Source organism: Geotrypetes seraphini, chromosome 1 (genome assembly GCF_902459505.1).
Source record: "Geotrypetes seraphini chromosome 1, aGeoSer1.1, whole genome shotgun sequence".
In the NCBI taxonomy this organism is placed as follows: domain Eukaryota; kingdom Metazoa; phylum Chordata; class Amphibia; order Gymnophiona; family Dermophiidae; genus Geotrypetes; species Geotrypetes seraphini.
Window position 1 is genome coordinate 162,558,940 of NC_047084.1, and position 144,179 is coordinate 162,703,118.

Consider the following 144,179-nt stretch of genomic DNA (forward strand, 5'->3'; position numbering starts at 1 on the left):
TCAAAAAATGTGGCAAATCAGTGAGACAAGGCTTCCCTTACTAGTACAACAGTTCTTGGTAGGCCTGCCTTGTGTTTTCTGCTACCTAGCTCCTCTTTTACTGTCTAATAGTGTCCTGCCCCACATCCAATTCCTGTACCACACCTACACTGTCAACTCTGCCTTGGACATAGTCACTCCTACGTAGGGGGAGGTCCTGGCACTACTCTGAAGAGAAGACTTAGCTTTGACCCTCAGAGTCGCAACTATCTGTCCATGTACTGTCTTGATGAAATACGGTTTGCTCCATTCTTCGGCTCATATAGCTTAGTATCTCTCCATTACCATGTCAAATTTTCACCTATGACAGTATAAGTATCTCAGAAGGAACAAATATTACTCTAAAATTCCATTATAGCCCTCATCTGCAAGTCCAGGTTTTCAATCCAGAAACATGAAACAGTCCCATTACAGATGGCAATTTTAGTCTGAATACATCAGAGAGGAATGACCTTCACTCTCAGTCCTCAAGGGCCACCAACGGGTCAGGTTTTCAGGCTATCCCTAATGAATATGCATGCAAGAGATTTTCATACAATAGGACTTAGTAGGCATGCAAGCCTTTTTTTATGCAAAATCATTAGGGATAGCCTGAAATCCTGACCCGCTGGCAGCTTTCATGGATTGGCAGTGAAGACCCAAGTTTGGAGAGCATCATCGTGTAGGCTTTTATTTGTTTGCAGATTGTTCTTTGCTTTAGAAGTCAGCCGACATCCACATTACACTGCTTAGTTTTCTCACTTAATCTGTGCAATGTAAGAAACTGTAGGAGATATATGACAAGTCCTGTCCACTGCACATTACTGCCCTGTGTCATACGTGATAGTAGTAGAAACTGAGCAATGTTAGCTGAGTATTGATCATTTAAGCTCTGGGAGTACTGTAGGACATGTTTACCAATATGTGAAGATGAAGAAAAGTAATTTTTTTCTGTTAAATCGGGTAGTTTCATGGTATAGTAATTAAAACAGCGCAGGAGAAGGCATCAAGGCCCATCCAAGTTTGCATGTTTCTCTGCACACTTTCTTACTGTTTCTCCTTTACAGAACTGGTTTTCCTGTCTTATTCTGATGTCTTGGTCTCACTGCTTCAAAATCTAGTGTTCTATTTTGGGGGGATCTCCTACCCTCATTAACCTTATTCCCTTCAGAAAGTAGGTTATGATAGCACCATGTGTGTGTGAGTTGCTACCTAATACATGCTTTGGTTGGTGTATTATTCATATCAAGTCTTCAGGACGTGCCAGGGAGATCCAAGGAAAGCCTGACAAGATGTTTTCAATTTAAATTTATATGTGGATTCATATGCATTCCAGAAAATAGGCTCCATTAGTTCTACATGCAATTTCTTGTTATATTTTTTGGGCTCCTTCACAGCTCCTAATATGCCAGCACTGCATTGCATGCACAAGATGGTAAACATAATTAAATGATGATTGCTCTATACAAATCATTGTTTCAGATGGGGTCAGTAGGAAATGCCATTATGTTCTGTAAATATCACAGGCTTAAAAATGGACAATTGTATTAATGTGTTTGATAAGAATCAGTTGTTGCCATAACAGAAACCAAGTGACCGATCATGAGGAGTATGTTCAAAACGGACTTTTTTCATCCTCTGAATAAGACTGGTGATTTGGCTGTGAAGATTTTTATGAAAGTGAATTTGTGTAAGGTGACTGTGTGCCTCTTGTCTGTGGAGACTGTGTGCAAGATGTTTGTATTAAAAAAAAAAAAAAATAAGTAGGGTGAACACAGATGGAGTAGGTTGTCTCCAATGAATGTAGAGCAATTTCAGTAATGTTTACAAGCAAGACAGCCTTAACTCCAATGCTTTTGCTTTAGCATTATCATAGGAATGTTCCGGAATCTGTGTGTAAATGTATTGTGATAGCCCCAGTGCTTAGAAGAATGTCTCACTTTCAATGTGTGCCCTTCCGATTTTAGCAGTGGATAAACAGCTTTTGTTTTTAGTTTTATTACATTCCATCTTTGTAAATCTGTTTTATATGTTTGTGTATATAACATAATTAAAGTCTTGCACTCTCTGAAATTATTTGACTAGTTGCTTCCTTTCTTTAGTACATGGTTTTATGTCTTTTCAGCTACAGATTTGACCATAGGTTGACAAAACTATATCATAATTTAGTATTAAGTGTGTATATTCGTAGGATGATTGTATAAAGCTGTAGATATACAAGAAGTGTATTTATAGGGTAAATATAGTTTTCCCTACCTGGTGTGTGTATAATAGGATGAAGATAGTGTGAAAATATTGTTTACTCAGCCAAATGAGTAACGCATGAAACTGTGTTTTGAAAACCATCACAGAAACACTTCAATTCTGAACTGTTACGTCATTACAGAAGCACTCTGCATTGACATCCTCTCCCCGTCATTAGTAGCGGTATAAAAGCTTTCAATAAACACTTGGCACATCATGTCTAAAGTTTCTGTAGCCCTTCCAAAACAAACTCTGATGTCTGGTCACTGAAATATTGCTCTGCAATCACCTCTGAATCACTTGAAAATGGTCGCCCTTTCAAACTCTTTTTAATGTTTGGAAACAGAAAATAGATGGAGCAAGATCTGGTGAGTAGGGTGGATGGTCTATGTACAGAAACCCCCAACTGTGTCAAAACATCCATCATTTTGTCAGCCTTGTGAGCAGGTGTATTGTCCTGCAAAAAAGAGGACTCCTTTCCACAGCTTCCCTCTCCTTTTTTCTTTCAATGCCTCTTTTAATTGGCACAGCAAGTTACAATAGTATTCTGCATTAACTGTGTGGCCCCTTAGAAGATGTCACTCATTACAATACCTTCCTGATCCCAAAACACTGTGCCCCTGACCTTTCCTGCTGACTTTTGGGTCTTCAATTTCCTTGGCCTTGGAGAACCTGAGTGCTGCCATTGCATGGACTATTGTTTTGTTTCAGGATCATAATGATGTAACCATGATTCATCAAAAGTAACTAGTCTTTCGAAAAGGTTGGCACCAGCTCACTGAAAATGCTGCGGAAGTGTCCACTCAATGTGGTTTCTTATCAGCATTCAAACACCTGGGCACCCACTTGGCTGACAGCTTCTCCATAGCCAGCTGCTTGTGGATTATACACCCAAATATCTGTAGTGTCTCGGCAATTGTTTTAGCTGATATTCACCGATCTTCCAAAATCAGGTCATGGACATGGTTGACAATTTCAGGAGCAGACACCGTTTGATGCCTCCCAAACCTTGCTACATCTTTGGTCTCAAAATCTCCATGCTGAAAGTTTGCACACCACTTCTTCACTGTGGAATATGATGGACATTTGTCACTCAATGTTTCATCATACATCCATGGATTTCCTTTGGAGTTTTCTTCTGCAGGAATAGGAACTTCATGACTGTTCGGAGTTCCATACTTGAAAATTTCCACTTTTCATTGACATGGTTCAATCAATGATCTGAAACAATGTCAAAACATAGCATTACAATTCTGCAAATTGTCACTTTGCAAAATAATACACTTTTCAGCTACAGTGGCAAAATTATGCTCAGAATTTAGGAAGTTGTTTGGGCTGAGTACTTTTCAGCACATCCTCATATTGCAAACTAGACAAATAAGTGAAATCTGTTAAAAATGAAAGGAAAAATCCTCAGAACCCAGTCAGAATATATTCATAGCCTTATCCCAGGACAAGCAGGCCAATCGATAAGCATAATTCTCAAAAGGGTCCTTTGATTAAGGTGTGCTAAACCAGGGGTGCCCACACTTTTTGGGCTTGCGAGCTACTTTTTAAATGACCAAGTCACAATGATCTACCAACAATAAAATTTTAAAAAAACACAATGCACACTGTACGCATAGAAAATGTTAATCATCATTCCTATTCCAGGGTTCTCAAAGAGGTCAAAGCAGATGACTCTATGCACTATCACTTCAGTAACAACCATACAAAAATAGACAAATATACTCCCTCCCTTTTTACTAAACCACGTTAGCAGTTTTTAGTGCAGGGAGCTGCGCTGAATGCCCAGCGCTACTCTCGACACTCCTAGGCTCCCTGCGCTAAAAACCTCTATTGCGGTTTAGTAAAAGGGGACCTTAGTGTAAAATATAGACAGCAGATATAAATTCAGACACATTTTGATCACAAAATTTAAAATAAAATCATTTTCCCTACCTTGTCTGGTGATTTCATGAGTCTGGTTGCACTTTCTTCTTCTGACTGTGCATACAATCTTTCTTCCCTTCTTTTAGCCTGTATGCTTCTTCTCCTCCAGACCTCATTTCTTCCCCCAACTTTTCCTTCCTCTTCCCTGCCCTTTCTTTCTCTCTGCCTCCCTTTCATTTTTTTCTGTTTCTCTTCTTTCCTTCTGTCTCCCTGCCTGCCCTTTTTCTTTCTTTCTCCCTGCCCTCCCCCAAGCCACTGCCACTGCCATTGCCATCGGGGACCAGGACCCAAACGCCACCAATAACAGGCCCCAAGCTCTCCCTGCTTCGGCCAACCAGCATTCCTCTCCCTGACGTCAATTCTGCCATCGGGAAGAGGAAGGCTGATCAGCCCAAGATCGCGATCGACCTATTAGGGGAAATGCTGCCGGGTCCTGCCTTCGCGGAAACAGAAAGTAAGCAGGACCCGGCAGGAAGAAGAACAAATGCTTGTCTCCCGCATTAGCCCGTAGCGAACGCTTGCTTCAGGGCTCTCAACATGTGCGCGCCGGCTTCCCTTCTCCCCTCCCCCCCCCCCCGGACATAACTTCCGGTTTCGGAGGGAAGAGAAGAGAAGCCGGCACGCACATGTTGAGAGCCCTGAAGCAAGCGTTCGCTACGGGCTAATGCGGGAGACAAGCATTTGTTCTTCTTCCTGCCGGGTCCTGCCTACTTTCTGTTTCCGCGAAGGCAGGACCCGGTTTTTTGTTCAGCAGCGGCAGATGACAGCTGGGCGGATCGCCCAGCTAAAAGGCCCTAGGGAGAAAGAAAACTGGAGAGAAAGGCTGATCGGCCCGTAGATCAGGACGGCAACACGAGTCTATCACAGAGCCCGGGATAGGCTCCGCGATCGACTCGCGTTGCCTTCCTGAGCTACTGGTCGATCGCGATCGACGCGTTGGGCACCCCTGTGCTAAACAATTTAATGCACGCCAATAATTATCTTGATCTAAATGTTAAGACAACCATAGGGATAAAATGGGCGTTGGCATTTAGCAAGAGAAAAAAAAAACCAACCTTAAGAGTCATAGCTTAAGCCTCTTGCAATGGCAGTAGTTTGGAAGTTTGGGCTTTTTTTTTTGTTCTATGGTGACTTTGGATGCAGCTGTTATAAATGGGACACACACATATAAAATATACACATGGAGGAGCGTTTACGATATGACGTCTAAATCCAAGTTTAGACATTTTTGCAGAAAACATCCAAAAATCCAGTAGGGAAAATGACCATTTTTGCCTGTTCCTAGATGTTTTTTTTTTTTTTGAACTATTAAAAAAAAATGTCCAAATGTAAAACACACAAAAAAACAACCATTGGGACTTAAGAGGGGACAAGCATTCTTAGCAGACTGGTTACAGACATCCCAGCAGAGCAGTGGGACACCCCACACTGCAGTGAACGTCACATAAAAGGTCTCAGGAACACATCTTATCATAACCCCCTTACATTGTATTTACAGTGCAAAACACATATGAGTATTGTTACTGGGTTATTCATCTCTAATTGTGAGTGGTACAGAAGGCATCAGCTACATTGTTTTGGCTTCACCTCCTGCATCACTGGGCTGGGCTGGGCTGTAGCTCCTCAGTTTTCTCCTTTTACATGCAAGTTGGAAGGTGTCCTGATCTCTGATTTCACGTTATTATTTTCAGGTTTTTATACAGATTTTGAGGCTTCTCAGTGCTTCAGAGGCTCTCAGTATTCCTGGGGCAGCTCTGCCTGGGAGAAGACACACTCTCTTTGTTAGAAGTCTAGCTGGGAGGGCAACCCTTTTACAGGGCATCTACCTAGCCAGCCTGCTCTAACACCTTTGGTGGCTTGGGAACCATTCCCCCTGGTAGCAAGGCACACTCCTGGTTGTTTCCAGAGCTTGAGGACAGGCTCTGTAGCCCCAGGCTGAGTTCACCCAACAACCCTATCTGGTTGAGTGTGGAGCTGTGAGGGTTTGGGATCTCAGGGTCTAACTGGCAGCCCATAGAAACAAGCATTTGGAATATTTTTCAGTAGTCTTCTCTATAGCACAGGCAGGAGGGAGTGGGCCAATCAGGGCCTTAGGCTCCTCCCACTGCATCCCAAGATGCAGTGGGAGGGGGAAGTCCCATCATTCTGAGCACATGGCACTATAGGTAGGAGGGAGTGGGCTTCTCTCCTGTTAATTTGTCATTTGCCGGTGTTGGGGGATGTCATGGAGGGTCCAGGAATGTTGGGGGATGTGTGTGGGTATTTTGGGGGGTCAGGGGATGTCAGGAGGGGTGTCTGAGATCCAGGGATGTAGGGGGGAAGGGTGTAGGGTTTGGCAACTTTTTTTATTTGGTTAATTTGGAGCTGTACTAGAGGGGGATCGGTGCCTAGAAGAGAAGAATCTCCCTGCCAGTTCAGCTGATTTTGGCAGGGGAAATCTCCATCAGCTGAGCTGGTAGGAATCCTGCCACTTTTGTGTGTTTTTCATGTAGACATTTTAATTTTTTTAAATGGCCAAAAAAGATAGATGTACTAAGGACCAAAACGTCTACATAGGTCATTTTCAAAAATAAAAGATAGATGTCTGGCTGTTTTGAAAATGGAACATTCTCTCTACTGGATTTCTGAAATTAGACTTAGACCTGCTGTCGAAAATGCCCTCCACCTGTCTAAGAGCTTAGCTATGAAAATGAGTCCCATGGTAAGATAAATTGTTGTAGTTTCTGAACTCTTTTCATATCCTTTCCTACATCTCTCCCCAACACCCAATATTCTCTCCCATAAAACACAAACATTCCTTTTCCTCCAGTGCTTCAATCACATTAACAAGTTTACAGATCCAGCAGTGTCCTTTCAGATTGTGCTTCTACTGATGGAATGAGCAAACTATTTCATTTTCTGAGTGATATGGTAAAAATAAAGGTCAATGAGCAAGTTGTAAAAAAACATTTGTTTGCTAATCTCTATTTCTGCATATGCATATCCAAATTACCATGGCAATCTCATAAATTTAATTTAAGTGAAATTAAATGTTAGAGGCAAGACTAAACGGCAGAAGGATTTAATAGTATTCAGAAAGTTTCAGAAGAACTTCTTGGCATCAGAGAAGGTGGCCTTTGCCAATTTAGGCTTCAGCGGCCCCACCTTTTTGGCAATGATGTAAGATCCATGGCTGAAATTCTGCACCCGATGTCAGGGAAAGAACAAGAGAATTTGTTTGAAACAAGCTGAAAATAAACAAATTCCTCCAGAATCTTTGAAATAAAATATTTGTATATATTTGGAACAAGACAAACCTAATGCATTAAGAATTACTTGGTCCAATATTTTAAAAAATGCTGAGCTCTTAAATTTAAGCTCCTAACTTAGCCTCCTAAATTTGTGCCCTTAGGAGCATAACTTTTCAACTGAAAATTCATAAGAACTTAAGAATTACCACTGCTGGGTCAGACCAGTGGTCCATCGTGCCCAGCAGTCCGCTCACACAGCGGCCCCCAGGTCAAAGACCAGTGCTCTAAATGAGTCCAGCCTCACCTGCGTATGTTCCAGTTTAGCAGGAACTTGTCCAACTTTGTCTTGAATCCCTGGAGGGTGTTTCCCCTCTAACAGACTCCGGAAGAGCGTTCCAGTTTTCTACCACTCTCTGGGTGAAGAAGAACTTCCTTACCTTTGTACGGAATCTATCCCCTTTCAACTTTAGAGAGTACCCTCTGGTTCTCCCTACCTTGGAGAGGGTGAACAATCTGTCTTTATCTGCTAAGTCTATTCCCTTCAGTATTTTGAATGTATCAATCATGTCCCGTTTCATTATCCTCTTTTCAAGGGAGAAGAGGCCCAGTTTCTCCCATCTCTCACTGTATGGCAACTCCTCCAGCCCTTTAACCATTTTAGTCGCTCTTCTCTGGACCCTTTCAAGTGTCCGTGTCCTTCTTCATGTACGGCGACCAGTGCTGGACGCAGTACTCCAGGTGAGGGCGCACTATGGCCCCGTACAGCGGCATGATAACCTTCTCCATCATTCCTAGCATTCTGCTCGCCCTTTTCACCGCCACCGCTGCGCATTGTGCGGACGGCTTCAAAAACTGCCAAGTCTCTTTCCTGGGAGGTCTCTCCAAGTACCGCCCCAGACATCCTGTATTCGTGCATGAGATATTTGTTACCAACATGCATCACTTTACACTTATTCACATTGAACCTCATTTGCCATGTCAATGCCTATTTCTTGAGCTTGATTATGTCACGTTGCAGATCTTCGCAATCCCCCTGGGTCTTCACTACTCTGAATAACTTTGTATTGTCCGCAAGCTTAGTCACCTCACTCGTCGTACCAATGTCCAGATCGTTTATAAAGATGTTGAAGAGCACGGGTCCAAGCACCGAGCCCTGCAGCACCCTACTGGTGACGCTCTTCCAGTCCGAGTATTATCCATTTACCCCCATTCTCTGTTTCCTATGCTCCAGCCAGTTTTTAATCCACGTGAGTATTTCACCCTCGATTCCATAGCTTGCAATTTTCTGAAGTAGTTGTTCATGTGGAACCTTGTCGAACGCCTTCTGGAAATCCAGATATACAATGTCGACTGGGTCGCCCTTGTCTATTTGCCTGTTTATTCCCTCAAAGAAGTGCAGCAAGTTCATCAAACAAGATCTGCCTTTGCTGAAACCGTGCTGGCTGATCCTCATCAGACCATGTCCGTCAAAGTGATCAATGATGCGGTCCTTTATCAGCGCCTCTACCATCTTTCCTAGTACCGAGGTCAGACTCACCGGTCTGTAGTTTCCCGAATCTCCCCCTCGAACCTTTTATGAGGATCGGCGTAACATTCGCCACCTTCTAGTCTTCCGGAATCTTTCCCGATTTGATCGACAGATTGGCTATTAGTTGAAGCAGTTCAGCTATAGTGTCTCGGATGGATGCCATCCAGTCTCGGGGATTTATCGCTCTTAAGCCTATCAATCTGCCTGCATACCTCTTCTAGACTGACCATCAACCCTGTCAGTTTCCCATCTTCATTTCCAGCATATAGCCTGATGGGTTCCGGTATGCTGTGTATATCCTCTTCAGTAAATACAGACGCAAAAAATGTGTTCAGTTTGTTGGCGATTGCTTTGTCCTCCTTTAGCACTCCCTTTATTCCATGGTCATCCAACGGTCCCACCACTTCCTTCACGGGTCGTTTCCCCTTAATATATAGAAACAATGACTTGAAGTTTTTTGCCTCTTTGGTTATTTTTTCCTCGTAGTCTGTTTTGGCCCCTTTTACCGCCTTATGGCACCTGCATTGATGTTGTTTGTGCTTATTACATTACAGATTTCTATTACGCCATTACCTTGCGATTCAATGCGGATTACAAAAACAGTTATAGAAAGAGGGTTACAAAGCTAGATCAAAGATCATTTCCAAGAGTGGGTCAGGTAGGATCAGGGGTTAGGGAGAGGATGGTAAGAAGGAAGGTATTCGTGGTTTTAAGCCTTATTCAGGGATTTCTTGAAGAATATAGTTTTATAGTTTTCATCCGTTCTTGACCTTTTCCATTCCTTAAACGAAGTTTTCTTGTGTTTGATCGCTTCCTTCACCTCTACAGCCACGCTGGTTCCTTGTTCTTTTTCCTCTTGGATCCTTTGTTGATACGCGGTATATATAGATTTTGCGCCTCGGTGACTGTGTCCTTAAAAAGGGACCAAGCTTGCTCTAGTGTTTTTACAGTGCTTATCCTCTTCTTCCCCACCATGAGTCTCATCCCTTCGTAATTCCCTTTTCAGAAGTTCAGCGCCATGGCCATCGTTCTGGACCGATGTTTCGCCTCTGCGTCCAGGTCAAAGCGGATCATGTTGTGATCGCTGTTTCCCAGCGTCCCTTCTACGCATTGTGCCAGTCTTCGCAGTCCATTTAGAATTAAGTCCAGAATTGCATTTCCTGTTGTATTTTCCTTGACAAGTTGTTCCAGGAAGCAATCACCTACAGCATCCAGGAACTTGGTCTCTCTAGCGCAGCCAGAGGTGCCTAGGTTCCAGTCTATCCCTGGATAGTTGAATTCACCCATGATAACTGCGTTGCCTCTCTTGCAGTTGTGTTTAATCTCGTCCGTCATTTCTCCATCAATTTCTTCGGACGGCCCTGGGGGTCGGTAGTAGATGCTGATCTTCGTTTCCAGTCCATTTGTTCCCAGAATTTTGACCCATAGAGACATATATGGCAATGCCCCCACCTTTTTGAGCCACTCTGTCTCTGTGGTATAGTTTGTATCCCGGTAGCAGTGTACCAGATCTTTTCCAAGGTTCACCATGTTAGGGAGGGATTGGGGGCGGGGCTGACAATTAATAAATTAATTGATGAAAAAAAAAAATGACCTTTACTTTTTGATTTACCCTTGTCTGTATTTTAACTGTGTATGTTTATTTGTACTTCCCCCGCAGATGTTGCTAGCTATAAATTTTAAAATAAGTAAATAAATCATAAAAGAGAAACAAATCCATTAAGGAATATACCCAGATCATTTTAGTTTTCAATATGCATGAGAGGGGTGGGGCAGGAAGGAACCGCTGAACCGGTCACAAAAAAATTAATAATTATAGAGTTAGGCTTTCTTATTTCCCTTGCCGCGATCGCCTGTTAGGTGCGTCTGATGCCCTTTATTACATCCACAGCCACTTAATACCCTCCCCCTTTCCTCTCTGTATGGCTCGGTTTCCCAGGGCTGCGCCTCATACAGACTCAGAGCCTTTTTCTACGGCTGTGCGTCGTTGTCATGGCTACCGTTAACTTGCCTGCGGGAACGAGACGCGCCTACGGATGACGAAAGGTGAGACGCTGACCGCGCGCGCTATATGAAATACGGCTGGTGTCTTCGTGTTCTACAAGTGATAGCCATGGTAACTGTCTTCTTTCACTTGGGAGAGAGAGGTTGGAAGATCGAAGCACTGTTTAGTTTAGGGGGCGTGTGTTTAATTTGTTTTGCCGTTGCTGGTCGTCTTTTAGGCTAGGGTTGTCGACCTGTGATGATCAGGTTAATGGCCCTAAGTGAAAAGGGCCTTGTTTATGCAAAAAAAAACAACAACAACCCCCAAACAAACCATTTTCTTTCGCTCACAAGTGTATCTTCATCTGCACTTAAGGGCGCTAAACCCTGTGTCAGAAAAGCTAAATAGGCAAATAGCTAAAGTTTGTAAGGCCTTGTCTGTGTCCATGTTCCAGTTTTTGCTGTAGTACCATAATTGTTGCCCCCGACAGGAGGCTTGTTCCAAGATGTCTTGTGGTGCTGTTTGGGAATTTGGTCCAAACTGCATAAAATAATATGGTTGCCCTTTTAGTTTAGTTATCTAAAGCCTGTTTGATAGGCCTGAGCATATCAAAGTGGGCAAACATTTGGATCGTTTTGTTTTGCCTCTACCAGCACCCTTTTCTTTAAGGGTACCCCACCTTCTAAATAATAATAATATAGCTACTCTGCTCAAATTTTTCTGGGTGTGGTGTAGTGGTTAGAGCTACAGCCTCTGCACCCTGAGGTTGTGGGTTCAAATCCTGAACTGTTCCCAAATTAAAAATCCTAGGAGTTATAATTGATGAAAAATTAGAATTTAAAGATCATATCAATAACATAGTTAAAGTCTGTTTCTATAAATTACGTTTGATTAGATCTATATCCAAATTTCTTGAATCCAAATCCCGCAATATCTTAATTCATTCTCTAGTAATAGCAAAAATAGACTATTGTAACTCTTTGTTACTTAATATTACTCAAAAAGAAAAACGACAACTTCAAATTGTTCAAAACACTGCTATTAAATTAATTCATGATGCCAAAAAATTTGATCATGTAACTCCTCTTTTCATTGAATCACATTGGCTCCCTATCTGCCAGCACATAGAATTTAAGGTCTTGTTACTTATATTTAAAAATTTGATATTTAATCAACCTCAGTGCATTTCAAAAATGTTAATTCCCCATAGTTCCACACACGCACTTAGATCATCTTCCCAAAATCTATTAGTTGTTCCTTCCTTAAAAATAATAGGCACTCGAAGATTAGATATGTTCTCTGTAGTTGGCCCCCAATGGTGGAATTCATTGCCCCAATACATAAAAATTGAAAAAGACATTTCATCCTTCAAAAAATCCCTGAAAACATTTCTTTTTAAAAAGGCTTTTAATATCTAAAATTTACTTTATTTTATTACTTTTTGCTTTTAAAATCCCCTTACTCCCTAATGTTTTTTCCTTAAATGTATTTCTCAATATAATAGATGTAACTTTAACCCCCCTTCCCTCCCAATTGTTGTTGGTCATGTTGGATTTCTATTGTTTATATATACTGTATGTATTTTAACTTAATTTTATTATTATGTACATCGCTTTGTATAAAGATATAGCGATTCATCAAATATTTAATAAACCTTGAACTGCTCCTTGTGACCTTAGGCAAGTCACTTAATTATCTACCAAAGCTGGAAGACACTATAAGGCGTAATTTGCATCTTTTTGAAAAGTTCATTTTAGGTAAAAGACTAAAGCTTTCTTTTACAAAGGTGTGCTAAGCGTTTTAGTGCAGATTTAGCGCATGCTAAATCAATGTGTGTGCTAACGCATCCATAGGATAACATGCCCACATTAGCGTTTAGCACACGCTAAAAAGCTTAGCGCGCCTTTGTAAAAGAGGGGGTAAAAATATATATCAATGTATACTTAACTTAAGCCTATGGGCATTATCTAATTATTGCATAATATATAATAATAGCGAACCATGCTTGCACCTGCTTATCACTCATTTTCTGCAGTCTCAAGTGAATACAAATAAAATAGACATAAACTTATTTTAAAATGCTTTAGCTGACAATGGAAAAGGGATTGTGTATATTAAAAAAAAAAAGGCTGCACATTCTGTTTACACAAATACTCAAGGTGACAAAAGGGGGAAGGAGATTGCATGAACTTTTTTCATTCTCTGCATTTTCCAGTGTTTGTTTATGTTTATTTGTATTTATAGACTGCTCTTCGGTACAGCATCATAGCGGTTTACATAATATAATACAAAAGAAAAGAACTCTCAACTTCAATAGAAAAGTATATTAATAAAAATAAATTCAAGCAATAATTAGAAAAAGTAAAATACAAACTAAAGTAAATTAGAAAAAAGATATAAAATTTCTAAAATTAGGAAAAAGATATAAAATATAAAAAATATCTATATATAGTCAAACCTCGGTTTGGGAGTGTTTTGCAAAATGGGCAAAACATTTTCACAAATTGTGACTCGCAAAACGAGCATTGACCAGCAAATGCTGCCCCATGCACGAACCGGCATCCCCTGCCCACTCAAACTGAAGATTTACCCCTAATCTGTCACAGGCATGCAGCACCAACCCACAGGAGGTGCCAGTGCCTGAAGATTGTGCCTGTTCTGGACTGGGCCTTGAGCATCTGCGCATGCTCAAGGCCTTCTGGCTCCTGTGGTGCTGCATGCCGGTGCCAGATTGGGGGTAAGCCTTCAGTTTGGGAGGGCAGGGGATGCTGGTTCGCGGGGGGGGGAGGTTATGTGGAAGTGCACCAGTGGCCTTAGGGGTGGGGGAGGTCTTTTGGGGATGTGGTGGGGTGCAGTAGCACCGGTGGCTGGGGGGAGGGGAGGTGGAATGAATCAAGCGAGTTTCCCTTACTTCCTATGGGGAAACTCGCTTTGATATATGAGTAATTTGGTATACGAGCATACTTCTGGAACGAATTATGCTTGTAAACCAAGGTTCCATTGTACAGTGGTACCTTGGTTTACGAGCATAATTCGTTACAGAAGCATGCTCGTAAACCAAAATACTTGTATATCAAAGCGAGTTTCACCATAGGAAATAATGGAAACTCGCTTTGATACGTTCCCCCCCCGAGGCCAGCGGTGCTGCTCCCCCCCAAGAACCGGCATTGCTCCCCCCGCTCATGAAGGCCCCCCCGCGTGATCCACCACCCCCCTGGCTCGTTTCGCTCCCCCCTCCCCCGCAATCCGGCGACCCCCTCCCCCGCTCACATCGCACCCCCTCCCTGCCGCGATCCGGCATCCCCCAGGCATCCACCCACCCGATCACATTTCTTACCCCCGTTTGGCACCGGCACCAACGCACAGGACATGCCGGTGCCCGAAGATATGCCTCCTTCGCACTGGGCCTTGAGCATCTGCACATGCTCAAGGCCTTCGGGGTCACGTTCTTTCCGAGATTCACGTCCACTGAATTTTAAAATGCATTTAAAATGCATTTTAAAATTCAGTGGCCGTGGCATGGGAAACCAGTTCTATTTAAGGGATCATAGCCCTAATGAAACCTCTTTAGGGTGAAACATGTCGGTGATGTATCCCTTAGAATGGACCACTTAAGCTAAGTATCAGCGTCATATAAATTGAAATTAATCAAAGATTCAGAAGACTCGTTCCATTTAAATTTAAAATTTTAATATTTATTATAAGTGACCCGGTGAGGATTTAATTTATAAATCCAACCACTATGAAACATATTTGAGTGGTTGGTGGCATTTCTGAGGGTCTGAAGAACAGTGTCATTAGAGGGGGGTAATCAAGGGGTGGGTCATAGTGCACCAGCCTCCTAGGAATATAAATATGTTCCAGCATAACTCTGAAACGCATGGAGAGATTTCAACCAAACTTGGTATACCTATTACGTACTATCTGGGGAAAAATACTGTGGGAGTGGGAAGGGGGTGACATGTAAAAATTATAAAAAATGACAGGTGACTGGGATAAATAAATATCTGGGCAATGCCGGGTGATCAGCTAATAAAAAAAATAAAATATAAAGGCTTTAACTGCAAATCTCTCCCTCAATGTTCATATCAGGATAATACTAATTCTACTTTGAGAAAAAAGATAAATCTTAAAAAAATGCTAAACCGAAAAGATAAGTTTTTAACAAACTTCTAAATTTAATATAAGAAAGTTCACAACGTAGATCTATTGGCAAAGAATTCCATAAATAGGGTACAGAAGCAAAAACAAAAAAAAAGCAGAATTACGTTTAGAGGTTAATCTCACCAGGTGGATTGAAGGCAAGGATAGTTGGTAACTCTTAGAAGAGTGTAAGTTCTAAGGCTTATACGGAATCAAAAACTTAGCTAAATATTCAAGTTGTTCTTCTGTCTGTAATGCTTTAAATAAATGAGCAAGTGATTGTTTACAATTGCTCAAGACATTAAGGTTCTTAATTCGCTGGTTTGCATACTAAAACTTATTTTAGTGATATGTACAGTACAGTCTCTTAGGCCGGTTGCTCGAACTGTGGTTTTACAAAATTTGAATCATAATTGTGATGGTACGATTCTTACTATGCATATAAGATGGAACAATTTAAATAAAAATGTTTAATGAAATTATTTTTCACTTAACATTGTTGAATATGAGAATGCAATTAAACTGTCTTACCATAGTTTTCTCAGGCACATATATCCATGCATTTGAAAAGAAACCAGTGGCGACCTTCCCTCACATATGACATATAGAAACATAGAAACATAGAAAGATGACGGCAGAAAAGGGCTACAGCCCATCAAGTCTGCCCACTCTTCTGACCCACCCCATCAAGTCTGAGTGCTAATGACCCAGTTCCTTAGCTCGACCCCCGTAGGGATCCCACGTGGATGTCCCACTTATTCTTAAAGTCGAGCACGCTGGTGGCCTTGACCACCTGCACCGGAAGTTTGTTCCAGTGCACCCTTTCTGTGAAGAAATACTTCCTGGTGTCACCATTAAATTTCCCTCCTCTGAGTTTGAGCAGGTGCCCCCTTGTGACCGAGGGTCCCCTGGGGAAGAATATATCCGTTTTCTGCTGTGTGAAGTCTGTGATGATGAGGCCAACTGAATGAAGTAAAATCATACCTCATATGACTGGATGTGTAAATGGGTGCCTTGGGGATTTTAAAACTGAAATTCTGACAACGGAGTTCCTCAGAAATTTAAATATTAAAATTCATATATATTTTATATGCTCTGAGTAGAGTGTGTTGAATTGACTATAAATCGGCTGTATAAATACTTTGTAAGATGTAAGCATGATGAAATGTCTTATTGTGATTTTTCTCAAACTCAATCTCTCCTCACTTTTAGCAAGGTAGGATGTGTTTCTGATGTCAGTAAACAGTCAAAAAGTCAATTGTAATGGGACTAATTAAAAAAAAACTATCCCCCTCTTCTACAAAACCGTGCTAGCAGTTTCTAGCACGGGGAGCTGCGCTGAATGGCCTGCGCTGCTCCTGACTCATAGGAACTCAATGAGCGTCGGGAGCAGCATAGGACATTCATTGCGGCTCTCTGCGCTAAAAACCACTAGCACAGTTTCATAGAAAAGGGGGTAAATGTTTGCAAAGTATACTGTAATCAAATGTGCAAGTGGTGAGTGTAGATTTTTGAAATGTTAAAATTCTGACCACATTGTAGATTTTTTATGATACTCTGAAGACTTTCAACTTCTGATGTCAAAAAAAATTATTTATAAGCAAGGAAATTTATTGTCAAATATATTTTATTGAGCCCAACAAGAACAACAAACAATATAACAATACCAGCTCAAAGTTTTTGCAAACACCCATCCATCCCACCCCCCTCCAGCCCCCCAATCCCTCCCCCAGTCCTCCTTCACCAATAGGAAATCAGTGGTAGCGAACCAAATAACAGGACAAAACTACAAATTACCGGTAACAGTTCAATAAGCAGCTACCTGCCACTGTAGTCATGGTATTCCAAAAGGGTTCCCAGGTGCGTTGAAAGGCTCGCCCAATCAACGAGGAGAAATGCTGCACTCCCCGGCGCTCCCACATCAGGAGTGTAATCATGTGACAGCGCCAGAGAGAATAGTCAGGAGCCTCCGCCTCCAGCCACTTGAGCAAGATGCACTTCAGCCCAATAAATACAGTCCACCGGAGGAAAGCTCCCACTCCAGGTCGACGAGGATGAAAGTGTGGAGAGGCACCAAATAACAGGAGAGAATGTTGTACAAGGAAATTTATAAAATGTAACAAGACATATCAGTGGGTAATGTTGAGTTTAAAAAAGATAGATTTTAACCCAAAAGCAAAGTTATAAGGATGCCTAGATGGCTAATGAACAATTAAAATATACTATGGAAATAAAAATAGTTATCTAGATCAGTTCTTGATCTGTGTTCTTATAAAAATGAGAAATGCAAAATAAATACTTACTATACATGTGTAACACTGTAGAATGCATAGTGTGATAGTTATAGATAAACAGGGAGGGGAGGAAAGGAAGGAGGGAGGAAAAGGAAAGAAAATGAATCTAAAGGGAGAAAGAAAGGACGAAGAACAAATTTAGATAAAAAGGTAAAAAAAGAAGAGTGAATCCCATAATTGTGTGTAAATGCCTAAGAAGTTATATGCTTAAGGAGATACCTTAAAGTGGCTGAACAATAAATTAGCATATGTTTCAAGTAATTTCTTCACTCAGTTTCCGCATTGAGTCCATTTAGCATAACTATTAAAATTGAAAATCACTCTGTTCTTCTCTCAAAAGAATCAAGTTTAGATCGTCACCTCTCCATCTGACTTTAATTGTTTTAATGATAAAGAATTTGATATCTTCTATGATTTGATTGGCGTTAATGATGAAGAATTTGATATCTTCTATGGTTTGATTGGCGTCTTGCCATTGTTGAACAATGGGAGCTGACTATGTTTCTACTTACATAAGTTAACTACTGTAAACCGAGTCGAGCTTTCTTAGAATGATGACTCGGTATATAAAGCCAAGCCTTATGTGCTCAATGATCTGAGTTTTGATCACCATTTTTATCCCAGGACAAGCAGGCATGATATTCTCACATGTGGGTGACGTCATCTACAGAGCCCCAACGCGGACAGCTTTTCAAGCAAACTTGATTGAAGTTTCAAGTTTGCTATGCTGCACCACGCATGTGCATGCCTTCTTGCCCACTAGAGGGCGCATCCCCACCTCGTGGTCCTCAGTTCAGTTTTTTCCGCGGAGCCAGAAGCCCTGTGGAAATTGTGCTCTATACTTTTGCCTTCTGACACCGCGGCTTGATTTGTTGTTTTTATTCGTTCGTGTGTTAATTCTCGTCGAAAAAAAAAAAATGTTTTTCGTTCAGCTCCGGGGGCTCCCGGTAGCCGCGGCTGCGGGACCTCGTTCGTTCCCGGCCATTTTTGTGTTCATGTCCCGTCCCTTGACGGGCTTTAAAAAGTGCACCCGGTGCGATCGGTTGCTTTCAATTACCGATCCCCACCGGTGGTGCTTATTGTGCCTAGGCCCTGAGCACCCGACTGACTCCTGTACCAGGTGCTCGACCTTTCAGAAGAAAGCTCTCCGCCGCCGCTATGCCCAAATGGCGGAGCTCTTTGCTGTGGACCCCGCGGCGGGGAAGGCTTCGACATCGGCTTCGGCCCCGGCCTTGACCTCGGCCTTGACTCCCTCGACCTCGCCCCGACAGCTCGCTTCATCTAAGCCGGCGTCCTCGACCCCGAAGTAGACGGTGGGTAAGTCCTCACTTCCTTCTTCTGTTCCAGCCTCGAAGAAGCCATCCTCGAGCTCATTGACGGGGGCGGGTGGGTCGTCCTCGGCCCCGCCCTGAGTGTCGAAGTCGGGTGCCCCGCGGGAATACTCGAGACCGAGGTCGCCCTCGAGGGAGCACCCGCCGGCCCCGGATCTACCGGCTATGATGGGAGTTCCTGTTTTTCAGGACTTACTCCAGGCCCTCATTGCTTCGGAGCTGTCTGGTGCCCTCGTGCACCTGCAGCCGGCGTCGATCTCGACGGCCTCGGCTTCGGCGGCTTCAGTCTCGGCTCCCTCAACTTCGGCCCCCGGGGTGATTCCGGCCTCGACCCCAACCTTGCCCTCGACCTCGGTTGACCAGCCTGAGCGGAGTGTGCGGCCGCGGGACAGGGTACGCAGGGTTAGGAGGATCTCTTCCTCGTCGAGGTCCTCCCGGGGCTCCTCGCCCTCGGGTCGGCCTCGGGCGAAGCGTCGGCCGAGGAAGCCCAAACGTCCTCGGGCTTCTCCTCGGAAACGCGGTCGCTCCTCGCCGACCAGGGCTGAGACGCTGCGTGTCTCGGAGCTCCGCCTCGACAATCCGAGGCTTTTCCGTTCCTCCGAGGGAGGGTTATCGAGGGACTCCTCGCCGAAACGGAAGGGGCGGGCCTCGGTGCCTCGTACCCCGGGGACTTCTCTTAGGGGTTCCTCGGGGCATAGGTGGTCCCCGACCCCGTCGAGGTCGCTTGGTGCGGCGGCGTGGGGTTCGGGGTCTGGCACGGGTAGGGAACCTCGGTATTCCCGTGAGGCTTCCCCTTCCTTTTTGGCGGCGGGGCCTTCTCGATCTCCCTCCCCGCCTTCCAAGCCCTCCTCCTTTTCGAGATTTGTGCTTGATATGGGGAGAGCTTTGGACCTGGATCTGGTCTCCGGTTCTCAATATACAAAGAAATTTTTAGAGGAGCAGGATTTGCCTTCTCCCCCGAGGGAGACTCCTCGTCTGCCTCTCAATAAAGTCCTCCATCAGACCTTCCTGAGAAATTTGGACTCCCCTCTTACAGTCACAGTGGTTCCGTCGAAGATGGAGTCGAAGTACCGTACCATCCCGTGCAAGGGCTTCGAAAAAGCGCAACTGTCTCACCAGTCGTTGCTGGTCGAGTCGGCATTCAAAAAGTCTCAACCTTCTAGGGTCTTGGCTGCGGTGCCTCCCGGAAGGGAAGGGCGGACCCTGGACAAGTTTGGTCGCCGCCTCTACTCCAATTCCATGATGGTGGCCTGGGTCCTAAATTATGCATTCACTTTTTCATCCTACCTGAGGCAGATGGTGAAGGCGTTACCCCGTTTTCATGGGGTCATGCCGGATTCCCATAAGGGGGACTTTGGTACTTTTATGGCCAACTTGTCACAGCTGCGTCTATATCTTTTTCATGCCGTTTACGACGCATTTGAGTTGGCATCCAGGGTCTCCGCCTTTGCGGTAGCGATGCGCCATCTCGCATGGCTCCGGACGGTTGATATGGACCCGAACTTGCAGGAGCGCCTGGCTAATCTGCCATGTGTTGGGTCGGAATTATTCGATGAGTCCCTGGAGGCGGCAACCAAACGCCTGTCTGAACATGAGCGCTCCATCGCCTCCTTGGTCCGTCCTAAACCCCGGGTACCACTGCGGCGATACCCTCTAAAGTCCACACCGGCATTCTCTACGCCCCCGCCCCGGCGCCCCCAGCAGCAGGGCAGAGCGGGCCAGCTTAAACCTCAGGCGCAAGGGGCGTCTAAACCGGCGCCGTCTTTTTGATGTGATGAGCAGATGGGGCGGGCCCCCTCCACACTTTCACCGGACCCCCTGCCCATCGGGGGCCGGCTGCGGGCCTTTTATTCGGCCTGGACGATGATCACGTCAGACGCTTGGGTGCTCCGTCTCATCTCCGAGGGTTACTCGCTAAACTTCTCAGCCATGCCGCCGGAACAACCGCCAGGGGCCTCTCCTTGCAGTCGAGCCCAGCTTCCTCTTCTCCTCTCGGAGGCCAGGGCCTTGTTGAGCCTTCGGGTGGTGGAGCTGGTCCCCCCAACCCAACGGGGGCGGGGGTTTTACTCCCGTTACTTTTTGGTCCCAAAGAAGACCGGGGACTTACGCCCCATTTTGGACCTCCGGAAGCTCAACAAGTTCCTGGTCCGAGAAAAGTTCCGTATGTTTTCGCTTCCGGTTCTATACCCTCTGTTGGAAGAAGGGGATTGGATGTGCTCCCTGGACTTGAAGGAAGCGTATACTCATGTTCCGGTGCATCCTGCCTTCCGCAAGTTCTTACGGTTCCAGGTGGGGAAGTTGCACCTTCAGTATCGGGTCCTCCCTTTCGGGCTGGCGTCGTCGCCTCGAGTCTTCACGAAGTGTATGGTGGTAGTCGCGGCTGCCCTGAGATCTCGGGGGCTACAGGTCTTTCCCTACCTGGATGATTGGCTGATCAAAGCATCATCCAGGGAGGGGGTTATCTTAGCGACCCAACAGACTATCATCTTCCTTCAACGTCTGGGGTTCGAAGTGAACTTTCCCAAATCGCAGCTGTGCCCTGCTCAATCCCTTCAGTTTATCGGGGCCGTGCTGGACACGGTTCACCTTCGTGCGTTCCTCCCCCCTCCAAGGGCGGAGGCTCTACTTCGACTGTCCCGTCAGATTTCGCAGCAGCGCTTCGTGTCAGCGCACCGTCTGATGATTCTACTGGATCACATGGCATCGACGGTTCATGTCACACCGTTCGCCCGATTGCACCTCAGACTCCCTCAGTGGACCTTGGCCTCCCAGTGGCGTCAAGATCGGGACCCGCTTTCCTTTCCTGTGACAGTGACTCCTTCCTTGAGACGCTCGCTCCGTTGGTGGACCAACTCTTCCAATCTTTCCAGGGGTTTGCTCTTTCTCGTCCCTCCGCATCGCAAGGTCCTGACCACGGACTCTTCGGAGTACGCGTGGGGGGCTCATCTCGACGGCCTGCGGACTCAAGGTCTATGGTCCGCGGAGGACCGTCTTGTCACATCAATGTGTTGGAGCTTCGGGCCATTTTTCTGGCCGCCTGAGCTTTTTGCCACCTGCTGCACGATCAGGTAGTCCTCGTGCGGACGGACAACCAGGTGGCGATGTACTATGTGAACAAGCAAGGGGGGACGGGCTCTTGGCCCCTGTGCCGGGAAGCCCTGCGTCTTTGGGAATGGGCGGTCTCCCAGAACATCTTCCTGCGGGCGGTTTACATTCAGGGAGAGAAGAATTGTTTGGCCGACAAACTCAGTTGTCTTCTTCAGCCGCACGAGTGGTCACTAAACTCCCGAGTTCTGAACGAGGTTTTCGGCCGCTGGGGGACTCCTCAAGTGGATCTGTTTGCCTCCCCGGAGACTCACAAACTGCCCCTCTATTGTTCTCGGATGTACTCCCCGGACCGTCTGGAGGCCGATGCCTTTCTTCTCGACTGGGGAGGAAGGTTCCTTTATGCGTTTCCCCTTTTCCCCTGATCTTGAGGACGCTGGTTCATCTCAAATCGTCCAGAGCCACTATGATTCTCATTGCGCCTCGTTGGCCTCGTCAGCACTGGTTCTCCCTGCTTCTTCAACTCAGTGTCAGGGAGCCTCTGCTTCTGCCTGTCTTTCCCTCTCTGCTGTCTCAGAGTCGGGGTTCGCTGTTGCATCCCAATCTTCAGTCCTTACATCTGACGGCTTGGTTCCTTTCCCCTTGACTTCGGGTTCGGTTTCTCAGTCTGTCAGGGAGGTTTTGGAAGCCTCACGCAAGGTCTCGACTCGCCTTTGTTATTCCCAGAAGTGGACCAGATTTTCATCCTGGTGTTCCTCGCACCATCTGGATCCGAGTTCGGCTCCGGTGTCTTCGGTTCTGGAATATTTGTTGCATTTGTCCAAGTCTGGGCTGAAGACGACTTCCATTCGAGTCCATCTTAGTGCTGTTGCTGCTTTCCATCGGCATCTTGAGGGTCGGTCTCTCTCTCTCCATCCTCTGGTGACTCGTTTCATGTGGGGTCTGGTGAATGTTCATCCCCCTCTGAAACCTCCTCCTGTAGTTTGGGATCTCAATGTGGTTTTGGCTCAGTTGATGAAACCTCCTTTTGAGCCTATTGACAAATCTCGTCTGAAGTTTCTCACTTGGAAGGTGATTTTTCTGATTGCACTCACCTCTGCTAGGCGAGTTGGTGAGTTACAGGCTTTGGTTGCGGATCCACCTTTTACTGTGTTCCATCATGACAAGGTGGTTCTTCGCACCCATCCTAAATTTTTGCCGAAGGTTGTGTCTGATTTCCACCTCAATCAGTCCATTGTTCTTCCGGTGTTCTTTCCGAAGCCCTACTCGCATCCTGGCGAGGTGGCGCTTCACACGCTTGACTGTAAGAGGGCGTTGGCTTTTTATCTTCAACGCACTCAGTCTCATCGGAAGGTTCCTCAATTGTTTTTGTCCTTCGATCCTAATCGGTTGGGTCGTCCGGTTTCCAAGCGCACCTTGTCCAACTGGTTGGCTGCTTGTATTTCTTTTTGTTACGCTCAGGCTGGTCTCGCTCTGCATGGTCGAGTCACGGGACATAAAGTCCGAGCTATGGCAGCTTCTGTTGCTTTCCTCCGGTCTACTCCGGTGGAGGACATCTGCAAGGCTGCCACTTGGTCTTCGGTTCATACTTTCACCTCCCACTACTGTCTGGATACGTTGTCCAGAAGCGACGGCCGGTTTGGCCGGCCGGTTTGGCCAGTCGGTTTTGCGTAACCTTTTTTCCTGAAAATTGCCATCCTCCCACCTGCCCTTTTTTTTTGGTTGGCTTGGAGGTCACCCACATGTGAGAATATCATGCCTGCTTGTCCTGGGATAAAGCACAGTTACTTACCGTAACAGGTGTTATCCAGGGACAGCAGGCATATATTCTCACAACCCGCCCTCCTCCCCGGGGATGGTTTCTTTGCTGGCTATGGAACTGAGGACCACAAGGTGGGGATGCGCCCTCTAGTGGGCAAGAAGGCATGCACATGCGTGGTGCAGCATAGCAAACTTGAAACTTCAATCAAGTTTGCTTGAAAAGCTGTCTGCGTTGGGGCTCCGTAGATGACGTCACCCACATGTGAGAATATATGCCTGCTGTCCCTGGATAACACCTGTTACGGTAAGTAACTGTGCTTTTTTGCCTATATACCAGAGTTTATAGGGCCAAATAGCATAAATAACTGCAGATGTATTGTAGCTGGTACTATTCAATGTCATTTTCTTCTAGGTTACAGAATGTATGTAGTATGTCAAAGAAATAGTGTTTGCATATTGTACAGGAGCAACATGAAGTATGGCCCATTAATCTTCTACTTTCTGTGTTTGTTTCCTCCAAATGTGTTTCAGGTAAGGTGGAAGAAACCAGACGCTCTCTTAAATTCTTGGATCTTGAATTAGCGATTACATGAAACTTGTCTTGGAAGCACTCATGTGTTTCTAGGATATGCCAATTTCTCTTGATAATTGGTGGATATCTCTCGAGAGGTGTAAGAATTGGAGAGTACACACTAGTGCTGCCCGATTTACGATTCGAATCGATTCACCGATTCACTTCAAGTGAATCAATTCAAAACCCCCAAAAATCGGCTTCCCAATTTGGCTGATACTCCCCCCTCGCCCCCTAAAGCAGAAGCGGCAGCGCTGCTCTTGCTGACTGGCTGCTGCTGCACCTGCTTTAGAGGGCTAGGGGGAGGGTCAGTCGGGAAGTGCTGCTGTCCGGCTTCCTCCCCCCTGGCGTCCGGTTTCTCTCCCCTTACGTCCAGATTCCCCCCTAGCTTCCCCGCACCATTTACCTTTGAAGACCAGCCTGCAAACAAGATCGCAGTTATAGCGTCTTTCCAAACTGCTTCGGAGCTGTTTCCTCTGCAGTGGTCCCATCCCTCCTCTGACCTCAGAGGAGGAAATAATGGGTCTAAAAATAGAGGAGAGGGAGAGAGGTGATGGACACTGGGATTTAGGGAGGGAAAGAACAGAAAGGGAGAGAAGTTGGACACAAGGGATGGTATGGAGGGGGATAGAGATACTGGATAGGAGGGTAGTTGGGAAAAGAAAGGGAGAGACGATGGACCCTGGGTGGTGGGGAAGAAGAGAGAGATGCTGGATGAAAGGGTAGTTGAGAAAAGATGGATCTGTGGATGGAGACAAAAAAAAGGAAAGATGCCAGACCTCCGGGGGAGGGAAGGGGAGAACAGAAATGGCAGATGGATGGTTAGCACGAAGAAAGAAGGAGACCCTGGCAAGCAAGTTATCAGAAGACAACCAGAGCCTGGGACCGACAAGATTTGAATAATGACCAGACAACAAAAGGTAGAAAAAATAATTTTATTTTCTGTTTTGTGATTACAATATGTCAGATTTGAAATGTATCCTGCCAGAGCTGGTGTTAGACTGCAAACGTGAGCTAGGATTTAACAGAGAGAGGAAAAGTCCTTTTTGTTTCTTTATTTTGTTTATACCACAGCGCCAGTGTGGTTAAGAGAAGCCAAAGGGGGTGAAGAAGCTATAAAATAAACCCACCAGGTTGTTTGAAAAAAACACCCAATTGGGCAGGATAATCGAATCAAAATTTTTTTCCTGAATCGAGCAGCACTAGTACACACTAATTCACATTCTGTTTTCATTGTTTCTGTAGAAGAAATTTTCTATCCTGAATCTTTGCCTTGTTCAAATATTCGGTTGCACATCTCTCTGGATAATCTCTGTATAACGTTGTGCCATAATTGGAGCTTGACGGTCAAATTATTTCAAATCTGTGCATAATCTTTGTAATCTTAAAATTTGTGTTCGAGTCTTGTGTAGATGAGGACAGAGCTTGCAGGGATGGGATAGGGATGGAGATAGATCCCACAGGGATGGGGACAAATTTGTCCCCTTGTCATTCTCTTAAGCTTGAGTATCTATGTAAACAGAATGTGCAGCCTTTTTAGTACATGCAGTCCCTTTTCCAATGTCAGCTTGAGTATTTTTAAATATTTTCTTATGTACTTCAGTGGTCTGCAATAAAAAAACACATTATGCAGCTTGATAAAAGGGGGCCTTAATCTTTCCAACATTCTCTCTGTAATTCCCCCCCACCTGAGTACTGTGTATAGATACACCTTCTTGTCCAGTTTGTCTATGTTGACTAGATTGTAAGCTCTTTTGAGCAGGGACCGTCTCTTATGTGTTTTGATGTACAGCGCTACATATATCTAGTAGCACTATAGAAATAGTAAGTGGTAGTAGTAAAATATGTGCAAATATAAGAAATTATGCAGGAAATGCAACTTAAATGATTGTAATTTGAAGTATGTATTGCTAAATGTATTAAAAGGTGATACTTTTTATGTATTTAGTCAAAGAAAAGGGGGCTAAGTGTTGAAGAGAAGAGAGCTCGTATGATGGAAATATTTTTTGAAACAGTAAGTTCTGAATGTCTAATATTTATTTACTTATGTTCATTTTTTAGCCCACTGTAATCAAGACAACATAACAAAATAAAAGAAGTCTTCATATCTATATAAACGTACCATGCATTATCCAGATGAGGTAGTGGAGGTGTTGCCTAGTGATCACAGGAGTGGGCTGGGAAGCCAGGGTTCAAATCCCTTTTCTTTAGCACTCTCCAGACCAGTAGAGGTTAATCTTTACAAATGGGTATATATCCAATCATGACCAGCAGGTGGAGACTGAAAACAAAACTGTGGGACAGTATATAATATACTCCCTTCTCTATTTCCCTCAGTCTTCTTTCAGTCTCCAGCAGGTGTTGAGTGATCTTTACCCATCTCCCTTGGTAGGGCTGTTGGAATTTGTTTAGGGGGTTTCTAGTCCCTGTTTTTGGCCGGACAGAGCTTGGGCGGGCCCTGTTTGGGGGTCCGTCCGACCTCGGGGGTGTCAAACCCCCCACTTCCTCCACCTCCCCACATTTTTTTAGAGGAGCCTCAGCAGTAAGCCTTGCCCCCTAAATCAAGCAAGGCATATTGCTTCGAGAGCCTGTGGAGTCTGTTCTGTAAAATTTAAAAAAAAAAAAAAAATCCTGAGGTAGTGCCGGTCTGCAGGGTTGCTTCCCTGTCAGGTTACTGTTTTTTACAGTATTTTTTCATCTAACTGGCACTTTGGTTCTAGCTAGGTCGTGTATGGAGCAATTGTGCCCTTCTCCGGGGGAGTGGGATACAATTAGGTCCAGCCGCGAGGCACACGCGGCCGGACTGATTTCGGTAGTTTGGGCCGCTGAAGTGGTGGAGCTCCGTCGGCAGCGGCTGCAGGCGCCCAGAGCTCCCCGCCGATGGTGCCTCGCGAATCGGCTGGGAGCAGTGGGGAAGCCTGGTCTTCCCCAAACGCCCACGGAGGGATTCCCCGAAGGATTCCCTCTCAGCTGATTTTTTGACAGCTGATGCCGACTTGCCTGTTTTAGCGGCTGGGACTGTTCAGGCTTCTCAGCCGCTACAGGCTATGGAGGGAGCATTTTTGGCGGGAAAGTCGCCATTTTCACAGTCTGGCCCCTCCATTTTGTCTTCCACCTCAGGTGACCTTCCCCCTGTATTGGAAAGACAGGGGCAGGTTTCTGCTGGGTCCCCTGCTGTGGCAGGGAGTCCCTTGGGACCCCCGGGGGGTTTTCCCCCTGATTTATTTTTTTCTTTGTGCAGAGCCTATTTTCAGGCGGCTGGGGGTCCCAGATGCGCCCAGGGGGTTTCGGGGAGTGGGGTTTCCTCCGCACTCCCTGCGGCTTTGCCTCTCTCGTCTGTTGTGGCGTCCCCTCCTCCTCCTCCCTCGTCCAAGCGTCCACGGGTGTCTTGGGACGAAGATTTATGGTCTGAGGAGCGTGTCGGTCTGGATGAGGACCTGGACTCTTTTGAGGATTTCCAGGACCCTCTTGAGGGGACGGCCGCTGGCGGCGGGTTGTCGGGTTTCCCGTCCTCCGGCGAAGGGGCGTCCGTGGTGCGCCTTTTTCAGAGAGATGAGCTACCGGACCTGATTCAACAGGTTTCTTCGGTGTTGCGTTTTGAGGATGCGCCACCGGAGACTCCGCGTGTGGGGGACCCTCTGCTTCGGGGGATCCGTACCGTTTCCCGCTCTTTTCCCATGTATCAGGATATTCGGGATATTGTACTGGAGCAGTGGAAAACGCCGGAGGCGCCGTTTCGATTGGCGCTTGTCATGGCTCGTTTGTATCCCATCCCAGAGGGGGATCGGGCTACTTTAACATCGCCAGTCGTAGACGCGGTGGTCTCGGCGATTTCTAAGCGGCATACCGTGCCTGTTGAGGGCGGTTCTGCCTTGCGGGACTCTGAGGAGCGCAAGCTGGAGAACATTCTTCAGCAAAATTTTCAGGTCTCTGCCTTTGGGGTCTAGGCGGCTATTTGTGGGGGGCTGGTGGCTCGCGCCGTGTTTCAGTGGGCTGAACGTGTCCTGGATCGGGAGTCTGATGACTGGTCTTTGGTGGATCAGGAGGTGGCGAAGATTGAGATGGCTGCCTCGTTCCTCTCGGATGCTCTTTATGACTTGGTGCGGATCTCGGCTAAGTCTATGGCCTTTGGTGTGGCCGCGCGACGTATTTTGTGGCTTCGCGCTTGGTCGGCGGATGCTGCGTCCAAAGCTAAACTTACTAAATTTCCCTTCCAGGGGTCTTTTTTGTTTGGGGAGGAATTAGATAAGTTGCTTCAGACTCTGACGGACTCAAAGGTGCCCCGTCTGCCTGAGGACCGTGCCCGCCCGGCGTCTCGGGGTGGCACTGCCCGGGGGCATTTGTGGGAGTTCCGCAAGTATCGCCCTGGGCGTGGGGCTGCTTCTTTCCCGGCTCCAGGGTTTTACTGGGGTCGGTTTTTCCAGCGCATGCAGCCCGTCAGGGGGCCCATCGGGGGGCAGGGAATCCCTCCACCGGTTCCCCCGCTTCCCGTCCTGCATAATGACTCCTTGCCGGCGCCCCCTTTGGTTCCGGGGGCCCGGCTGCGCGAATTTTTTCCCAAATGGGCCGAGATCACGTCCGATCAGTGGGTCCTGGAGGTGGTGCGGGACGGTTATGCCCTGGAGTTCGCCCGCTCTCTGCCGGACCTTTTCCTAGCCTCTCCATGTCAGGCTCCATGGAAGACGCAGGCTTTTCGCCAGACCCTTCAGCGCTTGCTAGATCTCAAGGCAGTTGTTCCAGTGCCCCCTCCGGAGTGGGGCACCGGCAGGTACTCAATTTACTTTGTGGTGCCCAAGAAGGAGGGGACTTTTCGGCCCATCCTGGATTTGAAGGGGGTCAACAGGGCTCTCAAGATTCCCTCTTTTCGCATGGAAACTCTGCGGTCGGTCATTCTGGCGGTTCAGCCGGGGGAGTTTCTCACTTCTCTCGATCTGACGGAGGCCTACTTGCATGTTCCCATTTGGGCCTACTTGCATGTTCCCATTCGGGACGGAGGCCCGAATGGGAACATGCAAGTAGGCCTCCGTCAGATTGATAGAAGTGAGAAACTTCTCCACTTCCTTCGCTTTGCGATCTTGGGTCGGCACTATCAGTTCTGTGCGCTTCCCTTTGGTCTGGCCACGGCTCCCCGGACATTCACCAAGGTGATGGTGGTCGTCGCGGCGGCCTTGCTGGTGCACCCTTACCTGGACGACTGGTTGATTCGGGCAAAGTCGTTGCAGGAGAGCTCCCGGGTTACGGCTCGGGTGGTGGAGTTTCTCCGGTCGCTGGGCTGGGTGGTCAACCTTTCCAAGAGTCGGTTGGTCCCGGCTCAGCGTCTGGAGTACCTTGGGGTTCTGTTAGACACCTCCTTGGTGAAGGTCTTCCTTCCAGAGGCCCGGGTAAGCAAATTGCAATCTCAGATTCGCCTTCTTTTGGCGTCCCGGTGTCCTCGGGCGCGAGATTTCCTCCAAGTCTTGGGGTCGATGGCGGCGTCCCTGGACGTGGTGAGGTGGGAGCGGGCCCACATGCGTCCTCTTCAGTATGCTCTGCTCCGGAGGTGGTCACCCCAGAGGCACGGTTTGGATGTTCCTGTCCCCCTGCGAGGCGTGGCGCGCTGCAGTTTGCATTGGTGGCTCCGGACCCCTCACCTGGTTCAAGGGGTGGGTCTGGATCTCCCGCAGTGGACGGTTCTCCTTACGGATGCGAGTCTCCTCGGTTGGGGGGCTCAGTGTTTGGGTCACTCAGCTCAGGGCACCTGGTCCACGGAGGAGGCCTCCTGGTCGATCAACGTGTTGGAGACCAGAGCGGTCCGTCTGGCGCTGTTAGTTTTCCGCTCCCTTTTGTTGGGCAAGTCGGTCAGAGTCCTGTCGGACAATGCCACGGCGGTGGCTTATGTCAATCGTCAGGGGGGCACCAAGAGCACTCAGGTGGCGCAGGAGGCGGCTCGGCTCATGATTTGGGCGGAGTCCCATCTTCTGGACCTCTCGGCCTCTCACATTGCCGGGGTAGAGAATGTTCAGGCGGGCTTCCTCAGTCGTCATTTCTTGGATCCAGGAGAGTGGTGTCTTGGCTCCGTGGCTTTGCAGTTGATAGTGCAGGCTTGGGGGCGGCCCCTGCTGGACCTGATGGCCACGAGTGGCAACGCCAAAGTGCCCCGCTTCTTCAGTCGTCGCAGGGACAGTCTGGCCAAGGGTCTGGATGCTCTGGTCCAACCATGGCCAACAGAGGGGCTGTTGTATGTGTTCCCTCCTTGGCCATTAGTGGGCAGAGTACTTCTTCGCATTGTTCACCATCCGGGTCTGGTGGTTCTGGTGGCTCCGGATTGGCCTTGACGTCCGTGGTACACGGATCTGGTGAGGCATCTGGTGGCGGATCCTCTTCCTCTGCCTCTCTTGGACGATCTTCTGACGCAGGGTCCCATTCCCATGTTCGACCCATCTCCCTTCTGTTTTACGGCTTGGCTCTTGAAAGGGGTCGCCTTAGTAAGAAGGGATATTCAGATAAGGTGATCTCTACGCTCTTGGGGTCCCGGAGGCTTTCTACCTCTCGGGCTTATGTGCGGGTTTGGCGTCTCTTTGAGGGGTGGTGCCGGGTGCGGGGCGTGGTCTCTTTTCGCGCTTCCCTGCCTACCATTCTAGAGTTCTTGCAGGATGGCCTGGATAGAGGCCTGGCTTGGTCTTCTTTCCGGGTTCAACTTGCGGCCCTGTCGGCTTTTCGAGGGTTGGTGACAGGTCAGCGTTTGTCGGCCATTCCTGATGTGGTTTGCTTTTTGCGGGCGGCCAAGTTGCTCAGGCCTACCATACGGCCCTCTGTTCCATCTTGGGATCTCAATCTGGTTCTCTCTGTTTTGGCGCGCCCGCCTTTCGAGCCATTGGACGGCTGCTCTTTGAAGGACCTTACTCTGAAGGCGGTCTTTTTGGTGGCCATTACTTCCGCTAGGCGTATTTCTGAGCTACAGGCTTTCTCTTGTAGGGCTCCTTTCTTGGAGTTTTCTAGAGAGCGGGTTGTCTTGCGGCCTGTTCCTTCCTTTCTGCCGAAAGTAGTTTCTCCTTTTCATGTCAATCAATCGGTGGTCCTCCCAGTCTTGGGTAGTCGGGAAGGCTCTTTTGAGCAACGGCAGCTGCGCAAGTTGGATGTCGGTTGGGTCCTTCGCTCTTATGTGCAGCAGACCCAGGAAGTCCGGAAATCCGATCATCTCTTTGTCCTTCTGGCGGGTCCTCGTCGGGGGGCTGGCGCTTCTAAGGCTACTATTGCGCGCTGGATCAAGGAGACGATTGCTTCCGCTTATCTTCTGAGACAGAAGCCCGTTCCGGAGTTTCTCAAGGCTCATTCCACTCGGGGTCAGGCAGCTTCTTGGGCTGAGTCGTCGCTCGTGCCTCCAGTGGATATTTGTAAGGCTGCGGTTTGGTCCTCCTTGCATTCCTTTGTTAGACATTATCGGGTACATGTTCAGGCGCGTCGGGACGCGGTGTTCGGTGAGCATGTTCTGGTATCGGCCCTGCGGGGGTCCCGCCCGTGAGAGGGACTGCTTTGGTACGTCCCATTTGTAAAGATTAACCTCTACTGGTCTGGAGAGTGCTAAAGAAGGAGAAATTAGGTTCTTACCTGCTAATTTACTTTCTTTTAGCTTCTCCAGACCAGTAGAGGTCCCCACCCTGTCTGTTGTTGTTGTTGTTGGGGCTGTTTCGCGGGCAGTTTTTATTTTTTGCTGCGGTTTCTAGTATTTTTCTAGGGCCGGGGAGAATTAAAGAACAGCGGCTGTGGCTCGGCTGGCTTAGCTGGCGAGCTGTGGGGACATTTTCCTTCTGGTATTTCTCCTCTGCATTTTCCAACAGCATTTGGTATGTTAGTTGTTACTCCTAGAGTATTGTTTATTTCTGTTTCCAGTTTTTAGTTCTGCTTGGCTATTCGGCAGACTGATGTAAATAGAGAAGGGAGAATATTATATACTGTCCCACAGTTTTGTTTTCAGTCTCCACCTGCTGGTCATGATTGGATATATACCCATTTGTAAAGATTAACCTCTACTGGTCTGGAGAAGCTAAAAGAAAGTAAATTAGCAGGTAAGAACCTAATTTCTCCTTCTCTCACTGATGCTGCCTGTGACTTTAGGCATATTAGTGCACGTTCTGTTGCTTAAAGCATATCTCAGCTTTCTGGCCAAGTGGCTGTACACTTTATTGAAGTAACCTGAATTATAATTTACTATGAACTCAGATTTGGAAATGTGAGTAATTTTAAATCTTTAAAAAAATCCAAATTCAATTTTTTTAAGTCGTCTCTTTCCATATCCTAATTCATAGCTGTTAATTCCTTATGATTAAAGCTCTTTTAAATCTTTGTTTTTTTATACTTTTATACTGTTCACAGTATTGTGTTTGCATGTTCTACTCTTGGCAGAATTCTGTGCAAAAAAATTGAAAATTACGCACACAATATTTCACAATTCTGCAAACTGTATTTGTAATGTTTTTTTATGTAGAATTAAAAAAGGCCTGAAATTCCTTCCTCCCTTTTCCTTTTTCAGGCTTCAGCCTCCTCAATTCCCTCTCACTCCAACTACAGTTCTGTCTTCCTCTAAATCCCACCTCTCTCACTCATACCGTGAATCCCCTCCCGCCCCCATGGTCTGGCATCTCTCTATCCACTGGCTTCCTCCCTTCCCAGTCTGGGTCACTTTCTCCTACCATCCCTCCCACCTCCACTTGTGGGTCCAGTATCCATGTCCCCTTACCCTGCCCCACCCACCAGCACCTCTCTCGCTCACACCATTAATCCCCTCCCTATGGTATGATCTCTCTCTCTCTCTCTCTCTCTCTTCACTGGCCAAGCGTTTCTTCCTCTTTTCCCATCTCCCCCTTTCTGGTCTAAGTCACACTCATCCTTCTCCCCCTCACTTATGGGTCCATTATCCATGTCCCCTTTCCCCTGTGAGTGCACAGAGACATGTACATAAATACTTCTGGCCTCTCTCACTCTGTGACGTAACCCCCCCACCCCAACCCATGTGGGTCTGGCATATCCTTTACCTGCGGACTCTCCCAAAGCAACAGTGGCGGCTGGTGGCAGGCTGCTTATAACCTTCTTCACCAGGGCCTCTGTGCTGCATTGTCTGTCTACAAGAAGTAACATCGCAGACAGATGACACAGGAAAGGCCCTGGCAGGGACAGTCGTGAGCAGCCTGTTCACAATGCTGTCTCTGCTGGCCAGCAGCTACTGTTGCTTTGGGAGAGCCCACGGGTGGGGGAAGATGCCAGATCTGCACAGGGGGGGTGGGTTCAGTCAGACAAATGAGAAAGACCAGACTTGCGCAGGAGGAGTTGTCAGGTCATGACCAGAAAGGAGAACAGAAGGCCCCTGCCCAGTGGGAGATGACAAGTCTGTGTGTCTGTGCAGAATTCTTTGTAAATTCTGGGCTGGATACAATTCCATCGGGAATAATGTTCCAATACCTAGCATTATACAGGTCAGCAGCACCTCTTCTCCATGAATTTATTCATACCTACTATAATAGCAGAAATATTGCTTTTGAATATTATCAGATAAATCCTATTATGTGGTTACCAATAGTTTTCAAGCTGTTAAAAATATAACCCTAAGCAAGATGAAAGTATATTTATTTGAAACTATTTCTCATTGTGTGAAAGAGCTTACTATGTGATTGTGTTTTCCATTTTACTATTTTGGGAGGTAAATGTTTGCTTTCCAGCAAGTCATATGTGCTGTTTTTCCTTAATAGAAAGATGTTTTTCAGTTAAAGGATTTGGAGAAGATTGCCCCTAAAGAGAAAGGAATTAGTAAGTAATCTATCTTATTTTTTTGTTTGATTTGGTCATTGCTCCTAGGGCTATGTTTTATAAACATAGAGCATGATGATAACTGTCTGGCTAAACTACTAAATCAGACAATTATACCCTTCCTATTTGTTAACAGTATCTCTAAAGAGCCAAATGGACCTCAGAGCTTAAGGTCTCCACCAGAATAACAGTTAAAACAGGACTACAGCCAACTGTCAGGCCCACGTACTCTGTTCAGTGTGCTTCATACTGCAAAATTATATAATCAACTTGATAATCTCCAGATTCCCCTTCACTTTCTTGGAGATAAAGATCCTTCGTGCTTCTCATACCATCTCCAGTTTTCTAACTGTCTGTGCCTTCATTACCTCCCCTGGACGGCTATTTAAGGTATCCACTGCATTTTCTATAAGGAAATATTTTTTCCTCTTTTTGCCTGGCCATTTCTCCTTTTTGCTGTTACACTCTGTCCTCCCCCTTCCTTCCCCCCAGCACATTTGAAAACAGTGCTGGAATTCTAGCACTATGAATATTCATTTGCAGCTACCCAGGGATTTTCTTTCACTTTTAATAGACCTACTCTACCTTCTCATTCTTGTCATTGCAGCAACAGTCGTAAGGCCAGGAGTTGGACACCAGTATGTTCTATGAAACTATAGATCATGGGTTCCAAATAGAGTCCTCAGTTGTTACCCCTAATTATGACCTTGATTCATTTTCCCATCCTCTTATGGGACTGTGAATGCTGCTTCTTCTGCTGGAAGATTCAGGGATTCTCCACACAGTAATGTGCAGCATTGCTAGTGGGCCAACCCCAAGGAGCTATTTTAAGATTAGCCATGATATGGTTGAAAGATGGGAGGTGAAGAGGAACATTTTTTTGTATTCCTTTCCAAAGGCCTTCATGAAGCACAATCATAAATAGTAATGTCTGTATGCATCAGCTGGTGCAAGCCTGAGTCAATTGACTCATATAGTATTACAAGAATACAAGACGACACTGTTTTCTCAACAGTATTTCTCTGCCTTCAGCAGTGGTATAGGTTGGACTGGTGGAACAGGTTGAATTTGCCTCAGCCTGACACTGCAGAACACAATCCACAGCCTGAATTCCTTGGCCAGTATTTCTCTTGGGGTTCAGGCAAAGGTCCTTTATCCCAGTCAAGCTCAGAATGATTCTGATCTTTTGCAGCATGGACAATGACCCACATGCTCCTGCTTAGTGAAGCATACTTGCACTAAATACCCATGGGGGGCCTCTACCAGTAGGGTTGGAGGTGGGATGGAGTGAGGTATTCAGCCTCCTCGCCCTCTGGTGTACCCCTGCATAGTCTTGTCAAAAAATAAAGTGGGGTATTAATTAGCTTGTTAAGCACCCTATCTTTTGGAAGCAATCCTACAGGGCAGGAATGAAGGGGCAACCTCTGTCCCTCCCTGTCCCCACCGAAAGATCCAGACAGCTACACAGACACTGATCCCGCCCTCAATAGGCCTGACTCATCTTCAGCCCTTAAAGGGCCATCCGACAGAAGGGCCTCTCCATTTTGGAAGCAATCCAGCAAAGCAGGGAGGAAGGGGTCACAATCAGTCCCTCTCTGCCCCACCGGAAGATGCCAGTGCAGACACTGAACCTGCCCACAACAGGCCTGACTCATCATCAGCCCTTAAAGGGCCATCCAGCAGGTGGGCCTCACCTGCTGGGGCTCTTCGTGATGACCAAGAGGAACCAAGCCGGAAACTAGGCCAGATACCCCCAGATTCTGCAACATGTGGCACTCAAGTCTCTGAATATTTCACAGACTGAGGGATAATGGCAGGAACAGCAATACCAAGCCTAACCAGCCTGGCCAAGGAGCAGGTGAGTTCCCCTCTGCTCTTCTGCATGCTTGATGACTGCCTGAACCCTCCCCACCTACTTCCAAAGTGCAGCAGTGCTTCAAACCCTTTTGCATTCTCAGACTACAGTTCTAACTTCCCACATTGCCTTCCCACTCCTCCTGCGGCCATCACAGATCTGAGCCTGCAACACACCTGGGCCCACCGAAAAATGTTTGAGTCCACACCAGAAACCCTTATTGACACTATATATGCAGTAATCCTTGACACCATGTGTCTCACCATCCCAATTATAGGCAAGGGACAGATATGGAGACCTAAGAAACTGCCTCCACAAAAAAGGCCCCAAACAGAAGGCCATACAACCTAATATCTATGCCAGTGTTTCTCAACTCAGTCTGGAGTACCCTGTTGCCAGTCAGGTTTTCATGATTTACACAATGAATATGCATGAAAGAAATTTGCATATAATGGAGACAGTACATGCAAATCAAGTTTATGCATATTCATTGTGGATATCCTGAAAACCTGAATGGAAAGGGGGTACTCCAAGACTGAGTTGAGAAACACTGATCTATGCCACTCTCTCTCTTTCCTCCCACACCTACACCAGCCAACCTGTCTGCTGCCCTAATAAATGCCAGATCAATCATCCTGCTAAACTGGGATGTACACAGGTGATGCTGGACTCATTTAGAGCACTGGTCTTTAATCCGGGGGCCGCCGCATGAGCGGACTGCTGGGCACGATGGACCACTGGTCTGACCCAGCAGGGGCAATTCTTATGTTTTTATCAACAAAGACATCATCCTCAACTATGGATAATGAATGGAACATCCTTATGATCACTGAACGTGGCTACATGATAACAATGGGGTAGCATTGGGACAATTATACCCCCCCAACTACTAAGCTCTAGACAGGAAAGTTTGAGGGGTAGCAGCCATTATAAAATCGAATACCTCTTCCAAACTTATAAACACCATCACTAACTGCCTTATAATGCCTCATTTCCTATATTGGCAAAAATGGAGAAATCACATTTGCCCTCATCTATAGAGCCCCGCACTCTTCCACGAGTGCATTAGAAGATCTCCTAGCCACTATAGGCAAACTAGTCATCGCCTACAAGCAGATAATCATTCTAGGTGATTTCAACCTCTCAGACTACCCCAATGCTACCGGATTCTCTACAGACTTTACAACAACCTTATCCGACCTTGGATTCTATCAAATAATCTCTTCAGCCACCCATACGGTAACATACTAGACCTCATCTTCATACATGGAGACCAATCACTGGACATTTGCCCAACAAAGACTCTCCATCAGAAACCCTATCTCACTTCGATATAATCATGCAAGAAGACCTAGCAAAGATAATGAAAACACTACGTCCATTAAACTCGATCCATTTCAGTCTAATTGTATGCACAGAATCAATCTTATCTCTAATCAACTCCTCTCTAAGAATATGAATAGTACCCAAAAGCTGGAAATCGGCCATCATTAGACCTATTCTAAAAAAGCCCATCCTTGACCCCAATGAACTCGGTAACTACAGACCACTCATTTCCAAGATACTAGGAAAAAACCCAGTACTAACACAATTGCAAGGCTTCATACACTGACATGAAGCCCTCTCCACCTACCAGTCAGGCTTCAGGAAATTCCACAGCGCCGAAACAGTCGTGGTACCTTCTTCAGATAAACCAACTAAGAAATCACCTCCAAAGTCTGGGGCGCAGGTCATTCAGGCATCGAGCCAATTCATGCCGACCAAGCGCAAGCCCCTTTGGCTCCTCTCAAAGACAAAGACATATCATCATCATCGTTCTCTTCAGAGAGAGCCGTGACACATCTTTCAAACAAAAGCTCAGTGCTCTGATCTGAGATGAGTTTGGACAGCAGTTTGGGCTACTAGGAACGACTTCTTCAGTATCAGTCCAGCCTGAGTGCCTAACGATGCGAGTTGTTGGTACTATTACCCTCTCTTGACACCGATCTCCATCGAGGTTTTCATCGAAGGAGAAACATCATTCTCTATTGGGGGAGACATATCAATTGTCATTGTGACATGCAAAGATCGAAGGAAAAAAATGAGGTTTTCTTTGAGAGAGATGCATCGATCACCATTGAGGGACATGCATTGATCATCATCAAGGCTTTCATCGAGATGTTCATCGAGGGAAAGGTATCGATCGAGGGAAAGTCATCATGTTTCATGTTTTCCATCGAGGCGTAGTCGTTCACCACATGACTGTCATGCGTCCAGACATTCTCCTCAATACCACTCAGTGAAACTCCATTCTTCCTCTTCACGTTGCTCCTCAAAATCTGGAAAACATACAAAGAAACGAAAACATATATCTGATTCTTCAGATAATTATAGGCCGAAGCGCCTTTTGAGGTCATCTTTATTGCATCAAGATTCTGACCTTCAGCTTCATACAGATATGGAAATATCTCAATCGTCACCACTATTATCAGGTTCACCTTGTTCACACTGTAAGTCTTCATCTAGGGACCCTTCTCCTATTGAGAAACTATCTTTCACACGTTTCATCAAGCAGTTGGGTCAATAATTATCAGTTAAACTAGAAACAGATACAAAATATTCTAATGAGTTCTTGGAGACTATGGACTATGACCAGCCTCCTAAAGAATCATACAATTACATACAATTTTAAAGTCACATTATGTAAAAACTGGGAGTCACTTTTTTCAGTTCCTGTGACTCCATAGAAGTTAGGTTCTATGTATAGGCTAACTCCAATTCTAGGATTTGATAAATCTCAACTCTCTCATCAGTCCTTGACAGTGGAGTCTACCCTTAAAATGTCAACACCTTCAAGGTATAGTTTATGCGACAGTTCCGCCAGGAAGAGAAGAGTGAACCATGGACAAGTTTGACTAATGTGGAGGTTATTTTTGTTTATCGCTGTAATCACAATTTCCGCTTTATACATTGTTTCAAATAAATAACAGGTACAAATAGGTTTAACCTTTAGTTGAGTTGTTAAAAAGTGCTGTTTTTCAGTTAATTATTTTAAGAAGCAGTTGAATTTTTATATTAAACCAATTGTTTCAGAACTGCCTTCAATATGTGTGTGTGAATGTTCATAGTTATTTTGTATATGGTTTTCTGTAGCCTCCATGTCAGTGAAAGAGGTCTTGCAGAGTTTGGTTGATGATGCCATGGTGGATTCAGAGAGGATTGGAACCTCCAATTATTTTTGGGCTTTTCCCAGCAAAGCTCTTCATGCACGAAAACGGAAACTGGAGGCTTTGGAAATGCAGGTAAGTAACAACTTGAGAGCTGTCACTATTTTATTTAGTATACCTGGATCTTTTTTATATTTCTCTTCATACTTTCAAGTGAGTTAACATTTAAATGTAACAAGACTTTGTAGATAACTTATGGGCAAATTTATTTTTGCCATCATGTTCCTGATTAAAATTAAGGTTTTCAGCATGTCCACTGGTTTGACCAACATTTTTTCTTTACTACAAATACATGAGGCGGAATTCCTTAAAAATCCAGAACCTTCCAACTACCATTATTTAGAACACTGTAAAAAAAAAAAAATCCTCATTGCTGTAGGAAAGACATAATTGGATAATGTTTTTTGGGGGGAACAAGAGGAAACTTTTTAGTTGCAAAATCTGAGGGTTGTATACAAATTGGAATCTACAAAATTGCTGTAAATCAATAGTTCTCAACTTTTATTTATTTATTTCTTAACATCAGGACACACCTAATGGACATGATTTGTATAAATGACACACTGCACACGTGACCATGATACACAATTTTTCATCCTTCTAGACCAAGGGTCTCAAAGTCCCTCCTTGAGGGCCGCGATCCAGTCGGGTTTTCAGGATTTCCCCAATGAATATGCATGAGATCTATGTGCATGCACTGCTGTCAATGCATATTCATTGGGGAAATCCTGAAAACCCGACTGGATTCTGGCCCTCAAGCAGGGACTTTGAGATCCCTGTTCTAGACCAATCCAGATTAGACCAGTGGGTTGTGTCATTCTATCAGCAGATGGAAGGAGAGTAGCTGAGATTTTCTGACATCACTATATTGATGCAGCCTGGACCTTGCCAGCAGATGGTACAACAAGATTTTTCAGAATGGGCCGGATCCCCAAGGGTGTAGTAGATGGCCTGTGATCCTCTGGTAGAGTCTTTGACTAGTGTTGCTCCTGGGAATTGGTCCACATATCTTTCCTCAGGTTGAGCTTGAAGGAGTTCATTTCAGTTTTTTGGTTCTCTTCTTCTCCATAGGGCCTCTGCATCTAAAGGTTCTGTTATTAAAAAAAAAAAAATCTTGGCCAAAGAAGTATCGTCTGAAGAGCTGTTATTGAAGTTAAAGGGGGCAGGGGGAATCAAAGAAAGGAAAAAGGGACAAGCATATAGGGGGAGGAGGGGGAATCCCTAATAAGGAGTACAGCAGTGAGGGATCCTGGGAGAAGGATTGATCATTCGGTAGTATTTGCTGGATACTGGCTGGCAAGTGATGTAGGGCATGTGGGATCTGGCATATCAGCAGTTGCATCAGCTACTATTCCCCAATTGTCATAGGGTAGACTCTGCAGTGTTAGTGTGCAACACTAAAGACCAGCAGATAGCAGATTAGGAGGAGGCCTTATCTTTGGCAGTGAGGGACTGCATGGTCCACACACCTTGTTCAGGGACAAATTTAGCCCTCCCTTTGACAATGGGAAGTCCTTATGCCCCAATTATATTACCTCTAAATCAGAACCCCATATGGACAAAAAACCACCCCTCTGCAACACTAACAGGCTTTAATCACACACACACAAGCCAATCACGCAACAGGTAGCAAGAGGGAAAAAGAAAAGAAAGAAAGGTGGAGAAAAAGCCTCAGTTCAGCTTCATCTGGCAAAAAACTCCACCTTTCAAAGCTAACCCTGCATTCCAAAATATAGAACAAGTAGAGAAAGCTCTATGGTAGCCTGCAGGGAGATGTTACAAAACACACCGGGACACACAACCCTCAGTCATGAAAAAATGGGTAAATCAGCACTAGCAGAGTAATCCAGGATTCAGCATGGAACACAGCAAAAAAAGAGAACAACTTAGCTGCTTCGGCATCCAGGATCTCTCAGTCCTTCACCACTGAACCCGACGGGGAACCCTCCGTTTCACTCTGGTCACTGCGTCAGGGGTTTCAAATTCACTGCTTCTCATACGCTCTGTCCAGACCCACCAAGCTCTTCAGGCTCTCATACCACTTCACGAATCATTGATTCGTGAAGTGGTATGAGAGCCTGAAGAGCTTGGTGGGTCTGGACAGAGCGTATGAGAAGCAGTGAATTTGAAACCCCTGACGCAGTATTGCAGAGGGGTTGTTTTTTGTCCATATGGGGTTCTGATTTAGAGGTAATATAATTAGAGTTTAACTGACCCTTTTCCTGAGAGTATATGTATTAGTAAGTCCTTATGCCCCCCACAGGAGGTTGGGGGCAGGGTCTCGAATGGACCTGGATGGTGTTGGGGTCTTAATTTCCTTGGGCTATCACTGAGTATTTACTGTCAGCTTTGTCAAAGCTCCAAGGCCAAGATAGTGGGATCCTGTCATGAGCTGTGTACTCGGATAGTTGGGAAGTGTCCTGGGGCCTTATGGGAACTGAGCATTGAGCTGGAGCAGTAAATGCTTTAGGGCCCCTGGTGGGGGCTTTTGAGGAGGGGCAAGATCCAATCCTAGCCACATCTCTTTTGAGACTGGGGAGATTTAGAGGATGAGTTCTCCCTCATCCCCCCTCCCCCAGCCTCTCTCCATAGTTGATCAAGCTCACACTGAAGGAGAATGATAAATTGTGCCAAGCAACCACAGGTTCATGGAGTAGGCACACTCAAGGGAATGGGCCTGCTTTGTGCTAGCTGAAGAGGCATTTCATTTCCTCTTGTATTGTGAGAACAGAAAGGGCATACCTTTCTGGGAACTAGGATGAGGCAACAGAGGATCCCCATTGGGAATGGGCCCTTGTTACCTGCAGCCAATGGGTTCTGGAAGTGATTTCATCAGGGCTTTGATGCAGAGCTGGCAGACTCCTTTTATTGTGTTGCCGTTTTCTCAAAAGAAAAGAAGTCGGACATTTTGCAGCTGATGAGCTTCTGGTGGTGCAGGCATAAATCTTGGGGCTTCCCCTGTGGATCTCAAAAGGGTCGTTTTGTGCAACAGGACTGGTAGTCTTGACCATAGGGTTAAACATTAGTTGTGAGGGTTGTAGAGAGCCCATTTGTTTTCATGCTGTACCTCCCATCACTCTGGGATGAGCTCCACCCACTCAGTCTTACTCTCTATAAGCAAGGTGTTAGGGAGCTTGTCTGTTCTGCTTGAGTTTAATCTTTATTATTTTCGGGTTTTTTATTCGGTCGGAGGCTTTTGGGGCCGCAGAGGATTGTGGTCACCACTGAGCACATCTGGCTGTGAGAAGATAACATACTGTAAGAGCACATGTCTTGCACGATTCCTGTGTGGTCAGTCTGCATCAGTAGTTCTCAGAGCTCAGGGTCTGTACCCTTGGGAGCAGTCTCGCCCCAGGTTCTGTCCACAGAATGTTGTGCAGCTCCAGTGAGGATCTGAGGTCCAGTCCCATATCGGGAACAGGACAGCAGTTCGAAGAAGTAAGCCATCTGTTGGACTCGTCTGAGGCATAAATCTTCTCTCACCTCTGCTCTGAGATTTCCTTATGAAGCTCCAGCACAGCAACATGTCACAGGGACTAAGGCTATTGCAGCCAATGGAGAATTTTTTTTTTTGTAGAGGGGGGGTCCTTAAAAGTTGTTTTTGAAGGTTTCTGAAGTTAGGGATCAGGTTCCCCACTTCCCAAAACCCCTTTCCTACATTTTTGGGGTTTGCATTTTTTTCTCTACAAGCCGTTTTAGGCGCCAGAATTGCTATTCCAGTGGCCGTCTCGGATTTCCCGATTTTAGTTTAAACGTTTCTTGCCTCCATACCCCTTGTTTTTGACAAAAAACAGCACAGAACGACTGCTCAGGTGGAGATACTTACTTCAGATTCATATAAGATTTGCAGCGGATGCCTATCTGAAGGGAGTCATTGTTCCATGTGCTGCATGGCACCTGAAGGGGGTGGAAGCTTCAGTCTTTGTCTCCTCTTCTGCTTCTGTTGGCTTAGGTACTCAATGGGGGTGTTTTCTGGGGCAGAAATTCTGGCAGGAGCTGCAGAAAGTGGACTTAGCATCCCCAGCAAAGCACAGCCACTTGCTGATGGACAACCACCGTAAGCCAGTGCAAGAGACCCTGCTAGGACCCTCTGGGCAACCTGGGCAGTAGTTCACTCCCAAATTCATACACATGATGTATGAAGCCTTTTTTAGGTTTCCAAAAGATAACCTAACCCTGCAGGGGCCATGGCAGAGGTAGTGCCAAGATTTTTAGCAAAAGGCACAGGGGGAGGGTACTGGTACAGTAAGCAACTATCCGGAGGAGGGGAGTCGCTACTTCACTTCTGTGCCAGAGGTAAGTACTCACCTTGCAAACGATTCTCTAGGTGCCACATCAGTTCAGATGGGAAACTCTCCTCGGGAGCCTAGCAGTCACAGGGTATGGAGGGCTATGTATGTCAATGCATGCAGTCTGGGCAATAAAATTCTGGAATTAGAGACCGAGATAATGACTGCTGACCTGGATGTAGTAGCAGTTTCTGAGACTTGGTTCATGGACTCTCATGGGTGGGATATGGCTATACCCGGTTACAACTTGCTTTGTCAAGACAGAGAGGGCAAGGTAGGGGGAGGGGTGGCACTATACACCAGAGAAGGCATCAAAACTACAAGAATCACAGGGGAATCCCTCTGGGTTAATCTGGCCAGAGGCAACGAAAATGCCTGTACCTTGGTGTAATATACAGACCTTCAAGACAGCAGGAAGACAAGGACACTGCATTAATCAACGACATTGAGAATATCACCTTACGGGGGGATACGGTACTGCTAGGGGATTTCAACATGCCAGATGCGGATTGGAACGCACTTTCAGCATCTACCAGCGGCAGCAGAAGGCTATTGTCCTCCATAAGAGGAGTGCGACTCAAGCAAATGGTGTTGGAGCCTACTAGGGCCCAGGCGATACTGGATCTGGTATTCACCAACGGAGAAAGCATCTCAGAGGTCTCAGTAGGTGATAAGTTAGCCTCTAGCGACCACAATATGATATGGTTCAACCTCAAAAAGGGTTTTTCTAGATCAAGCACGACAACAAAAGTACTCAACTTTCGAGGCACGGACTTTAAACGCATGGGAGATTTTGTCCGTCAGGCACTGCAACACCAAGCGGTGACCAATGATGTGGAGGCTATGTGGTAAACCTTGAAATCTACCCTACACACAGCAACAGACCACTACATTAAATCGGGAAGTAAACGAAGAAGGAACAAGAGACCTCAATGGTTCATCGCAGAGATATCAGATCTAGTCAAAGACAAGAAGCGAGCATTCATTTCCTACAAACGCTCAGGGGAAAAAGAGGCTAGAATAAAATATATGGCCAAGTCAGCAGCTGTCAAACTGGCAGTCAAAGAGGCCAAGCTTCAAGTAGAAGAAAACTTAGCGAAGAACATCAAAAAGGGGAACAAATCTTTCTACAGGTACATTAGTGACAGAAAAAGAAACACGAATGGGATAGTACGCCTTAGAAAATCTGATGGGAATTATGCAGAATCAGACACTGATAAAGCCGAACTACTAAATGAGTACTTCTGCTCACCTGCGAGGCGCCGGGGTCCGGTCCACAGTTGCAGGATAAGCATAACTTGGGAGACCCGTTTCAGAACCATGAGTTTACACCCAGTGACGTCTACGGCAAGCTATCAAAACTCAAGGTGAACAAAGCCATGGGACCGGACAATCTGCACCCCAGGGTGCTCAGAGAACTGTGTGACGTCCTAGCGGAGCCATTAGCCTTACTCTTCAATCTCTCCCTGAGTACGGGAAAAGTCCCTTTGGACTGGAAAACAGCTAACGTCGTTCCTCTACACAAAAAGGGTTGCAGGGCAGAGGCTGCGAATTACAGACCGGTGAGTCTCACTTCAATGGTGAGTAAGCTCATGGAAACGCTAATCAAACGCAAATTAGACACTATCCTGAACGAGGAGAATCTATGCAATCCCCACCAACACGGTTTCACCAAGGGTAGGTCATGCCAATCCAATCTTATCAGCTTCTTCGACTGAGTAACTAGAAAGCTAGACCAGGGAGAGTCCATGGACGTCGTGTACTTGGACTTCAGTAAAGCTTTTGACAGCGTCCCCCACCGTAGATTATTGAACAAAATGAAATCAATGGGACTAGGTGCAACACTAATGGCATGGGTCAACGACTGGCTAAGTGGTAGACTTCAGAGGGTGTTGGTTAACGGTACCCTCTCTAAAACGTTGAAGGTGACCAGTGGAGTGCCGCAGGGCTCGGTCCTGGGTCCAATCCTTTTCAACATATTCATAGGAGACCTGACACAGGGGCTTCAAGGTAAAATAGCATTATTCGCCGACGATGCCAAATTATGTAACACTGTAAGTAAAAATGATTTGTCAGACAGCATGAAGCAAGACCTGCTTTTACTAGAACATTGGTCCACGACCTGGCAGCTGGGCTTCAACATGAAAAAATGCAAGATCATGCACCTTGGCAACAATAATCCGTGCAGAACATACATACTGAATGGAGAGACCTTGGCTAGGACCACAGCAGAGAGGGATTTAGGGGTGATCATTAGTGGAGACATGAAAACAGCTATTCAAGTAGAAAAGGCTTCATCCAAGGCTAGACAAATGCTGGGTTGTATTCGTAGAAGCTTTGTTAGCCGGAAACCGGAGGTCATAATGCCATTGTACAGAACCATGGTGAGACCTCATCTGGAGTACTGTGTGCAATTCTGGAGGCCACACTACCGTAAAGATGTGCTGAGAGTTGAGTCGATTCAGCACATGGCCACCGGGATGATCTTGGGGTTCAAAGATTTCTCATACAAGGACAGGCTGCATAAATTGCGGCTATACTCTCTCGAGGAGCACAGGGAGAGGGGAGATATGATTGAGACATTTTAAGTACATCACTGGTCGCATAGAGGTGGAAGACGACATTTTCTTTCTTAAAGGTTCCTCGGCCACAAGAGGACATCCGCTGAAAATCAGGGGCGGGAAATTTCATGGGGATACCAGGAAGTTCTTCTTCACAGAAAGAGTGGCAGACCATTGGAACGATCTCCCGGAGCAGGTGATTGTGGCCAGCAGCATACAAGATTTTAAGAAAAAATGGGATGCCCATGTCGGATCTCTACGAGGGTAGTGTAGAGGTGATGCCACCTGTGCGTGACCCCTTGGAGGGTACTTTGGGGAGGGATAATAGAGTGGGCAGACTTGATGGGCTATGGCCCCCTTCTGCCGTCATCTTTCTATGTTTCTATGTTCTATGTTTCTATGGGTCCACCCCTAGGAGCCATTAAGATTTCACAGGGACCCAAGCTTTGGTAGACTTGGAGGATTAAGGTTCTGAGTCCAAGCCATTAATTTCTCATTCAGGGTCCTCAGTTCTGGGAGATTCAGCATCCCAGCTGAGAGGGTCTGACCATGATCAGATGGCAGCCTTGGATCTTGTTAGTTGTGCAAAGATTTGTCTCTTTCATTGGAGACCAATTCTTCATTAGTGCTGAATGTCAAAATATATTGAACTTCCGTGGACCTTCCAAAGTTCTTGTTGCAGGTTTCCGGGTCTCGCTGCGTCTTTGTCAGGTAAAAACCAACGTTTCAGCCACCATGCTGTGCCTTTCTTCAGGGTGTACTCTGAAGTCCAGTGTGACTTTGGAAATAGTGGGTTCCCTGACTGATTGAGAACAGGGCATACCACCAAAGATCTCTTCAAATTGCCATTGCATGAACTGTTTAAACAAATTATTTTCAAAAATTGGAAGATGCCTTTGTCTGTGTCCAGGGAAAATGAATTTGCTTTACAGAATTTTGTCTACTCCCAGGATTTGATAGTCCACAACTTCCACATCATTCATTATTAGTGGAATCAACCCTAAAAAATATTTTCCTACCAGAGTTCATGCTTCATTGCCTCTGGGACGTGAAGGCCGTACTAAGGACAAGTTTGGATGTCGCCTTTACCAAAACTCTATGCTGTTGAGCAGAATCCTTAATTATACTTTCTACATATCTTTGTATCTTCAACAACATGTACAATGGTTGACCGATTTTGAGCAATACATTCCTTCAAAGCATCTTTTGGAATTTCAGTGCACTATTCATACACTCTCACAGACTGCAACGTATCTTCTAAGATCATTGTCTGATGCTTTTCAGCTGTCTTCCAGAGCATCCGCTATGTCAGTAGCTACGAGACACTTAGTTTGGCTCAGACTCTCTGATATAGACCGCAATCTCCAAAATAGATTGGCCAATATTCCATGCCTAGAGATGAAACTTTTTGGCAAGCCCATCAAGGTTGCCGCACAAAAATTGGCTCAACATGAGCAGACTTGGAATACTTTAAATAAAGCACTGTCTTAAGGTCTTTTTCTTCAAGGAGATCTACTAAACAACCTCCTTCACATCAGAGACATTCTCCTACACCTTCTGTTTCTGGGCAGCCACTGAAATAGCACCAAATGTGCTATAGGCCTTGAACTGATTCAGTAAAACTTGTTTATAACACAGCCCAGTTCTTCTAGATCAATTGGAGTTTGTCTTCACTATACCATCAATGTTGGTCTCTCATATTAACCGACCTATGACTTTTTACAGTAGAGGAAATGGGTCAAACACCAAAAAGAGAACTGCAAATCACACTGGAGAAAATTATCAAATAACTACGAAGCTGCCATTCTGGAAGCAAAGAAAGCTCACTACACGGACTACTGGTCTGACCCAACAGCGTCAATTCTTATGTTCTTATGTACACACACCTCTTGCAGAAAGTTCCTAACCGTTCCAGATTTCACCTTGACTAACACCTCTTCTCCGCTGCTCTTGGATGCAATCGTAATGCCCCCTCTAACCTGGACAGTGAAACTCTCTCTAACTTCTTCCAAACAAAAATTGATAACATCCAAGCAATCTCGACTCCACTCCCAGCAAGATCCCCCCCCCAGGTTCATCCCCCTCTCATGTCCAGGACCCCACCGTGTAGAACCCTTTCCCAACTACACCCGTTCACACATGCTGAGCTCCTAGAAATCCTACAAGAGCTTCGACCTTCCAATTCCATCCTTGACCCATGCCCATCCAACCTCCTTTTGTCCTCCAAAGATGCCTATGCAGAATCAATCCTCCCCATCATCAACACCTCACTGTCAACTGGAAAAATTTCCCTCAACTGGAAATCGGCCATCATCAAACCCACCCTCAAAAAACCCTTCCTCGACCCAAATGATCCAAGCAACTAACACCCTGTTTCCAATCTCCCCTTCATCTCCAAACTACTGGAGAAGATAGAGCTTCTTGTTGTTCAATGAAATGTTGCAGTTGGTGAAGCACTATCTCCACTCCAGTTAGGCTTCCGAACAGGCCATAGTACAGAATCTGTCCTCCTTGACATCATTGACAACAGTTGGTCAATGCTGGATAAAGGAAATGATGCCTTACTGGTCCTGCTTGACCTTAGTGCCGCCTTCGACACTATAGATCATCAACTTCTACTAGACCGACTCGCTGACATATGAATCAAGAACTCAGCACTGCAATGGTTCACCTCCTTTCTGGATCAAAGAACACAATCCGTGCTACTAGGGACAGCTAAATCAAACCCCCAAATCAATTAAATACAGTGTTCCCCAAGGTGCCTTGCTGTCCCCTCTCTTCTTCAATCTGTATATCAGGCCAGTCATTGATATTGCACATAAATACAACATTAAGATTCACTCCTATGCTGATGACCTTCAACTATTGCTTCCCCTAGGTAACGATCAGCCAACCCAACTCACTAATCTCCTACACTGCCTCACTGACATGAAAAACTGGATGACAGCCAATAAATTCCAGCTGAATGCCTCAAAGACTGAACTATGGAAAAAGAACACTACATTCACCTGTCTGACACTATCCTGGGAATCCACCCCCTTAACAGCAAAAGACCAGGTATGAAGTCTTAGAATTATACTGGATGGCCACCTGTCCCTCTCCGCCCACGTCTCGCTGGGTAGTTTCCACATCTTTTTACTAACTACACCAATTGCAAAGGATCAAACCCTACCTCCCAAAAACAGACTTAGCCCAACTGCTATATGCCTACGTACTCTCTAGACTAGACTACTGCAACTCCCTATTCAATGACATCACTGCAAGAGATCTAAAACGCCTCCAAAAAGTCCAGAACTCTGCAATTCAGCTACAGTGACCCTGTTACTCCAGCACTTTGTGCTGCCCACTGGTTGCCAGTCAAAAAGCGGTGCATCTTCAAAGCCCTGGTCATGACTCACAAGAGATTCCACCAAAAAACCCCAGCCTACATAGCATCCAAGCTATGCCTATACACCCCTAACTGCCCCCAAAGCAGAACAAAGACTCAGCATTCCCACAGGGAGATCCCTCCAAATGAGTACGGCCTGTAAACAATCCTAGAGCCATTTCCTATCTCAGCTATGGAACTGACTACCCACACAGATCAGGTCACTAGACTCACTAATGACCTTCCGTAGAGCAGTAAAGATCTTCCTCTTCCGCCAATCGGGCCATCAATTACTGCTTCCTCAATATACTTCTCCAAGTACTCTTCGCTATGACCAGTCTGTTCTCTAGAATAAGTTCTGTGATTTGTCTACTGTACCCTATTTGTTGTCATGACTAGTCTGTCTTCAAACGATTATGAATGTCAATTTGTGACCCGTTCTGAGCTTCTGGGAGAACGGGATAGAAATCAAAATAAATAAATATATAAAGTTTCTTTTTTCTTATTATGCCATAACCGCCTAAAAAAAAACAAAAAAAAAACTTCACTTGATCGCAACATGAGTTCCATCCATCTCTAATTTCTTGATTTCTACAGTATTTGTACTTCATATTTCTTATGAGCTCTGCTACACAAACTCGCATTAGTAGGAAATCCACCATGGGTGAAGAGCCTGTAAGGTGGATTTTTTTTCTTATTGCCTGGTCTCCATTTCACCAGGAGGGAAATCTAACATGGGTGTAGAGTCTGTAAAATTGAATTCCTCTACATGTTTTGAGCAAGAAAATCACAAATTGCCATGCATCACTTAAGCTGCAACTGCTTCAGGATTTCACTATGGGGTGTAGAGCCTGCAAGGTGTGGAGGGTTTTTCCTGTCACTTGGATACTTTAGTTTAAGGACAATGATGGGATCTCACAGGGGTGTAAAGCCTGTAAGTTAGATTCCCGCCACATCAGATCTTTGCATTGCTTTCATTTCCAAGCAGCATTAACCAGTTTTTTCTCACAACAAGCCTTCCACTGTACCATCAATGTTTATACAGTATCTTAAGGCATTAATTTACTTCAAGTTTTTTTCCCTACAACTGTTCTTTAGGAACATTCCCCACAAAACTTTTTACTCCATCTCTCTTTGATTCTAAAAGGCCCAGAGGTTTGGGCGTGACTGTAGGGGAGAAGGAGGCCACTATATCCTGTTTAGGATGTTTTTTCTTTTTGCTCAAGTTCATCTCAGTCATAGTCTCTGGACTGACGGTTTCTTCTATATGTCTAATCTAATCTTCCATTGTGAGTCGCAACATACCCATACAGGCTCAAAGTCTACAATTAGATGTTAATGCATTCTGAAGTCAGTATGCACATTACAGACCTGTTCCATATTTCACTTTTGCTTTTCACAGACAAGTTCTGTGTTCGGATGCACTTCATCTCAACTTCTGCTTGTTGCTGAGTTGCTCAGGGTGCACTATACTCTTATACCTCAGCTGGAGATTCTAGTTCTTAGGCTCTTTTGTCAAGGGACCGAGAATATTTGGCTCTAGGAAATGACTCAACATATATTCCTTTTTTCTGTCCTCCTTCAATCACAAGTTACCAATTTGCTCTAGACAATTTGCTACTCATTGTCTAGTAATGGCTGCCTTTCTCTTAGATGGAATGGACCAATCCCTTGGTGCGTTTTCTCCTATTCCTCTCTTGCTCAATTCGCTAGTTCAGCTTCAGCAGCAATCGGCCTCCAGGCTTCTTGTAACCTCCATCCTTCTCTTATTTTAGCCAGGGCCAAAGGTATTTCTCTCAGGAGTCAAAAGTCTGTTCCACCCTTTGGTGCCTTTCGAGGGGACCTGAGCGGACACTGTTTTTTTCTCATTTTTCCAGTCTATTTCTTTTATCATGTTTTGGCTTTACGGCAACTTGGGGCATCTCTGATAGCACATAGGATCTCAGCTATATTGGCTTCAGTGGCATTCTTACATTCCTTTCCTATAGGTACAATCTGCAATGCAGCTTCTTGGTGCTCACTTTACACATTCATGCCCCATTCCTGTGGAATCTTTTTCCGGAAGAGAGGGTCACTTCAGCCAAGTAGTATTCTACAAAATTTATTTTCTTCATTGGCCAATGCTTTCTCCATCCCGCTCAGGAGTCCCATATGTGAGAATACGCTACCTGCTTGTCCTAGGATAAAGCACAGTTACTTACCATAATAGGTGTTATTCGGAGACAGCAGGTAGATATTCTCACAACCCACCCACCTCCTCTGGTTGACGTCTTAGCTTGCTTATGGAACTGAAGTACCATGAGTGGACGTTGGGCAGGAAGGCACATATGCGTGGTGCAGGCAGTCGCAAAGTTTCTTAAAACTTAGTGACAGTACACTTTTCATACTATCTGTACCGGGGCTCCATGGATGACGTCGACCATATGTAAGACTATCTGCCTGCTGTCTCCGGATAAGTAACTGTGCTGTACCGATTAAAGGAGGCATTGAAAGAAAAAAGAAGAGGGAAGCTGTGGAAAGGAGCTCTTTTTTTTTTTTTTGCAAGACAATGCACTTTCTCACAAGGCTGGCAAAATGATGGATGTTTTGACGCAGTTGGGGTTTCAGTGCATAGACCATCCACCCTACTCACCAGATCTTAATTGACAATAGAACACTGTTTCCTACCCCATGACTTCCTAATTTCCTTACAACTCAGGAGACATCAGAGATATTCCCCCTGTCAATCCTTTATGTGCTTCCCTAGACTCCTTTCTTTACTATAATGATTGTAGTTCAACCCCTTTCCCTGTTGTATCATGTTGGTCCTTGTATGATTTGTAATGTATTCTTATTTTATAATAATGTACCCCATTATAAGCGATATAATCAAATTTTAAATAAACCTGGATACTTTGTCAGATGCCTTCTAAAAAGCCAGATACACAATATCAACAAGCTCATTTTGATCTATCTGTTTATTCACTACTTCAAAGAAATGTAGAGAGAGAAAAATAGTACTCTTTTTGTCTCATGTTACTCATGTTATCTTATGGTGCATATGCCCTGAAAATCTTTTCTTTGGTGGTTGGTTGTAAAGGTGTGTAACTGAAGGTTAAAACCAGTAGGGGGAGCTCCAAGCCAAGATAACTGTACAAATTCTCCATATTACTGCCAGGTACACAGGAGATTGCATTTAATTAACCCTTCTGTGATCTAATTTAATCTGGTGATTACTTATCCATTTAACTAGCCATGCAGACTGCAAGGTCATGCATTTAGGCTTCAAAAACCCAAGGGAACAGTCCTGTTTAGGGGACGACAGAAAAGCATGACTTTGGTGTGATTGTAAGTGATTATCTTAAGGTTGAAAATGGGTTGAAAAGTTGATGCCGAAAGCAGGAAAGGATGCTAGGGTGCATAGGGAGAGGTATGGCCAGTAGAAAAAAGGAGGTATTGATACCCCTGTATAAGACTCTAGAATATTGTGTACAATTCTGGAGGCTGCACCTTCAAAAAGATATAAAAAGGATGGAGTCGGTCCAGAGGAAAGCTACTAAAATGGTGTGTGGTCTTCGTCATAAGGCATATGGGGACAGACTTAAAGATCTGTATACTTTGGAGAAAAGGCGGGAGAGGGGAGATATAATAAGAGATGTTTAAATACCTACATGATGTAAATGTGCATGAGTCGAGTCTTTCATTTGAAAGAAAGCTCTGGAATGAGAGGACATAGGATGAAGTTAAGAGGTGATAGGCTCAGAAGTAATCTAAGGAAATACTTTTTCACAGAAAGGATGGTAGATGCATGGAAAAGTCTCCCGGTAGAGGTGGTGGAGACAGAGACTGTGTCTGATTTCAAGAAAGCCTGGGATAGTCACATGGGATCTCTTAGAGAGAGGAAGTGATAATGGTTACTGCGGATGAGCAGACTGGATGGGCTGTTTGGCTTTTATCTGCTATCATGTTTCTATGAAAAAAAGATAAAATAAATAAGTGTGAAATATTTACAGCTAGAATGCATCAATGATCATCATAACCTATTTGAATTGTCTTTGCTTAATATTATTATTTAGGTATTTATATACCGCCTACCAGGTTATCTAAGCAGCTTACAATCAGGTTCGCAAGCATTTTCCCTATCTGTCCCGATGGGCTCACAATTTATCTAATGTTCCTGGGGCAATGGAGGATTGAGTGATTTGCTCAGGGTCACAAGGAATAGCTCAGGATTTGAACCCATAACCTCAGTCTGCTGAGGCTCTAGCTCTAACCACTAGGCCACTCCTTCCTATATATAGTACATAGTCAAGCACCACAGTACTACAGAAGGAATATCATTTCAAGAGGATATGAATACTCCACAAATTATGAACTCAATAGAAAAACTTATGAAATGCGCTGTTAGCAAGTATTGGAGGGAACTCCAATCGTTCAAACAAAACTGAGACGTGTAAATCATAAATAACTTGTGGAGAAAACCAGACCTCAATACGGTGGCTCTTGGGCCCATAAAGCACCCGTAGGAGCCTGTATCATCGTGGATCTGTAAAAAAAACTCCACAACATGTAAATAATAATGATGTACACCAATATTTTTGAACTTTTTCTTTTCAGTATATGTTTGGTTAGTTTCTAGGCTCCACACCAATAAACTTCAAAGGTCGATGGCTACAACCATGTATAACAGTGGTCTCAAACTCGCGGCCCGGGGGCCACATAAGGCCCACCAGGTACTATTTTGAGGTCCTTGGTATGTCTATCATAATTGCAAAAGTAAAATAAAACAGTTTCTTGATCATATGTCTCTTTAGCTATGATTAAGACTTAGCCAAAAGGAAAGATTTATAAATTAGAAAGAGTTTTACCTCAGGCAAAATTGTCATTTCTTTAATAAGACATTAACTATATTTTCTGAGGTCCTCCAAGTACCTCTAAATCCAAAATGTGGCCCTGCAAAGGGTTTGAGTTTGAGACCACTGATGCATAACATATATATATCAATGTCAAAACTGGCGTGAAAAACCTTCAATCATTTCTTAAGCACTGTCCCAGGGCAAAAGGCATTTCATGTCACATCTCAAATAACTGGAGAAAACAACAAACAGCGGTTGTGCCCTTTTCATGAGCCTGTTTCAGCTATATGAGATAAAGGACATGAAATGCCTTTTGCTCTGGGACAGTGCTTAAAAAGTGTTTGAAGGTTTTTCATGCCAGTTTTGGCATTGATGTATATGCGTTATATACAGTTGTAACCATCAACCTTTGAAGTTTATTCCTGAACCACACCCAAATTTAAAAAAAAAAAACAACAAAAAAACCCCAACCCACAGAAGACAGGACAGTGTCATCTTCATGTTACTAAGAAACAGTGGCGTACCTAGGGGGGGGCGGGGGGGGCGGGCCGCCCCGGGTACCAGCCCTGAGGGGGTGTTCCCGGCCTTGCCGCTCAGTCCCCCCCCACGCCCGAAGGACCGCTCGCCCCACTGACCTTCCAGCACACCTATGAAGCAGCCCGCAGCAGGATCGCGACGTCAGCAATCCCTCAGCTGCTTGGGCGCTGCTTCCTGCGCCGCGGTCCCGTCCCTCCTCTGACGTCAGAGGAGGGGGCGGGACCGCGGCGCAGGAAGCAGCTCCTAAGCAGCGCAAAGATAGCTGACGTCGCGATCCTGCTGCGGCTGCTTCATAGGTAGTGCGGGGAGGCCAGGGGGGCGAATGGTCCTTCGGGGTGGGTCGGGGCATCAGGCCTTCAGGGTGGGGGCGGGCGGGCGGGCAGGCAGACTTTCAAGGGGGAGGGGGGTGACAGGCAGGCAGGCAGGCCTTCAAGGTGGGGTGCAGGTCTTCGGGGGGGGTGCAGACCTTCAAGGGGGTGCAGGCCTTCAAGGGGGGGGCAGGCAGGCAGGCCTTCAAGTGGGGGGACAGGCCTTCGGGGGGGTGCAGGCCTTCGGGGGGGGGGCAGACCTTCAAGGGGGTGCAGGCCTTCAAGGGGGGGACAGGCAGGCAGGCCTTCAAGGGGGGGACAGGCCTACAAGGGGGTGGGACAGGCCTTCAAGGGGGTGCAGGCCTTTGGGGGGGTGCCAACCTTCAAGGGGGTGTGCAGGCCTTCAAAGGGGGGGACAGGCCTTCAAGGGGGGACAAGCAGGCAGGCCTTCAAGGGGGGGACAGGCCTACAAGGGGGTGGGACAGGCCTTCAAGGGGGGTGCAGGCCTTTGGGGGGGTGCTAACCTTCAAGGGGGGGACAGGCCTACAAGGGGGTGGGACAGGCAGACCTTTAAGGGGGGACAGGCCTACAAGGGGGTGGGACAGGCAGACCTTTAAGGGGGGATAGGGCTTCAAGGGGGGACAAGCAGGCAGGCCTTCAAGGGGGGGTCAGGCCTTCAAGGGGGGGGACAGGCCTTCGGGGGTGCAGGCCTTCGGGGTGGGTGCAGGCCTTCGGGGTGGGTGCAGGCATTCGGGGTGGGTGCAGGCCTTCGGGATGGGTGCAGGCCTTCAGGGGGGGACAGACCTTCGGGTGGGGGGTACAATCCTTCGGGGAGGGTGCAGGCCTTCAGGGGTGGGGTTTAGGCCTTCAGAGGGGGACAGACCTTCGGGTGGGAGGTAAAGTCCTTCGGGGGGGTGCAGGTCTTCAGGGGTGGGGTGTAGCCCTTCGGAGGGGGGACAGACCTTCGGGGGAGGGGGGTCCTGGTGTAAAAGTACACAGAGGGAGAGAGGGAAGGGGGGGTTCAAAGATACGTGCATATGCCAGACTTTGGGGGTTAGAAATAATGGGTCTAAAAACAGAGGAGTGGGAGAGAGATGGTGCATAATGGGATTTAGGGAGGGAAGGAACAGAAAGGGAGAGAACTTGGAAACAGGGGATGGTGTGGAGGGGGGATAGAGATACTGGATAGGAGGATAGTTGGGAACAGAAAGGGAGAGATGGTGGATCCTGGGGTGGTGGGGAGTTGAGAAAAGGTGAATCTGTGGATGGAAACAAAAAAAAGGAAAGATGCCAGATCTCCGGGAGAGGGAAGGGAAACGGAAGGGGAGAACAGAGATGGCAGACGGATGGTTAGCACGGAGAAAGGAGACCCTGGCAAGCAAGACAACAAGAGCCTGGGACCAACAAGATTTGAATATTGATCAGAGAACAAAAGGTAGAAAAAATAATTTTATTTTCTGTTGTGTGATTACAATATGTTAGATTTGAAAAGTGTACATGAGACAGCTTGAAATGGGAACTTTTCTATTTTTGTGAATGGCAAGGCTGAGTTCAGTTAAAATATATGCTTTATAAGAAAATATAATAATGTGTTTTATAAAGTTTATAAGCATTGCTGGCATACTCGGTGAGGTGTTCCTAGTGTTGGTGGTGGTGGTAGCATGTCAGTGTGTTGAGAGGAAGAGGTAGTCTGGGAAATTCTGCTGAGCAAACTCTGGGCCCATTTCCACCCCCAGTTAGTCCACTCCACTCAACTGGTTCACACACTGAGTGGGTCTTTGGGTGTTATTTCTGGGTAGTTGTTTTAGAATCTCTTCCAGTGGTTTGTCAGTATCTCCTTCTGGTCCAAGGAAGGAAACTTTGTCAACCTTAGCATTGACCTTCAGAATATGTTTGTAACAGCGCTGCTTGTGTGGCATTAGGCTATGTAGTGATCGAAAGAAAAAAAACAGACCTTTGCACATTTTTGCACTATATGGTGGGTGTATGAGGAGATTCATTTCCTGCACAGTTAAGTCCATGTGAAGTTACCTTGTGCTGTATTTGACATCTAGCAAGGTCTCTGTTTGGAAGGAAAGATCTAAGCTTAAAAATGAAGTGGCCAGAAGTTATGTTAAAAGTAGATAGCGTAGCTGGTTTTAAGAAAGGTTTGGACAAATTCCTGGAGGAAAAGTCCATTGTCTGTTATTAAGACATGGGGGAAGCGTCTGCTTGCCCTGGATTGGTGCACTCAGCAGCAACAAATACTAGTTTTGGCTGGCTCTTTCCCCGCATTTCTCCTCTCTTCCCCACGATTTAATATCCAGTTCAGGCAGTAAGTAAATGCATCGGCAGGGGGGGTCTGGTAAGTCTTGGGGGCTGGGGATGGAAGGTGAGAATCAGTTCTGTAGGCTATCAGAAATTTGCTTAATTATCTACTCACACAGAAAAGCAGTAAAGTCAATAGGTTCTCTGAGTGGGAACAACCTGTTTGATCTTGCACTCTTGTGATTGACCAATTGTTTATCACTGTTTAATTTATCACATTGATTAATTTGAGCACACCTGAGGTGTCCTATGATGGTGTGCACTGCAGGCAGAGGAGCCTTATTGTGTAAAGCACTGGAGAATTCTCTCCTCTCGCTTACCTCTCACGCTGAGGACACCCTGCTTCAGTATAATCATTTATATGATTTATCTTATAAACATTATTACGTGGTCTTTTCCTCAAGTGCTGAGACATCAGGTTGTTCCCACTTGGAGAACCTATTGACTTTTACTGCTTTCTGTGTGGCTTTAACATTTTTGCTATTCAGTATACCTAAACTATTATTCAGTAGAAAAAATTTGGTTTGTTCAATCAAATCCTGTGTGGACATTGGACTTCTATGAGTGAATGTTCTGCTTGATTGAACAAACTAAATTTTTTCTACTGAATAATAGTCTAGGTACAATGAAAGTAAATAGCAAAAATGTTTGAGTAGATAATTAAGGAAATCTTTTTCATATTGCTTGCTTATGGACTGGGAAAAAAGACTGTTCAAGCAAATGTCTCCAGAACTGCTTTAATGGAAAAATGTGATTTTTTTTTTTTAAGTACTTTGTGAAATTTATTGTTGTTGTGAAATTTATTGTTATACTTTGTTTAAACTTAAAAAGCGGTGTCATTAACAGTGAATCTAATCGAAAAATCGATTCAACAGGGTGAATCGAATCGAATGAAATATTTTTCTCTGAATCGGGCAGCACTATTGGCTACCATGAGAATGGGCTACTGGGCATGATGGACCATTGGTGTGACCCAGTTAGGCTATTCTTATGTTATGTTCTCATCTGTAGGGGCCTTTGTTTTCACTTCTTATTTTAATGTATTTTTTTCCTGGGAACTTATCAGTGTTTTTTTATAATGGGAACAAAAATGGAAGAGAATTAATGTGTGTGGAATGGGGGGGTAACTAATTTCTTCAGCTAAATAATTCAATCCACTTCAAACAGACATAGGAGAACTCACGCACCATTCACACACCCTCCAACCAAAAACGTCAAAAGAAAAAAACAGTTCGACAACCTCCTAGCCATTCGAGCTGCAACACTTGACCCCCAACTCTACAACCTATTGACCTCGACCACAAACTACAAAACCTTAAAAAAAGAAATAAAAACCCTTCTATTCAAAAAACACATAAAACCAAACTAACATAATCAGAACTGTCCCAAGCATCACCTGCAACTACTCCATATGTACTTCTGATGTCATGACAATTCAGACATAATTTATGTTATGTTATGTTTGGAATAATGGTTACATAAATGAGGTTCAATAAAAGAAAATTTTCACTGCCTGTTTCTATTCTGACCATTTATTCCATTTCATGGTTATTGCAAAAAAAAAAAAAAAAAATTTTACATTGGGGGGGGGGGGGGGTGTCAAAAAATTATGGGCCCCGGGTGCCACATACCCTAGGTACGCCACTGCTAAGAAAACAAACAACTTTGCTATATAGTGTGTTATATTAACAATATACCAAGTAAGAAGAATTTTTTTCCCAGTACTATGCTATCAGATAAGCTTACACACTGCCATTTTTCATCCTAATACCCCACATTACAAATACATGCTTCCAACCAGATAATTTAAAAAATGAAAATAATAAAGATTAAACTTGAACAGACAGGTTCCCTACTCCTCGCTTAGAGAGAGAGTTAAGACTGAGAGGGGTGGGTGGGTGGAGCTCATCCTAGAGTGATGGGAGGTGGCGCATGAAAACAGTGGGGTGTGGTTCAGGAATCCCTGAAACAAGTATAAGGTTTCAAAACCAATTTGAAATGAGCCATAGCAAATTGAATATTATGAACAGCATGATATAGGTATAGCAAGAGTAATTTTTATTACAGGCCATCCAACTTTTGTGGCAGATAAGATGTGTATACGTAACCTTTTAAAATTACCCATGTGACATACGGTACATATACCTATTTATACCTGTTCTGGGCATGCACAGATTTGCAGTTTTATCATATGTAGTTATATGCATAAGTTCAAACTCCAATCATGTTCTAACCAGGTCTGACAGATTATGTGTATCGGATGGGCAGACTAAATGGGCCACTTGGTCTTTTTCTGCCATCCTTTTTCTATAAGCCATGTGCATAACAGTTTAGGCACATATACCCCAGGCAGTTTACAAAGATGTCATTTCTGTGTGTAAAACACGTGGTCTTGGTAGCATAAGCACTTCATTAGAATATTGTGCTAAGTTCCAGCACACACTATTCTAATGCATGTACCAATTTTTTTTTACTCCCAAATGCAGTAAAATAATGGCATGAAAATTACCTCATCCATTAACAATTGCATGCTGTCAGAAAAATACATCGTTTACCATTACAGGAATATGTAGCCATTTGCTGCATCTGAGTTAACGCTCTCTTTCTGTCAGAATGTGAGTGAGGATTGGCTCATGCTCTGACAGGAAGAGAAAAATATATCACTTTCTGTCAGGGCATGAGCCAATCTCTGCTCACATTCTGAAAAAAAAAAAAAAAAACCTCCCCTGGCCTCCCCTCCCCCCCCCAGTGAGTGCTCCCTACAAAAGTTCTATGGTGGCTCAAAGAGCCATGGACATTCTGACACTCCTGACCTGCACTTTCCCCAGTTCCACACAAGATCCCTAGTGGCTGAAGTGGTTCCTGTTTCCCACCCCAAAGACGGCCCATGGCCCTGCCATCCCCCTTTCCTGAGCCCACAAAAAATACCCTCCCAGAACCCTCAAAGCTCACCTTCAGAGTTGGGAGAAAGGAGTGAAGTGTACTCACTCCTGCCTTCATGCTGCCATCTTGGAAAATGGTGGTATCCTGTGAAGGTTCAGGCTGCCAAATAAGGGAATTGTTGTTTTATTTGGTAGCCTGATCCCACTAGATACACCTTGACATAACCATTTTTCAAGATGGCATTTCTTCCTAGATTGAACATTGTGGAAATCCAAGTAGGACAGATCTTTGGGTGTGTTGCCTTCATTGTCATAATAGACTTGTCTAGTTCAGAACAAGGTTTCAATTTTACAAGTGGAAAATGCTGGCACCTTTTTCTGTCATATCCACTTTTATTTGTTCCAGGAAACCTGAGTAGACTATTCATTTTAGGAAACACATTCAAGAGATTATCCATTTTATGCATAATAAGCCTTATTTTATAATAGGTTGCATGCATGAGAAATCCAAAAATATGTCTTATTTTTTGAGCACAAAATAGGTTCCTATGTGTGTCCTTTATAAAATAGGCTCCTAGATCCATTCCCAATAACATGAAAATGTATGCTTTTATTTAACCCCCCACCCTTTTTTTTTCTTTTTTTTTTTAACCAAACCATGATAGCATTTTTTTAGCTCAGGTCAGCATGCTGAGTGCTCTGCGCTGCTCCTGACACTCATAGAGTTCCTATGAGCGGCGGGAGCAGCACAGAGCACTCAGCGTGCCAGCCTGCGCTAAAAACCGCTATCGTGGTTTTGTAAAAGGGGAAGCTAGTTTTATATCCCGTCCTCCCCAAAGAGCTCAGAACGGCTTACAGATTAATAGTCATAGCATTACAATACATTGTCATCTAAGGATACTTTTAGATCAAAACATGTAGTGGTATCTTATCTTACTTGGTGATAAGACTACACAAAATTACATGGTAGGAGTATAAAAATTTACAGAGTCACAGTATAAGTTTTGTTGGAGATTCCGGAATCTAGCAGATGATCAAGCACTGACTGTCAAGGCTTAAGGTCGATAAGGGGGGGGGGGGTAGGAAAATATATAGGTTTTTATGGATTTTCTGACATTTAGAAGATCCTGTAGGGATCTGATGTGCGGAGGTAGGTTGTTCCATAGGTTTGGTAGAAAATGTGAGTAGGATTATTTCTGGGTTATTTGAAGTTGGAGGGTGTGTCTAGGGGGGTATATGTAAGCGTATTTCACACTGGAAGCAAAACCTTTGCCTACACGTATCCCCTGGACAGACCCTTCAGCTCCAAACAGCCTGGAAACAATCCTACTTTCAATTCCTGCTTTCCCATTATACCTGCTTTGAGGCATGTGTACTTTACACTTGTTCTTGCATATTATATCAAATATACACATACATCGTAACTGTGCTCAAACTATGCCGCTGAAAAACGGTTCATAGACAACGGCATGAAAGACAAAGGTGCGCCCAGACAATTGAGCGCAGCGTGGAGGTGCGCGCCACTCAAAATTAGTGTTTTTAGGGGCTCCGACGGGGATTTTTGTTGGGGAACCCCCCCACTTTACTTAATAGACATCGCGCCGGCGTTATGGGGGGTTTGGGGGGTTGTAACCCTCCACATTTTACTGTAAACTTAACTTTTTCCCTAAAAACAGGGAAAAAGTGAAGTTTTCAGTAAAATGTGGGGGGTTATAACCCCCCACACCCCCCACAACGCGGCGCGATGTCTATTAAATAAAGTGGGGGGGTTCCCCCCACTCCCCCCCCGTCGGAGCCCTAAAAACATTAATTTTGAGCGGCGCGCGCCTCCGCACTGCGCTCAATTGTCTGGGCGCGCCTTTGTCCCGGCGCGCTTTTGACCTGACACCCTGAAAAGCTGGCATGTGCTACATGTATAAGCATGTGCCTGCAGTTATAGGAGGCCTTTTCTGCAGATAAAATATAAGCTTTACAAACATAAAAACCTTTCATACCCCAATATAAATAAAGATGAGCTTTTAGTATATACAGAACATTGAATTTAAAAAAAAGAGCAAAATGAAAACGAGGCTGGCTCAATTATAGCTCTTTAAACCCTTACAAATTTCAACTTCAATTAAAGAAAACACATTGAATATGCCGGTAAATTCTAAAACATTTACCCCTCCCCTTTTCAAAAGTGCATTGTGGTTTTTAGAGCCAACACTAAAAACCATGCTATGCTTTTGTAAAAGGGGTGGGGGGGGGGGTTAATTTTCGAATATCCCTTGGTTATATATTTTAAAAAATCGCTGCTTGTCTATAAAATGCCACCAGCCTCTTGTCGTTTCTGCCGCTAAGGATTAACTACCTAAATCTCTGGAAGTCTTCCCTATGTAGTGATTTGTTTAATTACTTTTCACAGATTAATATGTGGGTACAATTAACTACAGATTAACATTTTGGACCCAGCACTGCTTATTTTATATCTTGCCTAAGAATTGCGCCGCAAACTGCTACGAGAACTAGGGAACATGATCATAGCAGATTTTGGAATCTGAACAATATAACAACTAAGAGCTCCTTTTACTAAGATGCGCTATCGTTTTTAGTGTACGCAGGATATTACCACATGCTACGCGGCTAGAACTAATGCCAGCTCAATGCTGGCATTAAGGTCTAGTGTGCACGGCGGTTCAACGCGCGCTATTCCGCGTGTTAATACCCCAACGCAGCTTAGTAAAAGGAGCCCTAAATTACCAACATTGTTTTGTAATTTATCTAACAAGAAATAATTTGAGGAACACCATTGTGATATTACATAGCTTGATTTGGAGGAGGAATTTTTAAAATAGATCTTTTCTATGAAATGCTACATGCCTTTTAAAGACAGAATAGGGTCTCGGCTGCCTCCTTTGCATTTTCTTTTAAACCATTAAAATTATTGTGCTAAACCTACAGTGAGATACATATCTTTATTAAAGGATATTTGCATAAATGAGCCCTACTATATTTTATACCTTGATAATAATAGCTTGAAGAGGTCTCTGCATTACAAAGGAAACAAATGCTGATAATTTAAAAAAAAAAAAAAAATCCTAATAATACCAGTGTCGCAGCTGCACTTTTGTCTGAGCTGGATCTTTGTATGTTGTCTCTGGAGGGAGCAAATCTAAAACACTAATTACATGACTAGGGAATTATTTGTACAGATTTTCTTATGATGTGCTGGACAGGCAAAGTACTCAGAAATTTGCACTCTGAGACTAGCTGCAATTTGTGGGATTTATAGGAAGATGTAAATGATGCATTGTTGAGGCTGGCCTGCTTTTAACAAGAAAATTGATATTTATAAAATTAAAGCAGCAGCGTTAGCCAGAGTCTTCAACTTGCTATTTTTCTAACTGTTTCTTCCATTCCAACAAGCGTATGTACACCTGGATACTTTTTTTAAAAATATATTTAAATTTTTATTGGGTTTCAAATAAATTGCAGAAAAAAAGATTCAAAGCTTACAAACATGGTAATTCAGAAGCAAACATACCACTCGGTATACAAAGGGCTTGTTTTACAAAGCCGCGCTAGCAGCCCCGAAGCCCATAGAGATTTAAAGAGCTTCGGGGCTGTTGCCACATGGCTTTGTAAAACAGGCCCAAAGTGAACCACATAATGAAACAGAATTAAAAAAGGTTAAATAACCACCAAACTGCCCATAGAACCCATAAAATGATCCCCAACATAGCACCATACCTTTATTATTGTCACCCTAAAGTCGGTCAGCTCATCTGTTTGGCAGACCGACCCATAAATCATCAAATACCAATTGCTCTTCTGCCTGTACCAGTGCAATGTCTTCATCACAGGGAATGATTTTGAAATAAAACAAATAAGGTAAAAATATATATATTCACAAACCTGAAGGAAATAGTTTTACTTTTTCTAAATTATAATTTTAATGTCTAAATGAAAATTGTTGGTTTTGATCATAATTTTACAGTAATAATAATAATAATGCTATTCTTATATACTGCCAAAGCCATGGAAGTTCGAGGCGGTTTACAGCAAGAAGCGATCTCTTCTGTAATAAGAAAACAGTATTTGTTCTCCATGGACAAGCAGAATGAATCAGATATACATATGAGTGACGCTATCCCTTGGCATTGAGACCAGAATGGCTTGCTAGCAGAGCTAGGAAGCACTAACATAGTAACATAGTAGATGATGGCAGATAAAAATCCTAATGGTCCATCCAGTTTGCCTAACCTTACCCACTCTTTAAATTACTGATTTAATTTAAATTTTCCTTCTTAGCTATTTCTGGGCCAGAACCCAAAGCTCTGTCCGGTACTGTGCTTGAGTTCCATCTACTGAAGTCTCTGTCAAAGCTCACTCCAGCCCATCTAAACCATCCCAGCCATCGAAGCCCTCCCCAGCCCATCCTCAACCAAACGTCCATATACGGACACAGACAATGCAAGTCTGCCCAGTACTGGCCTTAGTTCTTCAATATTTACTATTATTTTCTGATTCAAAATCTTCTGTGTTCATACTACGCTTTTTTTGAACTCTGTCACTGTTTTCCTCTCCACCACCTCCCTTGAGAGCGCATTCCAGGCATCCACCACCCTCTCCGTAGAGAAGAATTTCCTTGCATTGCTCTTGAGTCTAGTTTGAAGCTCTGACTTTTGGTACCAAAGCTTCAGCAGCTGCCTTCTTCATGACACAGGCTTGTCATACCAGTTCCTCAGAACTTGGGAAAACCTGTCCCCACATGTCTAAGGAGAGAGTGGATTATGTGCCCGATGTTCTTTATGATCTCATTGGAGTCCTGAGTAAGATTTCGGCTTACTCCATTTCTGCCTACTGAATGCTTTAGATCAGACAATGGGCGGGCGACTCAGCCTCCAAGACCACTCTCAGCAGATTACTCTTCAAGAGGTAGGTGCTTTTTGACAAAAGGCTGGACAATTTCATGGCCAGGGTAGCGGATTGCAGACCCTAATCCCTCCCTAACAGCAGGAGCTGGCATTCTGCTGGAAGTGGCAAGAGGCAATTTTCGTGCCTCTCGGAGATCCCGTCAATTTTCCTCTGGTTATTCTTCTCAAGGGCTTTTTCAGGGGTCCAGACAGAGATTTGGCAGTTAAAGGTGCCAGCAACCCACAGGTTCCCACGGTGGCTTGGCCTCCAAGAAGCTGAAATGACGGCTGCTCCTCCTCAAATTAGCAGGCACCTGTTTGCTTTCTGGAAGGAATGAGAACAGATTTCAGCCTACTAATCTGGACATTATGTGGGATCAAGCTTTTTCGGCCACCTCCAGAAGAAGGCTAAGGGTCCGAGTGACAGTGCAACGACTCTTGGATATTCATGCCATAGAAGAAGAATAATCAGGCTCAGGCAGATACTCTTTATACTTCATAGTGCCCAAGAAAGACACAGAAGATTGTAGGCCCATTCTGGATTTGTAGTCGGTAAATGAGGCTCAAAAGGTCCCACACTTTCATATGGAGATGCTCCATTATAGCGGCAGTGGCTCTGGGAACTTTCCTTGCCTCTTTGGATTTAACGGAGGCGTATCTTTATATTCCCATCTTTCCGGATCACAGGAAATATCTAAGATTCCATGTTCTGCAGCAACATTTCCAGTTTGTGGCGCTGCCACACCTTTACCAAGGTGGCAGTTGTAGCAGCCCACCTTCGCAGGATGGGCGTCCAGGTGCATCTTTACCTGGCAATTGGATGATCAGGGCCCTCTCTCAAAAAAAGGAAAGTGAACTCGTGGTGCAGGCTCTGGAGGTGGTAAACCTCCTCCAGAGCCTGGGTTGGATAGTCAACTTCAGAAAGAGTCATCTTCAACTGACTAGGTGCTTGGAATATCTGGGAGTCCACTTCAACATGGTACAGGGCCTTTTTTTCTTCCCAAGCTGCTCAGACAGAAGCTCAGGTAGCAGATCTTAGAGATCTTGGCTCTACTGAGCACAATGGCCTGGCATTACCTTCAGATGCTGGGCTCAATGGCAACCTCCCTGGAAGTTGTTCCCTGAGCGAGACCTCATATGCACCCACTCCAATGTCCCAGTGGTCTCAGTAACACCTCTCTGTGTAGATGCAGCGCCCCTGGACCTCGGGGGCAAAACGTAGCTTGCACTGGTGGCTCCAGGAGAATGCCTCTCAACTGACCTCAGCCTGAGTGGTTGGGGAGCTCACTGCTGCAGTCAAGTGGACCCCATTGGAGAGCAAGTGATCCATAAATCGTCTGGAACTTAGAGCCATTCGCTTGGATCTGAAGGCGTTTCAATCCTTCCTGACAGAGAAGGCAGCCAGTGTTTTCAGATAATGCCACTGTGGTTGGAGACATCAGAAGCACTCCCCTTTGCCTGGAGGCACAGAAGTTATTCCAGTGGACAGAAATCCACTTGCAGGCCCTCTCAGTTCCCAAGGAGCAACATAAATTGGTGACTGTCTTGTTTATACCCAGAAAACTATTGATAGCATCACACTGGAAACAAACACAATTATCAACTGTAGCACAACTTTGGAAAAAATGTGATTTTTATTTGTCTTATAAAGCTTACAGCTATAAAAAATGGACAGCTACACTCTTCCCATAAAGTATAGGACAACTAATTACAATGGAGAACCACATTCTAATATATGAAATATGATGGCAGATAAAGGCCAAATGTCCCCTCCAGTATACCCATCCACAGCATCCACTATCTCCTCCTCTCCCTAAGAGATCCCATGTGCCGGTCCCATGCTTTCTTGAATTCAGACACAGTCTTTGTCTTCACCTCTACCGGGAGACTATTCCACGAATCAACACCCTTTCTGTAAAAAACTATTTCTTTAGATTACTCCTGAGTATATCACCTCTTAACTTCATCCTATGTCCTTTCATTCCGGAGCTTCCTTTCAAATGAAAGAGATTTTCCTCATGTTCACTGGACCGCCAGGGCTTACGGCAGGCCTGCAAGGCATCAGGGGAGGGAGGAGGGGACAGGGTGCAGAGCCTGGCAGGGGAGGGAGGGGGGCTGGAGAAAAGACATTGCTACTTCGGTTTATATTCAGATCAGTTTTTATTTGGGTATATATAGTAGAAGCAATATAAGAGCACATGCTTGTAAAACTATACTGCAGATAATCAGCTAGACTTATCTCTTTGCTGTGTTTTTTTCCATTCTTCTAGCTTTCGGAAGGCAACCAAAAAAAAAAGAGTCTTCAGCAAAACATTGAGAAAGCCAGAGTTGGACGTCAAGATACGGTACAGTTGTCTTAACGATTCTGGAGATTTTGTCTTTGATTGAAAAATATTAAATGAATATGTCACGTAAACCTACAGTTCTGCATTTTTTTTTGTCAGATTTGTTTTTTGCATGATTTGTATATGACATGGTAAACCCTCCCTTAACCCTTAACTATCCCCTCATCCCACAATAACACCTCACCCACCCCTGCTCCTCTCCTCCTTCACTAGACCTCCCTTTTTTCCCTACTCTCTACATCCTTTGTCTAGTTCGATCAAAGCTACAATTCTGATAAATTGTTGTAAATCTACCCTCCATTGCAGACTATTGTAAATTGTTGTAAATCTGCTTGTCAATGCAGATCATTTTCTAATTGATGTAAACCGCCTAGAACTCGCTGGGTATGGCGGTATATAAGAATAAAATTATTATTATTATTATTATTATATGGCTGTATTAAGCTTTGGCAATGGGAAATTGTTTGCCAAACCCATAATACCTTTTTCGCTAGGCGTTTTATTTGGGAAATTAATACATTGGTGGACACACTCTCTTTTAGCTAAAGCGTGCTTAGTGAGGAAAAAAGTAATTACAACACTGGATTCAAGATACCTTTTGACAATGGAGGAACACTCCATAATTTAATGATGTTAGAGGCTTGAGATGCATGTATTACTGATAAACTGAATAAAATATTCTTGTACAATCCCACTCTATTTTTGGACAAGTGGGTTATGCAACTATGGTCACCAGACAGCTTGTAAGAAGCCTCAATCACACAATGTTTTCAGACCCTCCTCTTTTACCTCAGGACTGCCTCCCAAGAATCCAGTTGCTTTTCCTACAAGCCAGACAGTAGGAGTACTGTATTTTCACGCATATAACGCGCGCGTTATACACGATTTTTACAAACCATGCACATTATACGTGTGAGCGCGTTGTACACATGGTTTTTTTTCATTCGAATCCGGCATTCCCCCTGCGAACCGGCATCCTCCCCCCCCCCCCGCTCGCATCACCCGCCCCTCCCCCGTGATCCTGCATCCCCCCGAGCACCTCAAAGACAACTCTTACCCGATTGGGCACCGGCACCAGCACCAGCAACAATGCACAGGATGTGCCAATGCCAGTGCCCGAAGATCCTCCCTCGTTGGGTTGGGTTGGGCTGGGCTGGGCTGGGCGGTGCGGTGCGAGAGAGATCCTCCTTCTTCCTGCGCCGGGCTGGACTAGGCTTTGAGCATGTGCAAATGCTCAAAGCCTAGTCCAGCCCGGCGCAGGAAGAAGGAGGATCTCTCTCGCACCGCACCGCCCAGCCCAGCCCAACCCAACGAGGGAGGATCTTCGGGCACTGGCACTGGCACATCCTGTGCATTGGTGCCGGTGCCCAATCGGGTAAGAGTTGTCTTTGCGGTGCTGGGGGGGATTAGGATCGCGGGGGAGGGGTTGGGTGACGCAAGCAGGGGGGGGGAGGATGCCGGTTCGCAGGGGGAATGCTGGATTCGAATGAAAAAAAAAATGCTCTCTCGGGTAAGCGAGCGGGGGGGGGAGGATGCCGGTTCGGAGTAGGCAGGAGGAGGTTTTAGCATGCGCGGTATACGCATGTGCGCGCTATATTTAATTTTTTTTACATAAATTTGTGTTCCCCATGTGCGCGTTTTACACGGGTGCGCGGTATATGGGTGAAAATACGGTATGTCTTTTCTGCTCATGTTTATTTTTCTCTAAACTCAGTCTTTTTGTTTGCAAATTGCGCCTTTGTGCTGCAGAGGTTCCTACATCCTCTGTCCAGCCCTGCGCCACTGTTAATGCATACAACTTACCAAGTAAGTAGAAGTTGTGGTACATTTTATTTTCTATTACCACCAAACCTCCATTTTTCATTTTGAACATTGTGTTTTAAATCTTTGCTATGCGTTTACAATGTTCTGCTCCTTTCTGTAGATACAAATATGTATTTGAGTAAAAATATAAATAAATAAAAGCAGGTACTTAATGATTTACAAAATGCCACAGTAAATATGAAAGAAAACTTAACATTTCACCCCAATTGCATTAAAATGTAGGAGGAGCGCACCACTCTAATTAAAGAACTTGCAACCCATCAACAAAAGACAGAGAAACTAAAGGCAGAAGTAGAAAAATACCAAGAGTGTGACCCAGATGTGGTGGAAGAAACTCGTAAGTTGCTACTTTGTCCTAAGTATGATGAACTATTGCGGTAAAAATGAACTTTACTGTATTTTCATAATCCGGATGTATTGGGATCATGCTTAAATGAAAGAGTGGTTATTCAAATATTCAAAGCTGTGAAAACAAGAACAAAGATCATTTGTCTCTTTTAATCACCTGCTCCATGCCGCACATTTCTCAAGTGATCCCAGAGAGAAGCAATAATAATGCAGCCATCTAAATACATTAACAACCCCTGCTTCACAAGGCAATAACAAATAATTAAACCAATAAGCATTTTACTCTGGAGACTGCCATAAGAAAGCCTGGCTTCTCTAGAGGGGAAATGCAGCCTATAATTTAGGTACCTACCTAATCATAAGATGACTAAAAAGGATGAAATGCTTTCCTCCCATAGGATTCACTCTTACTTTTTTAGCAAACTTTAAAAAGATGACACAGAGTATTGTAAACTCAACCAGGTGCATCATTTTTAGTAATTAAGGACAGTTAGGAATAACTGTCTTAATACAATTGTTAGCTAGAGGCTAGGTTCTGCCTGTCTGCTACATTGGTATCTGTCACCTTAACCTTATTAAATAGGTTAACTTAAACTAGACAGATAGCATGATCCCACCTCTCATGATATGTGGAAGAGGATATGAAAGACTAGAAACAACATTCTTTTGGTTTATCCGTGTCGGTTGACTTGGCGTCTCAAGTTTCAAGTTTATTAAAAATTTGATATACCACCTTATCATTTATTTCAAGGTGGTTCTACATTTTAAAATAGGGTAAAAACAGATAATACAATTATATATACCTTAAACAAAATAAACATACAAGATTAGACGAAACAATGATATACACGATTAGACAAACAGGTACGAGTGGAAAAAAGAGGAGAATTAATATAATTAAAGAAAAGTAAGATATAAAGGTATAAAAAAAAGGGCGGGATTAAAAAACAAGTAAGCCCAATACAAGTGGACTTATAAACAATAAAAAAAATTTTAGAATCCTTAAAATGACATTTACACTTGAAAGGCATCTTTGAAAAGGAATGTTTTAAGAAAAGATTTAAATTCTCCTTATAATTTTATCTGAGAAAGTGGTATTTGATTTGATTTTCCCTGGAAATGGCCAACTGGCTCACCACCAAATATGATTTGCTAATTCTAGACCTTTTGGGGAGAAAGCAAGTTAAGAATGCTATGCTCTAGTCCTACATAGATTTCTATTGGATATACTTAATATGGTACTTGCACAGAGCCCAAGAAGGGGCTGATTGGGGTTCACTGGGTTTCTTCCTCAGCCAATAAGCAGAATTCTTAAAATGGATGAAGATATTGAGGAGTGTCAGAACCTTTCCTTTGATATTTTTGAAATGGCATGGAGAGCCTCTGCTCATGGCCACTAATGCCTACAAGCTCTCTCTTTCAAGCCACAGACTTCAGATAAGGTGTTTGGGAAAGGTTTGCCAATGTGCTTTGGTCATGGTCATGGTTTCAGGATATTCACAATGAATATTCATTAGAATTGCATAAAATGGAGATAGTGCATGTGGACATCCTGAAAATCTGACTTTCTGGGTGTATACTGAGGAGTCGGTTGAGAACCTCTGCTTTAGAGTTTAATATGAAAGAAACAATTGAATTCATGTTTAAATTGTGTTTATTGGAAATGAGAAATCTCAACAACAGTAATGACAGACAAGAAGACTGACCACAGCATCCAGTAACAGAACAAGACAGAGCAGTTGGCATCTCCACTGAAACCTGTCTGCTTTGGGAGACCCTGCTGGTAGTAAAACTTCTGACAGCATAGCTTTCAGCTTCTTGGATGCGTGCAAGCTCCATTGGCATGACAAGCCCATGTACCATGACTGGAGACTGATGATCTAATTTCTGAAAAATGCTGTATTTCTCCCAATATTCCTATACTGATGATCTAACTTCTATAAATGCAATATTGGGAGGTGCTATATTGTGGTTGTACACAGGATTATCTGTAAAGCAATATTTGGAGTGATTTTTGCCAAATGGTGTGTCTTTAGAAAATAGTCACTTACTTGGACTTCATATCCTGAACCTCTTATAAAAGTACAATCCATTTTCTTGATTACAATGCAGATTTTCATTCCCTTCCTAAATTTCAAATAATTATTCTCCTCAAATCTACCAGAAGAGAATTCTGGTAGATCTCACTCATCTAGTAACTTATCTGGATGTACTTTTCAAGGAATTCTTCATAAAGACTAATGAGGTTGAAATATTTCCTGACCCAGAGGATATCCTGAAAACCTGGCCTGCCAGTAGATCTCAAGGCCCGGACTTGGGCAGCCCTGTCTTACACCAATGAGTCCAATACAAGGTTGTGTGTCCAACAACAGGAGCTACAGAGAGCACGCATCCCTTCTGTCTTTGAGAGAGCAGCATGGCGGCACTAAATTAAAAAAAACAAAAAAAACTTCCCAACACACCCTAAATCCCAGGCTACTTCCCACTCTTCCCTCTCTCCTTTCACTTGTTTCTAGTGTTTCTGGAAAAAAGGGAAGTGAGAAGATGCAGGTAAGTTAATAAGTCATGACAGTTCACTATGATAGTTGGTGCATTTGACCTAGCTTAGGAGCTGACAGACAAGTGGTTCTGCTTTCCTTCTACTTGGTTCCAGTATGTCTGGAAACAAAAGGAAATGTGCTGCAGGTAAATCATGGCAGTTTAGTGTATCAGCTGTGTGTTTTGGCATGGCTTGAAAGAAGGAAAACAAGTAGACTCCAGAGGCAGAGTAGCAGAAGCATACTGCTCTTGGCAGCCTACAACTAAAAGGAGTGACGGGAGAATGAACCTAAAGAGGAGCAAAGAATAGTTACTCTTCGCAATGCAACCCTCCACCTCCTTTTTTGTCTACAAATTAAGCTCTGAAAACTACAAATTCTTTAAACGGTCTAAAATGAATTACATCTTCTAGTCAATGAACATGACTAGGCACCTTGTTCCAAAGCAATGGAATAACTATAGATAAAGTCATTCTCATGGATTTCACAGTTTTAACTTCTCCTACTTAATGGAGCTTTAAAGGTTCACCATGTTAGGAGCATAATATATTAGACTGATTATAGACCATAGCTTATTCACTAAGGTATTTAGGCCCCAAAATGTGCAAAATGTTTATAAACTCTGGTGAGAGCTTTAAATTTAAGCTTTTTATGGGACTTCTTGCATGACATATAGTTGGGTGCGGGGTCTATCTGGACCCTTAATGACAAGCATCTATAATATGTTGTACCGTAAGTAGCCAGACAGCTTGTGAACATGATCAGAAGTAGATTAATAGATAGCCAGGATTGTTGCCATTTAGATAACAATGGATTGTGTGTGTTTAAAGTAAGAGACAAAAAATGAACAGACATGGTACTGGCATCTCAGAAGTTTAATTTTAAGGAGATGTAGCATTCTCTTATCTTTAGCATAGATCTTGGGGTATAAATTTCTCAACAGTGCAATGTAAAAATTGAAATGGTGTTCATATGTTGTGATGTAAATATCAACTAAGGACAAAGAGGATATGAAGCTATTTCTGCAGGTTATCCATGTCTGAATGACAGCTAGGAGATATTCTTAACATAGTGTAGTTGAGTAGACTGGATGTGGTGAATGGGTCTTATCTGCCAACTTGTACTGTATTTTTATTAGATTGGCTGTCAGTTTTCATTAGTGGGGACACCAGTCTTCAGAAAAATCCTTTCTTTACAAAGCTCCACTATTGTTCGATTTTATTTGTACCTCGTGTCTTAGTAGATGCTATGGTAAATAAAAACGCACATATTTAATAGAATTTGTTTTGTTCAAAAATGACAGTTTAATACTGATAATAATAGTAATAATTTTATTCTTATATACCGCTAAAGCCATGGTAGTTCGAGGCGGTTTACAACAAGAAGGGCTGGAAAATCAGCGAAAATAATTACAATGAAGTCATCGAATACATGTGGAGAGGGCTGATACAAGTTGAGTGGGAGAAAGTCAGAGTGATAGACATAGTTTAGAGCAGGGGTGTCCAACCTGCGGCCCGAGGGCCACATGAGGCCCCATGAAGTATTTTGTGCGGCCCCAGTCGAGGGCGATGCAGTGTTTTCCTCTGCTGCCCACGGGTGTTTACTGTCTTGCTGGCCCCCTCCTCTGTCTTGCTGCAGCGTTTGCGCGGCCCCAGAAACATTTTTTTCGGCCAATGCAGCCCAAGGAAGCCAAAAGGTTGGACACCCCTGGTGTAGAGACATCGATACATATGTAGGAAGCGTACATGGTAAGGCATTAAGAGTTCTCGGTTACAAATCGGTTGAACAGGGAAGATAAAGACCTGTATGGTCCATCCAGTCTGTCCAACAAGATAAACTCATAGCATATGATAAGATGCAATATTACATCCTATATAATAAAACCCTAGAGCGCTCATGCGCTCTTGAAATTTCGTGATCCCTGCCGCCGTGATTTCTGATCTGTGGCAGCAGGGAACATTCTGGCCACTCCCCTCCTCCCGCCCTCACTCACCCTGGAAGCCAGGCAAGCTCTCTCTCCCTGCGCGCGTCCTCGGCAGGGAACACAACTCGGCCGTCACTCGCCGCCGCCGCTGCTGCTGCTGCTAATCCTCCTGAAGAGCAGCCTGCGATGGTGGCCGGCTTTAGCGAACCTCGCAGGCCGCTCTCTAACTCGGTAGCACGTTCCCTCTGACGCGATCCCGTGCGTCAGAGGGAACATGCTACCGAGGCTGGAGAGTGGCCTGCGAAGTTCGCTAAAGCCGGCCCCATCGCAGGCTGCTCTTTACAGTCAGCAGCTGAGAGGAGCCGCTGCCGGCTTAAAACTTAAAACAAAAAACTTAAAACAAAAATCTTCGGCCGCAGCAGGCCAGCCCACGGGAAGGGAAGGGGTAGGGACCGAACGGAGCAGACCAGATCGCAGGGAGGGGCTGAAACGGAGCAAGACAGCTCAAGTAAGAGAAGGGAATTGCTTCAGCAGGGACCTGGAGGGGAAGGGAAATATCACTGCTGCTTTTGCAAAGGAAAGTGGGGGGGAAAGAAGGGAATGGGGGGTGGGGGAAAATGCTGCTACTACTTCACAGGGACCTGGAGGGGATGGGAAATAACGCTGCTGCTTCTGCAAAGGAAAGTGGGGGGGGAGAGAAGGGAATGGGGGGTGGGGGAAAATGCTGCTACTACTTCACAGGGACCTGGAGGGGAAGGGAAATACGCTGCTGCTTCTGCAAAGGAAAGTGGGGGGGAGAGAAGGGAGTGGGGTGGGGGAAAATGCTGCTACTATTTCACAGGATCTGGAGGGGAAGGGAAATATCACTGCTGCTTCTGCAAAGGAAAGTGGGGGAGAGAGAAGGGAATGGGGGGTGGGGGAAAATGCTGCTACTACTTCACAGGGACCTGGAGGGGAAGGGAAATACGCTGCTGCTTCTGCAAAGGAAAGTGGGGGGGGAGATAAGGGAATGGTGGGGTGGGGGAAAATGCTGCTACTACTTCACAGGGACCTGGAGGGGAAGGGAAATACCGCTGCTGCTTCTGCAAAGGAAAGTGGGGGGGGGGGGGGAAGAGAGACAGAAAGAAATACAGACAGACAAAAGAAGGCCAGGGAGAGAGACAGACAGAAAAAAAGACAGACAGGGAACCAGAGAGACAGACAGAAAGAAAGACAGACAGACAAAGGGTGCCAGGGAGAGAGAGAGAAAAATAGCAGGAGGGAGAGAGACAGACAGAAAGGAAGAAAGAGACAGGAGCAGGGAGAGAGACATAAATAAAGAAAGACAGACAGGCATATATTCTAGCACCCGTTAATGTAACGGGCTTAAACACTAGTATACATATCTTTTGCTATATCCTATAACATGAGCATTATTCTTTTTCAGGCCAAGTAAGCAAAATAGCCAAAGAAGCAGTAAACAGATGGACCGGTGGGTATTCATTTACAGTTTATAACATAGCTTCTAAATTGTATCACTTTCTTTTTTCCCCCTTAGATCTAAATGATGATTGTTTATTAAAATCTTAAAATATTAAAAAAAGGGGCGTGGCTTAACGCGAGCACGGATGGAAGTGTGATCGTGAAGCTCCTCACCATCCAGGCAATGAAATATAAAAAAAAATTTTTTCCTTCAGAATAACTTCATAGAAAATATATAATAAAGAAGCTAAACAAAAGATAAAAGATAAAATCCTAATTTGCTGCAGTTGAAGCGAGGTATGTGGTGACAGGAGTCGGAAAGACAGAGAGCCGTTTGTATTCTCTCGGCGGTTTTAAGAGAATTGAATTGCAGCGTTGAAACCGCGAGGAGAGTGTGTGAGTGGCTAATGAGGTCTGGTAAAGAAATTGTGGAGGAAGATTTTGTTCCGATGAGATATAAATGAACCCATAAGGAAAAAATATAGAGTTGAAAATTATCCTCCTTTGACGATGCTGAAAGGGGGATTGAGTGAGGAAAACTGAGGGAAAGGAATAACGGCGGTTTCTCTCGGTGATTAAGTGCCGAAGCGCTGAAAACAAATAAATGTCATTTTACTAAAATAAAGAAAATTAATGAATTGGGTATTACTTTCCTCTATCAAAGCTGCGATTGGGCTTATGAGAGAGGAGCCAGAGGAAAGGATTAACAGAGTTTTTTAAAAAAAACTGAAGCAGCTAAACATCGAGGCATTTGAGAGACGCTGAGAACAGATAGAGGACAGTTGCTTCAAGATTGCCAAAATAAAGAAAAAAAATAACTGGACGGAGTGTTGCTCTCCTCGGTCGGGGCTGCGATTGGGCTTGAGAGAGGAGAGCTAGAAGAAAGGACTACCGAATTTTTTCTCGGCGCTGAAGCGGTGTGTCATCGAGAGAGAGTGACTGACAGAGATAGTGAATTAAATCTGTGGAAAGATTTGATCCGCCGAGTCTGAGAGAAACCTAAGGGAAAGAAAGATTACTAGACTGAGTGTTCCCCTCCTCCATCGAGGCAGAGACGGGGATTAAAGGAGAATAACCAGAGAAAAGGATTTTTTTTTTCTTCCACAGCAATAGAACTGGAGACAAATAACTGACAGTTACTCTAAGAATACTGTAATAGAAGATTTGAGTCTGTTCAAAGATTGAGATGGTCTAACATTGATTTACCTGACGAAAGTGAGAAAAGTAAAAGAGTTTCAAACTGATATAAGTAAAAAGTTGATAAATATCAATCTTTAAAATATGGTGGTTATAAAATAACCTTCTTGCCAATATTAAAGTGATAAAAGACCCTAAATGAGGAGTATTCTTTCATAGTACAAGATTGGGACAGATAACTGAAAAAAAGAAAGGAAAAAAGAAAGGAAAAAGACTAAAAAAGAAAAATTTCTACTTCAAAAGATAAAACCAAATCCTGAAAGAAAAAGGATTAAAAACCTAAGAAACCAAACATAAACCTAAGAGAATAAATTTAAGAAAGAAGAAGAACCAAGAAAAAGAAAACAACAACATGGCAAGCACCAGACAAAACAAAAATGAGGCTGGTACATCTGCAAAAAGACAGAAACAAGATCAAATAACACCAAGCAAGATACCACTTCCTATTGAAGAGTCAGACATATTAAGTAAAGCAGAAGTTATGGAAGAACTAAGACAAATCAAACAAATGCTTAAGGAAACTATAACTAATATGTCTGAAATGAAAGAAGAAATTTTAAACATTCATAGACAAATGGAAGTTAACAACAAAAGAACAACTGAATTAGAATCAAAAATGGAAATTATAGAAAGTGAATCAAAAAGATGTAAAAATGACAACCTGGAAATAAATAAATTGAAAGATCAACTGGAGGACTATGAGAATAGAGGAAGAAGGAAAAACATTAAACTTTTTGGAATACAGGAAAATTTAGAAGGAAAGAATACTATCCTTTTCCTTGAAAATTTAATTCCAAAAATAATACAACTAGACTTAAAACAACCACTTGAAATAGAAAGAGCACATAGAATCCCAACCAAAAATTTAGAAAACAAAGGCAAGCCAAGACCGATAATTTTCAAAATGCTTAGATACCAACAAGCATTAGAAATATTAAATGCTGCAAAAAAAGATAAAAACCTAAATTATAAAGGATCTAGAATATGGTTTTTACCAGACTTTGCCAAAAATACAGCAAATAAAAGAAAGAGACTATTAGATATGAGACCTCAACTAAGAGAGAAAGGATTTAAATATGGTCTATATTATCCGGCGAAAATGAGAATATCATCAGGAGACAAATCCTTATATTTTGAGGATCCAGAAAAACTAAAAGATTTTCTTTCTAAACCAGAACCTATGATATATTAACATAAAACATTAAGATGGTTTTGATGACTCTATGAAGAATTATAAAAATATGAAATATTGAAATATCTGAAGAAAATAAATTAAAAATTGTTCAAATGGATAATGATACATTAATGAAATGTTATGGAAAAATGATTAAAGATATTAAAGATTAATATAGATAGATAGAAGGGAAATTTGTTTGAATATTTAATAATGTTTGCCTGAGGGGGGGAGAATGTTCGGGTTACAGTTCCAATGTGTATCCTTAAGCAGCCAATGTATTGGGTGGGAAAGGGAGGGAAAAAGAGAGTATTTACTAGAATGATTAAGGAAAAAATAAATAAGGGATTAGATACTTTAGGGGTAAATATGTGTGTCATGAAAGAAATTTTTTGGATTTTAAATATGAAAGAAGAGGGGAAGAAAAATATAATGAAAAGTATTAAAATGTATAATGTCTTTTAAAATATATTCTATTAATGTCAATGGCCTGAACCATGTAATTAAAAGAAAAAAAGTATTAACATTTTTAAAAAAGCAAAATGCGGATATTTACTGTCTGCAAGAGACCCATCTTAATATGAAGGAATCACAGAAACTATCAGGTGGATGGATAAAGGAATGTTTTTATGCTCCAGCAGTGGATAAAAAAGCAGGGGTTGCAATTCTTATAAATAAAAAATGTATGGCCAAGACTAAGGTAAAAAGTTCAGATCCACATGGAAGATGGATACATATTGATATAGGTATGGGAAATGATACCCTGACGTTGTTCAATATATATGCCCCTAATTCGAATCAATCAGAATTTTTTAAAAAGATACAAAATATGTTATTACCACTGGCTGCCTCTAATTTAGTGGTGGCTGGAGATTTTAATGCTGTAATGGATCCATTATTAGATAAAAAACCAGGTAAAAGTATTAAATCTTTAGGTCTAGATAATTTGGTTCAATCATGTGACTTGAAAGATATATGGCGTATTCTTCGTTTTAATGATCAGGAATATTCATTTTGTTCACAGGTTCATAAATCATTTTCAAGAATAGATTATATTTTTGTTTCGACAAATAAAGTGCAACAGGTGATTAAAGCCTCCATAGATCCTATTATTATTTCGGATCATGCGGGAGTATGGATAGAATTACAATTAGATCAAATAGAAAATGGTAGACCTCTTTGGAGATTCGATAATGCATTGCTTGTGGATGACAAATTTTTGAAAAACTTTAAAACACAAATTAATGAATTCTTTCAAATAAATTTAGTGGAAGATACATCTATAGAAAATGTATGGGATGCATTTAAAGCAACTATGAGGGGAAATATTATATCATATTCAGCTTTTATTAAGAAACAGATTAAAAAACAATATATAGAATTAGAAAAAGAAATAAAAATATTAGAAGCTAAATTGGTAAATAAATGGGAATATGAAGTTTTGCAAGTTCTTTTGAAAACAAAAGGTAAATATAATGAATTAACTTCAAAAATGATAAGAAAAGATCTATTTTCCAAGCAAACAATGTATTATGGAAATTCTAATAAGGCGGGGAGATTATTGGCAAACTATCTTAAAGCAAAAAAAAGGAGAACTAATATTAATGGAATAAAAGATGATAATGGTATAATAACAAATCAAACAAATACAATATTAAAACAATTTTTAAAATTTTATAAGAACCTGTATTCTTCTGAGCCTTGTTTGGTGAAACAAAAAAATGGAAAAAATTTTTTAGATTTAATTAATGGACCTAAAGTTCCTGATCATATAAAACGAAGTTTAGAAGAACCTATATCATTAAAAGAATTAAAAACAGCATTGAAGTCTCTTAGAGTTGGATCCGCTCCAGGTGGTGATGGTTACACAGTAGAATTTTATAAAACATTTCAAAATATCCTTTCCCCACATTTACTAAATTTATATCAGACACAACTTATAAAAGGTAATATTAAAGGTACTATGGCTGAATCAATAATAATTGTTTTGCCTAAGCCAAATAAAGATCCTACTTTAGTTTCGAACTACAGGCCTATATCTTTGATAAATGTTGATAATAAACTTTTGGCGAAAATTATGGCTTTGAGATTAGCCAAAGCTCTCCCACATATTATAGATATGCATCAAACGGGTTTCGTTGCTAAAAGACATTCCTCCAATAACTCTAGACTATTATTTCACATGCTAAACTTATCAAAAAAAATGGATGAACCGGCTTTTACAGTTTCATTAGATGCTGAAAAAGCATTTGATAGAGTAGAATGGAATTTTATGTATCAGGCTTTAGAATGGTTTGGTATAGGTTCTGGATTTATACAAATGGTAAAAACTTTGTATAGCTTCCCAATTGCAAGACTAAATATTAATAATAAGATATCTGATGGTTTTCAATTGCAGAGGGGAGTTAGACAAGGCTGTCCGTTATCTCCTTTGTTATTTGATGTTGTATTGGAACCCTTATTGTTAGCAATACAGCAAACGAGAGAGATACAAGGTATTCCATATTCAGATATGGAATATAAAATTTCGGCTTATGCTGATGATATTTTGCTTTATTTGAGAAATCCAGAGTCAACCTTATCTTCTTTATTGGAATTAATTGATAAGTTTGGTAAATTTTCAGGTTATAAAATTAATTGGAATAAATCAGAAATTATACCCTTGAATGTTCATTGTGTAAAAGGATTATTTGATAATTTTCCATTCATATGGAAAGAAGAAGGATTTAAATATCTTGGCATTCAAGTTAAAAATACAATTGAAGATACTGTAATAGAGAATGAAAAATATGTATTAAAAAAAATTACGGAGTTATGTGAACAATGGAACCCATTACATATTTCTTGGTGGGGAAGAGTTCAAACTATTAAAATGATGATATTGCCTGTAGTTTGCTACCAAATGAGTATGATACCTATTTATTTTCAGGGGTCCTTTTATAAAAAACTTAATAGAATTTTAACAAAATTTCTTTGGCTTGGTAAAATACCTAGAATAGCTTTAGTAACTTTACAAAAATCAATTAAGGAGGGAGGGGTAAATTTTCCAAATTTCTATAGGTACCATCAAGCCTATATTCTACGTCAGGGTATGTATTGGATCCTCCCAGAACTTATAGATAATGCACCAGATTGGTTATATTTGGAATGGCGCCTTATGTTTCCCCTAAATTTAGTTCATCTGCCAAGTATTAATATACCCAGAAGATACAGAGAAAATAAAATAATAATGGATACTTGGAAAACGTTAAGATTTATAGATAAATTAACACCTATCCCAATATACAAATCAACTAATCAATCTATATGGATAAACTCCAAGATCAAAATAGGCGGAGCTCAAATCCTTTGGAAGAACTGGATTATTGCAGGCATTAGATCTCTAGACGATGTTATCTCAGAAGGTAAACTGCTGGATTTTTCACAATTGCAACATAGATTTGGTCTTAATAAAACACAAAGTTTTAAATGGTTGCAATTGAAGCAGGCCATTCAGGTTGGGTTCCCTGAATGGAAAACATTGAACAATCAATATAGTTTAAAGTTCTTATGCTTTAAAGCAGACTTCCTAGGACATCAAGCCGCATTGTGGTATAAATTAATATCTGGATATTTGAATAAAAAACCAAAAAATGGACTAAGAGACATTTGGAGCATTGAGATTGGACATCAGATTAATGCATCTCAATGGCCACTAATTTGGTCTTGGAGAATGGGATGTACAGTGTCAGCATCTATGAGACAAACTTGGTTTTTTTTATTACATAGAGCTTTTTGGACCCCTACACGTTTGCAAAAATTAGACAGTTCTAAATCCAATAAATGCTGGCACTGTAATCTAAAACCAGGGACATTAGATCATTTATTATATCATTGTCCCTATATAAAAATTTTTTGGAATTCAATTTGGCCACAAATTAATAAATTGATGGAAAATTATATTGCAATATCATATGATACAATTTTATTTGGAACAATGATGAGAAAAAAAAGTCAAATTTCACCAGAAAATAACAAGCTTTTATTAATTATGACAGGGGTTGCCATTCAACATATAACTAACAACTGGAAGAATTACAAAAACCTAAATTATACATTTTGGTGGAATACAACATGTCACATATTTAAAATGGAAAGAACAATAGCAATACAAAGGGGGACATATACTAAATTCACAAAAATATGGGGGCTATTGGCAAAATACTGTAATGAATAAATAATAGAATATTTCTTCTTCTTTTCTTCTTTTAAGGAATTTTTTTTTTTATGACACACATAAAGGGGGGGTAAGGAAAATAATTTATACATAATATATTATAATATATTATATAAAATGTAATATATGAATGAAAACTAATAGAAGGGTGGGGGGAGAGAAAAGAGATAAAATTGATGTAGAACATATTGTATTAGATATTTAAAATGTTATTGAATATCCATCAATTGTATTTTAATATGTTGTATAATTTTGATAAAATTCTGAAATATTATATTTAAGTAATAAAAGGGTGGGGGGAGGGTGAGGGGGAAAATCAAATTTAGATATATAATGTACTAGATATAAAAGTGATACTATGCAATTATCAATTGTATTTTAAATATTATGTACACTTTATGTAAAATTTGAAAATAAAAAATAATGGAAAAAAAAAAAAAAAATCTTTATATTCTGCATATACAGCCTAAAAGGATCAAAGCGGTTTACAACATAATTCAATCAAAATTATGAAAAGAACTCCATTTAAAAAGAAAAGAATCTTTGTGAATGTTTCGTGAAGTGGCGTACCAGGGGAGGGGTGGTCCGCCCCAGGTGCACGCTCTAAGGGGCCCTAATATGCCTCTGCTGCTTTCCTAAACCAGCAGCAGCAGGCAGTACATTTTAAATTCAGTTATCGCAAGACCTTCCTGCACCTCCCCGTGGCTGCTGAGCCACCCCCTCCAACGTCACTTCCTTGTTCCGGAGCAGAGCCAACAGCCGCGAGAAAGTGCAGGAAGGTCACACAATGACTGAATTTAAGTTTACAGCCATTGCTGCTGGGATGCACAGCCGGCACACTGTATCCGGAACCTCCCACCCTACTCTGCCGCTGCTGCTTTCCTGAACCAGCAGCAGTAAACTTTAAATTCAGTCATCGCGGGACTTTCCTGCACCTCCCTGTGGCTGCAGGTCCACTCTCTCTGACGTCACTTCCTTGTTTCGAAGCAGAGCTGGCAGCGCGGGGAGGTGCAGCAAGGTCCTGCAATTGATGACTGCATTTAAGTTTACAGCTGCTGCTGCTGCTGGTTTAGGAAAGCATACAGCAGCGGTTGGAAGGTGAGGGGGCAAGATACTCAATGGCATTGGGGAGGAGGGACGGAGAAGGGAGCAAGAGACTGGTATGGAAGGATGATGGAGGGAGAGAAAGGGAGCAGATGCTGAAGGACTTGGTGTGCAGGGAGAGGGATAGAGAGACAGAAGGGGGAGGATACTGGATGGAATTAGGTTGAAGGGAGAGAAAGGAAGCAGATGCTTGGTATGGAAGGGTGGTGGAGGGAGAGAAAGGGGGCAGATACTGATGGAATTGGTGTGCAGGGAGAGGGAGATAGAAAGAGGGAGTACACTTGATGGAATTAGGTTGAAGGGAGAGAAAGGAGGCAGATGCTGATGGAAGTGGGATGAAGGGATAGAGAAGGGGCAGATGCTAATGGAAGTGGGGTGAAGGGAGAGACATAATGGAACTTTCCAGAACAGAAGGAAAAAAATGCTTGTACAAAGAAGTCCCTGAATTAGCAAAGATGACAGTTGGAGATTGAGGCACATGTTCAGAAAGAAATACATTTACAGGACTTGGGCTGTAAATGTAAGAGCCCCAACTGAAAAGAGAAGCGAAGTCCAGGTGCTGATAGGCCCTCATGATAGTCAAGTGATAGGAAACAAGGGAAGCTAATTATTAATAAATTAGAGTAAAGGTTGATAGAGTTTTGTATGAAACTTGTTACTGTTACCTTGTGATGTTGAATAAATGGACCTGAAAGCACAGGTCAATGGTGTATATGGGTAACTGAATTTAATCAAATAATCAATATGTAATCAAATATAATCAATAGTTGGAAATAGGAGGTAGATTAGAATAATAAGAAAAACGGTTTGTTAAAGAAATGGGAGAGTTTTTAAAAATGAGAGTTTGAGTTTATGCTTGTACAAGATTGAATCAGCCTATAAGGTAGGATTAGAACATGTAACAAGTGTCTTTAGGAAACAAGTTTTGTAGCAGAAAGACTTACGGTAAGTATTTGCTATTGTACTAGTATAGTATGTACCTTGTAATTGTGCTTTGCAGTAGCTAAGCATAGGGAGAAAGTCAAATAAGGAGAAAATATTGAAAGACTAGCTGTCACTGTGCACGAATGAATATGTAATTGTAACTGCAAAAATATGCATATGCAGTCAAGTCTGAGTAAATGGTGTATAAGTTGCTGACTGGTCATTTGCTATGAAGGTGGTGTGTGAAATAGCTTAGGAGAGATCATATGACCTGCTGCACAAATGCTGTAATGTTTCATCTTTTCATTAATAAACAATTTTTGCTTTCAGCCTTTTGTGCTCTCCTTGTGTTTTGCTGCTACCTCAGTTTAGCTATCACAGGTTGGGGATCCCTTAGATTTTTGGGGAATCCCCCATCCCTGATTAGCTTTTCCCATCATGATGTTGAGAACCATGTTCTGTTAGCCTCAACAATGGAAATATTTTAAAAACAAATAGGAAGAAATATTTTTTTTTCACTCAAAGAATAGTTAAGCTCTAGAACGTGTTGCCAAAGGATGTAGTAACAGTGGTTAGCGTAGCTAGATTTAAAAAAGGTTTGGAAAAGTTACTGGAGGAAAATTCCATAGTCTGCTATTGAGATAGACCTAGGGAAGCCATTGCTTGCCTTAGGATGCCCCTTTATAGGTCGTTGGTGAGGCCGCACGTGGAGTATTGTGTTTAGATTTGGAGGTCGTATCTGGTGAAGGATATAAAAAAGGGGGGGGGGGGGAATTGAACAGGGGAAACAACCATAAATGCAAATACATAAAATGAGGAGTGGAGTTGTCCTGAAGAGACTGGTGAACACAAGTTAATATGAAAATGTCCTTTTATTCAGACAATGGTTCAAATGACTTTATTCGTTTAACTCAGTGACTCAACGTGTACATATTTCAGCCAAACTGGCCTGCTTCAGGAGTCTAAGGAGTCTTCTGGGTAATATCAGATGGCGTTTTGAATAATAATTGGGTATTCAAATCAGTGCTACCATATGGAATACTTTCTAACAGTGCTTGGAGCCAAAAGGTCTGGGCGTACTCGCACTTGCGTCTTCTCCAGGATGCACTCCTCTCCCATTGGTGCCAGCAGAGAGATGCCTTGGACAGTGGAAGCTCATTGTAGTCTAGCCTGGTAGTTGGAGCCCCAGTCTCTCACCAGAGAAATTCCCCTTTTCATCTCTACATGGGTGATATTGATGGCAGACGCCAACCTATACGGCTGGAGGGCACATTGTGAGGGGCATCCAGTTCAGGGACTCTGGTCCCTTTCCCAGAACAAGTGGTGAATCAGCCACTTGGGATTTCAAGCAGTATCTAGAGGTTTGTGAAAGAATTTCAATTATCAAATCATCTTTTTGTATTGGTAGAGGCTGCCCATAAAGGTCAACTAGCCTCAAAAGCAACCATTTCCAGATGGAGCCTATATTGGAAGTATAGAACATCCACCTATATCTATGGAGATGCACTCCACTAGAAGCATAGCTTCTTCCTGGTCAGAATCTTCAGTGGTGTCCCTGGAAGAAATCGGTAGATCTGCCACTTGGTCTTCTTTCCATATGTTCACCAAAGTTTTACAGGGTGAATGTGGCGACCAAACAGGACTCTACATTCGGATCTTCAGTTCTGACAGCAGGTTTATCTTGGGGGACTGCTTTGATATGTCCCACATGTTTAGGAATTGACTGTCTATCACACTAGGAGGAAAGATTATGTTCTTATCTTGATAATCTTCTTTCTAGTAGACACACTCCCCATTCCTGAAGCCCACCCCGTCAAATGTTCATTTGCCTGCTTACTGCCTCAAAGCTGCTGGGGAGTCCGGACATCTTGTTTCTTTCCTTTGTCCAGCCTTGGCAAGGATAGAGGATGCAACTGCCACATTGTAATGAATGATTAACTTTTCCCATGTTAAGGTATTTGATTAGGGGGGAAAAGGGTGGATTTTACTTATTCTTATTATATAATACATGAGTATTTCAATAATTTCACAGTAAGGATAATTTTATGATTTATTGAATAGGGAGGGAGGGGGAGGGACTATTAGATTCAATAAGGATGATATAAATGTTAGAATTCTTTCATAATATTTAAAATATTATAGAATTTTAATTTGTAATGAAATGTTAAATTTGATGCTTATATGAGAGTTAATCAAGTGTGTATCTTTAAGTTTTAAATGAGTTTATTTGCTACACTTGTTGTAACATATGAAAATGAATAAAAAAAAAAAAAAAGAAGAAGCTAGGAAGTATCTATAAAATTTCCCACACAGGTTGCGTTCCAGTTGGTGACTTATTTTTGCACCTTGTTATGTATTGAAAATGGTTACGTTTTGTTTTTCTGTAATATGTGTAATGATATGAGCAGAACATACATGTTTCTCGGGGAGTGCTCTCGTACCCCTCCTTATTCTATTTCCTCTCCAGGGCTGACCATATGCTTTGGTAAGAACTGAGGAATTGGAGAACAGCACAGAAGGATGAGAGGCAGAGCAAAAGAATGCTAATGATACTCCCTACAAGAAGGGATTGATTATCCACATGTTCAGGAATGGAGTGTCTGTCTACTAGAAAGAAGATTATTGAGGTAAGAACCTAATCTTTCCATGTAACTACAGGATTCTAGGGTTGAGCAGGGATTGTCTCTTACATGTTTAATGTACAGCGCTACGTACATCTAGCAGCACTATAGAAATGATAAGTAATGATGGTAGTAGTAGCATTAATCCTGCTTTTCTGAAGTTCCTCTCGTGATGCCTGATTTGCATTTTGCTACTCAACCTGCCAAATCAGGTACTCTTGTGTGACTCTACGGAACATATGTAGTAAAATGTTACTAGGTTTGGACTATGTGATGAATGCTTTCTCTGCTGATTTTACTAGGCTTTCCTAGCAAAGAAATAGCATTCTTTTTCTTTATTTTTAGATGTACCGTTCATTCTTGTTATTCGTGTTAGCATGGTTCCCAAAAATGTTTGCAAATCGTTAAATCGCAAATACGAAATGCCGAGTCTGTGGGAAAATAGAGCTTCGGTTCCAGCAGTACACATTTTGCCTCAGAACCACAGAAATTGAACAATTAATTCTATTGGGAAAATAGGGTTAGATTCTTGCATTGGACAGCACTTGGAGTATCTATAGATGCTTGTAATTCATTTTCTGGACACTTGGAGGCCATATCTAGAAACAATTCTAGACCATGAGTGAAAGTGAAAGCAAAGAAAGCTGGTCTTTTTAACAGCTGGTCTGCGAATACGTGAACAACAGTGGCACAAATGGGGAATATTGGTCTCAATTGAAGCAACTACAGATATGCAAAATTGTGCACTGAGAACATGCGAATAACAAGAATGGACTGTATATTGTAAATCACTTTGCACTAAATAAAATAAGCATTATGTTCACATTAGTACATTAGTAAACATTAGCACAACAAACCTTGTAACTAAATTGCAACATTCCTTCTTTTTCTCCACAGATAATATCTTTGCAGTAAAATCTTGGGCCAAGCGAAAATTTGGATTTGAAGAGAATAAAATTGATAAACATTTTGGGATTCCAGAAAATTTTGATTATGTAGACTGACATGTTGAATGTTGGTTACTCCATTATGTTAGAGATAGTGTAAAGCTAACCCATTACTCTTTATGCTGTTTGTTATATTTTCAGTATGTGGTTTTATTTATCATTCTCTGAATTCAGTTGTATTGTACTTTTCTGTCAATGAAATTTCAAAATATATTTCTAAATGTATTGTGGTTGTATTGTACTTTTCAGCCAATGAAATTTCAAAATATATTTCTAAATATGTTGCGGTGTGTTTTCTTTTCCTTGATTAAGAAGACATGCACAATCTTATGTTGGCCTTTGACTGCATCATGTCCTCTCTGTAGGAAGATGCATTTATTATACTAATTGGGGCTGATAATCAAAAGAGAAAAACGTCCAAAAACTAGCCTAAGTCAGCACTTGAATGAACATTGTCAAAATACGTCCAAGTGCCGATAATAAAAACAGGTTTTGGACGTATTTCTAAACGACCTAGGCCTTCATAGTGCCGCTGAACGTCCAAAGCTAAACGGGGCGTTTCGGGAGGCGTGTCGAGGGTGGGAGTTGGGTGGGACGTGGGCCGGCTTAGACTTAGTCGTATAGCATGTATAACCGAAAGTTATACAGCCCAGGATCCATGGAACTTAGACGTTGTGATTTGGTCTAAGTCACAAAACATGGTCTAAGTCACAAAAACCCACCTAAAGTCACCAGATAAGCACAGCAAACACATACAACAGACCCCCACACACTACACCAGTGATCACCGACCCCCCCAACCCCTTAAAAATCGTAATCACACCTTTTAAAATTCAGCCTCCAGATCATCATCACCTGGCAGCCTGGCATAGGAAAGCCTAGTCGTCTAGCACAGAGGCGGCTTAAGCTGTCTTTGGGGTGGGTTAGGGACTCATGGAGAGGAGGACCATGCCCCTAAGCCCCTGTAATCCCTGCATTGATACTGAAACATGTTCACTCCCCTAAACACCCCCAAAACCCTTTTGTACTGGCATATAAGTGGCTCCTGCAGCCATAAGGGCTATTGGGGTGGTAGATAAGTGGGTCTAGGGGATTCTGGATGTGGTTTAGGAGTCTCACCATGACCTATAAGGAAGCTGTAGTGAGGAGAAGACATGGCACCCTTTTTGTGAAGTTCACAGCAGTACCCTGTAAAGGTACCCCACTATTTAGGTGCCATGTCTGGGTGTTCAATCCATCACTTTTCAGACTCCTCCCACGTCCAACAGGGCTTGTTCTAGGCGTTTTTGACTTGGACGAAAAGTTGGATGAAAATGTGGTATAAAGATGGACGATTTAGCGACTTGGACGATTAGATTGGCAGGATGTATAGTTAGACAACTGTCGAAACAAAAAAAATTTTGGACGTATTTTTCGAAAATGTGTCCTAGGCTGTCTTTAGACGACTTGCAACTTAGACGAAAACGGACTTAGATGTTCCTTTCGATTATGCCCCTCATTATGTTTAGAATTGATATTCAGTATGATTTGTAGCCAATGGAAGCAGTGCAGCATTTCAGAAGAAGGTTGCAGAAATTAGACTGCAGTGGTTCCAAAACTGGGCTTTGGGACCCCAAACTGGGTCACAGAAACAAGACCACTCCCTATCTACTGGAACTTCCACTGAGGCTTATGCAAAGTAGTGGCACTTGGCATAAGGCTACAGGTCTTAGAACATAAGATTTGCCGCTACTGGGTCAGACCAGTGGTCCATCGTGCCCAGCAGTCCGCTCACGGGGCGGTCCTTAGGTCAAAGACCAGTGCCCTATTTGAGTCTAGCCTTACCTGCTTATGTTCTGTTCCCCTATAACAGCCTGAAGGGTGCTTTCCCCTATAACAGTCTCCGGAAGAGCGTCCCAGATTTCTACCACTCTCTGGTTGAAGAAGAACTTCCTTACGTTTGTACAGAATCTATTCCCTTCTAACATTAGCGAGTGCCCTCTTGTTCTCTTCACCTTGGAGAGGGTGAACAATCTCTCTTTCTCTACTAAGTCAATTCCCTTCAATAAATGAGGAAGGAAGGGGAAGAGAAGCCCTGCAAAGCGCAGGTGAAGAAAAGATCACTGAAAGACCCCTTAAAATCCCCAATATAGCAGAAAAAGGCCAACACAGCTAAAACCTAAAATGGCTGCTGAGAGATTAAAATGGCTGAAGACACACTCTGACTGAAAGCTGTCAGCTCTGAAAGGCACACTTCTGCTTTTCTGAGAAGAGCAAGGTCAAACAGAAGGCAAAGCTGGAAAATAACAATTCTTATGAAAAAGGGATCCTCCACCCAAGTCAGCATGGCCAGTTGTTAAAAGCATCATAAGAACAAGGGTGTGAAACTTAAGAGAGTTGACCACAGAGCTAAAAAGCTGTTAGGCCCAGGTGTTCAAAAAGGGGATCTTGGTATATTAAAAGGACATTTACGGGAAAAGCAGAGCAGTTCTAGTGAAAAAGGCGTGACACACAGTATCACTCATTATGTTAGCCAATCAATAGATTAATAAGTATAATGACAAATGTAATTAACCAATGAAAATGTGAAATGCAACATGCACTAACGTGGGCCAGAGCTGTCAGAAACATAGAAAAAGAGCTCCTTGAACCATAGGATTAGAACCGAACTGAGATTCTCCATCAGACCGGCCAGACTGGTGTGTGCCCTATTACTCTGTATGCTGTACAATTTATTCTTGTAAGCTGTTACTGATTTATTATTAAATTTATATTATTCAAGCCAGCATAACGAGTGTCGAGTGGTCTATTAGTGGAGGCCGTCAACAGCCGGCTCTTCATATCTTTAGCCCCTTGTTGGTTGGCTTCCTGTTAAACTGAAAACCCATTCAGAGTACTGAGGTCTTTTAAGTGCACACCATCTAACAAGCCTTATGCTGACTGCTGTTGTTGCTTTTTTTGCTGTGGATGAGTGGTGGAAGCAGAAAGTGGGTTTGGGGAGGGAAGAGGATAAAGACATACAATTTTGTCATCCTAGTCATATTGCTGAGTGCTGTTATTGAGCATAGGTCACAATTGAAATTCTATTATAGGGGGAGTAGTCGTTTCTGTGACTCTATTTGGGGTCCCAGATTAAATGATATGCAAACTATGTGAAATTGTAGGAAGTTGTTGGGAGACTGAACAACTGGGCATCCAAATGGTAGATGAAATTTAATATGGACAAGTGCAAAGTGATGCTCATTGGTATGAATAACCCAACTTGTAGCTGCATGCTGCTAGGTTCCACGTTAGGAATCACCACCAAGGAAAAGGATTTAGTGCCATCATGGTTAATGAAGCAGGAAAATTCTGTAGTCTGTTATTGAAACAGACATGAGGAAAGCCACAGTTTGCCCTGGATCGTTAGCATGAAATGTTGCTACTATTTGGGTTTTTGGCAGTTACTAGTAATCTGAATTGGCCACTGTGAAGACGGGCTACTGGACTAGATGGACCATTGGTTTAACCCAGGAAGGCTGCTATTTTGTTCTTAAGGGCAATATGTTGAATTCTCTCTGCTCAGTGTGCTACAGATTAAGAATAATTGGGGAAAGGAATAGAGAATAAAGCAAAGAATGTCATATTGCCTCTTCATCACTCTATGGTGAACGATAAAGGAAAAAGGAGGTAATGATGCCCCTGTATAAGACTCTCTGGTGAGACCTCATTGAATAATTGTATACAATTCTGGAGACCGCACCTTCTAAAAGATAAACAGGATGGAGTCGGGCCAAAGGAAGGCTACTAAAATGGTCGGTGGTCTTTGTCATAAGGCTTATGGAGATAGACTTAAAGATCTCAATATGTATACTTTGGAGGAAAGGCGGGAGAGGGGAGATATGATGGAGATTAGTGGATCCCAACCCTGTCCAGGAGGACCCCCAGACCAGTTGGGTTTTCAGGATAGCCCTAATGAATATGCATGGATCAGATTTGCATGCCTGGTACCTCCATTATATGGAGATCTCTCTCAGGCATATTCATTAGTGCTATCCTGAAAACCTGACTGGCCTGAGAACCACTGCACTACACCATACATCTCAAGTTTTCTTAATACAAGAGAACAGTTCACTAAAATCACTATTACAAGGGGAGGAATCCAAGATGGCGGCAGCCTGTGACTCGTGCTCTTGAGTCAACCTGATAGGGTTGCTATTTTTCTTACCTCTACAACGATACCACATACTAAATGCAAGGGATAGTTCGGGTTGAGCCCTTGACGCCACAAACTCCCTCCCCTATGCAGCAACGGTCGATTTGCGAGTTCATGTCAATTTTGAATCCCGTGGTGTTTCATGGGGTGATGACAGTGCTTTTCCCCGCTCGAGAAGTGGAGGATATTGCTTGTGAAACATCTTTGTTTCCCCCCTTTTCCTGTTCCATCACCGTGTCCTGCTTCACACGCAACGATGTCTGAGGAGTTCTGCAGAATGGACAGTGCAGAGGGACAGAAGCCGCCAGAGCAACAAAGGAGCAGGGAGAGCTGGGAGCTGACAAGGATGTCAGCTCTCTTTTGGTTAAACCTCCAGTGGTTACACTGGAGAGTATTTAGGATGCTCTCTCCAGTCAACGCTACTGTAGCCAAGTCTTCAAGAGAAGTAGCAGTTTTAGTAAGGACAGTTGATTCTTTGGGCCTTAAATTAGAAGGGACCAAGGAAGATTTCTCCAGCAATTTAAAACAAGTAAATGAAAAGGTGGAAAAGCTTCAAGATTTAACTTTGGACTAATTAAGGATAAAAATCAATAAAATCGTAAGGTTGAACAATTAAAATTTCAATTGTCGCTTGAATATACGCCTTTTGAACTTTCCTAGGTCTCTGGGTGATTCTCCTACTGAGATGTTTAAAAAAATATCTTCTTGAATGTTTAAAATTTTCCCCCGAATGTATGCCACCTGTTAATAAAATATACTATTTGCCATCAAAAAAAGAAGCGGGGATAAACCCAGAGGCTGAACAGGTTAACTTAAATGCTGAAGGTATATAAAATTTTACAGATCTTTTAGAATCAACTGTATCTGAAACTTCTGAAAGAATGACATTGCTGGTTGGGTTGGTTTTTGAACAAGATGTAAATTCAATTTTTCGATTATATTTTTGATCTCCACAAATATTGTTCTATGGGAAAAAAGTTTTCATGTACCCCAATGTTGCTAGACAGACACAGGAAGGTAGGAAATTGTTTCTTGTAATAAGGCCTGAAACAGTCTCTTTGGGAGCTCCATTCTTATTAGCCTACCCTTGTAAATGTCTAGTTAAATATTTAGGGGTTAAATATGTGTTTTATTCTGAACAACTGCTGCGAGTCTTCTTAGATTTGAAGAAATTGGCTATAGGGAATGTTTAGTTGTGAATAGCATTTAGTTAAATGGGATTCATTGCTATTAAGCCTATTCCTTGATTATAAGTTTCTCTTCACTTATTTAGAATTCCTCCTTCAAAGTTTTGTGGTCTAAGGAGCTTTAAAAAAAATTTTTCTTTTCAATATTGTGTTAATATTGTTTGAAGTTTTTCTTTGTACATCTCAAGCTTTATTACTGTAACAAGTTTGTTCTTGTAAATATAATTTGAAATTTGAGAAATAAAAAGAAAAAAAATCACTATTACAATTAATTGCAAGCTATAAACATCTTGTCAGTAAACAAATAGTATGTAAATCCAAACTATTCTCGAACTGGAATCACTGACTTAAGAAAAAATATTTAAAAAGGAGGCAAGAAAGGATTGACCCTTATGGCAGACCACATTATAAAGGCAAGAGCAAAGTGGAAATGTCCAATCAGAAATGTCCTGCATCCTTTTCCTTCACTGCAAAGCTGTGTTATTCTGTGGTGTTACAGATTCGGAGCAACGGTTTGTTCATTTTGCTTTAGACCATTTAAGACTATTTGATACCCAAAGACTCCTAAGACTCCTGATGCAGGCCGGGTGGCCGAAACATGATCATGTCGAGTCGTTGAGTTGCTTTGGATGTATGAGCTAATTTGGATTAATAAAGACCATTGGATTTATCAGATGAGTTGAAAGACACTTTTTTGTGCACCAATCTGATTGGACATTTCCACTTTGCTCTTGCCTGTTTGATTTTGTGGAATTGCTTCCCCTGTTTTATTGAAACCACATTATAAAACCATCAGATCTACAAACTGCAACCTACATTGTCCAAAAGGAACTGAACTAAGCCACAGTATAGCCTGTTATTCCTATATTGCACAACTGTAGTAACAAAAGGAATAATCATAAAGCAGGGTTAGGCAATGTCGGTCCTCGAGAGCCAAAAGCAGGTCAGGTTTTCAGGATATCCACAATGAATATGTATGAGATGGATTTGCATGTACTGCCTCAAGATGCAAATCTATCTCATGCATATTTATTGTGGCTATCTTGAAAACCTGACCTGCCTATGGCTTCAATTGTCAAACTGGGACACACCAAAGGTCCATCAAGCCCAGTATCCTGTATCCAACAATGGCCAACCCAGGTCAAAAGTACTTGGACCTGGCAAGATCCCATGACTTGAGTACACTTCTCCCTCTGTATTCGCGGGGGTTAGGTGCAGAGCTGGCCTGCAAATAATTTTTAGGGCCAGCTCTGATCCACCCTGGCCTGCGTCCTTGACCTTACCTGGTGGTCTAGCAGTGATGCAGGGCAGGAGCAATCTTCCTATGTTCCTGCCCCATGCAGAACCATCATCAAATGGCTGCCGTGAGTTCTGGTTATAGTCTCGAGATTACAACGGGAACTCAAGGCAGCCATTTTGATTACAGCTCTGCACAGGGCAGGAGCATAGGAAGATCACTCCTGCCCCGCGTTACCGGTAGACCACCAGGTAAGGTCCGGGGAGGTTCGGGCAACCTACAAAAAAATAGAAGGGAAAAAAAATCGCAAATAACCGAATTCATGAGTAGTGAAACCGTGAATCCGGAGGGAGAGCTGTACTGCTTTTTTCAAACAATGGGGTATATAACCCTGTTCCACAGTCAACTAGACACACTGACATCTTTTCAGTTACAGCCCCTCAAATCTAGAATCTACTACCTATTTACTTACGGGAAGAATCCTCATTAGAAAAATTTAAATGATCATTAACATTTGGAGACTAATAAGTGAGTTGATCAGCTGTAATCGGGATTTTAAAGTCGGCCTTCTTTCTCCCTCCTCCCCCCACCTCCTGATGATATTACCTTACATATTTCTATCCTATTAAGAATTGTAGTTCCTCCCTCTCTCCTTTTGTTGTTGGTTAGTTATTTTTGTTCTGTTTGTACATGTGATTTCATATATCAATAATATTGTATCCCCTATTTTGTTTAACTTGTAAATTGCTTCAAACTATTGATAAGCGTTCAATCAAATGTTAATAAAACTTAAACTTGCTCTCGAGGACTGAAATTTCCTACCCCTGTTTTAAAGTATCAACCACCAACAAAAAGTCAAACAAAATCATCAGGGGGTTAAAATGCCATTAAATGCAGTAAATAAAACAGGCTCCCTTTTATGAAACATCATTAGGTTTTTTTTTAATCGCCGACCACACTACGGTCAGTGATAAAAAAGCCTCCATCCCATGCCCTTCTTTGAAGCCCAACTCTCAAAAAAAAAAATCACCTCTCCATCGTATTCCAAACATTGCCTAAACCCAAATAAGTCAATGAGTTTCCTAATAAGGGCAACATTTAGAAGGAACAAACATCCAATCCAGAAGTGGAGAGTGGCGCAGTGGTTAAAGTTACAGCCTCAGCACCCTGAGGTTGTGGGTTCAAACTCACGCTGTTCCTTGTGACCCTGGGCAAGTCACTTAATCCCACAAAAATACCTCTCTGTCATACTTTAAATAACTTCAAAAATGGAAACAGCGAGAAGTATTCTTTTGTTAGACTTATCTTGGACAGTCTTAGTCTGTAAATAATACTACATATAGAGTCACTCGTATTGGAGCAATGATTGACATCGGTTAATCAGCTGGAGGCAGCCCCACGTGGTGGAAGAGGACGTCAGACGTCAATAAATAGCAGTTCTCAGCAGCAGCCATCTTTGCCGATTTGAACGTAAATAGAATCGCCGAGTAAGTTTGGACACAGAGACAGGTATCCTCTTGTTATTCTCACTCTGACACTGCTGTGTTCTGTTCTCTTTGCAAAGGAGTCCACCGCCCTGACGCAGCCATATAGCGAAACGTCAGCTAGCTTCGCATCGGCGGGAGCGGACCAGCAAGAATTTCATCATGAAAATGTTCCCTGCCTAAGCTAAGTTCTACCCTTCATTCTTTTGAGCGTTTAAGTTACAACAGCATTGGTGAATTGCTAGGGAGAAGGAGGATAGGGGCCAATGAGATTATTTCCCTGTCTAGTGCAGTTGTTGAGTTAACTTACTGACAACGCATGGGGATCTGAGGCTCCTCCTCTATTTATGGTATTCTTTAGACTAAGACTGTCCGAGATAAGTCTAACAAAAGAATACTTCTTGCTGTTTCCATTTTTTAAGTTATTTTTATTTTATTTTTTTTTTCACTGTTTAAGTTTTTTATTGAATTTTTTTTCCATTTAACAACAAGTGTCATAAATTTTCATACAATTATCTTAACAATACACTTGATATTTTTATAATATATTTTATATATAACATTTCTTGTCTTATTTTTCTTATGGTTTTATATATCATATAATTGTAATTATTTTTCTTATAAAGTTATACAATATATATATTGTAATGATTTTATCAATTATTATTTAAATATGAACCTTTTCCCCCTCCCTTTATTACTTTTTTTTTTTTTTTTTATTATTATTTTTTAAGTTATTTAAAGTGTGCCAGAGAGGTATTTTTGTGAGATTATTGATTGATCTCTCTGCATCCTATATATTCTTTGATTGAGCAAAGTCACTTAATCCCCCCATTGCCCCAGGTATATTAGATAGATTGTGAGCCCACCGGAACAGAAAAAAAATGCTTGAGCACCTGAACAAGTTCATGTAAAACCGTTCTGAGCTTCCTGGGAGAACGGTATAGAAAAATAAATAAAGTTTTTCTTTAAGCATGAGCATAAGAGTTGTCAAACTGGGACACACCAAAAGTCCATCAAGCCCAGTATCCTGTTTTCAACAATGGCCAACCCAGGTCAAAAGTACTTGGACCTGGCAAGATCCCATGACTTGAGTACTGCTTTTTTTTTAAAGAATGGGGTATATAACCCTGTTCCACAGTCAATTAAAACTTGATCACAGAAGGGGAACATTATCTCTTTCCCCATCCATGTTTCAGAAACACAAAATATACTGATAGAAATATCTAGTATAAGATTACAAGATCATAGTTCTTCCCTATTGAATGTACAAGAGTATACCCCCATTCTGCTCAGAAATATAGTGCCAGCAGGCTTACTCGAAGTCCTCATATTTGTCTACCCAACACTAAAATCCTGCCGGTATAAAGCAGTGATTCCCAACCCTGTCCTGGAGGACCACCAGCCAGTCAGGTTTTCAGGATAGCTCTAAAGAATATGCAAGGAGCAGATTTGCATGCCTGTCACCTCCATTATATGCAAATCTCTCTCATGCATATTCATTAGGGCTATCCCAAAAACCCGACTGGCTGGTGGTCCTCCCGGACAGCGTTGGGAATCACTGGTATAAAAGATTTTTGGATAGAATACTCGCATTTGGATCAGTGCAATTATCTCTAAGGCCCCATCTTACTATTTATTCAGAAAATCGATAAAGACTTACCTGTTTGATAAATTTGATATGTAGTGAATTTTATACCATACTCTGTACTATTTAGTATTTATTTTGTTTATGCCAGGGGTGTCCAATGTCGGTCCTGGAGGGCCGCAATCCAGTCGGGTTTTCAGGATTTCCCCAATGAATATGCATGAGATCTATTAGCATACAATGAAAGCAGTGCATGCAAATAGACCTCATGTATATTCATTGGGGAAATCCTGAAAATCCGACTGGACTGCGGCCCTCGAGGACCGACATTGGACACCCCTGGTTTATGCTGTTTTAACATTTGTACTTCACTGATTGTTCAGTATTCTTTTTTGTGAACTGCCCAGAACCACTACTTTATGGTAGTGGTGGGTTCTAAGAATAAAGTTATTATTATTATTACTTTGCGCTGTCATCCTCCAAAAGCATAGTATATGCTTTGCATTAAAGACTTTGAGCCAGATTCCCTAATCTCAGACACCACAGTAAAACAATAATGTGGTGGGAGTGACTTGTTTTACGGGAGATTCTCAGCACAATAGCATGCAGATTATATGCTTGCTATGTGTGCGGAAATCACTGGTAAAGGGGGAGAGGAACTGTGCCTGGCACTTACTCCTGTCTGTAAAAATAAAAAAGCAGCCTCTTCTCTCCCTGCCTGAACTGGCAAGCAGGGGCTGCTTTTTTAAAATGGACGCTGCTGTTGTGTGTGCTTAACACTTACACGAAAGCTGCACCTATTAAAAGAAAAAAGCCCCCCCTCCTGATGCTGGAAGACACCCCCCAAAAAATACTGGCAGAAGGAATGCCCACTCCCTCCTCCTGCAGGTTTGGGGGGACCCCCCTGACATCAAGCTCCCCCCCCCTACAGCCCACCACCACACAAAGCCTGGTGCCCCCCCTCACCATACCTTTTTTCCAAGTTTCCAAGTTTATTCAATATTTGATTAATCGCTTATTCAACATTCTAAGCGATGTACAAAGTATAAACATAACACAAGTTAATAGGGGGGAGACTGACAATTTCATATAAAAAACAAAAACAAAATACATAAGACGAGCATGGGATGTAAGGGGAAGGAGAAGGGAAAGAAATACAATTTTTTAAAACAAGGGAAAGAAAACATTTATGGTAAACAACATTAGGAAAGGAAGACAAATGAAGGCTAAAAAAGTACATATGAGATCTAAAAAAAAACTTTGGTCGGGTCATACGTACTGGTTATATCAGTTATCAAATGCATCTTTAAAAAGAAAACATTTGAGCTTACTTTTAAATTTAACCAAATCTAATTCCTCACGAATATTGATTGGAAGTAAATTCCAAGTTTGTGGTGCTGTGACGGAGAAGATTGAATTTCGCCGTGTATTTATGATTTTTAAAGAAGGGATTGTCAAAAGATGTTGATCAATGGATCTAAGAGCTCTAAGTGGGGTATAGGGGATCAAAACTCTATAAATAAAAGAGGGAGACTTACAAAGAAGGCTTTTGAAAACTAATAAGTTTAATTTGTAGGTTATTTTTCGAAAACCGGCAGGAGGGATGCTCACTTAATTCAACCGGCAGGCCCACCTCTTCAAAATGACAACCTTTCCCCTTCCCACTACACCCTGGGATGCACCAGGAAGGGGCCTAAGGCCCTGATTGGTGCAGGTGTCTAAGACTCCTCCTTTGGGGGAGAGAGTTAACATCCCTCCTTCTGGTCTTCTAAAAAAGGTACCGGGGGATCAGAGGGGGGGATGGCCCACTAGAACACCAGGCTTGGTGTGGTGGTGGGGAGCTTACCAATCTTCCACATGGCATCAGCAGGGGGTGGCAATGGCTGGGTCCACTAGACCAGTGGTTCCCAACCCTGTGCTGGAGGGGACCACCAGCCAGTCAGGTTTTCAGGATAACCCTAATGAATATGCAAGGAGTAGATTTGCATGTCTTTCACCTCCCATTATATGCAAATCTCTCTCATGCATATTCATTAGGGTTATCCTAAAAACCCAACTGGCTGGTGGTCCTCCAGGACAGGTTTGGGAACTACTGCACTAGACCACCAGGCTTGATGTAGTGGGGGCTTGATTATCTGCATGGGATTGGGAGGCAATGTTGGGGGTGGCAGGCTCTATTTAGGAGCAATCAGGGCCATTTGTATTGGCGGGTCTGAGTTGCATTATTTTCCTGTCAGTGCCTGAGCCATTCAGCACTCAGGCACCAACAGGAAAGCAAGACTATGACAGCTCAGACCCTGCCGCTAAATGTCGTCCCCAATTCCATGTAAATGGAGGGGTGTTCCTTTTCAAAAATCACCTGGAGAGCTCATTTTAATTTTTATGACCTTGTTATACTACAATTTTAATATTAATGACCTTGTTGTACTAGATTTGCATAGTATAATTGGAGGCTGCTAGAAAGCACAGAAAAGATCACAGTGAGTCATTTTGATAATTGGGCACTTAATGATGGTTTAGTGACATCGTTAAATGCACATTGACTTTAGAGAATCCGGCCCTTTGACTCCACTTATGTTTAAGTAACTAGATGGATATTTCACTGACAAATAAAATAAATACTTTTTAAAAAAAAAATTTGTTCAATTTGTAATTGCTTTCTCAAGTAAACTCAATCGGATATTCATCTGTGTTTAGACAATAACATGTTAGCACTGATGTTTTAAAAATATATATTCTCATTCCAGTGGCATCTTAAATACAACAAAATATATTATTGACATAAAGGCCCTCCTTTACAAAGCAGCGCTAGTGTTTTTAGTGTCTGCCTTGGTGTTAAGACCTCCAATGCTCATAGGAATTATATGAGTATCGGAGTTCTTATCGCCACAGCTGGCACTATAAACACTAGCACAGCTTTGTAAAGGAAGGAGAAAATTATACCTTGTATTAATAAAAATCCTTTATAGACCCCAAGCTTTAATACAGCTGAACATTTTATTACATAGAGCTTTTTGGACCCCTACTCGTTTGCAAAAATTAGACAGTTCTAAGTCTAATAGATGCTGGCACTGTAATCTAGAACCAGGGACATTAGATCATTTATTATATCATTGTCCTTATATTAAAATTTTTTGGAATTCAATTTGGCCACAAATTAATAAATTAATGGAAAATCATATTGCAATATCATATGATACAATTTTATTTGGAACAATGATGAGAATAAAAAGTCAAATTTCACCAGAAAATAATAAGCTTTTATTAATTATGACAGGGGTTGCCATTCAACATATAACTAACAATTGGAAAAATTACAACAACCTAAATTACACATTTTGGTGGAATACAATATGTCATATTTTTAAAATGGAAAGAACAATAGCAATACAAAAGGGGACATATACTAAATTTATAAAAATATGGGGGCCATTGACAAAATACTGTAATGAATAAATAATATGATGTTTTCTTCTTCTTTTCTTCTTTTAAGGATCTTTTTTATGACACACATAAAGGGGGGGTAAGAAAAATTAATTTATACATAGTATGTTATAATATATTATACAAAATGTAACGTATGAATAAAAGGTAATAAAAGGGTGGGGGGAGGGAAATGGGACAAAATTTGTTTAGATTATATTGTATTAGATATAAAAAAGTTATTGAATATTTATCAATTGTATTCTAATATGTTGTATACTTTTTATAAAAATTTGAAAATTAAAATATTATATTAAAGTAATGAAAGGGAGGGGGGAGGGTGAGGGGGAAAATCAAATTCAGATATATAATGTATTAGATATAAAAGTGATAATATGCATTTATCAATTGTAATTTATTATTATGTACACTTTATGAAAAATTAGAAAAAAAAAAAAAAAAAAAAAATACAGCTGAACATTCTTGACTTGGATTCAGATTTTACTAACTACCGTAGTCCCTTTGGGGCTCAAAATCGAAACAGAAAAACGTCTAAAAACCGGCCTAAATTGGCACTTGGACAATCTAAAAGACAAGTTGTCAAAGTGCCGATAATCTAACCGGGTTTTAGACGTATTTAAAAATGACCTAGGCCTTACAGTGATGCTGAACAACCAGAGCTAAAAGGGGCATGTTAGGAGGAGTGTCGAGGGCGGGATTTGGGTGGAATGTGGGCCATCCTAGACTTAGTCGTACTGCATGTATAACCAAAAGTTATACAACACTGCCAAGACGGAACTTGGACGTTGTGACTTAGGCCATCTAAAACCAGGTCTAAGTCACAAGAAAGTATTCAAAGTGACCAGATAAGCATGGCAGACACAAAGTACAGACCCCCACACACTACCCCAGTGATCACTGACCCTGCCCCCCCCCCCCATAAAAATCGTAATAATTACTTTATATATCTGCCTCCAGAACATCAGCACCTGGCAGCCTGGCACAGGAAAGCCTAGTAGAGCTGCACAGAGGTGGCTTAAGTGGTCTTGGGGGTGGGTTGTTGAACCATGGAGAGGAGGACTTAGGCCCACAAGCCACTCTAATCACTGCATTCATGGTGAAAAATGTGCACCCCCCAATAAAACCCAAAACCTTTTTGCACTGCCATATAAGTGGCTCCTGCAGCCATGAGGGCTATTGGGATGGTAGATAGTTGGGTCTAGTAGATTCTAGGGGTGTTTGGGGGGCTCACCATGACCTATAAGGGAGCTGTAGTGAGATGTTTATGTGGGACCCTTTTTGTAAACTTTACAGCAGTGGCCTGTAAGGTACCCCACTACTCTGGTGCCATGTCTGGGTGTCCAGTTCACTTTTATGGCCCCTCCCGCACCCAAAAGGTCTTTTTCTAGGCGTGTGAGACTTGGATGAATTTATGGACGAAAGTGGGGTATACAGATGGATGACATAGTGGTCTGGACGATCAGACGGCTGGACGTACAGTTAGACAATTTTTGAAAAAAAAAAAAATATGTTGGATGTCCACCCCAGACTACAAGACATTCAGAAAAGATCTGAAAACTATACTTTTCAAGAAATTCCTGAAACACCCCTAACCTCACGTACTCTCAACAACGCTAAAATTGATAAAGGATCTACCCTTTACTATCATAACAAGGGCAATTATGCTTCCACTGAAACCCCAGTTCATAAATCTTCTGTTAAGCCTCCTTGTTCTTAACTAACCAAAGAAATATCAAAAGATCTTCTCTTTAGCACTCTAGCAAATCTATTGTTCTCCCAATGTAACCCTGTTTATAAATCTTTTGTAAGCCGCCTTGAACCGCAAGGTAATGGCGGAATAGAAATCCCTAATGTAATGTAATGTAATGTATATTTCGAAAATGGACCTTTTCCCATATCCAACTTTTGTACGACTTTGGGCGACTTGCAACTTAGGCCCAAAACGGACTTAAACGTTTCTTTTGATTATGCCCCTCCACGCCCTTTGGAAAAATCGTATTTATTTATTAGGATTTATTTACTGCTTTTTTAAAGGAATTCTCTCAAGATGGTGTACAGCTTATGACAAAGATTGGATATAGCTATATTTAAGGTATCATACAGAGTAAAAACAAGAGTAAGATGTGTCCATTATTCTGATTAGTACTGCATGGTTATTTTCTCTTGTATCCTGACGAGATACTTATGCATGAGAGGATAGGTAGGTTGGATTTTATCAAAACCTATTAAGGACTCTCCCTTCTCAAAAATGTTTTAAAAGTACCTTAGGTAGCTTATTAAACTTAATTCAGCAGAGAGAGTGCTCAAGTCTTTGGATTATTCTGCTACTGACTTCTGCTTGCAAGTAGCAATTAGGAGAAATGGGCAATTACTTCCCCATGCTGTAATGACTGCAAGGTACTTATTTTGCGTGTGTGGTTTGTTTAGAAATTATTGTAAGTTTTAAAGACAGTGTTAGAGCATAAAAAGTGAAAAAAGCAGGGTGACAGAAGGCGGAAGAGAAACCAGTCTGCTGCTATATTTATCCTAATTTTTGCATAAGCTTTCTCTACTAGATCGGTTTCTGTGCCCATATACGGTAAGTTGAAGTGTTGTGGTATTGTAGGCGGAAATGCTGTGTGCTTGTGGTGAATTACCAGGTCATACCCTTTTAATAAGGTTCATAATGCATTGGCTGTCAGGAACCAAGACCCTAAGCAAGTTGCTGTTGCTGAGACCTTCTGTCAGCCAACACAATGTTCTTTGGCTACAGTAGTGCAACATTCAGTAAGACAGCGGGTAAATCTACCGGTAGTACCTGTGCTGTTTCCATCTTTCACGTGGGGGTGGGGGGGGGTATAGACAAGCCTTTCATGCTTTTGTTTCTGAGAGGAAGTAGGACCTAAAACTCCCTCTTTTAAATTAATGATTACGCAAAATGTCAATTTGATTCTTTTTGGCTCTATTATTGCTTTTGCTCTTATTCTTAGTCGCTTTTAATTTTTGCCCTATGTTATTTTATTTTCAAAGCCTTTGCACTTGTTTTTTGGGTTTTTTTTTAAATAATTCAATAGTGTTTTTCCCTGGAACCTATTTGTATAAGTAAGGTAAAGGGCCATCACTGGCCCCGATGTGTACTATATATATGTATATATATATATAATTTTTTTTTATAGAAAATTGTCACTGATAAATTCTATGTGCTTTTTACTAGAGCTATGTCTCTGCTTTCAGAATTGTTGATCTCTGAGTTCCTTGCTAGAGAATGACACGTGAACAAATTTTTCCCCATCCCTATGGGAACTCATTTTCCCTTCTCATCCCGGTAAGTTCTTTTCTTGTCCCTACTCCATTCCTGCAAGCTCTGTCTTCATCTGCACAAGCCTCAAACACTTTAAAAAGACCCCCCCCCAATGAGCTGACACTGGGAGACATCTCCCCCCACCCCCTGCAGTGGCAAAAATTGGCAGGAGGGATGCCCTCTCCTTCCTGTCAACAGAGGCCCCCACCCAAATGAAAAATGACAGGAAGGATGCCCACTCCCTCCTGCCAATGAAGGTCCCCCCCATGCCAGGTGCCACCGAACCATCCCCCCCACAAAAGGTAGGAGGGATGCCCACTCCCTCCTGCCACTGGATGCTCCCCTGAACTTCCCTCCTCCCCCTTACCTTTGTAAGAAGTTGAGAGCAGGAGAGATGCTCGGTCCTTCCTGCTCCAAGGCCCACCAGTCCAAAATGGTGGGCCTTTCCCTCCCCAGTGCATCATGTGATGCATGGGGAGAGGCCTAAGGCATCTGAGCCAATAAAAATCTTAGGCCCTCTCCGTCCATCCCTCCTGCCGTTTTTCTTTCACGTGGGGGGGGTTGCCATGGCAGGAGGGAGTAGACATCCCTCCTGCTGATTTTCACTGGTGCGGTGGGGGGGGGGTTGTCCCAGTGCTGATTTTATTTATATATATATATATATATAAAATATTAATTTCAAGGCTGACCTATTGTTAAGACACATAAGCGACTGATCTTGACCAGTCGCTTTTTTTTGTGCATTGCGAAGCGATGTTAGAGCATCAATTGCTCAGCTAGTTTACATGGCATTTCAATATTAATTACCTTATTTGCATGGCCGGATCAGAGAATGAGCGATCGTGCAGAAAACTACGCAGTGAGCCATTTTCTGCATCGGGTTAGCAAATGCGATCATCGCTAAACCAGTCAAAACCGGTTTAGCAACAATCATTAGACGATTGCTGACTGTAGTGCATTTAGGCCCCTCTTCTTCCATATCTTTCATTCCCATCCTCTCATACCTTTGTCCCCACTCTTTGTTGTTCTCCCTTCAGCTTCCATGGCTGTATCAGTCAGCCAGTTAGGCCCTTAGGACTTAGCATATCACCACCCCCTCATCCTCATGCTTGCAATTTTCTCCTTTGCAACAGGAAGTGTGCCAAGCTGTAGAGAGGGGCATCAGAACATATGAGGGTCCTTGAAAAAGTTTACGCACTTTCATATTATCACGGGAAATGGCTCGGGCAGGAGAATTGGTAAGACTGAGGGTGTGTTGTAAAATACTATGTGCCTAGTCATTCACAAAATAGGGTGATTATGTGGAAAAGAGATGTAATTTGCTTTTGAGCCATTTAATAGTGTTTAAAAAAAAAGTGTGGAAACATTTTGAAAATCCCTCGTATTTTGGATGAGAAGGCCTAACTAACCAAATTTCTCGGCTCACAAAGCTCTCTAATTGATGATGTTGTGTGAGGCCAAAAGTTGGTTGGGCCATTGTCCATCCCATTCCGCTGCCTGTGCTTGAAGATGAAGGATCCGCAGATCCACATTGCCAGAGGTTGGGGTAAGAGCAGATAGCGTAGCTGGTTTTAAGAAAGGTTTGGACAAGTTCCTGGAGGAAAAGTCCATAGTCTGTTATTGAGAAAGACATGGGGAGAATTCACTGCTTGCCTTGTATTAGTAGCATGGAATATTGCTACTCCTTGGGTTTTGGCCAGGTACTAGTGACCTGGATTGGCCACCATGAGAACGGACTACTGGGCTTGCTGGACCATTGGTCTGACCCAGTAAGGCTATTCTTATGTTCTTTTGTACCATGCAAAGCAGGAGGCATGGAGCGCTTCAACTCCTGCTGTCTACTACTCATCCACCACTCTATATAATATACCTCCAATTCAAACTTGGAGAATTTGAGGGGACATTATCCCCCCCCACACACACATCTTTAAATCTATCCATTTATAAGATGGATGATGGATTGATAAGAACTAAAAAGTATTGCTTGCAGAATGGGAACTGTGAAGTGCTGACAGATGGTAGAAGGTCAGGGAGGAGAGGGTTCCAAGTTCAAGTTTCAACTTTATTGTACAATGTCAGCTGGAGGGAGAAAATGCAGAAAAAAAAATTAGTCATAGAAAAAAAAAAAAAGATAGTGGAAGAGTTAGAACAAAACAAAAGGGAAAAAGAAAGGGATGGTAACAAGCAGGAGGAAAGCAAATCAATCTTTTTAAATTTTAAATACATTATTTGATGATATGACTTTGGATGTTTTATATTATTTTAGGAATTAAAAAAAAAAAAATTCTGGCTCTCTGTGCATAACTGACAAACTTCAAGGGGCGACAAAATCACCCTCTTCTGTTCCCTCTCTTTTACCTTCTCTCAAATTCTTATTCCTCTCCTCTCACTCTGGCAGCTCCTCAGCTCCTCATTGCAACCATCTTTTCATTACAAAACAATAATACAATAAATCAATTTCTAGACCACATAACCAAATAGTTCTATGCGGTTCACTAAAGAGTAATAAGGATACAGAAATAATCCGAATGAAGAGGTCTAATTACATTACATTACATTATATTAGGGATTTCTATTCCGCCCTTACCTTGCAGTAAGGCGGCAGAACTCACCTATTCAATAGTGCAGGCAGTCGGGAGGACTAGGCGGACCCAAACGGTGATGGCAGCTGAGAGAGTGCAGGCAACCACGAGTGGCAGTAGAGGGCATCGGGAGCACAGCGTCACAAAGCGTGGTGGCCGCGAGACTTGCCTGCCGGAAGGCATCAGCTGTAGATTCATGCGCCAAGTTTGAGATGTATGAATCTACAATTGATGCCTTCAGGCTGTGCTCCCGACGCTCTCTACTGCCGCTCGTGGTCGCCTGCACTCTCCCAGCTGCCATCGCCATTCAGGTCTGCCTAGTCCTCCCGACTGCCTGCACTATTGAATAGGTGAGTTCTGCCTCTGTCTATGATTATCACTTCTGTGCACATTTGTGTTAAGCTGAGCTCATCCTAGACACATAGTTTTGCATAATTGACTATTGCCTCAAAGTGATATCATTGAGAAGCGTTATCGATGTCCAGAGAGTGATGGAAGTGCTAAGTGTACATTTGGGGACCTGGGTTGGCCACTGTTAGAAGGAGGATACTACTGGGCTTGATGGACCTTCAATCTGTCCCAGTATGACAGCTTTTATGTTCTTATATCAGGAGAGGTTGTGACCCTATACTTCTACTAAGGCTAAGGGGTGCTTTTATTGTGCTAAATCGGTTAGTGTACCTTAATAAATGGACTCCTAAGTATCTTAATAAAAAATTTGGCCCACAACTTAGACTATGGTTTAGATTTCGACCCCTTATATGATTGAGTTTGACACCCCTGCCTTAGAGTGAATTGCGGTTTTTGCAATAGACCAAAAGGAAGGCACTTCCAACAAATGCTGCGACACTAACTGTAATGTGCGGGAGGGAACATATGGTCTAATTCAGGTACCCACTATTTCAGGCGACATATTCAGAATGGCCTTAAATGCAAACAGTGGACTCTCCATAGAACTGGAAGCCAATGTAGCTTGACCAACAAAAGAGTTATATGCTCACTACTGGGAATCACCCTAGCTGTAGCATTTTGCACAACCTGCGACATTCAAAATGCCTTTTTTGGAAGATCACAAAAAAGGACATTACAATAATCCAAACGGGGCAATACAAAACACTGCATAATTTTCTGGAGAAAGCAATTCGCGCAGCCTCAACACCATGCGGATCTTTAAAAAGACCGTCCTGACCACTGCAGCACTATAAGAACATAAGAATAGCCTTACAGGGTCAGACCAATGGTCCATCAAGGCCAGTAGCCCGTTCTCACGGTGGCCAATCCAGGTCACTAGTACCTGGCCAAAACCCAAAGAGTAGCAACATTCAATGCTACCTTTCCAGGGCAAGCAGAGGCCTCCCCCATGTCTTAATAACAGACTATAGACTTTTCCTCCAGGAATTTGTCCAAACCTTTCTTAAAACCAGCTACACTATCTGCTCTTACCACATCCTCTGGCAACGTGTTCCAGAGCTTAAGTGTTCTCTGAGTGGAAAAAAAATTTCCTCCTATTGGTTTTAAAAGTATTTCCCTGTATCTTCATCGAGTGTCCCCTAGTCTTTGTAAATTTTGACAGAGTAAAAAAGTCGATCCACTTGTACCCATTCTACTCCACTCAGGATTTTGTAGACTTCAATCATCTCTCCCCTCAGCCGTCTCTTTTCTATTCTGAAGAGCCCGAATCGTTTTAGTCTTTCCTCATATGAGAGGAGTTCCTTCCCCTTTACCATCTTAGTCGCTCTTCTTAGGGAGGAGTCTAACAACACTCCCAAACATTTAATCTCTTGTATTGGGATTAAAACACCATCATACTCAGTAGTGAACAAAACTTAAAACAAAATTACATTAATTAACAAATCAACCTAAAACTGTAGAATGTATTTCAGCTTAGCGGGGAAGAAGTGGCGCCGGGAGGAGGTTGGGACTTGGAGTGGTTCACCAGGAGACAAATCAAGGGGGCCTGCACAGTAGGACTGTTGCCAGGAAGGGACAGAGAAAGACTGCGTGGACACTAATCTCAATTGTTTGTTTGTTTTTTTGTGTTTTTTTTATAATTCTTTATTCATTTTAAAACTTTCATCAAGTGTACAAAAATTGCAACACAATAACATAGATTTAACCACTTGTACATCTTATCATTATAACTTATAGTTGTAAATATAACCCTCCCTCTCCCATCCTGAAATCCTTTTAGTAATTTTTATTTTTCATATAATAGAAACCCTCCCCCCACCCCACCCTTATCTTACATATTAAATATAGAAATATTAGGAAAATGGCATCAATCATGACAAAAGGACGTTAATGGTTCCCAAATTTTAATGAAGTTTTTATAATTTCCATTTTGTACCGCTATTGATCTTTCTATTCTGTATATGTGGCAAACTGAATTCCACCAAAATTTAAAATTGAGCCTACTATGGTCTTTCCAGTTATTAGTAATATGTTGAATGGCTACTCTGGTCAAAATCAATAAAAGTTTGTTATTACACATTGATATCTGACTCTTTTTTCTCATAGACATACCAAAAAGTACAGTATCATAAGTTAATGCTACGTGATTTTCCAATAAACAATTTACTTGATCCCAGATTGAGTTCCAAAAGGCTAAGATATGGGGACAATAGAATAAAAGATGATCTAAAGTCCCTATATCCAGATTACAATGCCAACATCTATTAGACAAAGAACTATTTAACTTTTGCAATCTAACTGGGGTCCAAAAAGCTCTATGTAACAAAAAAAACCAAGTTTGTTTCATAGATGCTGACATTGTACATCTCATTCTCCAAGACCAAATTTGTGGCCATTGAGATGCTGAAATATCATGCTTAATCTCAATGCTCCAAATAAACATAGAAACATAGAAATAGACGGCAGATAAGGGCCCACGTCCCATCTAGTCTGCCCACCTTAATGTCCCTCCCCTACCTTTGCTCTGTGAATAGATCCCATGTGCCGATCCCATTTGGCCTTAAAATCAGGCACGCTGCTGGCCTCAATCACCTGTAGTGGAAGACTATTCCAGCGATCAACCACTCTTTCAGTGAAAAAGAATTTCCTGGTGTCACCTCGTAGTTTCCCGCCCCTGATTTTCAACGGATGCCCTCTTGTTGTTGTGGGACCCTTGAAAAAGAAGATATCCCTAAGAGTATTTTTAGTTTTTTTTTTTTTAACCAGTTCACTAATAGTTTTATACCAGTGTGCGGCCTGATATCCCAGAAAGTCCGCCTGAAAACATAAAAATTCTATGCTAGGTTGATTATTCAAATTTTTCCATTCAGGGAACCCTGCCTGAATGGCCTGCTTCAATTGCAACCAACGAAAAAATTGCGATTTGTGAAGCCCAAATTTATGTTGCAATTGTGTAAAATCCAGCAGCTTACCATTAGTAATTACATCATTTAAAGTTCTGATACCTGCAATTATCCAATGTTTCCAGACGATCTTAAAACTGCCAATTTGAATCTTGGAGTTTAGCCATATGGATTGATTCGTTGAATTATTAATAGTAATTGCTGTTAAATTACTGACAAACCGTAATGTTTTCCAAGTATCCATTAGAATTCTATTTTCTTTGTACAATCTGGGCATCTTGATACTGAGCACATGAGAAAGATGTAAAGGAAACATGAGTCGCCATTCCAAATATAACCAATCAGGAGTATACTCAATGAGATTCGGGAGGACCCAATACATACCTTGACGTAAAATATAGGCTTGATGGTACCTATAAAAGTTTGGAAAATTTACCCCGCCCTCCTTAATTGGTCTTTGCAAAGATGCTATAGCAATTCTAGGAGTTTTACCAAGCCAAATAAATTTTATAATAATCGAGTTCAATTTTTTATAAAAAGATCCATGAAAAAATACTGGTATCATACCCATTTGATAGCAAACTACAGGTAGAATCATCATTTTAACCGTTCGAACTCTTCCCCACCAAGATAAATGTTCACATAATTCCGTAACCTTTTTTAACAGCCTTAAAAAGGAGATTGATTGTGATTTTGCTTATAGCAGAGCCCAGACTGAAGGTTTTGGCTTGGTGTGGAAGAAGTGGCACCAGGCTGAGAAATGAGGGTGGGGCTCAGAGTGGCTCACCATACGTATAAGAAGGATTTGTTAAAAAGAGATTGGGAACACAGAAGAGGAGTTTATTTAACGGCATTGTACTGAAATATGATTGAGGGAGGAGTAACATATTGGTTAGAGCAGGGGTGTCAAAGTCCCTCCTCGAGGGCCGGAATCCAGTCGGGTTTTCTGGATTTCCCCAATGAATATGCATTGAAAGCAGTGCATGCAAATAGATCTCATGCAGATTCATTGGGGAAATCCTGAAAACCCGACTGGAGTCTGGCCCTCGAGGACCGACTTTGACACCTGTGGGTTAGAGCAACAGCCTCAGCACCCTGAGGTCATGAGTTCCAGCCCAGCACTGCTTCTTGTGACCCTGGGCAAGTCACTCAGTCCTCCATTGCCCAAGGTTAGGGTTACTAGACGTCTGGGGAAACCCAGACATGTCCTCTTTTTAGAGGACTGTCTGGGTGCTCAGACGGACTTTCCAAAACCCGGCAGTTTTGTCTGGGTTTTGGAAAGCCCTGACTCCGGGCTACGTCTGAAGGGCTTCTGAGCACGCACAGATGATGTCTCACACATCCGCATTTGCTCAGAGGCCCTCCAGAAGCGGCACGGAGATCAGAAAAGAAAGACGAGGATTTGTGGGGGTGGGATTTGGGGCGTAACAGGGTGGAGCTAGAGGCAGAATGGTGGGGGGGGGGGGGGGGGAACAGGACGGGGCCATGTGTCCGGGTCTCTCTGGGGAAAAATCTGGTAACCCTACGCAAGGTACATTAGGTAGATAGTGAGCCCACCAGGACAGATAGGGAAAATGCTTGAGTATCTGAATGTAAAATCATGTAAACAATCTCCATTGAACGGCAGTATATAAATAATAAATAAACTTGAATTGAAAGACTTTTGTAAATAGTTTTGAAAGTTTATACCTGCAACTCAGATTTTCAAGTAAAGTTCAAGTTATCGATTTTTCATCAGTCTTGACTTGATTTCTTTTAATTAAGTAAAAGACAATGTAAAGTGATTTGAAACCAGGGAAAATTATCCTTTGGCCTACTGAATTAATTCCGGCCCTGGCCTTCACCCAGCTCGAAAAAACCCAAAAAAACAACTCTTATTTTGTAGATCCTGGTCAGGGTACCTTACCCAAAGAGCTTAGCTGGTGTCTAAGACATTGTGAGTAGGATCATGGTTACATACAATATAGTAAGTTTTGATAAACCATAAAGCCTGAACTGCTGCTGTCACTGCGGGTTGGGGTAGGGGTGAAGCAGAGGCAAATGGCAGATTATTCTCTTTCAAACAAATTGGCCAACAGATCCCCCTACCAGAGTTTCCACCCAACTCCCCACTCTATCCCTAAATTCCTGCTCACCCACTAAACCTTCCCTGTCCCTGCTCAAATCCCTTCCAAACACATGCCTCCTGTCTCTCCCTTAATACCATCAGCAGTGGGAGGGGTCTTTCTGCAATTCAACTTTGGTTGTAGGCTACCATGCTCATAATCTGTGGGCAGACCTGGAAGTAATGCTGATCTCACCATGAACAAGATCAGCATCAGAACCTGGCCTTATGGTACAGGCCGAGAGAGGAAATGAACAACTGTAGTAAGAGTTCATCACTGTCTTAAAATAAGCTGCAATCAATTTCGCATGAGAGATATTCATTTTTCTACTCTGAGCAAGGTAGTTTGACGCTCAAATTCCAGTATAAGTGTGTGTGTGTATATATATATATATATATACTAGTCTTATAGCCCGTTAAATTAACGGGTGCTAGAATATATGTGTGTGTGTCTGTCTTTATTTATTTTTCTCTCTCCTTAGCCGCTTTCTGTATTTCTATCTTTCTTTTTTTTCCTTGGCTGTCCACCACCACCCCTTGTCTGCTCCCCCTGTTCATTCACCCTTCCTTTTACCTCCCCTGTGTCCTCCCCCACCCCATCACTACTCACCTTATCCAACAGCAGCCCTTTTCCCTTTATTTTACCTCCCCCCTCTTCCTGCTCCCTCATCCATCAGCACCTCTTCCTGCTCCCCCTGTCCAGCAGTAGGCTTCCCTTCATTCCCCCCCCCTGTCCATCAGCACCTCTTCCTGCTCCCCCTGTCCAGCAATATGCAGTTCAACAGCAGAGAAAGAGAAAAAACACTATACACTTTGGAATATAAAAAGAAAGCAGTCTACTTTTATTGTCTGGCCATTTTATTCATGTTTATCCCAGTTTCTGCTCTCTTCTCTCAATTTTCTTACCAGGGTTTGCAGTCTATCTGGCTCTTCTCTCATTCCTGTCTTCACTTCCTCTCCTACATCCATCTCTGACTTTAACCTTATCTTTCAGTTTTCCTCCATTTATTTTTCTGCATCTCTATCTGCTTCTATTTCTCCAGTTGTTTGTTTTTTGGGGAGCTTTTTGGGTTGTTTTTTTTTTTTTGTTTTTTGCTAACTCCTCCCTTCCAGCATCTTCTCTTTCTCTCTCTTCCCCCTTTATTTTCAGTCTTCTAACCAGTATCTGTCTTGCTCCCTCCATCCAGCTTATCCTCTCCCCTCTTTCCTCCAACACCTCATCTCTCTCTCTGCCCATCACCTTTTACTCCTTGCTTCTTCCAATGGAGTCGCGAGTCAGGCCTGACATATAAAGCTGGAAGCCGATTCCTCCCGGAAGCAGTCCTCCATGTTGTTTGCCGGCCGCTGGAAGAAGGGGGGAGGGTGTCAGGTCAAAAGCGCGCCGGGACAAAGGCGCGGCCAGACAATTGAGCGCAGTGCGGAGGCGCGCACCGGGTTCCCCTACAAACCCCCCCCCCCCCCCCCCGTCGGAGCCCCTAAAAACTGTCATTTTCTTCGGCGCGTGCCTCCGTCTTGCGCTCAGTTGTCGGTGCGCGCCTTTGTGAGCAGCCCTGCCTTCAGTCCTGTCTCGGACCCACTAAACTGGCTGGCAATAACGAAGCCAGACATCACGGGGGCTTTCCCTCTTGCTAAATCGCTATAGGCTTTGCCAGTCTCGATCCCGCCCCTCAAAATCAGGAAGTAACTTCAGAGATGGACAGGATCGAGACCGGCAGAGCCTTTAGCAATTTGGCAAAAGGGAAGAACCCATGGCATCTGGCTTTGTTATTGGCAGCCGGTTTAACAGGGACAGGACCGAAGGCAGGACTGGTGAGGAGCAGAGGCTTGAGTCGTGCAAAGGAGGAGACTTACGTTTGAGGGACGGCAGGACTCCGCGTTCACTCCCTCTGTGACGGTTCGTCTTCTGACAGTAACATAGTAAGCGCGCATGTGCACTCGTGTAGCCACATCCCGACAGAAAAGGGATCAGGGAACACGCTTGTCGCGAGTGCACATGCGCAGGCTAGCATTTTATTATATAGATATGTATAGAGCAGTAGTCTCAAACTTGCGGCCCGGGATCCAAATGGGCCCACCATGTACTATTTTGAGGCCCTCGGTATTTTTTATCATATTCACAAAAGTAAAATAAAACAGTTTCTTGATAAGAACATAAGAAGTTGCCTCCACTGGGTCAGACCAGAGGTCCATCGCGCCCAGCGGTCCGCTCCCGCGGCGGCCCATCAGGCCTATGACCTGTGAAGTGGTCCCTGACTATTCCTATAACCTACCTCTACTTCTATCTGTACCCCTCAATCCCCTTATCCTTTAGGAATCTATCTAAACCTTCCTTGAACCCCTGTACTGTGCTCTGGCTTATCACAACCTCCGGAAGCACATTCCATGTGTCCACCTCCCTCTGGGTAAAAAAGAACTTCCTAGCGTTTGTTCTAAACCTGTCCCCTTTCAATTTCCCCTTTTACTTGTACTTCCCCACAGTCTGAAGAATCTGTCCCTGTCTACCTTCTCTATGCCCTTCAGGATTTTGAAGGTTTCTATCATGTCTCCTCTAAGTCTCCACTTTTCCAGAGAGAATAGCCCCAGCATTTCCAACCTGTCAGCGTATGAAAAGTTTTCTATACCTTTTATCAGTTTAGTCGCTCTTCTTTGGACTCCCTCAAGTACTGCCATGTCCTTCTTGAGGTACGGCGACCAGTACTGGACACAGTACTCCAGATATGGGCGCACCATTGCACAATACAGCGGCAGGATGACTTCCTTCGTCCTGGTCATGATACCCTTTTTAATGATACCCAACATTCTGTTTGCTTTCTTTGCGGCTGTCGCACACTGTGCTGATGCTTTCAATGTTGTGTCCACTATCACCCCCATGTCTCTTTCAAGGTTGCTTACCCCTAGCAATGATCCCCCCATTTTGTAGCTGAACATCGGGTTCTTTCTCCCTACATGCATGACCTTGCATTTCTCTATGTTAAAGCTCATTTGCCTCTTTTTTGCCCACTCTTCCAGCTTCGTTAGGTCCCTTTGCAGGTCTTCGCAGTCTTCCGCGGTTCTAACCCTGCTGCAGAGTTTGGTGTCATCCGCAAATTTAATAACCTCACATTTTGTTCCCGCCTCCAGGTCGTTAATAAATGTATTGAACAGAAGCAGTCCCAGCACCGACCCCTGTGGAACTCCGCACATGACCCATTGCCAGTCTGAGTAATGGCCCTTTACTCCAACCCTCTGTTTCCTGCCTGCCAGCCAGTGTTTGATCCATCGGTGGACATCCCCTTGCACCCTGTGGTTCCACAGCTTCTTAAGCAGCCGTTCGTGGGGTACCTTGTCGAAGGCTTTTTGGAAGTCAAGGTAAATGATGTCTATGGCTATTTATTCCCTCAAAGAAGTACAGTAAGTTCGTGAGGCACGACCTTCCCTTGCAGAAGCCATGCTGGCTCGCCTTCAGCTGTCCATTGTTTTCTATGTGTTCGCAGATGCTGTCCTTAACCAGTGCTTCCATCATCTTTCCCGGAACCGAGGTCAAGCTCACCGGCCTGTAGTTTCCCGGGTCACCCCTTGATCCCTTCTTAAAGATGGGCGTGACATTTGCTATTTTCCAGTCCTCCAGGATCTCCCCAGTTTTTTAAGGATAGGTTACATATTTGGTGAAGTGTTTCTGCTATTTCGTTTCTCAATTCTTTTAGTACCCTTGGGTGGATGCCGTCTGGAACTGGTGATTTGTCGCTCTTCAGTCTGTCTATTTGTCGGAGGACATCTTCTTGGCTTACCTCTAGTTGGATCAGATTTTCATCCTGATCCCTACTTATGATCTCCTCGGATTCTGGAATATTGGATGTGTCCTCTCTTGTGAAGACTGACGAGAAGAACGTGTTTAACCTGTCAGCTATCTCTTTTTCCTCCTTTACCACTCCATTCTTGTCTCCATCATCCAATGGTCCCACTTCCTCCCTGGCTGGTTGCTTCCCCTTCACGTACCTGAAGAATGGTTTGAAGTTTCTTGCTTCCCCCGCCAGTCTCTCTTCATATTCTCTTTTTGCTTTCCTAACCACTCGGTGACATTCCTTTTGGTGTCTTTTGTGCTCCTTCTGGTTGTCCTTGGTTTGGTCCTTTTTCCATTTTCTGAACGATGTTTTCTTATCCCTTATCGCCTTTTTCACTGCATTTGTTATCCACACCGGGTTTTTTGTTCGATTCTTTTTGCACCCTTTCCTAAACCTGGGGACGTACAGGTTCTGTGCTTTGTGCACTGTGTCCTTGAGTAGGGACCCGGCTTTTTCTACGGTCTCCATCTTCCCTGAGCTGCTGCTGAGTTTCTTTCCCACCACTTTCCTCGTGGCCTCGTAATTCCCTTTTCTGAAATTGAGTGCTGTCGTTGTGGTTTTTTTCACCTTTGATGTTCCTATTGATCATATGTCTCTTTAGCTATAAATGACAATATTATTATTAAGACTTAGGGCTCCTTTTACAAAGGTGCGCTAGGGCCTTAACGCATGTTAAATTCCCGAGCGCACTAGCCACTACCACCTCCTTTTTAGGAGGCGGTAGATTTTCGGCTACGTTAATTTTGTGCGTGCGCTAAAAACCCTAGCGCACATTCATAAAAGGAGCCCTTAGTCAAAAGGAAAGATTTATAAACTAAAAAGAGTTTTACCTCATGCAAAATTGTCATTTCTTTAATAAGACATTAACTATTTTTTTCCGAGGCCCTCCAAGTACCTACATATCCAAAATGTGGCCCTGCAAAGGGTTTGAGTTTGAGACCACTGGTATAGAGGATACATGTGGGGTAAAAAGTAAGTAGAGTTAGGAAGCCCTCCTCTAACCAGAGACGTTTGAATACCTACATGGTGAAAATGCTTATGAGTTGAGTCTCTTTGGTTTGAAGGGAAACTTTGGAATGAGAAGGCATAGGATGAAGTTAAGAGGTGATAGACTCAGGAGTAATCTAAGGAAATACTTTTTTACAGAAAGGGTGGTAGATGTGTGGAACAGTCTCCCGGAAGAAGTGGTGGAGACAGAGACTGTGTCTGCATTCAAGAGATCCTGGGATAGGCACGTGGAATTCTCTCGGAGAGAGAAAGAGATAATGGTTACTGCAGATGGGCCATTTGGCCTTTATCTGCCGTCATGTTTCTATGTTTCTTGACAGGGTTCTGAGGCTTTTCCTCCATATAGTGAAAATAACGAAAAATTGAAGTTCCACTTGTTTTCACAGTTATAATTCATAGCTATCTTTCGGACCTTTTGCATGATTTATTAGCTGTGGAGTTGTTATACAGTATATATAGTAAACGCCACTATTTACCCTTCTCCATTGAGAATATTGATTATTTAAACCTACTCTCTGTTTTCTGTTTTCAACCAATTCTTAATCCATAATAGCATATTGCCTCCTATCCCATGACTTCCTAATTGCCTCAGAATCTTTCATGAGGTACTTTGTCAAATGCCTATTAAAAATCCAAATACACACCATCAACCGGCTCACCTTTATTCACATGTTCATTCACCCCTTCAAAGAAACATAGTAGATTGGTGAAGAAGATTTCCCTTGCACAATCTCAGTGGATTTCCCAGTCCCTACAATCAAAGAATATTCACGGACAGGCATTTATTCCCTCTTCACAGTAAGGAGATGCAAATATTTTGGGACTGTGCCTAGGAAAGCCTGTGTTGATGTAACCCAGATTTATTTTCTGCCACTTTCTGCAAAATGCAAAAAAATTAAAACATTTTGGAATGATTTATAAATGCGCACAAATGACAACGACACTTTTATCTTCCAAGAATGACAACTTGCATAATTAAATTAGACAAAATCGTGTGCCTAGCAAAAAGATTTTTGCTGTGTTTGAGGACTACTGTAATCGGTCTTTTTTTCTGCAACTGTCCAGCAATTGAAAAATAGAAAGCAGTAAGAAAACACCTCAGAAAAAATGAGGTCAACACAAGTGGGTAAAGAACGGTAAAAAAAAAAAAAAAAGGAGTAGTTTAAAGGAGCCAACACTGTAATTAGATAAGCATCGGGGTATAATAATCTCAGTTGTAAACTGATACATCACTTGGGAATGAGAGAAAAAAAACAAGCTGCTTGTTCTGAAGACAAGGAAAATAAGAAACTTGTCCACACGGCTATACAGGGATCATTTCTTTAAGCACTGTGCAAAAGCTGAGCCTGAGAGATTAGCATGAAATTTGGAATAATATTCCTTTCTCTATTAGAACAATATACTCTTTTCAATTATTTTGCAAATCTATGAAAACATTATTATTCCAACAATAATCTTGCTCTTTTTTTTAGATTGGTTATACTTTTTAATCTGAGTTTTTATTTTACTTTTCACGATACCTTTATGTTACAGCTGTTTTGTTAACCGAGTCGAGCTCCTTTTACACTTCTCTCTTGGTATTTGCGGGGGTTAGGTGCAGAGCCGGACCGCAAAGTGTGAAAAATCGCGAATAACTTCTTGGCCAGCTCTGACCCACCCCCGCCTCCCTCCTGCATCCTCAGAACCTTACCTGGTGGTCTAGCGTTGAAGCGGGGCAGAAGCGATCTTCTTATGCTCCTGCCCTGTGCAGAGCCGTCATCAGAATGGCTGCCGTGAGTTCACATTGTAGTCTCAAGACTACAATGGGAATTCCCGGCAGCCATTTTGATGACGGCTCTGCACGGGGCAGGAGCATAGGAAGATCGCTCCTGCCCCGCTTCACCGCTAGACCACCAGGTAAGATTCCGGGGAGGCTTGGATGGCTTAAAAATAGCCCCAAAAAAGAAAATAGTTTTTTTGTAAAAAAAAAAAAAAAAATCACAAATAATCGAATCCGCGGATACTGAAACTGCGGATTCAGAGGGAGTAAGGCTTTTGATAGCGTCCCACATCGCAGGCTGATAAGCAAAATGAAATCGATGGGGTTAGGCGAGACACTGACTACATGGGTCAACGATTGGCTGAGTTGCAGACGTCAGAGGGTGGTGGTCAACGGCACCCTCTCTGAGACTTCGGAGGTGACCAGCGGAGTGCCGCAGGGCTCGGTCCTGGGTCCACTCCTTTTTAACATATTCATAGGGGACTTGACTCGAGGGCTTCAAGGTAAAGTAACATTATTCGCCGACGACGCCAAACTATGCAATATAGTAAGTGAAAGCAACTTGCAAGACAGTATGGCGCAGGACCTGCTTACATTGGAATGCTGGTCCTCGACCTGGCAGCTGGGCTTCAACGCTAAGAAATGTAAGGTCATGCACCTTGGTAGCGGTAATCCATGCAGAACTTACACCTTGAATGGAGAAACATTGGCTAGGACTTCAGTAGAACGAGATTTAGGAGTAATCATCAGTGCAGATATGAAGGCTGCCAAACAAGTGGAGAAGGCCTCATCCAAGGCAAGGCAGATGATGGGTTGTATCAAAAGAAGTTTCGTCAGCCGGAAACCTGAAGTCATAATGCCACTATACAGAGCCATGGTGAGACCTCATCTGGAATACTGTGTGCAATTCTGGAGGCCACATTACCATAAAGACGTGCTCAGAGTCGAGTCGGTTCAGCGGATGGCCACTAGGACGATCTCGGGGCTCAAGGGTCTCTCGTACGAAGAGAGACTGCACAAACTGCAGCTCTACACTCTTGAGGAACGTAGGGAGAGGGGGGACATGATTGAGACATTTAAGTACATCACAGGACGTGTCGAGGTGGAAGATGACATTTTCTTTCCCAAAGGACCCTCGGCCACAAGAGGACATCCGCTCAAACTCAGAGGAGGGAAATTTAATGGCGACACCAGGAAGTACTTCTTCACGGAAAGAGTGATAGATCGCTGGAACAAGCTTCCGGTGCAGGTGGTTGAGGCCACCAGCGTATCTGACTTTAAGAATAAATGGGACACCTACGTAGGATCACTACGAAGATCAAGTTAAAGAATTGGATCATTAGCACACAGACTAAATTGGGTGGGTCAGTAGAGTGGGCAGACTTGATGGGCTGTAGCCCTTTTCTGCCGTCATCTTTCTATGTTTCTATGTTTCTATGTTTCTAAGTGTAGGTGATAACCCAGTATACAAATCCAAGTTTTAGATTAGATTTTGGGTTTTTGACAGACACTTGTGACCTGGATTGGCCACCGTAGAAACGGGATACTGGGCTAGATGGACCATTGATCTGACTCAGCAGGGCTATTCTTATGTTCTTATGAGAGCTATCTGTAAATGCACAAATCTCCACAGAAAGCTGCAAAGCAACAGAAAACATTGACAGGAAATTACCCAAACTGTGTACTTGTTCTCCTTTCATTTTGTTACCAGCAGTATTAGGACAGGGGATGGAAAGGAAATAAATTACAAACTATGAGGCTCTTTTACTAAAGCTCAGTGCTTGCTAATGGACATTAACGTGCACTATGACCCTGACAATAAAAGCCTACTTAGGTGCCTAACTTAACACCCCCCTCCCCCTCCGTTATATGAAGCCGTATTAGGGTTTTTTTATCGCAGGCTGCGGTAGTAAAAAGCTACGATGCTCAGTTTTTGGTTTTATTTCTATTTGTTAATGTGTAAAGTGGTGATTGTTATTCATCAGTTTTGCACATTTACATTTGCTATCTTTCTATTTTTACACAGTATTAGGGGACATACGTCACTGTTTCTGTAGTGTTGCATTGTATGCAGAGCAGTGGCGTAATAAAGGGGGGGGCATACGCTCCAGGTGACGACCATAAGGGGGTGCTCCTGGGGTTGGTGTTATGGTCCAGGAATTTCCCCTTACAGTAATGACCGCCTCAACCTTTACAACTCATTTGCTCTGCTGGTGTCGAGCCTTCCTTTCGTGTAAGCAGGAAGTAAGCGGGACCTAGCAGAGCAGTGAATTGTGAAGGCTACCGACAATGAGAAAAGAGAGGTACCCATTGGGGGGGGGAGAGGTAGAGAAATGCTGCACCATGCATTGCAGGGAGGGAGGGGAGGGGTAAGGAAGAAGCCATCCAATTGGGGAAAGGGAGAGGAGAGAGTGATGCCAGACCATGATGAAGTGAGGGAGGGAAAGGAAAGAGAGGAAATGACATAGCATGAAGGGGAAGGGAGAAGGAGAGATAGAAGGGAAGGAGAGGAGAGAAATGCCAGGGCATGGGGGAAGGGAAGGAGACAGAGATACCATACCATTGGAAAGAGAGGGAAAGGAAGGAGAGGAGATGCCAGAGTATGGAGGAGATAGATGGAAGGGAAGGTGAGGAGAGAGATTCCAGGGCATGGAGTGAGGGAAGGGTGAGAGACTGAGATGCTAGACTAACGGGAAGGAAGAGAGGGAGGAAAGGAGATGCCAGAGCATGGAGGGAGAGATGGAAGGAGAATAGAGGAGAGAGATCCAAGGGCATGGGGAAAGGGAAGCAGATGCCAGACCATGGGGTGAGTTGGGGAAGGAAGGAAAGGAGAAGAGAGTGATGCCAGGGGAGAGGGAGTGGAGACAGAAAGAGAAAAACGGAAGGGACAGAGAAAGGGTACGTGTGCTGGTAGAAAAAGATTTTTTTTTTGCTCTAGAGTAAAGTAGTATTGTAGCTGTACACATCATAGATAAACATTTATAAATAGAAAATGGAAATAAGGTAGTCTTTTTATTGGACTAAATTTTTTTTTTTTAAACTTACTTTTGGAGACCAAAATCCCCTTCCTCAGGTAGTGGTGTACCAAGGGGGAGGGGGTAGCAACAAAAAACAGCTATAGTCAAAGCAAAGCAATAGAGCCTGATAGCCACACAAACTCAAAGAACCATCAGTGAATACTTTTACCTGCAGAAAGGGTGGGCAGGTTTCAAAAACTGATTTAGTTGGCTAAGTGACTTTTGAAAATTGTCCTCATTATTTGTACTTATGTGATATATTCACATACACGACAAAGTTGAATATTTAAAAGTATGATGTCTCAGGGGAGGTTAATGTAATAATAACTTTAATAATAATAATAACTTTATTTTTATATACCGCAGTACCACAAATAGTTCAGAGCGGTTTACAGTGTAAGAGACTATACATTTACAGCGAAGATACAATGCGAACTGTACATATTCAGAAAAGGTATTTATACAGCAAAGAAACAGTGTAGATTTACCATGCAGGAGACTGTACATATGCAGCAGAGATATGTATATAGTGGAGAGGCAGTGCGAGAGGCATTATAAAGAACAAAGCAGTATACAAAACCAATGCAGGGTGGTGAATGTCAGGAAGACAACTAATTTCTGTTGTAGGATGGTAGTATTTGAGTATTTGGTGATGGGGGAGGTTCCAGAAATTTGTCATAGAGGAAAGATTTGAGAGATTTCCTGAAGGATGAGTAAGATGGGGCAGATGAGATGAGGGTGGTCAGGCAGTTTGTCCATCTGCCCGCTTGGTATGAGAGAGTTCTATTGAATGAGAGTTCTATTGTATGAGAGAGTTCTTTTGTAGGGCCCTTGAAGTTCATTGGGGAGGGGTGGAGGGAGGGATAAGGCTGAAGTCTCACATAGGGTGCTCAGTACTCTTGCACAAACCCTGCCCCCTTGGCATCTCTGCATTTCAACTTAGTGGCCTAAGTTACCATGCTTAGGGTTACTAGACGTCCGGATGTACCCGGACATATCCTCTTTTTAGAGGGCATGTCCGGGCTTCCGGATGGCTTTTCAAAAGCCGGCACTTTGTCCAGGTTTTGAAAAGCAGATTGCGTCGGGAGGGGTGAGGCTGGGGTGTAGTGTGGGCATAACGGGGCAGGGATGGGTGGAACTGGTTGGGCCTGGGGGAAGGTCTATGGGTCCAGATTTTACATAAGTAAAATCTGGCAACCCTAAACATGCTAGTTAATTTTCCTCATACCTTTTTACTTCTTAAAATGTTATTTCTTGCTAACACCAATGGATGGTATAAAGCAGTGGTCTCAAACTCAAACCCTTTGCGGGGCCACATTTTGGATTTGTAGCTACTTGGAGGGCCGCAGAAAAAATAGTTAATGTCTTATTAAAGAAATGACAATTTTGCATGAGGTAAAACTCTTTATAGTTTATAAAACTTTCCTTTAATAGTTAAAAGGAAAGATATATAAACTATAAAGAGTTTTACCTTATGCAAAATTGTCATTTCTTTAATAAGAAATTAATTATTTTTTCTGCAGCCCTCCAAATACTCTATTTTTTCTGCAGCCCTCACATTTAAAGTTTAATATCTTTTCTTTCTCAAAACTGACACATTTCAATCACTATATTGAAATAAAATCATTTTCCCTACCTTTGTTGGCTGGTGACTTTATTTTTCTGTGCTTTTAACTATGTTTCCAGAGCCTTCTTGTCCTTTGACTGTTTTTCTCTCCGTCTTCACTTTCTGCCTTGCATCCATCTTTGTTAAGGGTGAAAACAGGGACTTATGTATAAATGCTAGTCAGTAAAATGGCTATAATAATGAATAGGAGACTGACTATAATGGCGATAATTACCAGTGAGGAGAAAGCGACTGACACTTTGAAAAAAATGCTCAGAAAAGTGAAACTCTGAAGAGGGGGTGAAAACCTCCTCTTAAGGAAAGAGTTTACCGTCCAGTCATTGCATTGATATATGAAACATCACTTTCAGACCACTGGTAAAAAGTTAAATTGTACTTGCAAGCTCAACATGAAATATTCAAAATTTCTTCCCCTCCCCCTCTTCTCAGTATAAGTCGGGTGAGGAGGGCAGCGGTCTCCGTCGTTTGGAATTTTTGTATTCAGTGTACGATTATCTCGTGGAATAGCATTATGATTGCACAGAGGATTTAAAACGTGTTTTTGTGTCTCCTGAAGCAGAACTCGAAACGGGGCCGCGTTGGGACCAGTGTTCCCTCTAAGCGGGCGGGTGTTGTGAGCAAACTTTTTTCACCGTGAGCCAAAAATATCGGGCGCCAGCAAGTTATGAGCCAACTCGCCCGATTCTCCTCTCGCCGCCCTGCCATCTGCCGTACGCCTCTTCCGATCGTGCGCTGTGACGAGAAACGTGTGCGCTGCGATGTAATATTTTGTGCGCCAGCGCACGCCAGCGCAGCTTAGCGGGAACACTGGTTCAAATGGTTTTATTTATTTCCCCAAATTTATTTTTGCTATACGCATTGAAAATATTTGATATTGCGTTTAAATCAAAATCTCAATAAACTTGAAACGAGTGCCCGTGAGATTGTGGGAGGGTTAAATACTCAAAACTTAGAAGTTTTTGCTACGCCAGCTTTCTGGTATCTTTACATACAGTGGCGTACCTAGCATATGTAACATCCGGGGCCCATCATTTTTTGGCACCCCCCCCCATCTGTAAGAAAAACATGATTTTTAGTAACAAACCACACGTCACACATGAGTACCTAGGAAAAGGCAGCATCTTACATATTGCAGTGAGCAGTACATCAATACACCCATTGTAAAACTAAACAAGCCAGACCAGCACAGATCAATCCTACACCGTCAATCCTAACAGAAAACCATGTCTTTCGAACACACAGAACACAGAAAACACCTTCGCCTAGTAAGGAATATGTAATCACAAACTAACCCCTCCCTCTTTTACAAAACTGTAGTGTGGATTTTAGCTACGGAGGTAACAGCTCTGATGCTCATAAAATTCTGAGCATCAGAGCTGCTACCACCAAGGCTGGTGCTAAAAACGCTTCACAGTTTTGTAAAAGGGGGGATAAAATAAAAATACATAGACAAAGGTTAAATTGAACCAGCAAGAAGCTGGACTCTGCATACAATGCTTCACAGAAACAGTGACACATGTCTCCTAAAGCAATAAATAAATAGAAATTTTTTTCTACCTTTGTCTTCTGTGGTTTCTCCTTTCCTCATCTTCTTGTAACTCTCTTCCTTCCATCCACTGTCTGCCGTCTCTCTTCCCCTATATGGCATCTTCTCTCCTTCTATGCCCCTTCCAGAAACTGTATGCCTCCCCCTTCCATCTCTCCTTTCACCCCATTGGTCTGGCATCTCTCTCCTCACCTTCCCTCTCCCACACCTCTCCTCATAGTCTGGTATCTCCCCTTCCCTGATTCTCTGGCATCTCTCTCCTTTCCTTTTCTTCCATCTTTCGCTCCCCCTCCATGCTCTCACATCTCCCCCTTCCTTTTCCCTTAGACTGGCATACCTTCCTCCTACGCTCCAAGCCCTGGCATCTCCTTTAATTCCCTCCCTCATCTTCCTTCTCCCTCCAGCTGGGTACCGCAACACTCTTCCCTGCAGCTCTGCACTTCCCCACAATTGCCATGCTTCGGTTCCTCTTCTTCCTTCCTTCCTCCCCCCCCCCCCGCGGGACCCTGCGGCACCATCAACTCTTACTCCCTCTAATGTCGGCCCTGCAGCTCCAGACTTCCTCGCACCTTCTCCCCTCCCCCTTTGGATCGCTATTATTTTAAATGTTATAGCCGCGGAGCTGTATCCATCAGTGGAGATGTCTAACCTCGGCCTGCCCCGGAACTCTTACTGCAGCAGCCGCCCGTCTAGGCAGGAACAGGAAGTCACTGTTGCAGTAAGAGTTCCGGGGCAGGCCGAGGTTAGACATCTCCACTGATGGATACAGCTCCGCGGCTATAACATTTAAAATAATAGCGATCCAAAGGGGGAGGGGAGAAGGTGCGAGGAAGTCTGGAGCTGCAGGGCCGACATTAGAGGGAGTAAGAGTTGATGGTGCCGCAGGGTCCCGCGGGGGGGGGGGGAGGAAGGAAGGAAGAAGAGGAACCGAAGCATGGCAATTGTGGGGAAGTGCAATCCCCCCAATGCGTCCCCTTACCTTACCGACGCGTGTGTGCGCTGTGAAGAGAAACTTTGCGCTGCGATGTAATATTTTGTGCGCGAACGCAGGCCAGCGCAGCTTAGCGGGAACACTGTCAGGGACCCCTGAGAGCCTTAAGATTCTTATGAATATTTTACAGATAAGTGCATTGCATCATTTTTTCCATTGAGAGAGATTTTTTTGCATAAGAAATTTTGAATATTTCATGTTGAGCTTGCAAGTACAATTTAACTTTTTACCAGTGGTCTGAAAGTGATGTTTCATATATCAATGCAATGACTGGACGGTAAACTCTTTCCTTAAGAGGAGGTTTTCACCCCCTCTTCAGAGTTTCACTTTTCTGAGCATTTTTTTCAAAGTGTCAGTCGCTTTCTCCTCACTGGTAATTATCGCCATTATAGTCAGTCTCCTATTCATTATTGCATCCATCTTTAGCATTAACTTAATATTCAATTTTTCTGCTTTCTTTTCAAAATCTACGTTTCCATGTCTTACCTTTCCTTCTATTTCTCTCTTCTTCCATCCCTATTTCCATGGACTGACATCTCTTTCCTTCCTTTTCTCCCTCCCTCCTTCTTTCGTTTTTCCTGGTCTTGCATCTGTCTCCTTCCCTCCCCCCTTTCCCTGGCATCTCTCCCTCCCCCTCCATGGTCTGATATCTCCTTTCCTTCCCTCCCTCCCATGAACTTGGCATCTCTTGTTCCTCTCCTCTCCCTTGTCTTCCTTCTCCTTCCTTCCCTCCTCTTTCCCCAATTGGGTGCAGCAGCAACAAAAGCAGCATTTCTCTTCCCCCTTTCCTGTGCAGGAGAGGCATTTCTCTTCCCCTTCCCTCCGTCTCCCTTTCCCTATGCAGCAGAAGCAGCATTTCCCTCCCCCCCCTTTCCTGTGCAGGGAGGCATTTCTCTTCCCCCTTCCCTCCCTCTCCCTTTCCCTGTGCAGCAGCAGCAGCATTTCTCTAGGGTCCTCCTTTCCATATGCAGCAGAGCATTTCTCTTTCCCCCTCCCCTTCGGTTCCCTTCCTTGTGTAGCAGCAGTGTGTCTGGCCGGCTCCCAATCGATCGTTCCGTTCAAAGCCGCAGGTGGTGGCTCCTCGCGAGATCCGCGCCTGCATCAGAAGCCCCTCTGATGTTGTGACGTCAGAGAGGCTTCCGATGCAGGAGTGGATAGCGCAAGGAGCCACCACCCGTGGCTTTGTACGGATCGATCGACTTGAGCCGGCCAAACACGCTGCTGCTCCACAAGGGAAGGGGGAAGAGAAACGCGCAAGGAGCCGCCACTGCTTTACAGTTGATCATCGCGTGCAGACCGCGGGCCACAAAATAGCAACTGGAGAGCTACATGCAGCCCACAGGCTGCGTGTTTGAGACTGCTGGTATAAAGGGAGTTAAGGAAAACACAGGACTTCTACTACTTGCAGTGGCTGATATGTGTTTGTTCTCTTGATGAACTGTGAAATTACTGCATATAGCAAGCCGCAATACAGAAAATAATATCTAAGCTAATTGTACTGGCCCTGAGGGGGGCTGGGGCTGCACAGTACAGTGTTTCTATACAGGGGAAGAAGAAAAGAAGTTTACTAGGAAAAAGCAACCTACAATTACAGAACCTGCAGCGATGCTTCTGATGCTAAGCTGAGTGTTCTAATTGGCTGCATATGCATGAGAAGTTCCTTCAAATTAGGTGCTTTAAGGTTGTGCAATAGCTTTAGTATAATAATCCTTTTGTGAAATTGCATTGAATGTGTAATATGTCTCTAATTTGTTTTGCTCTTAAAAGATGGAAGAGCTGCAGATATAGATAACTCAAATATGTCTATAAGCTTATCAAACTAAAAATAATTTCTGGCTATTAAATTGTCCAAAAAAGATGTGGATTTCAGATCCAAGGGAATATTCAATTATTTTTAATAGGCATTAAGGTCAAGGAAATCCTATATTTTTACATACGAATCAGCAGAAATCTTCATACTTTCAATATTTTCTGTAAAATCACAAATGTTTTCTTACTGCCTGTTTCTACTACCTTCTGTTTACTGTCCACCTAGGCTTTCTTACTCAACAAAGCTTCCCATTCACATCCAATGTTAATAAACTTTATCATCTACTAGAAGTGGGGGACTTCCAATTCTCCTTACCCTTATTATGGTGTAAGATATAATGGAAAACTTTTGCAGGTTCAGATTGAAAGGTCATAACACTGGAAATTCCCCTGAGTTTCACGGAATATTGTGATGTCATCCCTAAAAGCCACCCTCTAACATAAGAACATAAGAATAGCCTTACTGGGTCAGACCAATGGTCCATCCAGCCCAGTATCCCATCTTCATGGAGGCCAATCCAAGTCACAAGTACCTGGTAATCGCAGGGAAATAAGATTTTATGTATGTGATATGGAAACTGCATAGTTGTATGCAGTATATAAATTTTTAATTAAATAAATAAATAGTAGCAGCATTCCATGCTACCGTCCCAGGGCAAGCAGTGACTTCCCCATGTCTGTCTCAACAGCAGACTATGGACTTTTCCTCCAGGAACTTGTCCAAACCTTTTTTAAAACCAGCTACATTAACCGCTCTTACCACATCCTATGGCAACGCATTCCAGAGCTTAACTATTCTCTGAGTGAAAAAAATATTCCCTCCTATTGGTTTTAAAATTATTACTCTGTAATTTCATCAAGTGACCTCTAGTCTTTGTAAATCTTGATGCAGTACAAAATCGATCCACTTGTACCTGTTCTACACCACTCAGGATTTTATAGACTTCAATCATATCTCCCCTCAGCCATCTCTTTTCCAAGCTGAAGAGCCCTAACCTCTTTAGTCTTTCCTCATACAGAGGAGTTCCATCCCTTTTATCATCTTGGTCACTCTTCTTTGAACCTTTTCTAATGTCCCCTCAACCCCCCCCCCCCAAATAAAGCTGTTCCTGGATGGTTAAAGAGTGCTGAATATCAGGTGGTATATAACTAGAGGACATGAAATGAAATTGTAAAGGGGTAAGTGAAAAGCAAAATCAGGAAATACTTTTTCATAGATGGTGATAGATGTATGAAATGGTCTTCTGTGGGAGATGGTGAAGATGAAAAAGGGGATAGAGTTAAAAAAAAGGCATGTGATATACACAGCAGACCCCTACCACTCTCATTCAAGGCAGAAGGGGCCATCTCAGGTTCCATAAGGGCTTGAGTAAGAAAAACATCAAACTCCATTATCACAGGAGAGCCTCTGGAAGTCTTCGGGTGCCTAAATTGCCTTAACAGGGTAGAACATTAGAACCTCTACATTTATGTGACTCCACCCCCCCCCCCCCGGGGAAAAATGCCTTTGCCATAGCGACAGTGGATTTTTCTGAGGGTTACTGAGACTAAGATGGTATGAGTAGTAGGAATAGGACCCTTTTCCAATGAGAGTAGGGTTACCAGACATCCGGATGTCTCCGGACATGTCCTCCTTTTGAGGACGTGTCCGGGGTTCCGGATGGCTTTTCAAAACCCAGCACTTTGTCCAGGTTTTGAAAAGCTTCCCCCAAAATTGCGTTGAGCAAGAGGGCATTCTGCCCAACCAGAACAAGCAGTGGGGGCGGGGCTAGGGCGGGATTAGGGGCAGGACTGTGGCATAACAGGGTGGGGATGCGGGGGCCTGGGGGCAGGGCTATGGGGTCCGGATTTTACAAATGTAAAATCTGGCAACCCTAGATGAGAGGGGGTAACATAGAAACATAGAAAATGACGGCAGAAAAGGGGCACCGCCCATCAAGTCTGCCCACTCAATTGACCCTCCCCCTTACTGTCCTCTTGGAGATCCCACTCTGATGACCCCTCCCCTTAACTCTACCCTCTTAGAGATCCAACATGTGCATCCCATTTATTCTTAAAATCTGGCATGCTGCTGGCCTCAATCACCTGTGCTGGAAGCTCATTCCAATGATCAACCACTCTTTCGGTGAAGAAATATTTCCTGGAGTCGCCATGAAATTTCCCGCCCCTGATTTTCAGTGGATGCCCTCTTGTGGCCGAGGGTCCTTTAAGAAAGAAAAAGTTATCTTCCACCTCGATATGACCTGTGATATATTTAAATGTCTCAATCATGTCTCCCCTCTCCCTACGTTCTTCGAGGGAGTATAGCCGCAATTTATTCAGCCTCTCCTCGTACGAAAGATCCATGAGCCCTGAGACCATCCTGGTGGCCATTCGCTTAACTGACTCAACTCTCAGCACATCTTTATGGTAATGTGGCCTCCAGAACTGTACACAGTATTCCAGATGAGGTCTCACCATGGTTCTGTACAAAGGCATAATGACCTCGGGCTTCCGATTAACGAAACTTCTACGGATATAACCCAGCATTTGCCTAGCCTTGGATGAAGCCTTCTCCACTTGATTGGCAGTTTTCATGTCTTCACTGATGATCACTCCTAAATCCCGTTCTGCCATAGTCCTAGCCAAGGTCTCTCCATTCAAGGTGTAAATTCTGCACGGATTTTTGTTGCCAAGGTGCATGACCTTACATTTTTTAGCATTGAATCCCAGTTGCCAGGTTGAGGACCAATGCTATAACAAAAGCAGGTCCTGTGTCATACTGTTGGACAAATTGCTGTCCCTTACTATGTTACATAGTTTGGTGTCATCGGTGAATAATGTTATTTTCCCTTGAAGCCCTTGAGTCAGGTCTCCTACGAATATGTTGAAAAGGATCGGGCCCAAGACCGAGCCCTGCGACACTCCACTGGTCACCTCCGACGTTTTAGAGAGGGTACCGTTAACCAACATCCTCTGAAGTCTACCACTTAGCCAGTCACCGACCCATGAAGTTAGTGTTTCTCCTAATCCCATCGATTTCATCTTGCTCAATAACCTGCGGTGTGGGACGCTATCAAAAGCTTTACTGAAGTCCAAGTACACGACGTCCAGGGACTCTCCCAAATCCAGCTTTCTTGTTACCCAGTCAAAGAAGCTGATAAGATTAGATTGGCAAGACCTACCCTTAGTGAATCCATGTTGGTGGGGATCACGTAGCTTCTCCACATTCAGGATCATGTCCAATTTGAGTTTGATTAGTGTTTCCATGAGTTTACTCACTATCGATGTGAGACTCACCTGTCTGTAATTCGCAACCCTTTTTGTGCAGAGTATAAAAGAGCGAGAGAGAGAGAGGAGTGAGTTCCTGGCTTTTGGTTATCCTGTTTCTCCCGCCAGAGCCTCAGTGCTGAGGGACACTCCTAGAGTACTTATCACCTGTGGGGAGAAAGTCCAAAGAGGGTTTGCAGCCGAGCAAACAGGAGAGAGAGGGAATCCAAGGGGGTTCACAGTGGAAAAGATCTAAGGACTTTATGCTTCAAGGGGATCACGGGAGAGGACAGAGACTGTGAGTGGGAGAATACCTGAACAGTACAGCTATAGCGAACTGACTGAGAGTTATTGATTATAGAAATACAAAAAGGAAAAAAGGAACCTTGTACACCTGATGACTACCGAACACTGAAAGAAATTGTAAATAGTTAGATTTTGAATCCTACAATCAAGTTACATTAAAAGTTGCTCTTTTTCAGTTACCCTTTCAATCTGGCTTGAATTCTTCAACTGCAATTCTGGCGAAAGACTGAGTGTGGTGATCGAACTCGGGATTGTAATTCTCTGGCCTACTGGAGAAAGTCCAGTCCCAGCCTGTGCCCAGCTCAAGTCACTAAGAACTTCAAAATTTATTTTTATGAACCCTGTTTGTGGGTGAGCTAACACAGAGTCATTGAGTCGTTGGATGTATTTTTATGTCATTGGATGAATAAAGATTCCTATATTATCATATGCATTGGAGGACACTTTCATTAGTGCACATCATTCTGATCTGGACAATTCCACTTAGCCTTTGGTACATTTGAGCTAACATAGAAACATGTCAGCAGATAAAGGCATATCTAGTCTGCCCATCCACCGTAACCATTATCTCTTTCTCTCTCTCAGAGATCCCATGTGCCTATCCCACGCTGTCTTGAATTCAGGCCCTCTAACCCCAAAGAGCTGGCCGAAGTCCACGGATCACACACAGGCAGAGACCAGGGTTACATTTACATTTTTGATAATGCTTTCAGACAGGCGTTTGAATAGTTTATGATTGCTTAACTTGATTCTAATATGAGATGAAGCCATGAACGATATAATTTGTTGAAGAAAATAATTAGATTGGCTTGTGGAGGTACAGTAAAACCTTGGTTTACGTGCATAATTCATTCTGAAAACATACTTTTAATCCAAATCACTCGTATATCAAAGCAAATTTCCCCAAAAGAAATAATAGAAACTCAGACGATTCGTTCCACCACCCAAAACTTTAATACAAAATACTATACATACTTGTATTGCAAGACCTCGCTCATTTAGAACAGTCACTACTCTCCTGCAGCGACAGAGAGAGAAGAACCATCAGCTCAGTTGTGATGATGTGACACGTGTATACTGTATGTACTCGTATTGAACAGTTTTGCTTGTTTAGAACAGTCGCTACACTCTTGCAGTATCAGAGAGAGAAGAACCATTGGCTTAGTTGTGATGTGTGTAGACTGTATGTACTTGTATTGCAAGACATTGCTTGTATATCAAGTTAAAATTTAATCAAATATATTGCTTGTCTTGCAAAACACTTGCAAAACAAGTTACTTGCAATCTAAGGTTTTACTGTAAATGGTTGGGATATTTGAAGTATTTTTATATCATATAATTTATATTGTCTGTTTTTTATTCCTCTGTTAACTGCATAAATATATCTAGAGTGTGTAGTATATAAGACTAATAAATATTATTTTTCTAAACTTGAATATAATTATTTGTCTTTCCAGCCCAAGTTAAATTTAAGCCTCAGAGGGCTTACAGTCAAAGGTTGTACCTAGAGAGTAGCTTCTGAATCCATCTGATCCCTCCAACTTTTGAACCATTGCCAACCTGTTGGGTTTTTTCCAAGTTGCTGAGGAGAATTGTTTTTAACTTTTGTTAAAAAAAATATCCTTGGCACTTTTCCTAGACAACCTGGCTTGGGTCGTAGCACTGAATCCCTACTTATCAGAATCCTTAAAAAAATTAGGACCACCAATAATCAACAATACTTGGCAGTAATTAACTACATATTTAAACTACTGCGACCTCCCCCCATCCCCCCTAAGAATGCCTTTGCCACAGAGCAGGGGGTAGGAGATTCTTTGAGGAGTGTGTATGAGGGTGTTCAATAATTTATCTACCTGAGTATGAAAGAAAATTGCAAGTGTGTTGAAACAAGTCTGTGCATGTTGTGACATGTCTCAAGGCTCCTCATGCATAGAGACAAGATGTCAGGAGAATCCTCGTGCGAATCAAGTAAGGAACTTCTAGATTCGGAGCACTCTTCAGTGATAACATTTCTCACAAAAGAAGGGAAAAAGCCAAAGGAGGTCCATGAATGCATGACTGCAGTTTATGGTGAGTACAGTGGCATAGTAAGGGAAGGGGGAGGGCGGACCACCCCAGGCGCTATCTTGGTGGGGGCGCCGGCACCTCTCCGCCCCCTCCCCCCACGCCATGCTTGTGCCTCCCCTTCCCCGCCCCCTTGTACCTCTTCTAATCTTCACCAGCACAAATAACTGCTTTGGCCTGCTGTTCGGGCTGGCCTGGCTCTCACTGAGGTCACTTTCAGGTCACGGGGTCAGCAAGTGACATCAGAGGGAAAGCCAACACCGGTGCAAAGCAGCAGGCCAGAGAAGCTGCTTGTGCTGGAAAGATTTAAAGAGGTACATGGGTGGGAAGGGAGGGAGGGCAGAAGTGTGACCGGGGGGGGGGGTGCCACTGCCCCAGGCGCCTCCTACTCTCACTACGCTACTCTCCTACTCGCACTACGCTACTCTCCTACTCTCGCTACGCTATTCCCCGGGCACCTCCTACTCTCACTATGCTACTCTCCTACTCTCGCTCGCTACACTACGCCCCGAGCACCTCCTACTCTCACTACGCTACTCTCCTACTCTTCTACTCTCGCTACGCTACTCTCCTACTTGCCTCCTACTCTCGCTACGCTACTCTCCTACTCTCACTACGCTACTGACATTAAATACACACTGGGTACTAGGCAGCAATCAGGTTTAAACAGGCTCAAAACGCTAAGGAAGCTTCAACCAATCAGTGAGCAGCCCACACCTGAGCCTAGCCTCAACTACCCTAGCAGGGCTAAGCAGAGGGCAAGAGAGCAGGTTGGAACAAGTAGCTGAACCAGAAGCCAGGAACCAAACCACATTTGCTTTGGAATCATAAACCAGCGGGGAATTGGAAGCAGGACAGCCAAGCTTCACAGAGAGGTAACGAACCCTAAACTGGAGAATCAAGAAGACAGTATGTCGCTGTGCTCTGATAATGTAATGCAAATGAATGATGAAAGCCTATGGACTGTAATGAAGGCTTTTTGGAAGATATTCCTATGGATAGTATGATGGAAGTTTAAAAGTGTTAAAGTGCAGGAAAGTGGATGAAGTGTATGGAGCTATCAGGGGACTAAACTGAAAAATAAAACATAAAAAATTATTTTTGTTCCTACTGAGGTAGATAAATTATTGAATACCCCTTGATTGTGGCTAGAAGAGCTATGTGGGAGGAGTTGGAGGACCCTGACCTAAGAGGGAGGGGGGGGGGGAAGAAGTATATAAAAGGTTTGAGCTAAGGAGCAAGGCTTTTGGTTACCTGATCCTCCAACTCCTCCCACATAGCTCTCCTATCCACAGAGCCCAAGTTCTGAGGGAGACTCCTTGATGTGCAGGCAGATTGATAGGCTTAATAGCGACAAATCCCTGGGACCTGACGGCATCCATCCGAGGGTCATTAAGGAACTGAAAGGGACTATAGCTGAACTGCTTCAACTAATAGCCAATCTGTCGATCAAATTGGGAAGGATTCCGGAAGACTGGAAGGTGACGAATGTTACGCCGATCTACAAAAAAGGTTCAAGGGGAGATCCGGGAAATTACAGACCGGTGAGTCTGACCTCAGTACCGAAAAAGATGGTAGAGATGCTGATAAAAGATCGCATCATTGATCACCTTGATGGACACAATCTGATAAGGAACAGTCAGCATGGCTTCAGCAAAGGGCGATCTTGCTTGACAATCTTGCTGCACTTCTTCGAGGGAATAAACAGGCAGATAGACAAGGGAGACCCTATCGACATTATATATCTGGATTTTCAGAAGGTGTTCGACAAGGTTCTGCATGAACGACTACTTCGGAAAATTGAGAGCCATGGAATAGAGGGTGAAATACTCATGTGGATTAAAAACTGGCTAGCGGATAGGAAACAGAGAGTGGGGGTAAATGGACAATACTCGGACTGGAAGAACGTCACCAGTGAGGTGCTGCAGGGCTCGGTGCTTGGACCTGTGCTCTTCAATATATTCATAAATGATCTGGAAATGGGTAAGACGAATGAGATCATTAAATTTGCAGACGATACAAAGTTATTCAGAGTAGTGAAGATGCAGGGGGATTGTGAAGACCTGCAACAGGACATAAACGTGCTCGAGAAATGGGCAGCGACATGGCAAATGAGGTTCAACGTGGATAAGTTTAAGGTAATGCATGTCAGTATAAAAAATCCCAAACACGAATACAAGATGTCCGGGACGGTACTTGGAGAGACCCCCCAGGAAAGAGACTTGGGAGTACTGGTCGACAAGTCAATGAAGCCATCTGCGCAATGTGCGGAGGTGGCAAAAAGTGCGAACAGAATGCTAGGTATGATTAAAAAGGGGATCACAAACAGATCAGAGAAGGTTATCATGCTGCTGTACTGGGCCATGGTGTACCCTCACCTGGAATACTGCATCCAGCACTGATCGCTGTACATGAAGAAGGACATGGTACTACTCAAAAGGGTCCAGAGAAGAGCGACTAAAATGGTTAAGGGACTGGAGGAGTTGCCGCACATTGAGAGATGGGAGAAACTGGGTCTCTTCTCCCTTGAAAAAAGGAGACTGAGGGGACATGATTGAAACATTAAAAATACTGAAGGGAATAGACTTAGCAGATAAAGACAGATTGTTCACCCTCTCCAAGGTAGGGAGAACGAGAGGGGCACTCTCTAAAGTTGAAAGGGGATAAATTCTGTACAAAGGTAAGGAAGTTCTTCTTCACCCAGAGAGTGGTAGAAAACTGGAATGCTCTTCCAGAGTCTGTTATAGGGGAAAACACCCTCCAGGGATTCAAGACAAAGTTGGACAAGTTCCTGGAATGTACACAGGTGAGGCTGGACTCATTTAGAGCACTTGTCTTTGACCTGGGGGCCGCCGCGTGAGTGGACTGCTGGGCTGGGTTGTCACCAGGAGAGGACAAAAATGGGACTGTGTGGATACCCATCTCTGTGGGTCAATGTGAGTATGAGACCCTTCTTACAGCAGAGCCTATTTGGAGAGTTTCAGCTTGCAGGAAGGTAGCACGATTCCGGGCTGAGGGAAGATGGTGAGACCCAGAGTGGCTCACCATGAATACAGAAAGAATTGTAGGAAGAGGTTGGGGAATACTTGAGTGTTGGCTGCCAGGCAATCCTCCTTCAATTTGGCCGCCAGGCAATCCTCCTTCAATATCCGATGCATTCAATTTGGTCGACCACCAACTATTACTAGCCAAACTCAACAAAATAGGCATCGTAGGAACTATCCTGAACTGGTTCGAAGACTTCCTACAAAAGAGTCAATATGTCGTCTACAAAGACAAAGCATTTTTTAAAAAGTAGCAACCGTTCTGTGGTGTATTGCAAGGATCACCATTATCCACAATCCTCTATAAACTTTTCATGAGCTCACTAGGCCATATCAAATCCAACAATGAATGTGTATTCTCATACACAGATGACATTCTTCTACTCATCCCAATTAATTGCGACTCTAACAATATAATGCTGATAATATCAAATGGAATAGACAAAATACAGACCTGAGCCACATCTAACAAACTCAAACTAAACGCGGGCAAAACCAAAGTTCTATGGTTCCTTCCACTGTAACTGTAATCTCAGGACCAACACTGAATATCAGCAAGATGTTCAAGGTCCTTGGAGTTATACTCAACTCCACCCTCAAATCCACACTCAATCTCACGTATCCTACTTAAGGACGAAAACCTTCTACAATATGAGACTAAGACTTATCTGACCCTATACTAACACAAATGCTTATACTGTCCCAGCTGGATTACTGAAATTCCTTCGATGCAGGTCTAAACTCTACTCTCCTGAATAAATTACAGATGATACACAACACAACGATTAGACTGATATTCAAACTAAAAAAATTCACTCTGTCTCACCTTACTATAAGATCTTACACAGGCTTCCCGTTAAAACTCATATCGCCTTCAAACTATCATGTATAATGTTCCAAATTTTATATGCAAAAATCGCAGAGCCACTCGTACACTTATTCATCAATTCCTGGTCATCATCAACAAGAAAACTGGAGTCACTTCAACTACTCCTTCCATCTCCAAAAAGAGTTTCATACAAATGCACATTCAACTCACTCTTGACTTAACGTATTTTTCACTCCATTAGACGCACCCCACCATAAGACGCACCCTGTAGAGGAGTAAAACCCAAGTAAAAAAAATTCTGCCCACTGCCCTGCCCTGTACCCTGTCCCCCATCTGGTGATCTAGTGGTAGGTTAGGACAGGGTACAAGGCAGGTCTAGTGGTAGGCAGGCAGGCAGACAGACAGGCAGGGCTCCTACCCCGTACCTCTTTTTTATTTTGGTGATTCAGCGCTATAAAGCAGAAGAGAACTTACCCCCAGGCCCGCCAGCTGGAGGAGCGCTTCAAGGCAAACAACCACCAGATGATGATCTGCTTCAAGGATCATTACAAGCATCAGAGTGCTGAGCTGCAGGAGGAGTGCAGCCTGTTGAGGATGACTACAAGCATCAGAGTGCCAAGCTGCGGGAGGAGTGCGGCCACCTGCAACGGGAGATGGACGGCGAGACTTTGCGCGAACGGGAGGAGCTGTTCAGTCAGCTGCAGGAGGATAGCAAAGAATGGGCCCGAGCAGCTGAAGGATGTGAGAGAGGACCGGGATGCGGTTCTGCACGAGCGGCAAGAATGCATTGGGAAGCTGGAGAAGGAACTGTGACAGCTCTTAGCAGAAGGCGAGGAACAGCGGACCCGCATCGGGGAACTTGAAGAGCAACAGCGGCGGGCTGAAGACGGAGGATCTGTGCGGCCAGCTGGAGCGGCTGAGCCAGGAGAAGGACGAGCTGCTGGACCTCTCCATGTCTCAGGGCCGGTTGATCCAGGAAAGGCAGCAGCAGGTGGTGCTGCTGCAGGATGAGATGCGGGCGGTCATCGAGAAGCCTGGGGGGGGGAGGTGTGGTGTTTAAAAAATTGCTATTTCCACTATTTTGGGTGGAAATAAAGTGTGTCTTATGGAGCGAAAAATACGGTACCTTGGCACCAAGACCTGGAACAACCTCCCAACTGACATTAGGATGGAAACAATCTACGTCAGATTCAGAAAACAAATTTTAAAAACTCTCTTCTCTGAATGCATACACACTATAGACAACTAATTAAAAATAGCTAATATCACTAAATCCCATACCCAACTCAAGTGTTATACCGGTACAGTTAAGGAACCTCAATCCTCCCTTCCCCATTACTCTGTTTATAACTCGGTCCTTCTCAAACTGCTATAATATAATGTAGCATATACATCTGTTATTCGTTACACTGTAAGTCGCTTTGAACTTATTTAGGCATAGTGTGACTCAGAAATACTGTATTAGATTAGATTGGAATACTGTACTGTGATGGAATATCTGGATTGATTTATAAATACACATTATAACCAAATTCTGTACTCTGAAAGGCCTAAATGTAAATAGTTGGAAAGTTAGAACTACAATCAAGAATTCAAATAATGTTCGAGTTATCAATTGCATATCAGTCTCTGCTTGAATTAATCTGTTGAAGGACTGAGTAAGAGACTGCCCCCCCTCCCCAGGAGAAATTATCCTCCAGCCTACTGGAACTTAGCCCGGCCCCAGCCTTCGCCAGCTCAAACTCTGCTTTTATTTTTGTGAGCCCTGGATGTGGGTTCCTGCCCCAAAGAGCTAGCTGGTACCCCAAGACTGTGAGAGTGAGACCAGAGTTACACTACTTTTCAATATTTAATCCAAAAAGTTTAACTACTCAAAAATAGTTGGTAGTTAAAACTACATTTTAAGTAGTTAATTATCAAGTAATTTAACTACATTTTAAGTAGTTAACAACAAAAAATCTTTGTTGTGTTTTTAAATTCTTCTGCACTGCTTGCTTACTGACTTACTAACACCCCAGCTGGTGAAGTTCTTTTGCAATATACTAGGGTTCTGGACGTCCGGGACAACCCAGACATGTCCTCTTTTCAGAGGACTGTCTGAGTACCTGGATGGACTTTCCAAAACCCGGTAGTTTATCCAGGTTTTGGAAAGCCCTGATCTCTTGTCTGCATCTGGAGGGTCTCTGAGCATGTCACATGCATCCGCACATCCTCGGAGGCCCTCCAGATGTGTCCCGGAGGTTGGAAAAGAAAGATGAGGTGTTGTGGGGGGTGGGGCTAGAGGCAGAATGGGATGGGACTTGGGGTGGAATGGGGCGGGGCCACGTGTCCAGGTTCCTCCGTGGAAAAATCTGGTAATCCTAGTTCTAGAGTAAGTGATTACATAAAATGAGAAACTACATTGTGACTGGATATAATGAGAAACTCTATTAGGATTGGACGGATAGGAAGGAAGCATTGTGACTGGACAGAATGAGAACTGTACTGTGATTGGATGGATAGGACGGATGTACTAGTCAATGGATAAAATAAGAAACTACATTGGGGATATTTCTTTTATATTATGGCACACCTAATATTTGTTGTTAATTAAGGAATTAGTTGTTTAAATAAGTTTTGCAGTGAGTGAATTTTATGAAAAAGTGATAAACTGGATGAGAGAAATTTCATAGCAAACTGTAAATTCTGTGTACAGTGTGAAATCAGTGACAGTCTCACTTCAAGCACCAACTTCGTCAAGCATCTCAAGGTAAGTTACTGATGCACTGATTGTCTGCTTGTTTGCATTTTCATACAATTTTCATTTATATAGCAAAGGCTTGGTAGGTTAGAATATGACAGCTGCTGCAATTTGTCAAAATGCTGTTGTGATTTATAACCATCTGACAAATGCTTTAGAAATCTTCGTCTAATCCTGTTGCAATTCAGCTGTTATACACAAATTACAGCAAACAATGAAATTTAAAATCACTTAGGGCTCCTTTTACTAAGCTGCCCCTCCTATTGTTTTTTCCTTAAACGTTTTTTAATTAAAATTGATTGTAACCCATTAATAATTTTCCCTCTGCTTTGATATTATATGTATAAGTTAAACTATGTATAGAAATGTTTGTATTTGTTATTTTAATTTGATATTACTATTGTTTGTCTGATTTGTTGCCCATATCTGATTATTTATAAAATTGTACATCGCCTAGAAATTGTGATAGGCGATTAATCAAATTATATAATAAGAACATAAGAAGCGCCATCTCCGGATCAGACCTTCGGTCCATCAAGTTCGGTGATCCGCACACGCGGAGGCCCTGCCAGGTATACACCTGGCTTACCCTATAGCCAACCATATCTCTATATGCCTCTCTCAAGGAGATATGCATCTAGTTTGCCCTTGAAGCCTAGGACTGTCGATTCTGCAATAATCTCCCCTGGGAGAGTATTCCAGATGTCAACCACTCTCTGAGTGAAGCAGAACTTCCTGATATTAGTCCTGAACCTGTCCCCCCTTAGCTTCATTACATGTCCTCTAGTCCGTGTCAAATTGGACAATGTAAATAATCTTCTCTGCTCTATTTTGTCGATTCCTTTCAGTATTTTGAAGGTCTCGATCATATCCCCACGCAGTCTCCTTTTCTCAAGGGAGAACAATCCCAGTGTTTTAAGTCGATCCTCATATTCCAGTTTCTCCATACCCTTCACTAGTTTAGTTGCTCGCCTCTGCACCCTCTCCAGCAGTTTTATATCCTTCTTTAGGTAGGGAGACCAATGTTGGACGCAGTATTCCAAGTGTGGTCTGACCATTGCCCTATAAAGCAGCATTATAACTTTCTCCGATCTACTCGAGATTCCTTTCTTTATCATGCCCAACATTCTATAAACTTGGATAAACTTGGAAACGCGCTGAATTGCCCCACGCGCTAGACCTTAACGCCAGCATTGAGCTGGCGTTAGTTCTAGCTGCGTAGCGCGGGTTTAGCGTGCACAAAAAACGCTATCGCAGCTTAGTAAAAGGAGTCCTTAATCTCTCCCTTAATCGCATTCTTTTATGCTCGTACAGTACTCGTATTCTCTTCAGTGAGACTAAGGGTGTTTAGTCTAACTTCCAATAAATTAACTTATGTCTAAAACATTGCAGTAACACAGCAACAGCATCCTGGTCATCATGGAAGGTTCAAGGCTATGCAGTCATCGACAGCAAAAAAAAAAAACGAATGGCAAGAAGTGAAGTGATAAAGGAGGTGATTGATCTAAGCGACCAGAGCCACCAGCAAAAATGTTTTGTCCAAGTTCCACTCAACAGCTCTCTGCCCAGATAAGGAACTATTTCACAGTTTGATCACAAAGGGTTGTTGATGATTGCAGAAGACATGGTGCCACTTGGAATGTGAGCAAGTGCAAAGTGATGCATGTGGGAAAGAGGAACCTGAACTATAGCTACATAACGCAGGGTTCCATATTACGAGTTACTGCACAGAAAAAGGATCTAGGTGTCATCGTTGAGGATACGTTGAAACCCTTAGCTAAATGTGTGGCAGCAGCTAAGAAAGCAACAGAATGTTAGGAATTATCAGGAAAGGAACGGAAAACAAAGATGAAAATGTTATAATGCCCTTGTATTGGTCTATGTTACAGCCGCTTCAGAACGTTTTGCCAATGACGTATGCCTGCTATCAAACTTCCAAATAGAAATAATAATAATAATAATAACTTTATTTGTGTATACTGCATTACCATGGAAGTTCTATGCGGTTAACAGATGAAGAGACTGTACATTACAGCGAAGTTACACATTTTTTTTTTTTTTGGCATAGCTACATTTACATTTTCGGCGACGCTACATTTACGGTGAAGTTATTTTTCAGGTCGGTTACAATTGCAGAGAAGTTACATTTGCTGTAAGTTGCATATATATAGCGGAGTTCATACAGTAGTGTTAACATACGGCGGTGATATATATTGCGGAGTTCGATAAAGCAGAGCAGAGGCATTTAGTAAGGGAGGTAACGAAGAAGGGGTGATTAGTTGGATAGGGTGATCCATTTTGTTAAGCCATTTGGTGGCTGACAGGATTGGAGGAGTCGAGAGTCTGAGGTAAGTCAAGGTCCGAGGAGGAGGCAAGGAAGAGGGGGGGGAGAAGTTAGAGAGAGGAATTTATCAAAAAGGTAGGTTTTGATTGACTTCCTGAACATTTGGTGGGGGGGGGGGGGGGGGGAATTGGAAATGAGTGCTGTGAGGCCTTTGTTCCATTTGCCCGCTTGGAATGCGAGGGATCTGTCGAGAAATTTACATGAAGCTTAAACGAACTGTATGACTTTCACAAAAACTTGCTTAACAGGTCGAATATGTTTGTGTACCAGCAGATCTTTGGAGCAGCCACAAGCGCAGTTTTCTTGGAATGACCGTTCAATACATAAACAAGGAGATACTATGCTTTGGCTGTTCAAAGGTTTAAACGTTCCCACACTAGGGAGAAAATTGCTTAAATGATGGATGAATTTTTCACTGAATTCCACATAACAACTAAGACTAAGATCATCTGATGTGTTAATGACAATGCAGCAAATATTGCAAAAGCCTTGCCTTTTCTGAATGACTTATGCACTGGTGGCAATAAGAACATAAGAATTGCCATACTGGGACAAACTGAAGGTCCATCAAACCCAGTATCCTGTTTCCAAGTACCTAGCTAGATCCAAAATAGTAAAACAGATTTTATGCTGCTTGTCATTGGAATAAGCAGTGGATTTCCCCAAGCCATCTCAGTAATGGCCTATGGACTTCTCTTGTAGGAAATGATCCAAACCTTTTTTTAAACCTTGTTGAGCTAACTGATTTCCCCACATTTATTTATTTAATTATTTATATACCACTTATATCCTAAGTGGTTTACATTCAGGTACTTTATCATATTTCCCTATCTGTCCCGGTGGGCTCAAACTTTATCTAGTGTACCTGGGGCAATGAGGGGATTAAGTGACTTGCCCAGGGTCACAAGGAGCAGAGTTTAATTACACATTATGTGAAGAAATATTTTCACTGGTTTATTTTAAATCTACTACTTAATAGTTTCATCGCATGCTCCCTAGTCCTAGTATTTCTGGAAAGAGTAAATAAGCGATTCACATCTACCCTTTCTATTCCACTCAGTATTTTATAGACCTCCTATCATATCTCTTCTCCAAGCTGAACAGCCCTAGCTGCTGTAGCCTTTCCTCATAAGGAAGTTGTCCCATCCCTTTTATCATTTTCATCGCCCTTCTCTGCCCCTTTTCTAATTCCGCTATATCTTTTATGGGATACGGTGACCAGAATTGCACACAGTATTTGAGGTGCGGCTGTAACATAGACCAATACAAGGGCATTATAACATTTTCATCTTTGTTTTCCATTCCTTTCCTGATAATTCCTAACATTCTGTTGCTTTCTTAGCTGCTGCCACACATTTAGCTAAGGGTTTCAACGTATCCTCAACGATGACACCTAGATCCTTTTTCTGTGCAGTAACTCGTAATATGGAACCCTGCGTTATGTAGCTATAGTTCAGGTTCCTCTTTCCCACATGCATCACTTTGCACTTGCTCACATTAAAAGTCATCTGCCATTTTGATGCCCAGTCTCATAAGGTCCTCTTGCAATTTTTCACAATCCTCTTGTAACTTAACAACTTTGTGTCATCAGCAAATTTAATTATCTCACTAGTTATTCCCATCTCTAATTCATTGATAAATATGTTAAAAAAAGAGAACAGTGGTTTATGCTCAACAGAATCCAGCAGTCATTCACTTTCTGAGTCAAAGATGGTCAAAGCTGCTGATGTCGGATCAGATCTCGGTTCGATGCAGTTGAAGATGAATCATGCACTGATAATATTGACTCCAATTGGTTTCACAAGCACAAGAGATGTACTAATCACAAACACACACAATCTGGTAGCAGCTGTTGACAGCCATGAAGCAAATGGTTGACAAGGCCAGGGGGAAAGTATAGGTTATTAGCATTGCAGTTGACTGGAATACCGAATATGCAGATGTTGTTGAAGAGGTGGCAGGTCTTACATTCCTCAATCCAACCTGCACAAGGTGAGTTTCTGATTATTTAGCCATTGGTCAACTGGTTATACACAAGAACATCATTAAAATACAAGGGACTAGAACTAATAACTGATACTGAGATGGTGTTCTGAGGAACTATGT

The 144,179-nt window shown here is 43.1% G+C and overlaps 1 protein-coding gene across 2 annotated transcripts; it reads left to right on the plus strand.

The window, feature by feature from the left end:
- Nucleotides 1–10,906: 10,906 nt before the first annotated feature.
- MND1 (meiotic nuclear divisions 1) lies at nt 10,907–87,808 on the plus strand. Of its 2 annotated transcripts, none has more exons than XM_033926651.1 (8): nt 10,907–10,998; nt 26,030–26,095; nt 33,804–33,861; nt 38,849–38,997; nt 67,174–67,248; nt 69,295–69,409; nt 75,308–75,352; nt 87,476–87,808. In XM_033926651.1, exons 2-8 carry the CDS (start codon nt 26,072–26,074, stop codon nt 87,580–87,582), a joined length of 573 nt encoding a protein of 190 aa, XP_033782542.1. In that variant the 5' UTR covers nt 10,907–10,998; nt 26,030–26,071; the 3' UTR covers nt 87,583–87,808. The 2 variants fall into 2 exon arrangements, with proteins under 2 accessions (XP_033782542.1, XP_033774099.1); XM_033918208.1 differs by having other exon boundaries at nt 10,934–11,068.
- Nucleotides 87,809–144,179: the final 56,371 nt, after the last annotated feature.

What these genes read in the sequence shown, in the direction of transcription:
- MND1 (XM_033918208.1), top strand. Translation starts at nt 11,024, where the DNA reads ATGAAATACGGCTGGTGTCTTCGTGTTCTACAAGTGATAGCCATG. An exon ending in TGGAAATATTTTTTGAAACA is followed by an intron (nt 26,096 to 33,803) that starts GTAAGTTCTGAA and finishes TTTCCTTAATAG; the next exon opens with AAAGATGTTTTTCAGTTAAA. An exon ending in AGATGTGGTGGAAGAAACTC is followed by an intron (nt 69,410 to 75,307) that starts GTAAGTTGCTAC and finishes ATTCTTTTTCAG; the next exon opens with GCCAAGTAAGCAAAATAGCC.